Source organism: Toxorhynchites rutilus, chromosome 2, assembly GCF_029784135.1.
Source record: "Toxorhynchites rutilus septentrionalis strain SRP chromosome 2, ASM2978413v1, whole genome shotgun sequence".
Classification (NCBI taxonomy): Eukaryota; Metazoa; Arthropoda; class Insecta; order Diptera; family Culicidae; genus Toxorhynchites; species Toxorhynchites rutilus.
Window position 1 is genome coordinate 243,962,120 of NC_073745.1, and position 144,179 is coordinate 244,106,298.

Below are 144,179 nucleotides of genomic sequence, written 5' to 3' on the forward strand. Positions count from 1 at the left end.
CCTATCAATTGATGCGCACATCTTCCTGATCCAGTAAGAAATGTTCGAGTTATAAGCATTCGGAATCTTGCATTTTTTCCTGCATGTTCTGTGTTTAGGTTTTCATTTTACCCCCATATACTCCGGTTAGACGTAGTCCCACGTCAAAAGATATAGCTGATGGTCATCAAAAATTTACATGTCGAAGCTTTCAAAGGATATGCTCCATCGGTAAGTATGTTTAAAAGAAGTTTAAACGATCTAGAAGCAATGATTTTAATTTGAATGGTAAAGAACGTGGTATGCCTTCGAGAAAAAAAAAACCTAAGACCCACAATTCCAAGCACCTACCCTTGGATACTTCTAGCGCCGCGTTGTCAGTGGAAGTGAAATGAACTGTGATTTTTATTCTATTCCTAAGGAATACCCTTCGTCTATAAGCGGAAATCATATCGCCAAAGGTGGGCTGTCTAGAAGCTGACTGAAACCAAAAGCAAAATGGTTGAGGGTCTGTCCGTTTATACTATTCAAATATATTAGGCTGTCAAAAAAGTCCTGCGGTATTTCCGCGAGGTGTCGTTGTAAGCGCGTAGTTCTAGTTGTATTCATTGTATCGAGTCATACTATAGCTTGTTGGAAAGGTATTTTTGCGCTATAATATAGTCCTTGACAGTGTTTTGTTTGGTTAAGTCGTTCGTGAGTTATAGTGTCGCAAATATGGAGCAAAATAAAGAGAAAATCCGACATATTTTACAGTAATACTATGACAAAGGCAAAAATGCATCTCAAGCTGCCAATAAAATTTGTGCAGTTTATGGACCCGATACAGTTTCCATTTCCACCGCACAACGATGATTTCAACGTTTTCGTTCTGGTGTAGAGGTCGTCGAAGATGCGCCACGCTCCGGAAGGCCTGTCGTCGAAAATTGCGACAAAATCACTGAATTAGCCGAGAAAGACCGGCATAGTAGCAGCCGTAGCATCGGCCAAGAGCTGGGGATAAGTCAACAAACCGTTATTAACCATTTGAAGAAGCTTGGATTCACAAAGAAGATCGATGTATGGGTGCCACACACGTTGACGCAAAAAAACATCTTTGACCGTATCGACGCATGTGAATCGCTGCTGAATCGCAACAAAATCGACCCGTTTCTGAAGCGGATGGTGACTGGCGATGAAAAGTGGGTCACTTACGACAACGTGAAGCGCAAACGGTCGTGGTCGAAGCCCGCTGAAGCGGCTCAGACGGTGGCCAAGCCCTCATTACCGGCCAGGAAGGTTCTGCTGTGTGTTTGGTGGGATTGTCAAGGAATAATCTATTATGAGCTGCTTCCCTATGGCCAAACGCTCAATTCGGACCTGTACTGCCAACAACTGGACCGCTTGAAGGTAGCATTCATGAAGAAGAGGCCATCTTTGATAAACAGAGGCCGCATTGTCTTCCATCAGGACAACGCCAGGCCACACACTTCTTTGGTGACGCGCCAGAAGCTCCAGGAGCTCGGATGGGAGGTTCTTTTGATCCGCCGTATAGTCCGAACCTTGCACCAAGTGACTACCACCTGTTTTTGTCCATGGCGAACGAGCTAGGTAGTCAGAAGTTAGCCACAAAAGAGGCCTGTGAAAATTGGCTATCCGAGTTTTTTGCCAATAAGGAAGCGAGCTTCTATAACAGGGGTATTATGAAGTTGGCATCTCGTTGGGAACAAGTCATCGAACAAAACGGCGCATATTTGACTTAAAACAGATGATTGTAACTAATTTTATGAACAAATGAAAATTCAAAAAAAATACCGCAGGACTTTTTTGACAGCCTAATATTAATCCTTTGATCTTTGACACATATTAAGTGTAATTATTTTATGTTATTATTTTATGTACAAATGAACGTATGCATTGTATGCAAATGCATTTTGAATGATAAATCATGTTACATTTTTAACAAATTTGGAGCCGATCCGATTGCATTTGTATGAATTTGTATTACAGTCAACTCTCCCTAACGCGAGATCCAAAGGGACCATCTAGTTAGGGAGGGGATACAGAACATTTTTTAATTTTTTTTATGTCCTAAATTGTCATATATTAGGGTAAGGGTATCAATTATGGTATGAATTTGAATTTTTGGTTCATTCCCTTAAAGTGAAAGAACACCTTTCTCATATAAAAAAAAAATTCCAGAATCTCGCATGAGGTGATAGACGGTTATATTTCCCGAAAAAAATCTCTCTACGCAAATGTTCGAATTTCAACAATGATAGAGTTATAGAACTTTTTCTTCGTTTCGGATTCTGTTGGCTCAAACTGACTCTACATTGAAAAGTACGCTACGTAATCCGATTCCGTTGGTTTTATTTAAAAGCTGAGAAATTTTAGTACAAGATATAGTAGTGGAACATCAAAATTAGTGGATTTAAATAACATTTTGTAAGTGGAACATTTAAAAGTTTTTTTTAAATTTGGAATTATAATTTTAACTCAAAAATGCATACTAAACTTGATTGTTTCTATCAATGAAATTGAAGCTCTCTAACTCCTCTACAATTTGTTCTTTGACTCCCAACTTCTATCTCTCTTAATTTCGCTGCAATATTGATATGAACAATTCCTGATGAAAATTCAATCAAAATCTTACAAAATCGCGATTTTTAACCCACTGTACTTATAGAAGCCACCTAAATTACACTTGAATTATGAAAGGTTAATTTTTTTTCTTGAAATTATTCATATTTTAATTATAAAATAACTTTTTTTTAAACTGTATATAATCGAGTCTTAAATTTTACATATTCGAATCGATTATATCTGGAGTTTGTATATAATCGAGTCCGACCTGCATGAGGAACTAGGTTAACAAAGAAAATATTGATTAAGTGTGTTATTCAAACTAAATTGTAACGATCACGCAGGAACTGTTCAATCACAAAGAAATGTTCGGATAGTTTCACAAGAACATTTTCATTTGATTTCAATATTCCAGACATATTCTTCAGGTTTGAATTAACGTTCGAAGATGTAATTTCGACATAATCATCTGAACCTTCCTGAATATTCTCCATCTCAATAGAACTACTATCTTCAGCGTTTTTCTCAGTTTTTTCAACACTTTCCAGTATATCGGTATCTGGCATCAGTTCACAACGAATCACGTTTTGGCCCTTTTTGCACTAATTATAAAAAGACATTGAACAATCGAACGGTATTGTACTGTCGACATCAGCAAGCTCACGACGCATTAATTATGCCAGCGGAATATCACCATCATCATTGAAGGAAAATTCGGCTTCCTGAAGCAATTTTAACTAGTCTCAGATTTAACCTTATTGATTTAAGAGGGTGAAAGTATTTCAATTGCATCCAATACCGGTATATCTGAAGGGTCCTAGAGTGCATTAAAATACAGTAAGAATGCTGAATGACATGAAGGTTGAAAAGGACAAATATCCTCCATTTCTTCCAATCTTCGTTTAACTAATCGAACTAATTAATCGAAGATGGCGGGAGTACTGATTCAGGTTCTTGATTATGTCGAAGCCCAGTTGCTGAGCTACGGAAGTAAAGATTTGTGGAAAAATTGTAGACTTATCGATTTGAGCTTTGGTCGGAGAGATTTTGGATGCGCTGTATAGTTATCAACGAACATGGCTACCTTTGAGAAGAAATAGATATAAGTATGATAGATTACCTTAACACATAATTCTAGAAATAAAACCTTTCTGATTCCATTGGAATTTTTTTTGTCAAATTGCATGATACATTCCTCAAAAAGCATTAAGTCCATCCAGACCTTGGTGTTGCTCTCGTGTATCACTGGTAATGACTTCTTCTTATTGAAACATCGTGGCTTTTTACTCTTTCCATTGATCAGAAACGGTAGTTTATCGCTCCCGTTCATGTTGGTTGTGCTTTAAAGTTGGGAATTCTCAGTTTCTGAACAAATTCGCAAGCCATATCCCGAATAATAGAACCTGAGAGAGGTAAATTATTCCCTCTAGCTTGATAAGACAAAAATCCATTGACCGCTCCAGCTTTTCTATTCCGACCAACCTTATATGCTTTTGGTCTAGATCCAATTTTCCATTCCGATTCCATTTTTACTTTATTTTGAATAGTGTTGATACCGTACTTTGTGCAACACTGAAATTATTTGCAGCTTCAGACCCCTTCCGTCCATACTTTTCGACCTGCTTTATGATGCTCAAACGTTTCACAATGGTTAGCGGTTTAATCGTTCGCTTGAAAGGTTTTTCGTGGTTTTCCATACTTGAAAAGAAATTGTTTGATGACTAGAACACTCCGTCTTCACTTTTAAGAGCAATTGAAATCGGAGGTAATAACGCACAAAAACATGTACGCTAAAATCAATCGGGTTAGGGAGGTGAAAATCCATGGAAGAATGTACCCATCGAGTAAGGGAGGCATCGAGTTAGGAAGACATCGAGTTATGGAGAGAAGAATGCTTGTAAAATCGATGGTTCCATGAAATCCATCGAGTTAGGGAAAATATCGAGATACAGAACATCGAGTTAGGCAGCGTTAACTGTATATTAATTGAGGGGCTTAGAATGAAAGGGGTGTAAGTGATTTGATCGATTTCTCTACATCGACTCTCTCTTCTGGTCATAACTTAGCTGCAAATACATTCCCAGTTGTATTTGACAATGTGGAAGATAGGTCAGAACCTTATCTATCGGATTCTAAAGCGAACTTAAATTGGAACTTTTTTGCAGTTGAGTTATTAACTAAAGAAAAAGTTGATGAAGAGAAATCGATCAAGTCACTTACACCCCTTGCATTCTATGGCCCTCAATTGATTCCTTATACGGCTTTTCGCTTTACGACCATGTTTCGTGGAACGTATCTAGACCGTAAAGCGAGGTATGGGTGTAGTTACAATTCTAACGACCTGAGACGCTACAGTCATCAAAAGTGAGTGTCCCATTTATAAACGATTCGAACTGCATTTTCGTATCAAACAGCGTTCAACTTTTTAAACAAAATAGAGGAATATGATTTAATGATTGGTTTGCTCCAAACGGGGGGTAATTTATGTTTCTATGTGACGTGTAAAAGTTATCAAGGTAACCATGGTAGTCTTATAGAGTAACCCAGCTTTTTAACGCGTTTTTTACGATGTTTTTTTCACGCGGATTTTTGAATTGACGCGGTTTTTTACGAGGTATGTATCTCCCACGTAGAAAAAAACTTGGATGTATTTCATTTAAAATGTAGTATTTTCTTTGCAAATACAACGATTTCATATTTACACTCCTGATGAACTAACTAATCCAAATGTATTCAACTGTTCAGAACAATATCTGACTAGGCTGTGGTTGATGAATATTCGATGCTCGAAAAAATATACTTCAAAATTAACTTCAAGTTCCAGTAAACTTATTCCTCCACTCCTAATGACAAAAAAAACTAAACGGTCTCTCAAACCAGGCACACCGGAACGTGGCAGCTGATGCTAACGCCAGGGTACACGGCAGCTTCGGCAAAATATCTGAGCGAAACATGTTTCTCTTTTGCATGACTACATCAAAGTGCTATTAAAGTTCATCATCATCGTCATATGAAGAACGGCGTCGACGGCGACGACAACCACTCCAACTCCTGGAGTACGCCTGGAAAAGCAGTGGCAAAGTGAAACACCAAAGTTTGTTATCAAGCATACGAGAAAGAAAGAACATGAAAAAAAGGGAAGACGAGCTCCACTTCAACCCAAACCCCCGTCAAAAACATCTCCCCCCGAAATCATCGAGCATCGGAAGCGAAACGAGCTGAATAAGTAGTAGCGTGCGGAAACGAGCTCAATCGAATAAGAAAAAAAAAGTGAGGAATGAGAACACATTCAAAGTTCGAAGAGTAGGACCCAATCTCGAGTGCTCGGAAGATGTTCCGCGCCACAAAGAAGAAAGCATAAAACTTTTATTACAGCAATTTTATTAATAATGATTCCCGATCAATAATGCTTTACTGCAACTGCGCAGAGCTGAGCTGTGAGCGGGAATCATTCACATTTTAGCTTGGGTTTCTTTATGAGGCTTTATGAGTGCTCTTCCTTAAGAGTCCCAAGCGTTCGGTATGATTTTATGTTGCGATACGATGCCTGCTAGCTCCGACGGCATCTCACACAACACACTCTTTCCCCATGCCAGCTCTCGAATTGCCAGACAAGCGGGTGAGCTGTGAAACGGGAAAATTCCATTGGGAAGCTTTCCCTGGCTATACTTCGACAAGGGCGAAATTTTCCCGCTATGGTTGTATTTGAGACCGGATGGTGGTGTTTGTGTTTGGGGGGGAATTTTGTGTTCGGTGTAGTGGAGCACGCGAAGGGAAATTCGAAAAATCGATATCTGCTACGTGCGTCATCCCAGCTTTGGAGCCTGCAGTTGGGTTATCCAGTATAATTCTCTTGCAGAGCAAAAATTTGTGTGGGTTTTATACGGTACTATTTAATTTATATGGTGAAGCACATAACACGGAGGGAAGCGTGCAATTTTTTTGATACACTAAGGAAATGAATTTGTATTCTAGTCGCTATTATGTGATTGATTGGGGGAAAAACAATTGAATTATTTTAACAATCCTGCTGTCGGTTTCACTATTCATGCAAAGAAACTACCCTCCATGTTTGTGTTTGTCTTCCTTTTTGCGAACACTTTTATACTTTGACTGTTTACCAACAAATATTCCAGTGTTTAAAAGTAAAGTAAAGTTCGCTTGCAAAGCGAGTATTTCGGCGTTTATTACAACTTCACTCAAAATCATCGTGGGCGTCTAATTTGATAGAGCGGCTTTATTTGAAAAGGAAGATTATAAATGGAACTCTGTACCACAATATGCTTCATTAAAATCTACACCGCACGCTCGACAGTAATGAAAAACCTTTTTGCCAATTGGGGTTAATCTAGTGGAGTGAAAAAGTGACGAATGAGCAACTTAGCTAAATGCCGACGTCTACTTTTTTACGGAACTTGCTGTAACACAAAAATGCACACCAATCCTGTATTGTCGCCAGGGAGTACTACGAGAACAATGGAACGAGTTTTGAACTGCCCTAATATGCATGGTTGACGTTAGCGTTAACATGACTAAAATCCATTTTTTATTGGATCACATTCTTTACCATGTTAAACACTCTATCCAACTTTTATAAGACCACCCTGATTCTATATCGTTGCAACACAAACAGTTAAAATTTCAACAAGATACATTCATACATTGTAAAATGCTTAGAATAAAGAATATTTAACGTCAATTTCGTTCAAAAGAGTTGTTTGTTTATTTATTACTAGCTGACTCGGCAAACTACGTCTCGCCCAAAATTTGTGTTTTGTTATCAATACCTTCAAACATTCACGTTTTCTTACTATGAGCAAGTTCATTGGTCCAATCGCAGAACTGTTCATTGATTGATTTTCTAATCGACCCCGTTGAATTTACCTTTTACTATAAAATTCCTAGTATTTCTAACAAAACTCATTATTATAATAACGGATTATTTTCAGACACAATTCTCGTTCAAGACTTTTCAACCATTTACAAATAACATGTTTCTCCGTTACATGGAATAAATGTTTTATACAGAAAATATGATAGAATAAAGACAGCCCTAAATCGGACAATCTCTTCCTCGAGTTTTGCTCTTATCAACACATCCGGCGACCCTTTTTTTTGGTATAGATAGAAGAAGATATAGGAGTGCGTTTCATCACATTAAAATCCATTTCCAGTTTCGAACAAAGATCAATTCGCTAGCGCAAACATCAAATGGACCAACAGCCCTTGTCACTATGTAATTGTAGAACATATGGGAATTTAATTTTTTTAATCTTCAATTGTCATGTGTAGTTGGAATATTTTTGATTGAAATATGTGTAATATTTTTATGGGACCCCCACTTCTTTCCAAAGGAGGAAGGGGTATCATACCATCATAGAAACATTTCTCGTGCCCAAAAACCCTCACATCGCAAATTGTGCTTGATTAGTTCTCAAGTTATGCAGAAGTTTGTGTTTCGTTTTTATCTCAGCCCCCCTTAGAGAGGGGGGAGGAGTGTACTCACCATAGAAACGTTTCGTGCCCCGTAAAACCTTCACATTTGCTTGATTAGTTTTCGAGTTATGCAGAAATTTTTGTTTCATTTGTTTGACAGCCCACAGCGGGAGGAGTGTCTCACCATCATAGAAATATTTATTGCACCCTAAAACCCCAATATGCTCAGTTTGGTTTCATTTGCCTGATTAATTCTCGAGTAATACAGAAACTTGTGTTTCATTTGTATGGCAGCCCCTCTTCAGAGAGTGGGGTGGAGTGTCTAACCACCATAGAAACATTTATTGCACCCTTAAACCTTTAGATGCCAAATTTGTTTTCATTTGCTTGATTAATTCTCGAGTAATGCAGAAATTTGTGTAGAAAGCCCGCTTAGAGAGGGGGTGGAGAGTCTAACCATCATAGAAACATTTATTGTACCCTTAAACCTCAATATGCCCAATTTGGTTTCATTTGCTTGAATAATTCTCGAGTAATGCAGAATTCTGCGTACAAGGATCCCCCCTAAGGACAGGATCAACAGGATTCAAGTCTGGAGAGCGAGCCGATTAGTCCGAAAAATTAAGTTTTTGGTCCTTAATCTATTGCTTAGTTTCCTTGCTGGTATGGATAGTAGCATTATTTTGCTGGATTGTAAATTTTTTGTGACGATATACACACAAAAACGGTAGGAGAGAGAATTCCAGAACATATATGTAATCCTTGAATGATGTGAAATCTATTTCGATCCTTCCGGTTGTACAGAATCCCGCCCAAACCATGCACGAGTCTCTATTAATATTCCTGGTTTGAAAATACTGTTTCTTTTTCCGTCAATCACGCCAGTACCCGTTGAAACCATCAGGACCATCCAAATAGTACTTTTTTTCGTCAGTGATAAAACCTATACATTGAAGAACTTTTCGTTACGGTATATAACAAAATATATTTTTTGAAAAAATTCTTTGTCATGACATATCTTGCCCCACTGTCGGTTCATGTGAGCTTTGACAAAACTCAGACGTCTTCCGATGTGAGATGGTGTAAGATAAGGAGTTTTAACCTTTTAAGCCCTCTTCATGTGAGGATTTTTTACCAATATTTGACAAATTGTCACCCGAGCAGTTAAGTAGTTGAAATATTGCTTTGTTTGCACATGAGATTGTGAGATATTCAAACCTGTTCTAGCTATTTCCCGCTTATCCCAGTCAGAGAGCTTCGATTTACGTGAAACTTTCTCCTTCTTACCGTATCCTTGAGGATTCGCCAAATGATTGAGCACTACTTGATGGAATCGTCCAATCCGACAAGAACTTTCTCTGATATCAACATTTACTTGGTGAAATGCATCGATTTGTCTTTCTTCTCTCTCCGTGGAGACTTTTCTCTTCGGCATTTTCCATATTTGATTGATCAAAACAACTAAAACAATGGAAAATGTAACTGGTCTTATTGAAACTTGACAGTTGAAAATACGAAAACATTCGTTCACGCTCAGAGCTTGCACACACACATATGAAAATCATGCAGTGTATTGTAGTCACCAATACCTACACACTAGAATATAAATTGAAGCATTGTTTGTTTACAATGACTCATAGCAGCAAGATCATCACCTGGTCTTATAGAAGTTGGACAGAGTGTACATTAGGGTGCCAATGAATGTATGGGAAATCGACCCTAAAATTTCAAAAAGTTATCCCATAAAAAAATGGGTGGGTTATATCTATGATATAATCGCAAGGTTGACGTGGGACTATCTTAGTTTAGCAATCATTGATTTGTATTGATTAAATTTTTGATTGAAACAATTTTCGAATTCAATTGAATTCAATATATTTGCTTTGTGAGTAAAGAGATTGAATAAATGCCATGCAAAGTCAATTCATGCCATGTGATAGATTACGTTCTTCGTTGCAAGTAAATTTAATGACAGTCCTTTTACGTTTGGTTTGGGAATTATCAAACGATTATTTTATTTTACATTTCCCTCTGAAGTCTGCATCTCTCAAGTGTACGTACTTCTCGAAACGCGAATATGCTTGATTTGATGAACTTCAGGCACTCAGTTTCGATTATGACATGTACTCGAATTCATATTGTTTAATCAATAGGCGTTATCGCAGCAAATGGTTTTTTATTGGATTATTTGGCCTAATTATCAAATGGTATGCGTAGAAATTCAGTGAGCAGAAGATATGAAGGCATATCCTTCAATGCAATCTTGAATAACCGAGCCAAAGCGTCGTGTTCGAACCCGCTTTTGTAATCCGTGATAGGAAAACACTCTTCGGAGTGCAAAAAAAAAACATGCGGGTGCAGAAGTACTCCCGGCATGCATGAATCAACAACTTCAACTTCTACTTTTTATACTATAGAGACTTGAAAGTTCATTCGTCGTGCAGACATTCTGCACGATTTTCCCAGATACCTAAGTTTAGAAGACCGTGTTAGGGCAACATATAAAAACATAAAAGCAAGCGAGTACAAAAGTACTCGCAGTTTGCATTTATTTGCAAAGCCGATTTCCCCAGATACCTTGGTTTAGAAGTGTGTATTAGGTAAACACATTTCAGTCGGAACAAAAATACCCCCAACTTGTATCTGCAATGCCAATTTCACCAGAAACCTTGGTAGTGAAGTCTGTGTTGGGGAAACACAATTCAGCCGGAAAAATAATGGCCCCGACTAATATGTATTTGCAATGTCAATGTGTTGGGGAAACACATTTCAGTCGGAACAAAAATACCCTCGACTTGCATGAAGTTGCAATGCCGATTTCCCCACGCTCCATGGTTTTGAAGTCACATTTCGGTGAGAACGAAAGTCCCCATACTTTCATGTATATGCAATGCCGATTTCCCCAAGGCTGCTTGGTTATGATGGCTGTGTTGGGGAAACCATAAATCGGGCCAATCAGAACGAGGGAGTTAGGGCGTTTAGCTAACGCTTCACATTTTACAGTTATTCAATTGTTTATCTAATGAAAAATAACATTTTATTGGATGCGTAGAAATATTCCTTATCAATTGATGCAAACATCTTTCCGATCCAGTAAGAGATGTTCGAGTTATAAGCATTCGGAATCTTTCATTTTTTCCAGCATGTACTGTGTTTAGGTTTTCATTTTACCCCCTATACACTCCGGTTAGACGTAGTCCCACGTCAAATTGTTCACCACCTCGAAAAAACACCCTATGCAAAATATCAGCTCAATCGGACTTAAGGTAGAGTGGCGCAAAGCGGTCAAAGTTTGAGTTTTTTGAAAATCGAAAAATCACCCAAGGGGGGGGAGTAAAGGAAATCGGGGTTTTCGAAAAAAAAAATTTTGATGCCAAATGTCTTAAAATTGTATGAAACGTCGAGATCTAGTGTCATCTCAAAAAAAAAATTCTCAAAAATTGGCATTTTGGGACAAGGTTTTTTTTCGGAGTACGAAACGAAAAGTATGGTTTTGGGTGCCAATAAAAAAAAGTTATCTCGATTTTTCATTCGGACATGTTACGAAATGTTGATTTGCACGATAATATATCCTATGCAAAATATTAGCTCATTCGGACTTTATTTACTGGTGGCGCAGACGTTAAAGTTTGAGTTTTTTGAAAACCGAAAATAGGGGTTTTCAAAAATTTTGATTCCAAATGTCTTAAAATTGCATGACACGTCGAGATTTACAGTTATCTAAAAAAAAATTGACGTGGGATTTTTCATCAAAAAAACAATTGAATAACTGTAAAATGTTAATGTAAAATGTCTAAACGCCCTTACTACCTCGTTTTGATTGGTCCCCGATTTACGGTTTTCCCAACACAGCCATCATAACCAAGCAGCCAAGCAGGAAATCGGCATTGCAAATACATGAAAGCAGAGGGAGCTTTTGTTCCCACCGAAATGTGTTTCCCTAACACAGACTTCAAATCAATGGAGCGTGGGGAAATTTGCATTGGAAATTCATGCAAGTCGGGGGTATTTTTGTTCCGGCTGAAATGTGTTTCCCCAATACAGACTTCAGAATCAAGGTGTCTGGGAAATCGGCATTGAAAATTCGTGCAAGTCGGGGGCATTTTTATTCCGACTGAAATGTGTTTGCCTACCACAGACTTCAAAACCAAGGTATCTGGGGAAATCGGCTTTGCAAATACTCGCTTGCCTTTGTGCAGACTAGAGTATGTTTCCTTAACACGGTCTTCTAAACTGAGGAACCTGGGAAAATCGTGCAGACATTAGAGGCGTTTGAACTTTCAAGTACAAAGCCTCTATAGTATAAAAAGTAGAAGTTGAAGTTGTTGATTCATGCAAGCCGGGGGTACTTCTGCACCCGCACATTTTTTTTGCACTCCGAAAACTGTTTTCCTAACACGGATTGCAAAAGCGGGTACGAACACAACGCTTTGGCTCGGTTATTCAAGATCGTATTGAAGGATATGCCTTCATATCTTCTGCTCACTGAATTTCTATGCATACCATTTGATGATTAGGTAAAAAGTTGATAACGATTTGCTATCACAATGCATGAATTGACCTCACATGGCATTTATTCAATCTCTTTATTCACAAAGCAAATATATTGTATTCGATTGAATTCGGAAATTGTTTCATTCAATCAAAAATTTAATCAATACAAACAAATGATTGCTAAGCTAAGGTAGTCCCACGTCAACCTTGCAGTTATACCATAGATATAACCTAACAATTTTTTTGTCAAAAATCGATTTTTCAGGCAAAAAAACGACCAAATGCAAAAAAAAAAATTTTGACAAAAAAATATTCGAGATAACTGTAAATCTCAACCAGTAATGCAATTCCCAGAGTGCCGATTTTCGACAAAATTTTCTTTTTTCGAGATGACACTAGATCTCGACGTTTCATGCCATTTAAAGACATTTGGCATCAAACAAATTTTTCTAAAACCCCGATTTCCCGATTTCCTTGGGTGATTTTTCGATTTTCAAAAAACTCAAACTTTGACCGCTTTGCGCCACTCTTCCTTAAGTCCGATTGAGCTGATATTTTGCATAGGGTGTTTTTTCGAGGTGGTGAACATTTTTCATGGAGTAACTTTTTGAAATTTGAGATGACCATTTTCATTGGCACCCTAGGGACCCCCCTATATAGAAATCCAAGACATAGTCCTATGTCAAATAAAATCGAGAAGAATGTGCTGTTTTGTCAAGTAATTTGTAAATGTGGCAAGAAATCATCTCCTTTTGTCACTCTCGGGAATATCAATGGTGAAATTCAGAAGAAGCGCAAGATAGCTAATTTCCTTGAGCCATTCAAAAAGGATTGGATCCATGCGCATAGAAAAATTGCTGAAACGGTTTTGCAGAACCTAATGAGGAACATTAAGAACCAGGTACGATCATTGGCTGAATCTACGGAAACATCTTTTCTTGTATTCCTTAGAAATGTTATGCTGTCATCAGAAAAATGATAACAATGAATACAATATGAAAAAAATACTGTGCTTTAAGTGAACCTATAATTAACATTACGGTCCATAAGGTAGACAAGAACGATGGAAACGGACGTACAGCGAATATAAAGGAAGATAAAAATGAGAGATTGTGATTTTGGTGAACGAGGAATCCGACAAGAAAAGATAATGTATCACACAAGTCTTCAAAAATCTATTTACTACACACTGAGTTTATTAATCGTGCAATCAGTAACGTTGCCTGACCGCCATGGAACTGTTATTTGACGCCGTTGGACTTTTGACGTGGGACTACGTCTAACCGGAGTATATGGGGGGTAAAATGAAAACCTAAACGCAAAGCATGCAGGAAAAAATGAAAGATTCCAAATGCTTATAACTCGGACATTTATTACTGTATCGGAAAGATGTTTGCATCAATTGTTAGGGAATACTTCTACGCATCTATTGCAATTAATAAAATGTTATTTATCATCTTCTAACACAGACTTCTAATCCATGGAGCGTGGGAAAATTGGCATTGCAAATTCATGCAAGTCAGGGGTATTTTTGTTCCAATTGAAATCAAATCAAACAAATTCGTGGTTCGAGAAGTACGTACACTTGAGAGATGCAAACTTCAGAGGGAAATGTGGAATAAAATAATCGTTTGATAATTCTTCCGTTCACATATCTTGGCATAGTACCAAATGAAAAAGGACTGTCATTAAATTTACTTGTAACGAAGAACATAATCTATCACAATGCATAAATTGACCTTACATGGCATTTATTCAATCTGTTTACACCCATACCTCGCTATACGGCCGCTCTTTATGCGGAATTTCGCTACAGCGGCCGTAGAACGAGATATGGGTGTACTCACAAAGCAAATATATTGAATTCGATTGAATTCGGATATTGTTTTATTCAATCAAAAAATTTAATCAATACAAACAAATGATTGCTGAGCTAAGCTAGTCCCACGTCAACTTTGCGGTTATATTATAGATATAACCCACCCATTTTTTTTTTTTCTGTGGAACTCCACTTGAAATCGAATGTATTCGAATAATCCAGACGCGTTCAATATACTCAAGCAAATAATACTAAATTAGGGAATTGAAAGGACATCTTACTGTCGAGCCAGTCGAGAATGAGCCACCCTCGACGATTAATCGTTACGTGGAGTCAGCTGCACTACATGGGCTAAGAGGTGCATTGATGATTCAACAGCCGATTTGGTGTTGTTGAAGCGTAATTGAGTGGACTTCTTTCGATGTCTAGTGATGAATGGAACGTGAAACGTGGATCCATTACCACACTCCTGAGTCCAATAAGCAGTCAGGAGAGTGGCGGTGGGGCATATTTCGAAGGCTTAGACGTTTCGTATTACAGAATTTATAATTTATATATAATTTAGTTTCTCTTTCGAATTCTCTTGTTATTCTGATTTTTAAACATGGACTCCTCGAATGGTCATAAAATCGGATTACTTGCTCATGAGAACAGATACTAATTATACGCTTGTTTTTTAGAGGCATTAAACATTAACATGAGATAAAACTTATAGAGAAAGTGTTGATAACCATGAATTTGGCTCATTCATTCGAAAGCTAAATCTTTATCAGGCGGTATGTTGCACCGTCTTGTTAAAACCACGAATCGTCTACACCAGGGTTTCTCAAAGTGGTCGATATCGACCCCCTGGGGTCGATTTCGGTCTCCCAGGGGTCGACATAACCGAAAATTGATTTTGGAGGTCGACGATGTCTGAAAATCGACCCCTATAAAATAACCCAAGTCTTATTTGAAATATTCAAGATGCTGCATAAGATGTTATACCCACTAGCATTTTAATAGAAAGTCGAAAAATCAACTCTTTGCTCCTTTCAATAAGCTGCTACTGACACCTTAAAACAAACAAAACAAAACATTACAATGGGAATTAGCTGACACAGTCTCTATTTAGAGCGATGAAATACAGATCAAAGAAAGAAAAACGAAATAAATAACCGATGACTTCATTTTTTTCAAATATCGCACAAAAACAATCGCATGAGAGTTTTGATGCATTTTTTTCTGTGAATTTGAATAATTTGTTTATGCGAATTTGCACAACTGCACAAAAAAAGGTTTTACTGTACGCGATTTAACACAAAGGAAGTCGTCATCAAATTTATGTCCAAACATGCTCCTGATATTTTACTGTATAACAATCTTGTCTATAGGTTGCAAGTTCATTTGCGTTATGAAAGAAATTGGAGCTTGAATGATAATATACTCATCTTCTAATTTAATTCAAGAGATTACAACGTGTTTACATAGCTAAATTAAAGTGAACTAGAATATAGTGATTATAAAAGAATTTGGTTACCTATGCGCATGGTGCACCAAAAAATTTCTCTAAACTATTTCAGGAAACTTGAGATCAGGCTTGACAATTTCGAAACTAAAAGATGAAAATGGTTTTTTACTTTTTCCTTGCTCTTCAGTCAATTTCAATTCCGATTACTTATATTCACGCGTACTGAAACATCGATTCTTCTATTTACTTTCTCGTTCTTCTGTCATTTCCTTTGAATTTGAAAGCAGGAGCTTTCATTTGACTATTCATTATCATTTAAGTGGGCTTTATGTCGCTTTCAGTTTCAAATGTGAAAGGACGGTCACTGCTTTCAATTGGAAGTTTCATTGGATTTCATTTCTCCAAACTGGATTTTCCCGGACCGTCTTTCAAAAAAAGTGGAATTGTAAGAGTCATATTAAGGCTTCCTCAACTAGTTTCACAGGCAAATTAGTCTTTCAGTCAGCACCTACAACTGATTACGATTGCTAGTATACTGCACATTCTTTCACATCGTCATTTTCATTAGTTTCAGTGAATACGGTTCGAGTTCCAACGAATTTTTCATTCGAAATAAGACACTTTCATTCGATATTAAAACCTTTCATTTTCTTTCGATGATTGGATAATTTCGCTTCGCTGTGAAGAATGAAAATAATGGACGTGAAGCGAAACGAGCCTGTATGAAGGTCTCTCTATTGAACGTGAAGAGAGCGTAGCACTATTTTGAGTCTGCACGAGTTTGCAGCAAATTGAAAGACGATAGGCTCATTATTGAGTGACAATGTGTCAATTGAAGTGAAATTGCATGGCTCTGCTTGAGATGGGTCGCGAAGAGGGAAAAATGTTATTCAATTTATTATAGACCAACATGTTTTCTCTCCAGCTGGACGAGTCTACCCAGCAATGAAGCTTTGTTGTTATGGTATGTGCGATATATTAAAGATGAAATATGTGCCAAGAAATGATTTTTGCTACATATATGAAAACTGATACCAGAGGAGAATCGATCATTCAGACCGTGGAACGTTTTTTTTACCGGCAAAGCTATTTCATGGAAGAAGATTTGGACTGATTGTGCACTATCTATGGTTGGTCGTCATCGTGGTTTTACAGCTCACTCAAAGTTACAACTGCGTGAGGTATTGGTCATTTACTGCGTGATTCACAGACAGCATTTAGTAGCAAAAAATCTGAGCCTTAGATCGCATCAGTCTTTGTTCTATGTTATAAGTGCTATCAAATAGCTTCGAAGCAATTCTTTGAACACTCGATTATTTGCTCAGCTATATGAGAAAATCGACGAAATCTTTACTCGGTTACTTCTACATAAAATAAATACGTTCTCTATCACAGCCATGGAATGAGCCAAGGTGATAAAGCAAGAGAAGTTGATTATCTTCAGCACAGATGAGAAGCTCAAGCAGGAGCACAACCAAGGTTTTCATAAGTTCTGGTTACAACGCAACATTAAAACACAATATCCTCAATGTGGGAGATTGCTGAAAATGTTTTTTTTTAGTTTTCAATCATCATTCTTATCTAAAAGACTTCAGTGTAATTACAAACAACCCAAGACCGAAGGAACTATTTTAAAATCAACGAACGCAGAGATTTAAGGCTTTAACTAATCAATATTGAACCGTAGTTTGATATTTTAGTAGGTGCGGATAGATTGGATTGCGGTTTGATTGTTTTTATAGTTTGTTTGAATTATTAATTATTAATTACGCTTCATATTTACAAAATTTTATGTCTATTTATTTTGTTGAATATGATGAGATTTTTTTTTCTATATTATATAGTGACTTTCAACATTTTGGCTGGTTTGTTCCATTACTTGCATTTTTTGAAAGAATGTCGGGAGTGTGAATAGAACTCGTGACCTTTTGCCTGAGAGGTACGTATGTTACCACTACGCCAGATCGCCTTTGCGAGAAAATAATGTCAAGTTTACTCATTTAACTAACTGCAATGTTTTTGAATTGAAAGTTATTCAGTTAAAAAAAAAACAAAAGATAGGATTTCCAAAAAAATTGGCTATAGGGGTCTGAGGTATGACTAAATTCAGAAAAAGGGATAGCTTGCCCAAAATAGTTTGAGAACCCTTGGTCTACACTAAGGGCACTCAATTGTGGCATAAACAACTCAGTAATCATGAGTCCAGTGTGCATCATTAACTGTTACGTTCTGGCCAAAATTTATTTCAGAAAAACGGATCAATTATCCCACTGTCACCTCAACTCTGACGATGCATTATCCTGTAAAGAGCGAAGTGCTGCACAAACGATTCATGTTTGCTCGAATTAATTACTCTGAACGGTGATTATGTCGATCGTGAAATGGACGAAGAGCGCTAGGAATTTCTCCTGTCTCCGTAAAAAAGACATGGTTCATGTGTCTTGTTTCTATTCAGACAAGTTAAACCAAACTAAACACAGAAAAAGTAACAAAACATACATTACTTATGAAATGACACAAGAAATAGAGACAACCTTATTCTTCTAGAAGCGTTAGTGGCAATGAAAAAGAAGTCTGTGATATTGAAATAAAATTATTATCTGAAACACACGGAACGTTAATGGTTGAAAAATAATCCTTAATAAAAGGTACAAAATGTGAAATATGGACAGCTATTAAAAAGAATTCAGATCTGCTGTCTGGAATGATTAATTTTGAGACGCAAAGTATTTGAAGTGTTCAGTTTTCGACGCGCATTTGATTCGAATATCGCTCCTATCGAACAGCGTATGAACTCGACGGTACTCGGATGAAAACAAACGTTTCGGAAAATGGAAGGATGAGGTCAAAATCTCCACTAAATTATCTACTATGGTCTACTATATCTATTAATGCTCAAGAAAGTCTTGTCTTTAGGGAAACACTATTTTGTTTTTTCAGCATCGAGGAAAGTAAGAAATGAAAATCGCGGCGCACTTCGAATGCAATTCAGTATGAGAAGAGATGAACTCAGCGGTACTTGTCGTTCGGCCTTTAGTTTCGCTCACAACGCAGTATTTCGATTTAAATTCGGTTCGATGGATGTTTATTTTTTGATAAAACGATTTGAAATTTGAAATCACGTTCTTGTAAATTGTTGCTACTGTTGGAGCTAGGATTAAAAAGATAATGATACGCATGAATGGAATATTCATGGTGGAGAAAATCGATACATACTTCCATGTAAATCATGTTTCGTGACAAACAATTTCTGTAGTCTATTTCGTAATGAATGAATGGTTCTCTATAATCTAGCGTATTGTGAAATAATTGTAAATTGTGAAAATATATGAGAACTTTAAATTAAAGGATACATTTTAAGCTCAAAGTATATGATTTAATTTTATTATTTCGAAAGCTACAATTTCTAAAGAGAATTTACAAAATGCAGAAACTGAATTCAAATGTCGATTGTCAAAATGCCCATCAAATATCGCTTTAAATTGGTGAAAACATTGCTCCCACAGCGCGACGCCTTCTCCCTGCCATCCTCCATTTTCTAGCGTTCGTCGCCTCCGGTAGACGACGCGTTACTGAAGCTCGAAAGTACAGTACCGTTAGTGCTGGCTGAAGCAATCCGAACAAAACGCCGCTTTACTGCGCATGTGCTCGCGGGAAGCCGACTCGATTTTTCGCCCGCTTTCATTAGAACTCTACGGCTTATGACGAGCGCGTTTTGAGATGTTTGTCGGAGGAAAATTCAAAGTTGTATTTGGGAGGTAAAACGTGCTACGGTCCAATTTGTGATGGATTGTTTCGGACGTATTTGTTGGACCGTTTTCGCTTCCGGACCAGCGTGGACATGTGTGGATTGTTGCGGCTGCCGGAAACGTTGTCAATGTCCGGTCCGCATGGGAGATTACGAGTAAGCGAGGCGAATTATTGATTTATCGATTCCGGAAGGTGTGTGTTCACCTTCGTATGTCCTTGGGAGGAATAGATCAGTGAGAGATAAATGTGGCGTACCATCGGCCCAGCACGTTACGCAACACTCCAAGAATTAATTAAATATCGGAATATATGTCGTCTTTAAAAACATTCAGAGGAAAACTTATGCCGCCCATCCTTTCTGTAATTTTTGTTTGCACTCTGCCTCGCAGTTGGGTGTGTTAGTGTTATTCTCGCGAAAGCGAGAGTTAAGATTTTTAAACGAATTAATTTTGTATCATACAAGCCTCTTTGATGAAGAACAGCAGTAGGAAGTTGAATTTTAACTTACGCTGTGTAACCTGTTTTTGGATAAGCTCAATAGACCAGGCGGAAAAATTGCTATTTATAAACTATTTGCCATTTAGAAACTTATTTCCGTTAAACGATTTACTGCTTCCTGCAGTACAACGGAAGTGTCCTTTCACTGATGAGTTGCGCCGGAAGTACATTTGTCTCAGAGAGAGACGTTATTTCCGTAGTTTCTGAAGGGAATGTGAGTGAACTAGCTTGGATTGTCGTCGCACCGAAATTGTTAAATTTCATCTACTTTTCATCCAGTATTGAAAATTTAACAAGTGTGAACAGAATCTACAACCTGCATAGCAGTTATATCAACTGGAGGACTGTGTGTGCTGCGACGCGTTGTTTTTTTGCTCGAAGCTGACATAGTTCAACAACATCGTCACCAAAATTCACACGGTAGCTGCAACCATTCAAAATTTGCTGTAGACTAATTAAGCGTCAAGTGAGTTAAGGTGGGAACAGAATGCCGCGTTGTGCGTTGCTTCTCATCAGCTGTCATTGCTTGCGTTTCGTACTAAAACATTCGCCCGATTTGCAGTCACAATCTAGCATTCGCATCACCACTTTTCATGTGAACAAAAACAGAATAAAATTCGTATGAAACTTTTGTTGTTGTTGTGTCCACGGATCAGTTGAATGTTTTTGAAAAACAACACATTGACATATTCGCGCTGGCAGCATTGAGCTCCGTTTACTAGTTTAGGGGAGCGTGAAGAATAGCTGATTTTCAGTCGGAATGACAACGTTTTCAAAATTAAAATTATGAATGAAAATTAGCTTTTCCATATCTAACTAGTATTCTATTTAAATGAAAAACTTTTTTTTTTGCAGGTAGTGAAAAAGTCTCATACGAAAATTGTTTATGAAGTTTATTTAGCCATATGGTTGAATGAAAGTCAGAAACACGTGTTTCAAGTAATCAAATAACATGATGTGAAAATTTTCATTCAAATTTTAGAATTTAAAAACGGGCTTCGTGTCTTCTAATCTGATAGAGATTACACTAACGAGTTTGGGACCCAAATTATGACCCTAATTTGATGTTGCCACCAGACGTCGACACCATACCACTGTCATCGCGAATTCGGCGCAAGCAGTTTAGAACAAATGTTAGCGTTTAGTACAACGATGCTAATGACGAAACGCATTATTGTGTTCGACTAAATGGAAACACACATTTTGCAAATGAAGTGTCAAAGCACAATTGTCGCAACGCGACGCATAGCGCGGCATTCTGGTCCCACCTTTAGTACCGCATTCTCTTTGTTTTTATCATGTCCTACTACAACAAAAATAAACCAAGCCACAAACCTGCGAACACGAAATTATTGCGACACCGTAAATGTCATGCCAATTTTCTTATAATGTTTAGAATCAAACCAAAATTTTAGGGTAGTTTTATACATATAGTTACTTCAAAAATCAAAAGAAAAGTTAATCGATGGAGCCTTGAGAGTAAAATTGAACGCATTTTCGCTTGATGCCCTCCTTCAAAGTCTTTACAGTGTCATCCGATACCAGTTTTTAAGTTTTTTTTTCCATTTTCTTAACATGTCCTTCTCGTCTTTGACTGTCTTCTTGCTCTTCCGAAGTTCCCGCTTCATTATTGCCCAGTACTGCTCCACCGGGCGCAGCTCCGAACAGTTTGGCGGGTTCATGTCCTTTGGAACAAAATGGACAGAATTGGTCTCATACCACTCCAGGGCACTTTTAGAATAGTGGCATGATGCCAAATCTGACCAAAATAGCGGAGCTTCGTCGTGCTGCTGCAAGAACGGCAAAAGGCGCTTCTCGAGGCACTCAGATTTGTAGATCTCACCGCTATTTACTGTGCCCTTTGTCACGAAAGGCTCACTCCTCAGTCCGCAAGAGCAGATGGCCTGCCAAACGAGATATTCGGAGGCGAGCTGCGACATTTTCTTGTTCTTAAATTTGTCGTTCACATCGAACTTGCTCTTGCCGGTGAAAAACTCCAACCCCGGAATTTGCTTAAAATCGGCTTTTATATACGTTTCGTCGTCCATCACACAGGAGCCATATTTTGTCAGCATCTTCTCGTAGAGCTTCCGTGCCCGAGTTTTAGCCGTCGATTATTGCCGCTCATCGCGGTTTGGGAAGTTCTGTACCTTGTATGTATGTAGTCCAGCTCTCTTCTTTGCATTCTGGACGTAGCTCTGCGAAATGCCGATCTTTTTAGCCAAATCATGGCTTGAGACGTTGGGATTTGCTTTAACCATCCGCTTCACCTTTCCCTCCGTCTTTTTGTTCTCCGGTTCCGGTTTTCTTCCAGCTCCTTTGCCGTGGTCCAACGTCAACCGCTCCTGGAACCGCTTCAACACTCTGGAGACGGTTGAATGGTGAATGTTCAACATTTTTCCCAACTGCCGGTGCGACAGGTCAGGAAATCCCAGGTGTTTGGAAAGAATTTGTTCTCTCGACTCGCGTTGGTTCACCTCCATTTTCGTTGAATCGAAAAACACGACTTCGAGTTTGACAGCATGTAGACAATACACATCAATGAGAAAGTGTGCAAAATTTGGTTGATTTTTACCCAATGGTAAAAAAGTTATGCCCTGTAGAATGTGTCGCAATAATTTCGTGTTCGCCCTTTATACATTGAAAATACGGTTAAAACATAAAAAAATATCACATAGGACATATTGATTAACCAAGTTGTACATTGGTCATTTTTCCTTTTCTATTATTACTCGATTGGAACGGATCATTTCAGCATAGTTCAGTATGAACTTTTGAACTTATTATCCAACCAAACATATCGTCATACATAAGATTTTTATTACGAGTGTTTCACTGTTTTTATTCAGACGCTTGACCTTGTCAACCAAAACTATAGTCCAAATTGTCAAAAAAATATCAAAACAGAACACATCTGTACATTGGTCGATTTGTTGTTCCGATTCTCATCACTTGCTTGCATCACTTAAAAATTCTTTTTTTTTTAATTACTACTATATTATGTCTTAAGTATAGTTCAATGATTGAAGTTTTTTTTTACATAAACTGGCGGACAGTTATGCTTCCAGCAACAGTGGAATGCTCGCAAGTATGCTCTTCGTGAGTAAGAGTTTGGCCACCTACTTTAATGGCAGATTCGATCTTGAATCGTTCTGAAGAAGGCCAAACGTAGAAATGAGAGAATGAAAAACTAGTTAAAGTAGTTTAGATATTCATTAAATTAAGGCATTTTTTAAAGAATGATACATGTACTTGAGACATGGATGGTGGACCTGGCGGCGTAAGTGAGACAGGGTTGAGGAAGTGGGATATTACCATCAACGCGCAGTAACAACAAAAATGTGTTGCAAATCTTTTGTGTATGTCAACAAAAAAAACAGGAAGTGGGCTATATCTGTGGTAGAACCGTAAGGGTGACGTAGAACTATCGTTGATTTAGTGATCATTTGTTTTTAGTTGCATCTGAATCAATTCTGAATAAATGAATAAATGAATATTTGGGGGACTTCGAAATCGAGAGCGTTACGTTGAAGGCACATTATTCAGCAAAAAAGCAATCACACAAACCTCTAATAAATTGCCGAAATACGTGGTCTTACATTGATCGCGCTTGATTGAAAAATCACAAAACCAAATGTATTTGGTCGAAGTATTATATGGATAGAAAACATAATAAACTCTTTCGCTTGAATGTTATTTTCAATTCCAAGGGAATTGGCAAATTATATTTTCAGCAAAGATAACATCTTTCCAGATTCTCCTCGATACTCGAAGCCCACCAGTGGTTAATGCTAACTCGATAACCACCTGTTCATTGCACTTGATTGAAATATCACAAAACGAAATATATTTGGTCGCAGTGTTAGAAAACATTAAAATAAACTCTTTCGCTTGAATGTTTTTTTTTAATTCCCAGGGAAACTGGTAGATTATTTTTCAGCAACGTTGACATCTTTCCGCAATCTTCTCGATGCTGGATGGCAACCAAACGAAAATAGTTCCGCGCCTGTATGTGTGTGTGGTGGTGGCTCCTCCGATGCCTCAAGCGGAACCAATTTTCGATGCTGGTACTTTCTTGGTCGCCTTTTCAGTGGCATCACTCTCCTCCTGATGGATTCCCTTCTACCCTAAGGTGCACAAACAGGCTCTTGGTGACACCGTTCATCAGGGCTTTCATTATGAACGAAGTTAGCTTCACCACAACAGCGACAACATGCTCTAATCTCTTCAATTATAACTGAGCGGATTTCCGAGCGGCGCTCGCTTATATACCGATTGGTGATTTCAATAACCTGTTTTGAAAGCAATTTTAAGACTATTGAAACAAGTTTTTGGATCAAAAAGTAACAAGTATATAACGCGTAGACATTTTATCTTTCGAATGAAGTGTTTATCATACCATTTCGTTAAGTTGTTTAGGAGCTATTAACGCTCAAAATCTCGGTCTCCGGCGTAACGATTTCGTTTTCGGAACTTTGAATTTACACCCCACTATAAAAATGAAAGACGTAGTCCTACGTCAAAACTCTTTATACGATTAATACTTCATAATTTTACCACGAGACTCAATTATCAGCTCTTTAGGGTGGCTATTACCCGACAGTTTTGCAAAGATTTGTAGTTTTTTACCGCCTTTTTGTGTCAAGTCTTCAGAATACTTGGGCATTTTCACCTGCTGACAACTCATTGACGGAATTGTTCGATTATTTTCATTCAGTGTCCATTGTTTATCAACGATGAAAGGGTTTCACGCAGTGGTGATCAAAAATATTTTGGAAGGAGTGCCCCCAGGCGCTATTTGGGAGTGGAGCGTGTTTTTGTTTTTCGAACCATTAAGGCGTGCAATGAGCAATATTATCGCCAATGGATTTTTCCATTTAATTTTTGTTGATCTCGCACACCGACGCAATACGATATCACTATCGCCTTTGTAGAGCAACAAATATCGCTAGCAACACGACGTGTCGGTTGAAGAGCAACTTATCACCCATAATTTGGCAAGTTTCGTTCAATAAGCAGATTGTTTGCATAATGTCAGGCGTTTTTATTGCTTTAGTATGCGAAGTACAACAAAATATGTTGCCTGTTGCACATTGCGTATTGCTGCTTGCTAGTTGCTTATTGCTCCGGAGTGCGAACCGTCTAAGAGGTAAGATTCGGCAGAAGATGCTCAGAAAGGATAGAACTCCCTGACTCACGTTAGGGAATTAATTCAACGAGAACCACAACGCTCTGTACGTGAAATGGCCGCTGACCTTAATATTTAGAAATCGACAATGCACAATGTGTTCAAACATATCCTGAGATGTTAAGCTTCTAAGAAACCTGAAGTTCATGAAATTTTGGAAGCATGAAAGATGGTTTGACAGGGCAACTCTCCTACTATCACGACACGGTGGGCAAAGCTTCGTCTTTTCAAATGAAACATTATTTGTCTTAAAACACTCTCATAGTGCCCAAAACCACAGATTGTGGGCCTACAATTCGAGGAATATCCCAGATTGTGACAGAAACACATTCACGGTTCCAAAGCGCCGCATAAGTGATGGTTTGTTTACGCTGCAAACTATCACTTGTATTTGTTGAGCGTTGAAATAAACGCTTTATGTTATAAAACAGATGTTTTGCAAATAGTCGTAAAGCCAAGCGTGGAAAGATTGTACGAGAATGATCATACGTGTTCCCACAGGAGGAGGGAGCGCTTTCTCATTCTGCGAATCTGGTCCAGAACTGGTGTCGTGACCATTTGAATGATTTGTTGGCCAAAGATGAATGGTATCAAAGTTCTTTGGATTACTCACTACGCTACTACGTAACGGTCAATACTACGTAAAAGTAGGTAATTAGTAGACCATTTTGAAATTTGAGTATTTATATGATGTGTACTTTGGAAAACCCGTTACTCTGAAATCAGCAAAAACTATAAACGACTGAACAGAGCGCTATTTGGAGTTCATCTGAACCGTATTCAAAGTAATCTGAAAAACAACCCACAAAAATTCTGGAGATTTGTCGATGTGCAGAGGAACCAGTCAGAACTATCTACCGCAACGATGTGATTTGTGAGCTATTTCGAGAACAATTCAGTGGTGTTTTCGTTAATGAAAGACTCCACAATCATCTCAATCATTTTTATAGCTGCCAGCAATGTACCTTGCCTACCTGCTATCTGTACTGATCCTGCCATAAGTTCCAGCAGAGTTCAACTTGCTTGTTCAAATCTCAAGAAATCTTCGAATCCCGGGCCAGATGTCATCCCTTCTATCATATTGTGTTCCAGCAGTCTATCTTCACCGCTAAGTTTATTGTTTAGTCGCTCACTACGCTGCGGACTTTTCCCGAAGGCTTGGAAAAAAACTTTCGTTTACCCTGTTTTTAAAAAAGGCCGTAAAAAGGACGTCAGCAACTATAGAAGTATCGCTTGCCTTTGTTCTATCTCCAAATTACTTGAAATAATACCTTTGGACGCTATCTCCCATGCCTGCAACAGTTCCAGTTGGTTTCGTGCCCAAAAGGTCTACTTCCACATATCTGGTGTTCTACTCATCGTTCATCGCCCGCTCTCTTCAGTCTCGTAAACAAATCGATGCTGTTTATACAGATTTCTCAGCCGCGTTCGATAAAATTTATCATGACATCGCTGTCGCAAAACTCCAACGCCTTGGGTTCCATAGTTTTCTTTTAAACTGGTTACACTCATATCTTACTGATCATGTGATGTCAGTGAAAATCGGCGACACCGTTTCATCTCCTTTTCTGGTCACATCGGGCCTCAAGGAAGTCTTCTCGGTCCTTACATATTCCTGCTTCATCTCAATGGTATAATTTTTTGCGTAAAGTGTCACAAACCTGCATACGCGGACGATTTTAAATTGTTTAACACAGTCAATAGTGACGATGATGCGATATTCTTTCAGCAACAACTCGATATTTTCTCTGAATGGTGCGAGACAAATAGAATGGTTTTGAATCCAGCAAAATGTTTAGTCATATCGTTCACGCGGAAACGATCGCCTGTTACATTTTCGTATGAAATACGCAATATCCCTTTAAATCGTGTTATGACAATCAAGGACCTTGGTATCGTCCTAGATTCTGAGCTACCATTCCGCGATCATATCTCGTACATCATCACCAAGGCATCTAGGGTCTCAGGCTTCATTTTTCGCGTCAGCAAGCAGTTCAAAGACCCTCATTGTCTCAAAGCTCTCTATTGTGCTCTAGTCCGCTCTACTCTTGAATCTGCGTGCATAGTATGGTTTTCCTACTACCGAAATGGAGTCCAGCGGATTAAGGCTATCCAGCGGAAATTCGTCCGTTTCGCTCTACGTAACTTGCCCTGGAGGGATCCTTCGAATCTACCAAGCTATGAGGATCGTTGTAAATTGATCGGACTCGATTAGCTGAGCTTACGTAGGGATGTAGCGAAGGCAACTTTCATATCAGATCTGATTCCTTCGAAAATCGACTGTGCTGATCTTCTTCAGTTGATCAATTTTAACCTACGCCTTCGTAACCTGCGTTCTCATACTTTTCTTCGCCTCGCTCACTCTCGTACAAATTTCGGTTACAACGAACCCGTATCGAGTATGTCTTCTGTTTTCAACCGTTGTTACTTGTTTTATGATTTTCACTTATCTCGTGCAAACTCGAAAAAGACATACTTGACCGCTCTTTCCAGTTAGGTATAGTTTTAAGTATATACTATATTATTAGATATTGTAGTAGTAGTATAGTATTAGATATTGTAGTATTTGTATCATTAGGTCACTTATGTTCAGGCCTGTTGATAGTAATGAATGAATAAATGAATGTTGTTTGTTATCATTTGTTTGGCAATCATTTATAGTCAAAGTAAGGTATAATTTTGCAAAAGAATTCAATACGTTATAAACGTTCATCATGAGGACGGGTACCTTCGCGACAATTATCATTCAGCAGGTAAATTGCGTAGCGATTTATAGCCTATTCTAAAATAAAGATAAATGATAAAAACATCGGAATGAATTCACAGCTGCTCAATAACACAGGCAAATCATTGAATCGATTTGCGTAGCCCACACATTCCGCTGATTCATGCGGTGCCAACAGTAGGGGCCGTCGCATTTATGCCCCAGAGCTCCGTCTTTATCGTGGAACCGAAGTGTGAACAGAATACAAATAAAACATATTTGTGACGTGGCATCGCTTCATCATGTTTACACAGGGTTTTATTTTTTTGTTTGGTTGTTGGTTTGCTTCTTCCTTCAACTCATTTGGCTTTGGCTTTGGCAGCTGCTTCAGACTGCCTTTATGCCTGCCTCGTTGGTGTGTCATGCACGCGGAGGTAGGGCGGAGCTATAATGGTAACTGCAGCCAATATACGTGTCTGGTTTTTCGTTGCCTGGTCTCTGGTTGCCGTCTGGCGAATGCAGATGAAAAGGGATTACAAACATCGAGAGTGGGACTACCAGTTTCGGTTTTAGGGAACAGGTTTTTCGGCAGTGTGTTCCGTGTGTTTCCTTCTACCATTTACGGCTTTTTTTTTCAAGATGAACCAATGGATTGAACAATAAAGAGGGTGATTGTGGTTTGCAATTAAAGTTTTTTCTTTTATGAAATTTTTTGAATGTACAGTGTATAGCTAAATGACATCATGGTGAATCTCAGTCGTTCTTTCTCTTATGATTAAACGAAAAATTTGACTACAATCGCCAGCGCCAAAGCGACGGTTGATACCACTATGCTGGAAGCCCCTCCGCAAATATCGGTGATGCAGGACGCAAACGTGATGGTGTGGGCGATAAAATTTTGCTCGAACCCACCAGACAGCATGAACGCCCACGGCCCACTGGCGTAGACGGAAGCGTCCTCACCACCGTTGACGCCCTCGATCATAGGAACGGCGGCACTGCAGGTAGATTCTTTTTGCGATGCCATTCCCTGCAGCACTGTCAGTGGATTAAGGCGTCCCTCGTTTTGATTGTAGAACGAATCGTATGCTGGGCCAGTCGCGTAGGCAAGGCTAAGATAGGGTTTGGAATCTTTGTCGCTAACGCCAGCTGAAGTTAGGGCTTCGGTGTTACGTTGCTGAAATAAACAATTAAAAAAAATATGATGATGATTATTGATTATGGCTGCATGAAATTTTGGCACAGCGACAGATTCGAATCATGCCATTCCTGAATTCAGAGTTTTCACTCGAATACTATATGTATGTTGCCACGCTTTAATTTTAGCAAGATGAATTTCTAGGGTTTTGTCGAACTGAATTTTATGTTACATTGGGTTTCTTGTAGAAAGTACCACCAATTTATATCAATTTCGAATTGTTAAAATACACAAAATCTTGAAATATAGCTTTTTGAAAAAAAAGTTGTTCAAAATACACAAATATTTTCAGCTAACCTATCTGGAATCCTCTGTGGATCATCTCTAGAAAGCTCAAAACGAAAAAAAAATAAAAGAAATTTTTTAAGTTAAACGGTTTTATTGTGATAAAACATAATAATGATACAGAAAATATACTCAAAGCTAAAAAATAATTAGGCAAGTAGCAGTTAGTAGTTATCACACCCTTTCCTTCAATCTAGGGCATTGATGAAACTAAAATAAAATCGTGGGGCATATGATGAAACTGTTAACTATGGATAATGGAAATCCAACGTGCCCCACGATTTTATTTTAGTCTCATCAATGCCCTAGATTAAAGGAAAGGGTGTGATAACTACTAACTGTTACTTGCCTAATTATTTTTTTAGCTTTTAGTACATTTTCTGTATCATTATTATGTTTTATCACAATAAAACCGTTTAACTTAAAAAGTTTTTTTTTTATTTTCTATTTTTTAGTACGTTATCTGTTTCATTAGTATATTTCTCTACAATGTTTATTGTTTATTGTTTATTGATTTGTTATCAACAGGCCTGAACAAGAGTGCCCTAATGATATACCTAAATCTAACTTAAATTCTACTTAATATCTTAGGGCATCAGAAAAAAATCTTTTTCAGATGTGAACGGGTCAAGTTTAAATCGTACGAAGTGTACGAGCGGTTGAAAACTCGGCACATACTCGAAACGTGTTCATTATACCCGTAATTAGTGCGTAAAGAGGGGACACAAATGAATGTATGAGAGCGCAAAGTTCGTATCCCTATATTAACACTTTGGCGTCCGGCGACACCACAGTGGTTACGCACGCAAACTAGCGCCTGACTGCCGGCGACACCACAGTGGTTACGTGCGCATAGTATCTCAGTGGCCGATGATAGCACTTTAGTATCATTTGCATTCTGTTGGGGTTTTGTTTAAGTTACAATAACTTACACACACTATCAAGTTTAATGTTTTTATAAGTAGGGTCGGTGGGGAAAAACGGACATATAAAGAAGAACTTTTATTATATCTTTCGAAACTCATGTTTTACCAAACTTAAATACAGTTTCTTGCATTTCAATATACTGTTTTTCAAGATAATCGGCCGATCGTTTTTCAATGTTTTTACTCAAATCAAAACAGACCGAAAAGTAGAACATTTTTTCGATGATTATCCGCATGGACATATAGTGGGGAGAATATGGACAAGTTTGTAATATTTACGTATGTATATCTTCGAAATTTTATGAAAGTAGGGGAACAGGGTTGAGAAGTTATGAAAACTAACGAGAAGATTAATAAAACTTAACAATTTCTAATTTCCCGATAATGTCAAGAACGGGCGGCGACAAGCCAAGTAATCCGAGTTAGCGCTGCCGGCGCTAAGCGCATATTTTTATACGAACCGAGCGGACGTCAAAGCGTTAACATTAATTAATTGGAGAAGATTAGAACAGTCGATGTTTGAGAGGATCAGGTCTGATACGAAAATTGCTTTAGCGACAACTCTACGTAGATTTAGTGAGTCTGGTCCAATTAAATTAGAGCGATCTTCATAATTTGGAAGATTTAAAAGATCTTTTCAAGGCAAATTTCGCAGAGCGAAACGAACGAAAAATTTATTAGTAAGGCGACCATACCACACAAGCACTCTCGAGGATTGAGCGGACAAAAGCACTATACAGAGACTTTAACACGTTTTGCCTCGATTTTTGCTTGCTTCGCTTTCCATTTAGCGTGCATCAAGAGCATCTGCACAATATCAGTGTCGGTCCCAGTTCCCAAAGATACTTATTGCATAGATAGAAAATAGTCAGCAATTCGACTAAAAAGTAGTCACATTTCATAAATCATCCGGAAACAAATCGTATATATTTTTATTGGGTTCAACGTGTTATACAGTGTATGTCCCTGAAATCTCTCGTAACGCGAAAGATGAATCCTAGGACTCTGGATGCTTCACTGGTGATATAAGCTACGTGTTCTTTGAACGTTAATTTAGAATCGAGAGTGACGCCAGGATCTTCGATGGCCATAACAATAAAATAAAAGCATTCCACAATTTTTTAAAATGTTTCATTTTTGCCTATTTTTTTTTTTGAATGTTTTCATGGTGTACTGTATTCTATTAGTCAAATAATTACATTTGATAAGTCGAATAATTTCTTTTTGCATTATTCATGCATAACGATATCCTACTGGTTAAGCCCTTTCATTTGATACTCATCTTGATGAGGGTTTCGGAAAAATATATATCGCCAATTTTGTTATGGCGAAGAAAAACCCATATTGATGAGGTTTTTGTAATCCGCCATTTTGTGGTGGCGGCCATTGTGGATTTGCATTTTACATAAATAACTGTGTTCTACTAGATAATCTATTTCCTTTGATACCTATATTGATGGGATTTTGGGAAAATATGTAATCCACCATTTTGTAGTGGCGGCCATTTTGGTTTTGCATTTTTCATAAATAACTGTGGTCTACTAGTCAAGTCCTTTCATTTGATACCCTAATTGATGGGGTTTTAGAAAAACCCATATTGATGGGGTTTTGAGAAAATATGTAATCCGCCATTTTGTAGCGGTCGCCATTTTGGATTTTTAAGATCATACGCATACGCATACGCATCATAAACTGCAGAGATAAAGATGTGTTCCAAATTTCAGATCAATCGGTCCACAGGAAGGAAGTCAAATTTCTATTTACATGTTACAAACATACAAACATGTTACAGGGCAAGCTAAATAAAACCGTTAAAAATTGGGGGTCATGGATTTTAATTTACCATATGTCGAACGTAAAATGATCTCCCGTTCTTAGTTGTACGATACCTCACCGACTCGCTGTGCAAATAATTGAGTTAGCCGCAATATTATACAAAAGACACTGTTCGTTAGACGCGCTACTCTTTCGTATTAATCTTGCCGACAGCAATCTTTGTGTTTGTGGCCACGGTTACCACGACATCGAGCACGTTGTTTGGTCGTGCGAGTTGTATCTTGTCGCCAGATCGAATTTAGAAAACTCCCTCAGGGCTAGAGGAAGACAGCCCAATGTGCCGGTGAGAGATGTGTTGGCTCGGTTAGACCTTGATTACATGTCCCATATATATGTTTTCCTTAAAGCTATAGATCTTCGTGTGTGATTGTCCCTACATCCTTATACCCTCCTTTCCTTCCTTTGCGGGTAATTCGTCCCCTTGCTATAAATAGTAGAATAAGTTGAAATGTAAATAAACTATAGATATACGAATAGATTTAAGAATTGAGTGTGAGAGATTATCATTATTGTAACAATTTCCTTATATCCCATCCTTTTCCTGAACAAATATGTCACCCTACTAAACTTGAGTAGACCGCGAGTAATCGGTTTTCTACCTTACTTACCTTAGATTTAGAAAATGTTTATGTATAGTAATAAAAATATAATTAAGAATTCGGCTCCTTTAAACTTATGTAACTGAGCCTGTAAAAATAAACGAATTTAATAAAAAAAAATATATACAAAAGTAACAACAACGAAGTTTGCTCAAATTGTCTAAACGATGTACTTCAAATAAGTATCGTAGATGTTGAACTTAAATTTAGTGTGTTAGTGTGGTCTTTTTTCAAGCGGGGGATACGTACCTCGTTGAAAATTTCGCGTAAAAAACCCCGTTCCGTTGCACCGCCCGATGAGTTCCCCGTTACCCAACACCTAAAATCCACGTAAGAATCGTGATAAGGTGCGGCACTAGTTTCCTTCATAAGCGCTAAGCTCCGTTACGAGCACTAATTGGAAAATCGCGTAGGGGGTGTACCTGGGTGTACATAAATGGCGAATGTCAATTTGTTAAAAGATAGCAACAGATATGGAATCAAGTAAAAATCGCTTGCTATTAAATACGGATGAATTATACTTTGAGATACATTCAGTTTTGTAACAGGGGATGTGAATAATAAAGTATTCGCAAACAGGCTCAAGTTTTTCCCCATTGTGACATTATATGTTTATTTCATTCGATGTCAAATCGGACACGAACACGTTACTGACACGTTACCTGAATTGGTTAAGCTCTCAGAAAATCTATAGCATTGTTTAATTCTTTAACCAGTTTTTGTGAGTCATTAAATGAAAATTGTATTTGTTTCACTGGTATTCAATGCTAACTAGTTTTACGTGTCCTTCCATTAATTATTGCTTTGTCTCGATTATTTTCCTAAGAGATTCCACTTGCACATTTAGCAGACAACTGTAACATACCGTTCTGAATCATATTTCGGACAACATCATATTTCGGACACTTTGTTCTAATATCTTGAAATGTTTCATGCACTTATGATATAACTATAAAATTAATATCATAATTGCTTCTTTAGAGTAATCCCTTGGTTTCACTATCATTTCATATGAGAATTACATTTGAATTATTACATAGTAGGAAAGAATTCAACAGCACTACTCATTATTGTTTGTGTTTGACGTTCGTTTAGCGTGAGCACGTAGAATTTACCCGTTCATAAATATTTAAATTTCTCCCGTGTTTCATCAGTTCTCATCATCGTTAACAGTTTACTGTGATTGCTAGGTAAGTGTTTCGCAGTTGATTATAAAATATAATTAGGTGTAATGTATTTTTCGTCCAAAAAATTACAAAATAAAGTGTCCGAAATTTGAATTCAATCTGTCCGAAATTTGATTTAGTGTCCGAAGTTTGATTCTTATTCGCTTCATTTGAAATGCATTTTTTTCGATGATTTTCTTATGTTTTCAATCAAACAGGTACCAAAGTAGAAAGCTTAAAATCATATTGAACTGATTTATTAAAAATATCTACCAAATAATGCCTGTGCATAAAGTTTAGATCTGTTTTCTGCATCATATGCCTTATGCGTGCGAAATATGATTCGGAACGGTATTTGTGTATAATCGGTGAAAAGATGAAAAAATCATCTGAAATCGGAGGTGGCTAGTCAGTTGACCGCCCATAACACAAACCCCCAAATGTACCCCAAGCCCGGCCGATCGAGTCGTATTGGGCCATACTGTCTCAATCGTTGTACGAAAATGGTTGGAAAGCCACAGCTCAACCACTCAAATCCCGTATCATCAGATATGCCAAAAAATTGGACCTTCAGGTGGTCTAAATCATCATAGCGAGGGGTCCGGGAGTATTGAGGAAGATTGAAGATAAAGGGCCACCGTCTGTCTAATTTTTTCACACCTCAAACGCACATTGTATGGTCTTATGAAAATGTAGTAAAAAAATGAATCGTAGAAGAAAAAACAAACGTGTTTTCATTTAGTCCCGCTGCTCATGACTCACCCGTTACAGTAAAAAAGTTATCGCTCAACATGAGCTATCCTGTTTAAATTATGAATGATTGAGTTATTATCATTAAAATATTCACCAAAATAAAAAAAATCATTTGATTGTAAAGGGTGTGTCACATCAAATTGCATCACGGAAAAAACGCTGTAGAAATTCGCCCAGTAGACCGATCCTTTTGAAAATTTTAGACAGTAAAATAAAAACTATTAAACAACTTTTGGCATTTTCTTTTTATTCATACTTCGAGCCCAAGCCCGTATGCTCGCACCTTCCTCTTTACCCCGTCCATAAGGTTCTGTACAATGTCAGGTTGTAGTTTTTTTTGAACAGAAATCCATTTTCTCTTGAAGTCCGCCTCCGATTTGACAACTTTTGGGTTCTTCCGGAGGGCCTGCTTCATAATCGCCCAATATTTCTCTATTGGGCGAAGCTCCGGCGCGTTGGGCGGGTTCATTTCCTTTGGCACGAAGGTGACCCCGTTGGCTTCGTACCACTCCAACACGTCCTTTGGATAGTGGCACGAAGCGAGATCCGGCTAGAAGATGGTCGGGCCCTCGTGCTGCTTCAATAGTGGTAGTAAGCGCTTCTGTAGGCACTCCTTAAGGTAAACCTGCCCGTTTACCGTGCCGGTCATCACGAAGGGGGCGCTCCGCTTTCCGCAAGAGCAGATCGCTTGCCACACCATGTACTTTTTGGCAAACTTGGATAGTTTCTGCTTGCGAATCTCCTCCGGAACGCTGAATTTGTCCTCTGCGGAGAAGAACAACAGGCCCGGCAGCTGACGAAAGTCCACTTTGACGTAGGTTTCGTCGTCCATTACCAGGCAATGCGGCTTCGTCAGCATTTCGGTGTACAGCTTCCGGGCTCGCGTCTTCCCCACCATGTTTTGCCTTTCGTCGCGGTTAGGAGCCTTCTGAACCTTGTATGTACGCAGGACCTCCCGCTGCTTGGTCCGCTGGACGAATGAACTTGACAAATTCAGCTTATTGGCGACATCCCGGACCGAACTTCTCGGATCACGTCTAAACTGCTTAACTACGCGCTTGTGATCTTTTTCACTGACGGAGCATCCATTTTTGCCGTTCTTCACCTTCCGGTCGATGGTTAGGTTCTCGAAGTATCGTTTTAGTACTCTGCTGACCGTGGATTGGACGATTCCCAGCATCTTACCGATGTCCCGATGTGACAACTCCGGATTCTCGAAATGAGTGTACAAGATTAATTCACGACGCTCTTTTTCGTTCGACGACATTTTTCCAAATTTACGAAAAATTGACAGTGAAGCATGGCCAACGTGATCTATACACTCTTATCTGATTATAAAACCAAAGCTGAAGATATAATTCCTAAAAATTAAATTTCTACAGCGTTTTTTCCGTGATGCAATTTGATGTGACACACCCTTTATTCCTAGCTTTTTGACATTTGTTTGATTTTTGGTTGGCTGTTTAGTATATGTGAATTATAAATAATAGTAGTATAAATATAGTTTTTTTTTGTTTTGCAGATCGCATGTGCTTATTTACGTTCTTTTGTGCTGTCTTAGAAGGCTAACGACCATTATGGAAACTATTCTAGAATTTCTAGTATCAGATATTGTTAAAACGAAGAAGAACGGCTTAGAATCCCTTACAAATACGAAACAAAAACGAAACAAAAAAGTAGAGCCGTCTCATGAGAGATTTTGTTTGGAATAATGAAGCGCTAAAAGAACATTATCAAAATTCAAACAGGACCAGTATGTATCAAAATAATATTAATGTGTGGTGGAATGAATAGCAAAATGTATCTAGATTATTCAAAACTCAAAGTTTGTTTTATTAAATCAACGAATACAGCATCTCTATATCGTATGTTTGAATGAAATTATCGAAAAAATAGACGGGTGAAAAGGTGTACATTGAAATGTGCTTTATAAAGTCCAAATTAATGGAAATCGAACAAAATAGGTTATCAAATTTAGGAATAAAAATTGACTTAAATTCTGTACTACACGATGAGAAAATAAGTCTATTTCAATTAACTTCTCGAATTAATAGACAATCAGAAAATACAAACTTTTGTCATAAATTGAAGAACTACTCGCATTCACATTTTAGTAAGGTCTTTAAAACTGACGATAATGACTTTGAATATATTGAGACTCGTAGACAGAATTGGAAATTGTTTTGAAAGAAGCTGCTAACAAGAAAACTCCGGGTCCAGATGGGTAGACGTACGAATTATATTTGAAATTCACCTCATCGATACTGTCCAACAAATACTTAATCGAAGGTGTCTGTTCATCTGATAACTTTTCAAAGGGAATAATACGCCTTATTTCAAAGAAAAGGTGACCCACATGATTTTGTCAACAAAAGATCAATAGGCATGTTGAATACAGATTACAAGTTGTTCACAAAAATTTTAGCAAATCGATTATACCCATTGCTGGAGAAAATTATCGGACCAGGTCAAACTGCATGCAATTTAACCATTCGTGCAGGTCAAACAAAAGAATTAAAAGGACTGCTGCTAAGCCTTGATTTGGAAAAAGCTTTTGATTGAGTGAACCATAGGTTTTTATGGACTGTACTTGAAAAAATTTAAATTCAAATGCCCTTCATCAACTGTCTGTCCTGTTCTAATGTAAGTTCTGAAGTGATTTTTAATGGCTTTTTAACCAACGATATTCACGTCAAATCTTCGGGGTTGTCTTATGAGCATGGCATTGTTTGTTCTATTCATAGAACCTCTTGTACGGACGATTAGTGATAATATTCGAGGCTGCTTCGTGGATACTGCTTTCATAAAGGTACTAGCTTACGCAGATGACCTCGACATTTTTATTCTCAACTAACTGACCCGGCCACCTTCGTCCCGCCCACAATTGCTTTTGTGGTTTAAATAATTTCGAACACTCACCTTATTTTTCAAATTTTTTCTGTGCGCGATCTACATATAATCGCAATATATAATTTATTTTTTAACACATACACCTGACGCAGACTCAGACACATCAATCCTAATACTAACTGTTCAAATCCGTTTGCTCTGTTTTTGAGTTAAATCGTGAGGAACGGACACCAAATCATTTTTATTTATATAATTATACAAAACTTGCTACAACATGATTTTCCAATAAAAAATCTAAAATAAAATTGACTATCCATAAATCGTATTATATGCGTTTTAATCATTACAAATCAGGACCGCACCAGATTTTGGAACAGAGTCATTTAAGAATACTAGGCGTCACGTTCATGCAAAATATCAAGCTTCAGTCACATATAATTATAATTCGATAACACAATCAATTGAGCAGTACCTGAAGATGCATTCGAAACAAAATTTGAATTTAAGCCAGAAGGTCTGGATTCGACATATCAAATTGAAGGTTATGAGTTAGTTATATTAATATTACTTTTGCGAAACATTTGGGTTTTCGTTTTTGTAATTATTGATTGACTTAGTTTTTTATAGTTTTCTCGCTTAAATATAGAGGGCACTATGTTTTTTTAATATTTGATTTGGAAATCTGATGGTTTTTTTTACATAATATATCCCAAAAACAAAGAGGTATTATTTTCGTTTTTGATTTATTATTTTGCTAATTTAACATGTTTTAAGTCTTCGTTCAATATTCCTATGTGACTAGACTAGATTTATGCGATTAGAACCCAATCTTCTTGCGAGTAGGATATTTTTTCAAAGAAGCACATTGGCTTGAATTTCATATGTCGATCATTTAAATCGGTTCAGTAGTTAAAGTGTTATTAATTTTTGGAAAAAGTCATTTTTGGATGAAAGAGGAAAAATGGTTTTTCCACCGGATAACTTCGAAAAATCATATCTCAAAAACTAAAAAAAAAAAAACATCTCTGATATCGAGATATGTTATGCACAAAATCCTCAACATTCAAGAAAAAATATAAAAAAATATAGCGCCCTCTAGCCCAAAGCCATGAAAATAATAAAAATACAATCAATAATAACGAAATATAAAGGCGGTGCCATTGCGAAACATATACTACAAATGATGAACATAATATTGGGTTGGGGAAATAGAAATGTCATATATTGTCAATATATGACAACACTTAAACATATCTTGTGTTGTACTTATCGCATCTATACGGCTATTTAACCCTCCTGTACTCGCGTGCAAAATCATAACACGTATACTCGTGCACGGTGTCACAGACCGAAAATTGAACTTCTCTGTAATGTTGCCATTGTGTATTTTTCTGGCTTTATTGGCATTTATTTGAAGAAGAGGGTATGATTGAATGAAAAATCTATAAAAAATATGTTTTCTTCTTCTTTATTATGTTTTAATAGTCATCTAATTCAGCCTCCTCAAAACAGAGTAATTTTTGATACTCCAACACAAATTACGAAATTCAAGTTTTTCTCTATTATTAATTAAAAGTAAGCAACTGAATATAATTCATGGAAGTATAAAGAGCTATAAAACAATATGAAAACGTATTAATCGATTGTGGTTTCATTGGAGTAAGAATTAGAACATAGCATAACTGCATACTCGAAACAAACACATTTTTTACATTTCATGCAATTGTTGCGTGTTTTTCGGGTCTTTTGTCGAAGAGAAGAATGTAAACCGACCTTCTAGATAATTACCAGATGATAAAGATTCTGGAATGTAAAGTTTGCATATTCCTAATATTCCTTGTCTCTGTATTCTTGGGAAACTAAGAATGAATGCCTTTTTTTAGATGGGGCATAAAAAATATGATATAAAAGGATTTCTAGGAACTTCTTTTCCTTTTTCTATGCGATTAGAACCCAATTAGATTTATGCGATTAGAACCCAATCTTCTTGCGAGTAGGATATTTTTTCAAAGAAGCACATTGGCTTGAATTTCATATGTCGATCATTTAAATCGGTTCAGTAGTTAATGTTATTAATTTTTGGAAAAAGTCATTTTTGGATGAAAGAGGAAAAATGGTTTTTCCACCGGATAACTTCGAAAAATCATATCTCAAAAACTAAAAAAAAAACATCTCTGATATCGAGATATGTTATGCAAAAAATCCTCAACATTCAAGAAAAAATATAAAAAAATATAGCGCCCTCTAGCCCAAAGCCATGAAAATAATAAAAATACAATCAATAATAACGAACATAAAATCCGTTTTTTGCAAGTTCAATATTTTTTAATAAAAGGCTGGTTCATTAGCTTCAATTTGATATGTTGGTCGTCTAAATCGGTCCAGTGCTTCAAAAGTTATGTATTAAAAAAAATCATTTTTGGTAAAAATTGGCAAAAAACATTTTTCGAACCACCCTAACATGAAAATGATCGCCCTAACGAAAAAATAAAAAAATATGAGCCTAATATTTTGCGGTAAAGAACAAATCTACCACATGTCATGGAAATCTTAGAACCATTATATCGATTGGGATGGATTAGCTGTAGGAGATGGGGGTAAGACGGACATGTTAAGGAAAACTTCAATTGTATCTTTGGAAAGTCATGTTTTCCAATACTTAAAAGCAGTTTCTTACAGTTCAATATACTGGTTTTCGAAATAATTGGCCAAATGTTTCATAAAAATGTGTTTTTTCATATTTTTTACTGAAATTAAAACAAGCCGAAAAGTAGAACATTTTTATCGATGCGGGTATAATGAACATGTAGTGGGGGGAATATGGACAGGTCAATGATATACGAAGCGTAGAAGTTCATCGTTCGTGAGAGGAATAATTTCGCTCTCTCTCAGTGTTTTTGCGTTCAGTAACTGAAATAGAACAAAAAGAGATATAAAAAAGAGTTCAATCCCTTCATTTTCCATCATGCATTGGATGTGATTATGGATGTGACTGTCCACTTCAACCTCACCAGTGCAATTATTTCAATAATTTAAATTTACCACATGGAATCATGTTTGATTTTCGGTTTTTGTTTCCCTATTTCACTTTTGATCAGTATTCATTGTCATAGGATGGTTGATATATTCTAGAATAGCATGTAGAAGGAGTTCCCATCAATAGAAATTTGAAATTCATAATGCAACTATACAAATCAACCACCTGTCCATCATATCCCCACTGTCCGTCTTACCTGCGGCTCCCCTATATATACATGATAACAATTATGAAGACGAAGTAGCATTGTGGTTAGTTCGTGAAGCAATCACCTTCAATCTCAATTTGAAAAACTTTGACAAAAATAAAATGCATGAATTTCGAAATCATATACGTCAAGAACAATGGAATAAGAATGTTCTGATTAAGAAATATTTCTAAAATGTATTGTATATATTTAAAATAGATAGGTATTAAACGAAATTCTATTAAAAACCCAATTTGCGTTCATTCAATTGACGCCCAACAACGAGATTCTTTGCGTAACCTGCCTTGTTCAAATGATTCCAAACTGTCACATGAATGATTCTTAGTATCATTGACCATCTAGTGATCCCCGATTTTCGAAATTAATCGTTCATGAGCTAATCGAATACTTTTCAGCAGTTTGTTATTCGATACGATTAATCGCCCCAAATTATCGATTAATCGAATCATCGTCACACTGAGATAAATAATAAGTTTGACTCATATTTCTCATTTGCTAGAAAGCCATCTGGAATCAAAAAAGTGTTCATTCCGCTTGAAAATCAATTATTATCTTCTACGCCAGGATAAAACTACAGCGGCCGTACGTTTTTTTCTCTCTGGGTTTGGATCGTTTAATTGATGTTATTTATTCGTTCGCTTCGATTATTGATTGTGCAGTATTCGTTCGACTAATAATCGATTTCTGTGGGAAGTAATCGATTAATCGATTAATCGAACGTTTATCGGGGATCACTATGGCCATCCCTTACAGATATTGCCCGGTCGGGCTTAACCAACTGGAAAATGACCAGAGCGAGACCGATCTTTATATACACCATGTTCAATATATAATATTATCATACACCTTTTTAAATGGTGGTGATTCAGCAACCATTCACTATCTTCGTATTGGTATGATATTGAGGAATGTTTACACAATCCTTGGACGGATCTATTCGATGAGTTACATTCCGTGTCGGGATCATCAACAATAAAAGAGTTTTGTGACGTGGTGGTGAAAATATTTTTTTGGAAGAAGTGGGTGTACTTCTTTGTGATGGTTTAAGGAGTTATTTGCAAACGAGACAAACCACCACTTATATTATTGAGAAAGGTGTTAAAATTAACGCTTTATAATATTGAACGCATGTTTTCCAGAATGTCGTAAAGCGAAGTGTAGAATGACTGTACGTGGATGATTATTATACGCAGGACGGAGCGCCTGCGAATCTGGTTCTGTTTGGTGTCGGGAGAATTTGACCGACTTTTCGATCGAAGAAAAATGGTCTCCTAGATCTCCATGACGAAATCCCTTGGATAAATTTGTATGGTCGTACATGCTGTTGAAGGTAAATAAGTAGAAGGTGTCTGCTGTGGCCCAGTTCAAGGCCGTGTACATTCGCATTTAGGACGAAATACTGATGCAAGTCGTGTGTGATGTCTGCTTGAAGCTTAAGCTTCCAGCTTCAAGGTCAAAAAATATAAAGGCGGTGCCATTGCGAAACATATACTACAAATGATGAACATAATATTGGGTTGGGGAAATAGAAATGTCATATATTGTCAATATATGACAACACTTAAACATATCTTGTGTTGTACTTATCGCATCTATACGGCTATTTAACCCTCCTGTACTCGCGTGCAAAATCATAACACGTATACTCGTGCACGGTGTCACAGACCGAAAATTGAACTTCTCTGTAATGTTGCCATTGTGTATTTTTCTGGCTTTATTGGCATTTATTTGAAGAAGAGGGTATGATTGAATGAAAAATCTATAAAAAATATGTTTTCTTCTTCTTTATTATGTTTTAATAGTCATCTAATTCAGCCTCCTCAAAACAGAGTAATTTTTGATACTCCAACACAAATTACGAAATTCAAGTTTTTCTCTATTATTAATTAAAAGTAAGCAACTGAATATAATTCATGGAAGTATAAAGAGCTATAAAACAATATGAAAACGTATTAATCGATTGTGGTTTCATTGGAGTAAGAATTAGAACATAGCATAACTGCATACTCGAAACAAACACATTTTTTACATTTCATGCAATTGTTGCGTGTTTTTCGGGTCTTTTGTCGAAGAGAAGAATGTAAACCGACCTTCTAGATAATTACCAGATGATAAAGATTCTGGAATGTAAAGTTTGCATATTCCTAATATTCCTTGTCTCTGTATTCTTGGGAAACTAAGAATGAATGCCTTTTTTTAGATGGGGCATAAAAAATATGATATAAAAGGATTTCTAGGAACTTCTTTTCCTTTTTCTATGCGATTAGAACCCAATTAGATTTATGCGATTAGAACCCAATCTTCTTGCGAGTAGGATATTTTTTCAAAGAAGCACATTGGCTTGAATTTCATATGTCGATCATTTAAATCGGTTCAGTAGTTAATGTTATTAATTTTTGGAAAAAGTCATTTTTGGATGAAAGAGGAAAAATGGTTTTTCCACCGGATAACTTCGAAAAATCATATCTCAAAAACTAAAAAAAAAAAACATCTCTGATATCGAGATATGTTATGCAAAAAATCCTCAACATTCAAGAAAAAATATAAAAAAATATAGCGCCCTCTAGCCCAAAGCCATGAAAATAATAAAAATACAATCAATAATAACGAACATAAAATCCGTTTTTTGCAAGTTCAATATTTTTTAATAAAAGGCTGGTTCATTAGCTTCAATTTGATATGTTGGTCGTCTAAATCGGTCCAGTGCTTCAAAAGTTATGTATTAAAAAAAATCATTTTTGGTAAAAATTGGCAAAAAACATTTTTCGAACCACCCTAACATGAAAATGATCGCCCTAACGAAAAAATAAAAAAATATGAGCCTAATATTTTGCGGTAAAGAACAAATCTACCACATGTCATGGAAATCTTAGAACCATTATATCGATTGGGATGGATTAGCTGTAGGAGATGGGGGTAAGACGGACATGTTAAGGAAAACTTCAATTGTATCTTTGGAAAGTCATGTTTTCCAATACTTAAAAGCAGTTTCTTACAGTTCAATATACTGGTTTTCGAAATAATTGGCCAAATGTTTCATAAAAATGTGTTTTTTCATATTTTTTACTGAAATTAAAACAAGCCGAAAAGTAGAACATTTTTATCGATGCGGGTATAATGAACATGTAGTGGGGGGAATATGGACAGGTCAATGATATACGAAGCGTAGAAGTTCATCGTTCGTGAGAGGAATAATTTCGCTCTCTCTCAGTGTTTTTGCGTTCAGTAACTGAAATAGAACAAAAAGAGATATAAAAAAGAGTTCAATCCCTTCATTTTCCATCATGCATTGGATGTGATTATGGATGTGACTGTCCACTTCAACCTCACCAGTGCAATTATTTCAATAATTTAAATTTACCACATGCGAAAGAATTTACTTTTCCGTACATACCTAATATCACTTCTCTGTCAACTTCCAAACCGAAATATAACCATCAGCGAATTTAATTTTGCAATTAAACCACTCAAAATGCTTAATATCGAAGCCGCAAAAATTACATCCACACGTGGAATCATGTTTGATTTTCGGTTTTTGTTTCCCTATTTCACTTTTGATCAGTATTCATTGTCATAGGATGGTTGATATATTCTAGAATAGCATGTAGAAGGAGTTCCCATCAATAGAAATTTGAAATTCATAATGCAACTATACAAATCAACCACCTGTCCATCATATCCCCACTGTCCGTCTTACCTGCGGCTCCCCTATATATACATGATAACAATTATGAAGACGAAGTAGCATTGTGGTTAGTTCGTGAAGCAATCACCTTCAATCTCAATTTGAAAAACTTTGACAAAAATAAAATGCATGAATTTCAAAATCATATACGTCAAGAACAATGGAATAAGAATGTTCTGATTAAGAAATATTTCTAAAATGTATTGTATATATTTAAAATAGATAGGTATTAAACGAAATTCTATTAAAAACCCAATTTGCGTTCATTCAATTGACGCCCAACAACGAGATTCTTTGCGTAACCTGCCTTGTTCAAATGATTCCAAACTGTCACATGAATGATTCTTAGTATCATTGACCATCTAGTGATCCCCGATTTTCGAAATTAATCGTTCATGAGCTAATCGAATACTTTTCAGCAGTTTGTTATTCGATACGATTAATCGCCCCAAATTATCGATTAATCGAATCATCGTCACACTGAGACAAATAATAAGTTTGACTCATATTTCTCATTTGCTAGAAAGCCATCTGGAATCAAAAAAGTGTTCATTCCGCTTGAAAATCAATTATTATCTTCTACGCCAGGATAAAACTACAGCGGCCGTACGTTTTTTTCTCTCTGGGTTTGGATCGTTTAATTGATGTTATTTATTCGTTCGCTTCGATTATTGATTGTGCAGTATTCGTTCGACTAATAATCGATTTCTGTGGGAAGTAATCGATTAATCGATTAATCGAACGTTTATCGGGGATCACTATGGCCATCCCTTACAGATATTGCCCGGTCGGGCTTAACCAACTGGAAAATGACCAGAGCGAGACCGATCTTTATATACACCATGTTCAATATATAATATTATCATACACCTTTTTAAATGGTGGTGATTCAGCAACCATTCACTATCTTCGTATTGGTATGATATTGAGGAATGTTTACACAATCCTTGGACGGATCTATTCGATGAGTTACATTCCGTGTCGGGATCATCAACAATAAAAGAGTTTTGTGACGTGGTGGTGAAAATATTTTTTTGGAAGAAGTACACCCATTTGTGATGGTTTAAGGAGTTATTTGCAAACGAGACAAACCACCACTTATATTATTGAGAAAGGTGTTCAAATTAACGCTTTATAATATTGAACGCATGTTTTCCAGAATGTCGTAAAGCGAAGTGTAGAATGACTGTACGTGGATGATTATTATACGCAGGACGGAGCGCCTGCGAATCTGGTTCTGTTTGGTGTCGGGAGAATTTGACCGACTTTTCGATCGAAGAAAAATGGTCTCCTAGATCTCCATGACGAAATCCCTTGGATAAATTTGTATGGTCGTACATGCTGTTGAAGGTAAATAAGTAGAAGGTGTCTGCTGTGGCCCAGTTCAAGGCCGTGTACATTCGCATTTAGGACGAAATACTGATGCAAGTCGTGTGTGATGTCTGCTTGAAGCTTAAGCTTCCAGCTTCAAGGTCAAAAAATATAAAGGCGGTGCCATTGCGAAACATATACTACAAATGATGAACATAATATTGGGTTGGGGAAATAGAAATGTCATATATTGTCAATATATGACAACACTTAAACATATCTTGTGTTGTACTTATCGCATCTATACGGCTATTTAACCCTCCTGTACTCGCGTGCAAAATCATAACACGTATACTCGCGCACGGTGTCACAGACCGAAAATTGAACTTCTCTGTAATGTTGCCATTGTGTATTTTTCAGGCTTTATTGGCATTTATTTGAAGAAGAGGGTATGATTGAATGAAAAATCTATAAAAAATATGTTTTCTTCTTCTTTATTATGTTTTAATAGTCATCTAATTCAGCCTCCTCAAAACAGAGTAATTTTTGATACTCCAACACAAATTACGAAATTCAAGTTTTTCTCTATTATTAATTAAAAGTAAGCAACTGAATATAATTTATGGAAGTATAAAGAGCTATAAAACAATATGAAAACGTATTAATCGATTGTGGTTTCATTGGAGTAAGAATTAGAACATAGCATAACTGCATACTCGAAACAAACACATTTTTTACATTTCATGCAGTTGTTGCGTGTTTTTCGGGTCTTTTGTCGAAGAGAAGAATGTAAACCGACCTTCTAGATAATTACCAGACGATAAAGATTCTGGAATGTAAAGTTTGCATATTCCTAATATTCCTTGTCTCTGTATTCTTGGGAAACTAAGAATGAATGCCTTTTTTTAGATGGGGCATAAAAAAATATGATATAAAAGGATTTCTAGGAACTTCTTTTCCTTTTTCTTGTTTTCTTGTCGATATTGTCCATTATAAAAAAAAACATCCCCGAGACTGTAACTGTTAAATTTACCTTAAGTAACCGATTAGTTAATAGTTTACAATTCTTCCACAAGTGATTTTTTTTCACAAGTGTATATATGTATGACCATTATATTTAGTGAATAAGTGAAAGTCAAACATTTATATTTTGCTTCCGAACGTGTGAATCTAACGGCGAATATATCGACGAATAGTTAATAAATGTATCCGTTCAATCCAGTTACAGAAGGGACTGAAATCAAATAAGAATAGTCCGGTAATGATCTTATGCATTATATTCAATAAATATTCCACGCCACTAACATTAATTTATACATTTCATTCAACAATATTCTACAATATGAAAAAAGGCTCTTGTCCAAAAAAGTTACTCCTATACTCGCGTCGGTGTGTCAGACCGGAAGTGTTAAAAAAGTGGCACACGTCCCCTTTGTACCAACACATGCGAAAGCTTAACGATGACGAACGACGAATAACGAAGCTAGAGAGAATCGCAAAGTCGTAGTGTGGATATTTTCTGAGAAATGAACGGATCATTGGTTTCTCGGTCTGACAGACCAATGCGCGAGTATAGGAGTGTTAAAGACGACAATCTGCGTTCAAGTGTCGTTTCGATAGTGTTATGATTATCCTTTTCAGTCTCAAGTTAGAGCGTGTCAAAGATGGAGTCCACCAAGCAAGAAATTCGCCATATTTAACGTTTTTACTACCTGCGAGGTAAAACTGCAACGAAGGCGGCCGAAAAAATTCGTGTAGTTTATGGATCCGATACTGTAACGATTCGCACAGCACAACGTTGGTTTGATCGATTTCGTTCTGGTGTAGTGGCTGTCGAAGATACACCCCGTACTGGTAGGCCAATCTTCGTGGAAACCGATTAAATCGTTGAAATCATCCAAGTAGACCGGCATGTGAGCACTCGTTGGAACCAAGGCGCCTCTATATGTACCAGGTGAAACAATCATATGAAATGCACTTTCAGCCATATTGGAAATGCTGTCGGTATTGTTTACAAACAGCATCAGAACGCTGCCGGCGGCTCTCTACAAACTGCTACGACGCTTATTCGAACGATGCCTACTATGTTCGGGTTTTGCGAATTTATGTGAAAAAGAAAGAATGATTTTGTAGAATTTCATTCTCATATCCACTACTCTTGCATGTGAAAATGCAAAAATGACGTATCCTAGCAATAACAAAACAAACAACCCCCGCTCCACAAACCGTAATCCCCTTCTTATTGAAGTGATGATGTTGCTTCACCTGTTCCACATTTATGCAAGCGCCTTGGTTGGAACCATTTGTAGAAGATTGGATTCCAAAAAAATCTGGATGTATGGGTGCGACACGAGTTGACGCCAAAAAAATCTTTTAGAGAGAATCAACGCCTGCGAAGCACTGCTGAAACGGAACGAACTCGACTCATTTTGGAAGAAGATGGTGACTGGTGATGAAAAGTGGATCATGTACGACAACCTAAAGCGAAAAAAGTCGTGGTCGAAGCGCGGTGAGCCGGTTCAAACCATCGCCAAGCCCGGATTGACGGCCAGGAAGGTTTTGCTGTGTGTTTGGTGGGATTGGAAGGGAATCATCCACTGTGAGCTGCTCAACTATGGCCAGACCCTCAACTCTCTACTGTGAGCAGCTTGACCGTTTGAAGCAGGCGATTGACCAGAAGCGGCCAGAAATGATCAATAGGAATGGTGTTGTTTTCCACCAGGACAACGCTCGGCCTCACACATCTTTGATGACCCGCCAGAAGCTACGGGAGCTCGGATGGGAAGTCCTATTGCACTCACCGTATAGTCCGGACCTGGCTTCAAGTGATTATCATCTCTTCCGGTCCATGCAAAACGCTCTTGGTGATACTAAGTTGGCCTCAAAAGAGGCTTGCGAAAACTGGCTGTCTGAGTTTTTTTTTGCAAATTAGGAGGAGGGGTTTTATAAGGGGAGGGGGGAGGGGGGCGGTGGTTATAATGAAGTTGCCTTTTAAATGGCAACAAGTTTGCAAACAAATCCGCGCATATTTGAATTAAATTGGATAAATTTAAGTATGTTTAATAAAGCGTCAAATTTCGATCAGAAATACGACATTTCTTTTTCCCCAACCCTATATTAACTTTCATTCAAAACAATAAACAATGAAATCTGAATATTTCATTTCAAATAATCGATGTTTTTATTTGTTTTAATAGTAGTATACTGTAACTCATGTTTCCATATTTGAATTCTTCTGAGTATATGCTAGTTCAACATGTAAAACTATTTTCGAAGCCGCTGTCAGTCACGATATTATTTTCAATCGAGTATATCAATAACGCTACTAAACTATTCATATTTTGTGTTGCAAATAATAATCAACAAATTAGTAAAATGTGTAACGAAATGAAGAACCAAATAAGTCACACTCACCGGATATCCAGGAATCGAAAGTGTGCTGCCGACGTCGTTCATCGATATGACCAACGTGTTAGTCTCAGAAACCATCATGTGACCCATGTTGAACGCCATCGCATAATGTTTAACCTGCTGCAGGGCTTTGTAAGGTTTGTTCTCCCTATGGGCCTCCTGAATGTTACCATCCTCCACGAACAAGAGAAATCCCGCACTATGCTCCTTCTTCTGCAGCATCTCGAGCGAGTAGTGGACCATTCTAACCAGAGGAGGAGCGTCCACATTCTGACCCTCACCGATGTCGACCGCATACGGCAGTCGGTCGTAGTCGAAAAGACCCAGTAGGTAATCGATGTTGCTCGTATTCAGCGCCCCCAGTTCAGCCTGGAATAATAACAATAAAAGCGTATTAGCGAACAGCGAAACCGGAAGGATGTTCGTAATGCGGAGAAGTGCCCAGGACGAGTGGCGGGGGGAGAAGTGAAGTAATAACAACATCCTCATTATCTTTCCGCATCAGTCATTTCCATGCCTACGAGCAACGCGAGAGTGGTGGGATTTCAGGCACAGGCGGACGTACGAATTCGAATTTCCAAAGGAGGGTTTTTGGTGCGGCAGCAGCAGTTGTCGTTTTGTTCATCGTTAGCTGCTTTTTAAAGTTGATCGCACCCTTTAAAGCGTCGGCTGCCTGTGCTTGAATTACCACACGGCTTGGTGAACACCGCTCGTACCCACTTTTTGGCTGCACCGGGTAACGATTATTGAAACATCGGAGGCAGAGGGAATGAAAAAAGGGGACCAAAATGAAATGGAATGAAAATCAAATTATGATTCGGAGAGGGGGAAACGACAACGTTTTATGTATTGTAGCGTTCATGCTCGGCAAAATCGGCGAGGCTTTATCGTTTGCTAAGCGTTGATATTTTTACTGTTCTGGTTCAGGTTTATTATGCAATAAATGGATTGATGAGAGGGATTAATTAGAACGCAAAAAAATACGACGAGGAGAATACAAGAAGCGGAACGGAAGCATTACAGCGTTTTCCTTTTTTTTTTTGTTTTCGGGGAAATAATAGAATGTTACGGAACACAGTTAACGTTATATCTAAGCTTTTGATTAGTTTATCAATAATTTGTTACAATTGTTGTTTCGTTGATGATAACGAAAATATATTTACAGTCAATCCCAAAATTGAGTATACACATGCTACTTGATGATACTCTCCATTTATTTAGTACAAAATATTTTGAATACATTTCTTCTTTTGATGCATATCAATAACACACACATTTAACTAGGCTGACCAAATGATTCAGGAATGAAAACGGGACACGTTAGCCAAAAAAAATATAATCTAATATTTTTTGGAAAATGTTATTGAATGAATAAAACCAAGAATAAAACCAAACAATCTAACATTCTTAGATACAACTGTTTTGTTCTCTATAACGAAGGTAGGAATATTTAGATGATGAAGCGAGTTTGCCAAGAAGAATAAGTTTTATGATTTTTTTTTTCAATCAATTCGTCACATTCCAGATCAAAGTTCAATAATCTTCATGATTTCCGTATCCTCTAGAAGTTTATTTTATGAAGATCTTAGCACATAACTGTCTGACACGGATTTTTTGTTTTATCTTTCTGTCTCATTAATCACGATTCCTCTAAACAAAATGTTTTCATCTATCTGAACAGGAAGTTTTTTTTACTAATGCTACTTTGGGGTCTGCCCATTCAGGAACAGACTTTGATACAATCTATTAATTCTGTTGTTTCCTCCTAGAAGAACCTTCAATTTTGCAATGTACTCCAACGCAACATCGTGAAACATTTCCACAGTCTTACATTCTGTCGAATATGTACCGAGAATTTGTTGTTTTTGATGAAAATGCTTCACTTCTCATCTAAATTTCTATCATCGCCTTCAGAATAGGGCCCTTCTGAGGCATTACACTTTTTCCAACGAACAATCCAGTCACCGAAACACTTTTTATAACTGTATTCAGGAATTGCATACCTTTTATGTCTTCAATGCTGTCAAAACGGGTCCCACGTAGCGGTAATTTAAGTTTCGGAAATAGTAAAAGTCACACGGACCATATCTGGAGAGTAAGGTGCTTGTTCAATCACATCCGTGCCATTTTTTGTCAAAAATTCATAATGATCGATCGATAAGCTGGTGCAAAATCCATGTTTAATCCTTCCACAAATCTGGCCGTTTGCGACGAATTTGTTATTCAAACGCCCCGTAACCTCAACGTGATACTCTTTTTTAACCGTTTGGTCCTCCGGAAGGAATTCCGGGTGGACAACACCACGAATATCGAAGAAAACAGTCAGCTTAATTTTTTTTTTCTTTGATCGACTTCGACGTGGTTTTTTCTGATTCGATGTGTTGGATGAACGTGGGATCACGATTCGATCGTTCAAACATGTCTTGAGCAACTCGATTGCGATGAAATTTTTGAAGAAAAATCACCAAGGAAAAAAGTGAACTTGTTCGTAATGACGCTGTAAACAAACTAAATGATAGATAGCGTCCTTCGTTTGGGGTTTGAAAGACCACTATCCGATCTCTGGTAAGAAGCATCAAAAGTTGAGGCACGAGTCTTCAAATTAAAGGGTGTGTCACATCAAATTGCATCACGGAAAAAACGCTGTAGAAATTTAATTTTTAGGAATTATATCTTCAGCTTTCGCTTATAATCAGATAAGAGTGTATAGATCACGTTGGCCATGCTTCACTGTCAATTTTTCGTAAATTTGGAAAAATGTCGTCGAACGAAAAAGAACGTCGTGAATTAATCCTGTGCACTCATTTCGAGAATCCGGAGTTGTCACATCGGGACATCGGTAAGATGCTGGGAATCGTCCAATCCACGGTCAGCAGAGTACTAAAACGATACTTCGAGAACTTAACCATCGACCGGAAGGTGAAGAACGGCAAAAATGGATGCTCCGTCAGTGAAAAAGATCACAAGCGCCTAGTTAAGCAGTTTAGACGTGATCCGAGAAGTTCGGTCCGGGATGTCGCCAATAAGCTGAATTTGTCAAGTTCATTCGTCCAGCGGACCAAGCAGCAGGAGGGCCTGCGTACATACAAGGTTCTGAAGGCTCCTAACCGCGACGAAAGGCAAAACATGGTGAGGAAGACGCGAGCCCGGAAGCTGTACACCGAAATGCTGACGAAGCCGCATTGCCTGGTAATGGACGACGAAACCTACGTCAAAGCGGACTTTCGTCAGCTGCCGGGCCTGTTGTTCTTCTCCGCAGAGGACAAATTCAGCGTTCCGGAGGAGATTCGCATACAGAAACTATCCAAGTTTGCCAAATAGTACATGGTGTGGCAAGCGATCTGCTCTTGCGGAAAGCGGAGCGCCTCCTTCGTGATGACCGGCACGGTAAACGGGCAGGTTTACCTTAAGGAGTGCCTACAGAAGCGCTTACTACCACTATTGAAGCAGCACGAGGGCCCGACCATCTTCTGGCCGGATCTCGCTTCGTGCCACTATTCAAAGGACGTGTTGGAGTGGTACGAAGCCAACGGGGTCACCTTCGTGCCAAAGGAAATGAACCCGCCCAATGCGCCGGAGCTTCGCCCAATAGAGAAATATTGGGCTATTATGAAGCAGGCCCTCCGGAAGAACCCAAAAGTTGTCAAATCGGAGGCGGACTTCAAGAGAAAATGGATTTCTGTTCAAAAAAAAACTACAACCTGACGTTGTACAGAACCTTATGGACGGGGTAAAGAGGAAGGTGCGAGCATACGGGCTTGGGCTCGAAGTATGAATAAAAAGAAAATGCCAAAAGTTGTTTAATAGTTTTTATTTTACTGTCTAAAATTTTCAAAAGGATCGGTCTACTGGGCGAATTTCTACAGCGTTTTTTCCGTGATGCAATTTGATGTGACACACCCTTTAAAACATGTGGAATCCTCTCGATAGAAAGTTTAAAAGAAAGGAATTGCGTGTTACCATAAGCTTTTTGGCGTTATATTTACCAATAACATCATAAAAATCCTTCAATTGTTCTACAAGAACCCATAATTGGCCGACAAATTCGTTCACTGCGAATACTCTGAGCAAAATTCATCCGGAGAAAATATTTGAAATAATGACAAAGGAATAATTTTTGTTTCTTAATACTCAAAATACGGTACAGATTGTGAAAGAGGCGGGACAATAAAAAATGGTCGAAAAAACGGTACTGTCTCGGTATATTTAGTCAGTCTACATTTTACTAACTATGCGCGCAAGATAATTTCGCGAAAAGTTTTTTGCTTATTACGGTGATGCTTCTGAATCCGGACGCTTTTTAATCCGGACACTTTTTCATTACATTCAATATCATGCCTAAACCATGACATTTTTTGCATGTTGAATTAATGTGATAGTTACTATTGTGTCAATTTAGTTTAGTGTCAAACATAGTAACTAGCTGTTAACAAAAAAAAATGTCAAAAATCAAAAATCAATGTGAATTTCACAAACCCATGTCCGGAATAAAAAGCACATTCAAAAAATGCTTTTAAATCCGGAAGGTCAAAAGTTGACGATTAAATTTCTCATTGAAGGAGTTGCATACGGGTATGTTAGAAGACTTAGTATGGAGTATGGAGTGTGGAGCAAAGATTTTTGACCCGAGAAACCGCAGAACTCTTCGCAGAACAGCACGGGGTCGATTATATGACCCGTTTGTATGTACGTGAGTAACTTTGTAACTTTGTAGCGCTGTCCCACATTAACACCTTCGTCGCCCATAGCAATTCGGTCGAGTTTCTTGCGGGGCCCAAATTCCACTGTCGGTGCGCTTGAGAAATAAGCGGGCATCGATAGTAATGAATTCGGGTTCGATTTAGGACTACTTTTCTGTTGAATCCGAATTAAATCAACCGACTGCTGATTAGAAAACTTATAAAAATAAGTTTTCAGTCAATTATACAGTGTTGGAAATGATAATAAAAATGAAATTTAACCGAACGTACTTGCTTTATGTACTATATTCGATCGGGATGAATTACAATTTTATTTTGGAATATGGAATATTCTGTTCAATCGATTGCGAAGATTCTGTGAATATATCATACTGAGAACATGTGTCACATTTTGTGGGAAAATAATCATCATAAACTATATCACATTCGGCAACTCCGATTTTTCACGTAATTCGTTTTCATTGTTCTTTGCGCTTGGTCGTAGAAAATCTAAAATAAGAAGCAAGTTGCAAGTTTCTTTATGAAAATAAGAATAATAAATATGTTTTCCTTAAAGATATCGATCTTCGAGTGCGATTGTTCTTACATCCTTTTCCCTCCATTTTCCCCTCCTTTTCGTACTTCGCGAGCTATCGGTTCCCTTCTTACTAACATTAGAATAAGTTAAATTGTTAATACATATTAGATGTGACGATAGTTTTAAGAATTCAGTGTGATGTGTGAGTATGAATGTGAATGTGAGTGTGAGTGTGAGTGTGAACATTGTTACAATCTCCTTACATCTCATCCTTTTCCTAAAGAAAATGTGTCACCCTTCTAAACTCGAGTCGACCGCGAGTAATCGGTTTCCTATTCCATTAACCGTGGAATTAAGAAAACATGTTAATAGTAAAAATATAGTTAAGAGTTTGGCTTCTTTAAACCTATGTAACTGAGCCTGTAAAAATAAACGAATTAACAAAAAAAAAAGAATAATAATTGCGCAACGCGGAGAACCCCCTGTTTATTCCAAAAACAATATGTTTATTATGTTTTTTTAGACACACGTGTTTTTTCATTCTCAAAATGTTCACCGGACGGCGTAATAGTAAATTTGAAAGCGAGGATATTAGTAACGACGAAATAGTGCGAAGCGTTAAAAGAAAAGTTTCGAGTTTTATCTCATCGAGTTCCGATTTGGATATTGAGGAACTGTACACAAGTGAAGACCTGGACGATATGTTAGAAGAACTTACTATAGACGACATAAAGATATTGATTTTTCAACAGTACATTTTAAAATGTGATTTTTCTCAAAGGAGTACGTTCTACTATTCAAGCCATTTCGTTTGATGACCATATTGATGAAATAAAAAAAATGTCCCATTTTGTGATGGCGGTCATTTTGGATTTACATTTTTCATAAATAACTGTGTTCTACTAGTCAAGCCCTTTCATTTGATTCCCATATTGATGGGGTTTTGATAAAATATGTAGTCCGCCATTTTGTTGCGGCCGCTAGCTTAGATTTTCAAGATTATAGAATACGCAGTTTTATAACGACAGCAGAGATAAAGGCGTGCTTCAAATTTCAGATCAATCGGTCAACAGGAAGGAGGTTAAATTTCTGTTTATGTGGGACAACCCTGCAGATAAACATACCAACATATTTACAGTAGGTAATGCTAAATAAAACCGTTTAAAAGTATAGTATAAAAACTATATTATTATGTTTTTGATTTTTTGATTATTCTACATAACCCATATTTACATTTAAGTGCCCATCCTATCAAATTCCGTTTAAAAATTCTATTCAATTTGAACGAGAAAAGTGTCACCCAGATCTGGGTGACGGGGCGTTCAAAGTGTTAATAGATATTTAACAGCACAAAATGGCGTCATATGCATTTTTTCCCAAACCTTATCAAATGAAAGGGCTTGATTAGTAGAATACAATTATTGATGAAAAATGTAAATCCAAGATGGCGGCCACTACAAAATGATGCATAACATATTTTATCAGAACCCCATCAATATGGGTATCAAACGAAAGAGATTGACTAGTAGAATACAGTTGTTCATGAAAAATGCAAATCCAAAATGGCCGCCACCACAAAATGTTTTGAAAATTTGAATTTTTTTCTTAAACTGCATTATTATGTGTATCAAATGAAGGGGATGACTATTTCAACACAAATTCAAAATGAGCCACGTCAGATTTCAATTTTCTACAGTTAGATGTTTCATTACATGTCCTTCGATTTTATTTTAGTGTCATCAATGCCCTAAATTAATGAAGCAAGGGGTGTTGTAACTATTAACTGCAACTTGCCTTATTATTTTCTAGCTTTTAGTACATCATCTGTATTATTACTATTTTTAATCACAATGAACCCATTGAACTTAAAAAGTGTTTTTTACTTATTTTTTTTTTAGTTCTTAGTACATTATATAAATATGTATCATTATTATATTTCTCTACAATAAAACCGTCCAAAAATTTCTTTAAAACAATTTCCATCAAAAACTGTGTTCTTCCATTTTTCACCAATAATTGTATTCTACTTATCAAGCCCTTTCATTTGATACCCATATATATAATTTTGTATATATATATATATATATATATATATATATATATATATATATATATATATATATATATATATATATATATATATATATATATATATATATATATATATATATATATATATATATATATATATATATATATATATATATATATATATATATATATATATATATATATATATATATATATATATATATATATATATATATATATATATATATATATATATATATATATATAGCCTAATATATATGGCTGTCAAAAAAGTCCTGCGGTATTTCCGCGAGGTGTCGTTGTAAGCGCGTAGTTCTAGTTGTATTCATTGTATCGATTCATACTATAGCTTGTTGGAAAGGTATTTTTGCGCGCTATAATATAGTCCTTGACAGTGTTTTTTTTTTTGTTAAGTCGTTCGTGAGTTAAAGTGTCGCAAATATGGAGCAAAATAAAGAGAAAATCCGACATATTTTACAGTACTACTATGACAAAGGCAAAAATGCATCTCAAGCTGCCAATAAAATTTGTGCAGTTTATGGACCCGATACAGTTTCCATTTCCACCGCACAACGATGATTTCAACGTTTTCGTTCTGGTGTAGAGGTCGTCGAAGATGCGCCACGCTCCGGAAGGCCTGTCGTCGAAAATTGCGACAAAATCGCTGAATTAGCCGAGAAAGACCGGCATAGTAGCAGCCGTAGCATCGGCCAAGAGCTGGGAATAAGTCAACAAACCGTTATTAACCATTTGAAGAAGCTTGGATTCACAAAGAAGATCGATGTATGGGTGCCACACACGTTGACGCAAAAAAACATCTTTGACCGTATCGACGCATGTGAATCGCTGCTGAATCGCAACAAAATCGACCCGTTTCTGAAACGGATGGTGACTGGCGATGAAAAGTGGGTCACTTACGACAACGTGAAGCGCAAACGGTCGTGGTCGAAGCCCGCTGAAGCGACTCAGACGGTGGCCAAGCCCTCATTAACGGCCAGGAAGGTTCTGCTGTGTGTTTGGTGGGATTGTCAAGATTTATTATGAGCTGCTTCCCTATGGCCAAACGCTCAATTCGGACCTGTACTGCCAACAATTGGACCGCTTGAAGGTAGCACTCATGAAGAAGAGGCCATCTTTGATAAACAGAGGCCGCATTGTCTTCCATCAGGACAACGCCAGGCCACACACTTCTTTGGTGGCGCGCCAGAAGCTCCGGGAGCTTTTGCATCCGCCGTATAGTCCGGACCTTGCACCAAGTGACTACCACCTGTTTTTGTCCATGGCGAACGAGCTAGGTAGTCAGAAGTTAGCCACAAAAGAGGCCTGTGAAAATTGGCTATCCGAGTTTTTTGCCAATAAGGAAGCGAGCTTCTATAACAGGGGTATTAAGAAGTTGGCATCTCGTTGGGAACAAGTCATCGAACAAAACGGCGCATATTTGACTTAAAACAGATGATTGTAACATTTTTGACAGCCTAATATATATATATATATATATATATATATATATATATATATATATATATATATATATATATATATATATATATATTTATCCGGATTTCAAAGCACAATAAGTGTCCGAATTTAAAATCACGACACGATGAAAGAAATTTCAAATTTTGAACAAATTTAACATGATTTTGTGGAATACTGTGATTCATAACCTAGATGAAAGCCTTTTAATTCTATAGGAACGTTTATTTTTCATGCTATGATATGTCAATATTTTATATTTTTCAGTAGTTGAAGTTATATTCGTAAGCGCTTGTGCGTCCGGATTTCGAAGCATTATCACATTTACTCCAAAAAATTGAAAACAATCTCTATTCTAAGCATCGCAAATTGAGTATACACCTTAAATTTCTCAAAACAAATTATCATTTTTAGTAAGATCTTTGCGAATTACTTTTTTGTCAGTTTGTGACGTGTTTTTTGTAGATGTTTGAAAAAGTTTTTATCAAAATTGCAAGTAAGAGGAAATAAATAGATATTGTTACACGTACAGTGATAATAAGTGAGACTTGTCGAGGAAAAATATTGCGGGAAATAGCAGTTGCTGTCGGAAGAACCCACTCTACAGCAAAGAAAATCATAAACAAGTGGAAATACGAAGGAACCATGGAAAATCTCCCGGGTAGAGGACGTAAACGGATCCTATCTTCTGATGATGAACGAGTAATTGTGCGAACATTGCGAAAGAACCTTAAAACAAACATTCCTAAATTGACTACCGAAGTAGCCGATATCATTGGGAGACCTGTCAGCGCAGACACTGTCCAGAGAGCAGCATACAGGAACAATCTGGGAGGTCATGTTGGCCGTGAAAAGTATTTCATCTCAAAGGTGAATGTGAAAAAACGACTACAGTTTGCTAATGCATGTGTAAACAGACCTAAGGAGTTCTGGAAAGCAATCTCTTTGAATCGAATGGGAGACAGATGGTGTGGAGGAAATCAGGATCGGTGCTCCAGGTTCAGCATTTGGTTCCCACAGTAAAACACGGCGGCGGTAGTCAGATGATGTACAGGGTTTTCTATTTCGGGCTTCCGAAAGTATACAGCCCTGCGCTGACAACCGTTTGACATAGCTGTCAACCAAAGCGTCATATCGTTAGTTGAATGTCTGCCATTTTACAATATGGATCGTTTTAGCATCGCACAACGTGTTAATTTTGTTGAATTATACTATAAAAATGATGAAAAACCGGCAAATGTTTTTCGAGCATTCGGGACGGATTTTGGTCTTCATGGACGGCCTACAGAACACACAATCGCTAATGTAGTGCGTAAATTCGAACAAACTGGATCTGTAGCGGATATTGTGAAACCTGTGCATCATCGTAATGTGCGTTCGGCCGAAAATATTGCTGCTGTTGCTGTCAGTGTGGAGGATGACCCGAATGTTTCGATTCCACGGCGTGCTCAGCAATTGGGCTTGTCAAACACATCATTGTGGCGAATTATGCATTTGGACTTGCACCTACATCCATATAAAGCCCAACTGGTAAAAAATTAGAGCGTGGTGACCATGGAATGCGTCGGGCATACGTCGATTGGGTGAACGAACAACAGCAGCAAAATGCTGAATTTTCGCATCAAATTTTCTTCAGCGATGAGGCACATTTCGAGCTCGGTGGCTATGTGAACACCCAAAATTTCCGTATATGGGGCTCAGAAAATCCACACGTGATTGTTGAGAGGCCATTGCATCCGCCAAAAGTCACTGTTTGTTGCGCATTATGGTCTAGTGGAGTTATCGGGCCGTATTTCTTTGAAAATGAGGACGGCGAGACGGTAACTGTGAATGGTGAGCGCTATAGCCGAATGTTAACCGATTTTTTTTGCCACAAATTGAAGATATGGATACGGATGACATGTGGTTTCAGCAGGACGGCGCCACGTGCCACACAACACGACTGAACATGGCCATATTGCGAACGAAATTTGAGGAACGCAGAATTTCGCGTTTTGGTGATGCCAATTGGCCGTCCAGATCATGCGATTTGAACCCGCTAGACTTTTTTTTGTGGAGTTATGCGAAAGACCGTGTCTATGCCAACTCTCCGCAAACTCTTGGACATTTGAAAGACAACATTCGTGAAGTTATGACCGAGATACCGCCCCATATGTGCCGAAAAGTCATCGAAAATTATCTGTTCCGGATCAAGGTGTGCGAGGAAGCCCTAGGTGAACATTTGAATGATGTTGTATTTCACACATAATGGCATAAACCATACTTTAATTTGAAATAAAAGTTTAATCGAAATTCGAATTCTAAGTGTGTTTTATTTCAATTTACTTTCGAAATTTAAAGTTGGAAACCCCTGTATGATACATTGGCGGTTTTCTGGATCTGTAACCACGGAGTTTATCGTTTCGCCGATGGACAAAATGGCTTGATTGATTTTCCTGAAACGTAATCTGCAGTCTCCCGTTCAGAAATTGAGCCTCTCTCATAAACACTACTTTCAACAGAATAATGATCCGAAGCAAACTGACCTCATCGTGCGGGAAAACCTGCTTTATAATTGTTTAATCTTTATATTCAGATCCACAATACAGCTTCAATCAGTATTCCAAAAGGTACAAAGAACCATAAATTATTTGGCTACTATTCAAGAGTCAATCATTAGCAAAGGATTGAATCCCCAAAACAAAAAGGGGCAATAAATCAAACGGACAAACGTTCGAATAGTCAAAAGGCAAATTTCAAATAACCGCGCGTAGAATTTCTAAGTCTCCTTTATCACAGCATCCAATAGTGCATAGAAATTCAATATCCAGTTCGATTGTCCAGTCAAAGGGAACCTTTATTATATCCTAATTCAGTTGAGTCGATAGCCACCGGTCAGCCTATATAACGCTGTAACATGAAGGAAAAGAACACTCGAAAATATACTGTCGAACGTAACACATCTCGTTATCATATTTTATCTCACTTAATACTTATTTGTTGTCGCGAATTGAAACCGCTTCTCTCCGAACAGTGTCGCAAAAATAACTTTCATTTGTCGTGTCGAAACAATAATGTTCCAATCAACTCAAAACACTTCCGCAATCACCGGACTTCAACACTATTGAGTATCTATGGAGAGAAATCAAGAACTATCTGAAGAATAAAAATCTAGGGGACAAAGCGCAACTCAAAACGACGATTACGGAGATCTGGGAGAAACTTCCGTCTACAGTGTCCAGAAATCTCGCATCGGTGCTTGCAGGAAGTGCTGGACGCCAAAGGGGGGCCGTACCAAATACTAAGGGATTGATTTTTGTTATCTGTTAACATTTCTGAACTGATTTCATTTTTTTTTAAGAAAAACTGAATCTGTACACTCAATTTTGCCACGTCTTAATTGGAAAGTTTTTGTTTGTATTTTAAACATGAAGTGGAAATATGAAAATTTTATTTTTCTTATCTCTACGTAAGAGTAAAATGGATCAATTCTACGATGAATATGAGCCGCATCTAATTATTTACTTTTTAACCTCGAAAAACTCAAAAATAACGAGGCAGCACGAGGTGCATACTTTATTCTGCGATTGACTGTAGATCTTGCCGCTATTTAAAACTTCAACTAGAATAGTAAAGGGTGTGTCACATCAAATTGCATCACGGAAAAAACGCTGTAGAAATTCGCCCAGTAGACCGATCCTTTTGAAAATTTTAGACAGTAAAATAAAAAATATTAAACAACTTTTGGCATTTTCTTTTTATTCATACTTCGATCTCAAGCCCGTATGCTCGCACCTTCCTCTTTACCCCGTACATAAGGTTCTGTACAACGTCAGGTTGTAGTTTTTTTTGAACAGAAATCCATTTTCTCTTGAAGTCCGCCTCCGATTTGACAACTTTTGGGTTCTTCCGGAGGGCCTGCTTCATAATCGCCCAATATTTCTCTATTGGGCGAAGCTCCGGCGCGTTGGGCGGGTTCATTTCCTTTGGCACGAAGGTGACCCCGTTGGCTTCGTACCACTCCAACACGTCCTTTGAATAGTGGCACGAAGCGAGATCCGACCAGAAGATGGTCTGGCCCTCGTGCTGCTTCAATAGTGGTAGTAAGCGCTTCTGTAGGCACTCCTTAAGGTAAATCTGCCGGTTTACCGTGCCGGTCATCACGAAGGGGGCGCTCCGCTTTCCGCAAGAGCAGATCGCTTGCCACACCATGTACTTTTTGGCAAACTTGGATAGTTTCTGCTTGCGAATCTCCTCCGGAACGCTGAATTTGTCCTCTGCGGAGAAGAACAACAGACCCGGCAGCTGACGAAAGTCCGCTTTGACGTAGGTTTCGTCGTCCATTACCAGGCAATGCGGCTTCGTCAGCATTTCGGTGTACAGCTTCCGGGATCGTGTCTTCCCCACCATGTTTTGCCTTTCGTCGCGGTTAGGAGCCTTCTGAACCTTGTATGTACGCAAGCCCTCCCGCTGCTTGGTCCACTGGACGAATGAGCTTGACAAATTCAGCTTATTGGCGACATCCTGGACCGAACTTCTCGGATCACGTCTAAACTGCTTAACTAGGCGCTTGTGATCTTTTTCACTGACGGAGCATTCATTTTTGCCGTTCTTCACCTTCCGGTCGATGGTTAGGTTCTCGAAGTATCGTTTTAGTACTCTGCTGACCGTGGATTGGACGATTCCCAGCATCTTACCGATGCCCCGATGTGACAACTCCGGATTCTCGAAATGAGTGCACAGGATTAATTCACGACGCTCTTTTTCGTTCGACGACATTGTTCCAAATTTACGAAAAATTGACAGTGAAGCATGGCCAACGTGATCTATACACTCTTATCTGATTATAAGCGAAAGCTGAAGATATAATTCCTAAAAATTAAATTTCTACAGCGTTTTTTTCCGTGATGCAATTTGATGTGACACACCCTTTATTACATGTAAAAAAAAACAAAACTACTATTAAAACATTCGTCTATCGTGCGCCATCTCGAAAGCTGTTTCGAACCGACCGTAGATCGGAACGCAGAACGCACAAACGATTATTATCGGGACCTGAACATGCCGACTCAGAAACAGCGGTTATTCCCATCGGTAAAAGAAAGACAGGAGCAGTACTAGAACGAAGAGAAAGAAGAAAAGCACCTCATCCGTGTTTGGACCATCGTAGAGCGGTGCCTGGTGGATTTACGACCCAAATAGATGGCACACAGCAAAAACTAACATCGCCCGACGGGGGGAATCGAATGGGAATGAGTTAGCACAGTTAGCACAAATCGAGACCGCGTAGCCGATAAGCGGAATATAAACATCCGAATCACCATCCAGCTGCATCATCATCAACAATCACAACTTATCGGACCACCCGGAGACCAAGAATAAACAATCAACCGTTCACAAGAATCGATATCAGCATCGCGCTGATGCCATGAATAAACATTCCCACATTCAAGATGTTGTAAACACAAATCATTGATATATATAAGCAGGGACAATGAATGTAAGGTTAGAGTTAAATTTGAATAGTGAATAGATGCACATCGTGTGCTCGAAAAGAAGAAATTGTTTTTTTTAAGTAAAGTTTAGTGTTTAAGATTAACTGGCGCCCGAATAGGGACCTTGCCAAGTGAAAGTAGTGCCAAGGAAGTGAGACAAGTGAAGTGATAGGGTGAACGATAGAGTTACCACCCACACTATCCGAAAAAAATATCCGAACGCACGAAGCCTCTCTGGACCGCAGGACCTCTGCAGCCGTGTGGAAGAGCCCCTCAGTAGCCACAACAGTTAGGAGCTCGCTTGTGGACCGAACAGGAATTTGCCGCCACACTGGGAAGGAAGGAAGACACTTCAAGGATCCCGACCAACCAGTCTCGCTGAACCCGCCAGCGGTTGGATAAATCAAAAGGTGATAATAGGACATCGAGACAAAAGTACTGGACACGCGCACCGAAGCTTTTCGAGACGTCACTGAAAGAGGATTGACATCCGAAAGTACGTTGTTCCGCAGTCTTGTGGTGTTCCCACAAGATGTTCAGGATTTACATGTAAGTACTAAAAACAAAAACAGAAATATCACAAAGTGAAATAAAGTGAATAATTTAACAAAGATTCAAATACAAGTAGTGCAAATAATTGTATAATTCCAAAATATAGTGTGACAATTAATTAATTAAATAAAATAACAAAACAATTAATTTCAGAAAAAAATAAAGGTAATTTCCAAAATATTCATTGAAAATAATCATATTATTTAAAAAAAAAAATATATATATATACTAATTCTTTTTCAGGTAAGGTTAAAATTTTTTGATAATTTTCCAACAATATTTTTAGGATAAAACTTTTTGTGAAACAAATATTTTTAAAACAAACATTTATTTTTATATTAAACAATTATTTTATCAACATTTTTTAACATTCAATAATTTTTTTAAACTGGATAACCTGCTAGAAGCATTTAATCAATTAAGAATAAATAATATGGAACAATTCGACGTTAACCAACTACTGAGCAGGATTGCCGCTCTGGAAGCCGCTTCCGCTCCACAAAATATTCCTGATTACAGTGATCCACCCCTATTTTTCACAAAACAAGACGGTTCTCCCGTAAACCCAGATACTTTTGAGAAAATTCCCGATTTAGTCAAAGATTTGCCAATATTCACAGGCGATCCAAGTGAATTAAATAACTGGATCAGTGATGTTGACAGTCTAATCCAATTATATAATACTACTGCAAACCATAGTGTTGAATTGCAAAATAAATTCCACATGGTATGCAAAACTATCAGACGGAAAATTAGAGGAGAAGCAAATGACGCTTTAGTCGCTTCTAACATTGGTATCAACTGGACGATGATCAAGAAAACACTTGTCACTTATTATGGTGAAAAGCGTGATCTTGAAACACTCGATTATCAATTAATGACCGTACAACAAAGAGGAAACTCTTTAGAAATTTATTACGACGAAGTAAACAGATTGCTATCACTAATAGCAAATCAAATCAAAACAGATCACAGATTTAGTCACCCAGAAGCTTCAAAAGCTTTAATAGAATCTTACAATAAAAAGGCAATAGATGCATTCATAAGAGGGCTTGATGGAGACATTTATAAATTCATCCGAAATTATGAACCAACTTCTTTAGCAAGTGCATACAGTTATTGTATCGCATTCCAAAACGTAGAATGCAGAAAAATGCTAACTAAACCAAAACATTTTGAACATACAGCAGCACCCAGAAATTTAATTCCAATTAATCCTCTAAAATTACCACCACGTATGTTAAAACCAAATCCCATTCAAAATTTCAGAAATCACAATTTCAAACCCCAGCCCTTTATTAATAACAACAATAATTTTAGGCCCCCATTTCAATGGAATGCTCCAAAACCAAATTTCCAACAATTTCCGCAACATTCCTTTCAACCAAAACCACAATTACCTCCCAGAAATCCTTTCCGACAACCTCCACCAGAACCTATGGAAGTAGATCCATCCATTAGGACTAGACAAATAAATTACGGCAATAGACCTCAAAATACAACTCAGGTAAACCCAATGAAGAGACCAAGACTCTTCAACATTAAAACCGGCCAATATGAAGATCCCCAAAATTTCGTTGAAATTAATCCCAATGATCACGATTATCCATGCATAGATAACGAATATAATGAAGAGGAACAAACCGAAGAATCATCTCAATATGAACGATATATGAAAACAATTGACACACAAGAACGGGAAACACCTGAAGAAGAAGACATAGAAAAAGCAGAACTAAATTTTTTAGATTAAAATCTGCCCTACCATACTTTCTTTATTTTGGTAAGGCAAAAGAACCACTAAAAATTCTAATTGACACAGGATCAAACAAAAATTTCATTCACCCTCGATACGCAAGTATCAGCCACAAAATAAAAAAACCTTTTTATGTATCTTCAGTAGGCGGAGATATAAAAATTAATAAATATTCCAGCGGAAAATTATTCAAACCATATTCTAATGTTTTGATTAAATTCTTTCATTTAAATGAATTAAAATCTTTTGATGCAATCATAGGACACGACACATTAAAAGAATTGAAAGCAGTAATAGATACTTCAAATGAAAAATTAATTTTAGAAAACAAATTCATTATTCCTCTACTCCAATACAAACTACAGGAAATCAACAAAATAAATATTCGAGATGATCACCTAGACAAGCAACAAAAAGACAGACTCGGAAAAGTTTTAAAAGATTTTCAAGATTTATTTCAACCTCCGGATGAAAAATTACCATTTACTACAAAGGTCAAAGCCGATATCAGAACTACTGACGAAAATGCAGTCTATAGCAAAACTTATCCTTATCCTCAAGCTTTAAAATCTGAAGTTAATAAACAATTAGAAAAACTTTTACATGATGGAATTATTAGACCATCACGATCCCCTTACAACTCACCAGTTTGGATAGTACCAAAGAAACAGGATGCTTCTAAAGAAAAGAAATACAGAATGGTTATAGATTACCGAAAATTAAATTCAAAAACAATTAGTGACAGATATCCAATTCCGGATACATCCACAGTCCTATCTAACTTAGGAGAAAACAAATTTTTTACCACATTGGATTTGGCATCAGGATTTCATCAAATCCCAATGTCTGAAAAAGATATAGAAAAAACAGCTTTTTCAGTTAATAATGGAAAATATGAATTCATTCGTTTACCCTTTGGCTTAAAGAATGCACCAGCAATCTTCCAAAGAGTAATGGATGACGTTTTAAGAGAACACTTAGGAAAAATATGTCATGTCTATATAGATGACATCATAATATTCGGTAAAACACTTGATGAACATTTGAAAAATTTAAGAACAATTTTGGAAACATTAAGAGAAGCTAATTTCAAAATTCAACCTGACAAATCAGAATTTTTAAGGACCGAAGTCGAATTTCTTGGCTTTATTGTTTCAAAAGAAGGTCTAAAACCAAACGATAAGAAGGTTGAATGTATTCGTAAATACCCTGAACCAAAAACTCTGAAAGATTTACGCGCATTTCTAGGACTGTCTGGATATTATAGACGTTTTGTAAGAGATTATGCTAAAATCGCAAAACCCCTTACAAAACTTTTAAGAGGGGAGGATGGCCATCGCCAAATTCTGAAAAATCAGTCAAAAAACACAATCATCAATCTAGATGATGATGCACGAAATTCATTTAATACTCTTAAAGAAATTTTATCTTCTAAAGACGTTTTAACATTTCCAGATTTTGAAAAAACCTTCATTCTCACCACAGACGCATCAGATAAAGCAATAGGAGCAGTGTTATCACAGCAATTCCAGGACGGCGAACGACCAATAACATTTATTTCTCGAACTCTTTCCAGGACCGAAGAAAACTACGCAACAAACGAAAAAGAGATGCTTGGAGTCGTATGGGCTCTTCACAACTTAAGGAATTTTATCTACGGAGCAAAACTAAAAATTTACACAGATCATCTCCCACTCACATTCACATTATCACCCAAAAACAATAATGCAAAGCTAAAACGATGGAAAGCTTTCCTTGAGGAACATGATTATGAAATGTTCTATAAACCAGGGAAATCCAACGTAGTAGCTGACGCACTTTCACGCATCCAAATAAATTCATTAACCCCTACTCAACATTCGGCAGAAGAAGATGACAGTTCCTATATACCCTCAACTGAGGCTCCCATTAACGTTTTTCGGAACCAATTAATTTTTCAGATTGGGCCTAATTCATCCTATGAATTTAATGTTCTTTTTGAAAAATACAACAGACACACTTTTGTTGAACCAAATTTTGATATAAACTTTCTAAAGGACAAACTACAACAATTTCTCAACCCAGGAATATTGAACGGAATTATGACAGATGAACGAACCATGGGAATTATACAAGAAATTTATAAAACAAACTATAATTCAAAAATTTTGAAAGTGAGATTTTCGCAAACAAAAGTAGAAGATATTCAAGATGAAGAACAACAGTTAGAAACAATCAAGGATGTGCATAATTTCGCTCATCGGAATGCAAAGGAAAACTCACTTCAACTCATAAAGAAATACTTTTTCCCAGGAATACATAAACTTTTCCAGAAATATATAAGAACTTGTGAAATTTGCAAAATGGAAAAATATGAACGACAACCTCAGAAATTTATCCCCGTAAGAACTCCAATCCCTAATTATCCTGGCGAGATCATACATCTCGATATATTTTGTTACAATGCCAATTTCCTTTTTATATCCTCACTTGACAAATTTTCAAAATATCTCAAAATGAAACCAATTAAGTCAAAGGCCATTTCTGATGTAAAGAATGTTCTTTTGGAATTATTATATGATTGGGACTTGCCCGCATTAATTGTAATAGATAATGAAAGTTCTTTTATATCAAATGTCGTAGAACAAAACATTATAAATTTAGGTGTCAAAATCTTCAAAACTCCTGTTAATCATTCTGAAACCAATGGCCAAGTAGAAAGATGTCACTCTACAATACGAGAAATAGCTAGATGTGTTAAAGCATTAAATCCAGATATGCCAATTACTACTCTCATTCAAGAAGCAACTCATAAATACAATAACACAATACATTCATTTATTAACAAAACACCAAAAAATATTTATATAGGAGAAAGTAGAGATAATGCGTCCTATGAAGAAATAGCAAGAAGTCGAGACAAAAATAATGAAAAAATATTAAAATTATACAAAAACAAAGAAGAAAAAATTATTCCAAAAGCTTATCAAACATACGAACCCAATAGCTATGCATATGAAAAAACAAATACTCACAATAAACGTAAGAGTCGATACAACATTATAAAAATAAAAGAAGATCACAATACATACATTATAGATTCCAATAATCGAAAAATCCATAAATGTAATTTACGAAAGAATACAAGCGAATAAAAACATTTTTCGTTTCTTTACAGACTCGCCCTCTGCGCGTCTCAAGTACTGGCAGGAATTCAAATACACGACCTTACAAATAACCCACTCGCAATTGTACCACTAGGAAAAGCAAAAATAAAAATAGGACACATACGCATTGTACATCCTATTGATTTAATTCAAATTGGCAATACAATTTTCAATGTTAATAGTGACATACAGAATAATCCTTCAAATAATCCATTGTATGAATTAATCCAAATCAAAAATTATAAGTTATATGAAACATTTATGAAAATCAAACCATTTGTAAACAGAAGAAAAAGGTGGGATACAATCGGAACAGTTTGGAAATGGATCGCCGGCAGCCCAGATGCAGAAGATCTCCGAATCATCAATCACTCCATGAACGCCCTGATAACCATGAACAACAAGCAGTTATTCATCAACGAAGCTATCGACAAACGAATCCAAGAAATAACAGACATAACCAATCAAGTACTAAAGATCGAGAATGAAAGAACAAAAAACCATTCCCTCGAAATTAATCAATTGATAATTCTCTCCAACATAGACTCATTACAAAATCAGGTAGAAACATTAGAAGAAGCAATTCTAATGGCCAAACACGGAATCCCTAGTAGCAAACTACTATCGATAAAAGATTTTACAAAAATTGCAACCTTTCTACAAAACCACGATATTCACATAACTTCCTTCGAAGAATTATTAACACAAGCCAAAGCACAAGTAATGCTGAATAATACGCACATTATCTATATGCTAAAGATTCCACAAGTATCAACTGAAACATTTGAATACGACTACATTGACTCAATAATCAAGTCAATGAAACGCATTTTATTGAACAAAAATTACATTATCAGAAATCAAACAAATGTTTACGAATTGAATCAACCTTGTGAAGAGCAAGATGACTATTTCTTATGCGATAATTCTCAAATAGAACATGCAAATGAATGCATATATAAACTTACTACAGGGAAACATTCAAATTGCACCTTTGAAAAGGTATATTCAAAGGGACTCGTAAAACGAATCAACGATGCAACAATTTTGATCAATGACGCTGGTGCAGAAGTCTCATCAAATTGTACCAATTCCAGTCAACCCCTATATGGATCGTTTTTAATACAATTCAGCCAATGCAATCTTCATATCAACGGCGAACAATATTCCAATTATGAAACAACTATTCCTGCAAAAACATATGATCCTACCACTGGACTTCGTGTTAACGAAATTCATATCATAGACGCACCACCTGTGGAATACCTTCAGAATTTAACCCTTGAACATCGCGAAAAATTGGAACTATTAAACCTGCAAAATCATTCCTTGAGTTGGAAACTCAATATCTTTGGATCATTTGGACTATCAACAATAATTCTAATCGCAAGCACAGTTGCAATTCTTCGATTCCTTTCCAGACGTAAACAAAAGGCCAACATAACAGTCCACTTCGACAAAAACGCTGAGACCATCCTAATAAATGAGCCACCAAAAACAACGGAAATTAAACCTGACACCAACAACACAGAGGAATTATCAGACGAAAGAAAAAAACAACTTCAAGCATTCTTTGATGCACCAACACCATTACGCACCATCCAAAAGTAAACTTTGAGGACAAAGCAATCAAGAGGGGAGGAGTTAGCACAGTTAGCACAAATCGAGACCGCGTAGCCGATAAGCGGAATATAAACATCCGAATCACCATCCAGCTGCATCATCATCAACAATCACAACTTATCGGACCACCCGGAGACCAAGAATAAACAATCAACCGTTCACAAGAATCGATATCAGCATCGCGCTGATGCCATGAATAAACATTCCCACATTCAAGATGTTGTAAACACAAATCATTGATATATATAAGCAGGGACAATGAATGTAAGGTTAGAGTTAAATTTGAATAGTGAATAGATGCACATCGTGTGCTCGAAAAGAAGAAATTGTTTTTTTTAAGTAAAGTTTAGTGTTTAAGATTAACTAATGGTGCAGGAAATACACGGAACGAATGCACGGCAAAGAATGCAATTGACGTGAATGATTTATATCAGCCATTTTACATCAGTGCTCTGTACGATAAATCAAATTCAAATCGGTCGAAATTTCTGCATGCCTCTCTGCACGAAACTGCAATGCTTCACTTCAATCGGCTGGGATACGAGAGACGTCTTGCGTCACTCGGGCTAGAATAACGCGCGGCCCCGATGTGATTGTGTTTTGTTGAGTTCAAGAATGAAGATGACTCACTTCTTTCATTGTGATACAATTGAGAACATTTTTACTTGATTCGTTTGGTGTAACTGTCGATGACTCATCTAAAAATAGCTTGCTTATTTTGAAATAAAAAAGATTGCTTGATTCGAATGAGAAAGGAATAGTTTCATTTTGTATATGTCTCTCACTACTCAACGATTATTAGGCTGTTCTATTAGAATGGTTAGTATTTTAAGGGGAGTTGGTAGTTCTACCAAAAACTCTATTACCCAGATATGGGTGACACTTTTCTCGCTGAAATTGAATTGGATTTTAAAAAAGAAAACCGATCATGTAAAAGTAGTCTAGAAACAAAGTTTGACCTTTATTTAATACTTTATCCACAAGATGAATACGGACATCTTCAGCTTCGGCCAACATGCTTTCATTCATACCAGCAGAATCTAGATATACCTTCAACGATCATGTGTATGCTTCAGTGGAGCACATTTTGAATAATTTTGTATCTTAGTTATACTAAAAGTAGTCCTGAACTGATCCCAATATTATCTTATCATTGCTTAAACCCTTATCATTGTTTCTTGCATATTTCTCTGGTAATTTTCTAGCTACCAGCAATCGAATTTGGGTCCAGCCAAATCGCACTGGGCAACGAATGTGTTGAAGAGTTAATTATCCTATAATCTTAGAGAGCAGGTGTTTTCTGAGCATACAAAGAGCACATGCATCCATCAAAGAGCATTAACTCCAACGCTCTCCAGAGGAATGTCAAAACTCATTTGTCATTCGGTAACGGGATGTTCTCTAACTAGACTATCAATAATAGTCGTCGTACTGACGTGCTGCCAAAACATGTGAGAATTTTTATAACATCAAATTTTGTTCGAATCGATTTGATGTCAATTTGTCAATGTCAATTTTTTTTGACATTATTTTCACATGACAAAAACACTCGTTGAAATCACATTAAATGATGGATCTTCAACCCCGATTATTAACATTATTAGTCCATGTAGAACACGCAGCCCATTTACATGCTAGAAAACTTTGAAGTGGTCTTCGTATAATACATAGAATAAGATATTGATATCCATTTGATGAAATGTGACTACATCTATGTGGTTTCACACACATCCTGAAAAACTGATAAAACATTGGAGAATGAACATTTGAAGGACAAATTAGTTCTCGTAATAGTTCTGACACGTTTTTTTTTATCTTTTATTCTCATAGGCTCAGTTACATACCAAAGTTACAGACCAAAGAATTGAATTCATCGAAGGCGATTCCATGCTGACTTTCAGACACGTTCATCACATTGAAAAAAATAAATTATAATTTGTTCTCCTACTAATAGGCTCATGGTACACCGTAGAGCCCGCAACTGGAACAATTAACCCACTAGCGACGAAGCTATGAAAAGTATTCTTTGACGCATTGATGTATTTTTGATTGTTGGTGTTATAAAAAAAATCCAATATGAGCTTAAACGTGCCTTTTTTTCTTGTAGCTGGTTCAATCGAATGATTTTTGTCTTACATCATAATGTGTGTTCTTTAATCAGAGTAAGATGTAGAAAAGTTCACATACTTTTGTTTTTTTTTATTAGGTTTTGTTACGTTTTAGGCTATGTTAAGCTATGCACTTTCCGCACATAGTTGCTTTACACCGAATTTTTCTTCACCAGTAGCTTTAAAAATGGTTTTCGCTACACAATTAGAATTATTCGGTGGATAGAGCCTGCATAAAAAAAGGTTCTTTTAATAAATAACCCAAAATTAATCCATTCGTGATCACCGATTCCCTTTGGTTTTCCTTCCTGCGTAGAGACATGTTGCCTCTTCCTATTTTGTTAAAAATTATTTGCATATAAAAAAGCGCGTAAAAACAGGTTTTACTGTAATACAAAATTGAATGAAGTGGATGGTAATTACCTTTGAAGAAGAAGAAGAAGAAGAAGAAGAAAAAGAAAAAGAAGAAGAAGAAGAAGACGACTTCAAGCGAGTTTACTTGGAACCAGTTTTTCCGAGCAGGCGTACACGATATCCCAAGTTCTACTGATTTGATTTATTCCAAACTTAGTGTGAATAAATCTTTATTCGTCTCACTATAGCATGAAACAATAAAAACTATTATTTTTAAATTCAACTACTTAAGAAAATTTAAATAGCCATAAAAAACATATTTCAAACGGCCGCCATTTCCTCAAAAAAAATTTTTTTGACTTGTCCTATGTTCATACCAATTCACAATGGTCCAGGAGATGCATTTAAGTGGAAACTAGCATTTAGAGCTCGACAGTTATTCCCTAGACAAAAACTGTCTTAGACAATGTTGGTACTCATGATAGAGCGCTCATTTACATGTTGCCAAAAATAGTGTGACCAGCATTTTCGATAAAATAAAAAATCTAACTTTCTTATCTCTATAGATAGAGATAAACATAGTTCGACAATGTTGTAGTCCCAGTTATTTAAAACATCTTTGTAGAACAATTTTTTTTTCTATTTCTTGAAATGACCGATATAGCGCCTTTTTCCTAATTTACGTTGGGGTTATCATTAAAAAACCTGTTTTTTTTTTGCTATAACTTTTATATTTCAAATTCTACATACAAACTGTCTTCGAAAGACTTTTAGAACATACTGATAAAAACATTCTGCGATGCAGAACTTGTCAATATCTCAACTTTACTCAAAGTTATTGATATTTCTTCCCAAAAAATGCCCCAGAAAGAATTAAAGGAATTGAAGAGAGCGTATTTTTTGGGAAGAAATATCGATAACTTTGAGTGAAATTGAGATATTGACAAGTTCTGCATCGCAAAATGTTTTTATCAGTATGTTCTAAAAGTCTTTCGAAGACAGTTTGTATGTAGAATTTGAAATATAAAAGTAATAGCAAAAAAAACAGGTTTTTTAATGATAACCCCAACGTAAATTAGGAAAAAGGCGCTATATCGGTCATTTCAAGAAATAGAAAAAAAAATTGTTCTACAAAAATGTTCAAATAACTGGGACTACAACATTGTCGAACTATGTTTATCTCTATCTATAGAGATAAGAAAGTTAGATTTTTTATTTTATCGAAAATGCTGGTCACATTATTTTTGGCAACATGTAAATGAGCGCTCTATCATGAGTACCAACATTGTCTAAGACAGTTTTTTGTATGTAAAATTTGAAATACAAAAGTGAGAGCAAAAAAACAGTTTTGACGTAGGACTACGTCTTTGATTTCTACGAAAAATGTAACGTTTATTAAGAGTTTTCAAATGCATATTACGTAGAATCGTTCTTACGATATATGTTATAATATATACCATTAGACGGTAAATTTATCCAGCATTTTTTCGCCTGAGACAACAACAGTGAAAATAATAAAACAAGTGAGCAATTCAACAAATAAGAGAGGTATGTAAAGTAATCAGATGCAAGATTTCATCCATCACTCAAACTTCATTCAAGATTTCATCAAAGTAACGAGGAAAGTGTCACCCATACAGTTTTCTTTCCTTAATTAGGAGGAGGCAGCGATTATCATGCGAAAACGTATAGAGATCGACATTACATCGCATCACAAAAATGAAACGAAATGAAATATTAATATTTTAGAATTCATAATTCTCAATGACTCAATTCCTTCTATGATAGATTGAGCAGTAGAACCAATAAGATTTGATTGTGATCTGCAAATGAACATTATTTCACCGAAAAAGCTACTGCTCCCGATGTCTAATAATAAGAATAAGACAATGGAAAGAGATCACAATACCATAGCTATCCATTAAAAATAAAGCAACTTCATGATTTCATGTGTATTTTACCTCAAAATATCACGAAATCGTCAGTATTTTCAACTTGTTTTTTCGATTCTTCCCCATAAATTTCATATTCAATGTAATTAATGAAGATATATTTTTTGTTTGTTTACCAATTCACATATACCTCATCTACTCTTCCATCCTGTTATGTATCCCACTGATATTCATTAATCATTTTCAGTTAGACAGTTGAATATCCTGCCAGAAGCTTATAGCATTTCTCTGTTCGTTACAAACCGTTTGAAGGTTATGAGTACATGCAACAGACGGACCTTTTCAGGGATACTATTTAGAGTTTCAAAAGAGTTAAACTAACAGATTTATGAACAATGAAAAGAATTACATTTCAAATAACCAAGTGTTCTGAATAATCACAGTCCTACGTCAAACTTCCGTCCGTGCCCCTAGGGTCCTACCCTTTTACTTTTTTCATGGTGACCCTAACCTAAATCAGAAAAAAGGCGCTATATCGGATATTTCAAGAGATAGAGAAAAACTACGAAGATGTCTCAAAAAGCTACAACATTGTCGAACTATGTTTACCTCTATCTATAAAGATAACAAAGTTAGATTTTTTATTTCATCGACAATTTTGGTCACCCTATTTTTGATAACATGACAATGAGCTATTATATGTAACAACTTTGTCGAAGACAGTTTTCGTCTAGAGAATAACTGTCGAGCTCTAAATGCTAATTTCCACTTAAATGCATCTTCTGGACCATTGTGCATTGTGACATCTTTACTAACTCACAATCAGGTCTTTCTTCGTTTCAGATAACCAGAAGATAACCGATTGGTTTGTATCAAATTCCGACATTAAACGGAAATGAGGCTTGGATGTAAGCTCCAGAGCGGTTTAGCGGCGGTTGCGAGAGGGCGGATTGATTCACTTTGCGGAAAGCCATTTGAGCTGGAATATTTCAAAATGGAAGCATTGTTGTTCAGCGACGAATTCAAATTCAATTTGTTTGATTCCGATACCATTGAGTTTGGTGTCAGACTTAATACGTGGTATCACTGAAAGACAACGATCTCTAGCACGCTTGCAGAAAATTGTGAAACAATGGTTCCATGATCCGAACATTGAAGTGCTACTATGGTGAAAATGAATTATTTCTGTTCTTCTGAGTGTGTTAATGCTTATTCATGCACATAAACAAGTACAAATTAAGCAATCGGAGATAAGTACAGATCGGATTCGATTATATATGATTTTTGTTGTTGTAATGTCAAGTTTATTCATTGTATAAAAGTTGTCATTATATGTTTACATCTAAATAAAATTCTAAGGCTGCAGTTTCTCTCAGCCCATTTGTTTCATTTATGAATTCCACTCCAGTACTTTAATTCGTTGATTTTTTTCTGATGTTATTTAATGACGGCCGTAATAATCATCCGAAAGAGGGACGTTGCCAGCCTCCCAATATAACTGCAATTTTTGCTGTATTTGTCTTCAAGATGCCGCTACTCGAGGACACTAGCTGAATTTGTGCGTTATTGTTTCCCCAGCTATATTACAAGGATTATAAACGATTATTTATTGATTCGATTATAAACATTTTTGGTCTCGTTTTAATTTTTTTTTATATATTTGAAATAGGACTTATTTCAAGAAAAGATGTAACATTCGAACGTTAAGGTGAAATTGTTTAAGATTTTGGTTGAATTTCCACCAGGAATTGTTTATATCGATATTGCAACGAAATTAAGAAATTGGAGTTGGGTGCCAAAGAACAAATTGTAGAGCGTCTAGAGAGCTTCCATTTAATTGATAGAAACAATCAAATTAAATAGGGAATTTTTAGGATAAAATTAATAACAACACATTAAAAATTATTAACTTTTAACTATTTCTTTTCCTGAATGTTATTTGAATCCACTAATTTAGATGTTCTCAATGAAGTCTGCCCTATAACAGCTACTCATTCGATCGGTCCAGGTTCCGATGAAGCAGACTCGAAAACATACAGTGTTGAAATTATGTTTATTTCGTTATAGAAACTTTCAGACGCAGGATAGTCCAATTCTTTTGATGTGGGAATATTTGTAAGGGTCCTGATGGAACCCTCACCCTCTGGTTCTGTACATTTTGTAAGCGAACGCCGCATGTTTAGTCATTAGTCTGGAAATAAATTTATGACGCGGTTTTCCAATCTACCACCTTCGCGTGTCCGCCTTGAACGCTTGTAGGCTTAATTCTCGGACCCCACGTAACGTATTATTCTTAAGGTCATGAGGTCATCTGCAGGAACTAGGTTCGTGGATAGTGTCGCTTGCCGGTCCGATACTGCAAAGTAATTCGCTACTTTGTTCCCCGGAATACCGGAATGGGCTGCTATCATCATAAATGTTATATCCGAATGTACGTAAGTGAGTGTTTGTTGTATCTACGGGTAGGTCGGTCGTTCCGAATCATACCCCACACCACGCTGGCCGAGTCAGATAGCATCAGAATTGGGCAGTCCGACGGGTAAGCCGCTTAAGTAAGCGTTAAGATTTAAAAGTAAAAGCAGAATTGTTTGAATACAGGAGGAAATTTGCGGAAATTTGTAGGAGAAACATTGAAAGCAGGTTGAAAACGTTCAATCACTTGGAGTGGAATTGGAGCAGCGGTCTGCAGTGATTTTGGGATTGCGGACAGTTGACACGATCTAGCTTATGATAAAGTCGGCACAGCGAGAGTTCCCAACAATACTGGTTCCAGCGTACGTGATCGAAGGATGGGTTTGAGAAATGCTGAGAATCGAAATGCTCAGGTTTTCGACTTGAATTCATTTAGCGAAATGAATATGGCAGTAGTAGAGTTTCGAGCAAAGTTTGACATTACGTAACACTGTGTTCGAGCAATTTTCAACTCGAAACGAAGACAAATGTCTCGACAAGAAATGGTTGATCGTCGTATGGGAAAATGCTAGTGAAACGTTGATTTTAATACTAAACCTGACATCAAAGAAAATTGCAATTGCTTTTTTTTTTGGCTTTGACGTTTATTTGTACAAGTATGTGAGTATGAATACAATAGTTTTATGGAATATACGCTATGGAATCACAATTCATTTGTTCATTTTCCCTAGGCATCAGAATGGGTATATGAGTACCATCAATACACCGGGTATCTTGAATTTGTCGAAGAAATATTGCTTTGTTTCATTAAACGATGTTGTATCCAATTCGACCCATTTTTCGCATAAGCTTCTTTCCAGAAGTAGCATCATTTCATTGAACACTGATGGAACCGTTGGTTGAGCCATACCAAGTAAAAAAAAAGTTTTCTCCTTCATTACATTAATTTGGTACGGCCAGTGTTCGAAATATTTTGAAATGCTTCTCGACTAAGTCTGATATACGATACAAAACCTTGAAATAAAAAAAAAATTATTATCATTTATATCGGAAACGTATATAAGACAAACTCACTCATTTTCACTTAGCGAAAGAGAGTCACTTTTATCCCCCAACACTCGCCTCTGTGGAATAAGCGTGCTCTCTTCTTCACTATCGCTAGCGTCAAAAAACATTTGGCGATCTTTTCTTTTTAATCACACTTCTAATATAATATCAAATTAAATTTGTTTCTCGGCATTAATACAGTGGGGGAGAATCCTATAAGCGCACCTGGGTTTTCTGAAAATTCTAGATATATAGTAGATAAAACCATTCCTTTTTTACGTAGTGATTTCCTAATGACTAAATGTGTACTAACTTTGTTGTTTAAGTCATCATTCGTGCATATTTTTTTACTAAAATATTTTTTTAATTATGGTGCGAAATTCTCATAAGCGCAACTGGCATTTTAAATATTTTCCCACCAATATGTAAACATCTTGGTCATTTTTCAACACATCCTGGTAAGGTTGTAACGTGAGAACGAGTTAACCACAATCAGTTAAGCAGTGAAGTAGCGCAATTGAATTTGAAGCACGATGCCGAAAGGAAAGTTCTTGGACGAAACTGAGCGGAGATTAATAACCGAATTGAAGGATATTAGTTTAAGCAACCGGGAGATAGCAAAGAGGATCGATAGAGGAGAAACAGTGGTCCGGAATTTTTAAGAAGGGCCCAAAATATGGCATCAGAAGGAAGAATAAAGGTAACTGCAGCATTTCAAACCGCGACCGGAACCGCATCATTCAGCTTGGGGAGACTGGAAAATTTATTGCTTCGGAAATAAAGCAAGAACTGGACCTTCCCATATCCAAATGACATGTTTCCCAAATTTTGCGAGGATCTGGACATCTGGTTTACACGAAGAAGGCAAAGAAACCAAACCTCACCCCAAGGCACATTAAAGCAAGATTGGATTTCGCTAAACAGCACATGGATTGGAAGGCAGAGTGGGATGAAGTAATCTTTTCGACGAGAAAAAGTTCAATCTTGATGGTCCCGACTGCTGCGCGTATTATTGGCATGATCTACGAAAAAATCCCGAAGTGAAGTTGAGCAGGATTTTTGGTGGTGGAAGTCTCATGGTGTAGGCTGCGTTTTCAAGAAAAGGGAATACTCCTATCGCCACTATTTCGACAAGGATGAACTCCGACAACTATGTAGAGCTACTGGACAGTGTTTTGGTGCCATTTACAGAAGACATTATGGACGACAACTTCATCTTCCAGCAGGATAATGCTGCCATTCACGTAAGCAAAAAATCATTGTCATGGTTTTCCGAAAGAAACATTTAGGTTATGGACTGGCCAGCTCGTAGCCCGGATCTCAATCCCATCGAGAATCTCTGGGGAATCCTAGCAAGGCGAGTCTACAGTGGTGGACGGCAATTTGCAACAGTTCGTGAGTTGGAAAGATGTGTAAGGGACGAGTGGAATAAAATTCCACATGAAATGTTGGATAATATGATTGAGTCAATGCCAAACCGTGTCTATGAAACTATTCTGAAAAATGGTAAACCAACCAAATATTGAATGCTGTCATTTTCATGTATAAATCGTTCTTTGAGAATAAAGTCTGATGTGCGCTTATAAGAATTTCTACCTTGAAAACACGTTTTTCTCATTCTGAATAACTGTTGAGAATAGGATTGAGACTTTTCTTGGCAAGATAAACTTGATGTTCGAAGGTCATTTAAATCCCATGAAAATATTTTGGAAATATAAATCTAGTTAATCTTACAGCCAAAATATACATGTACGCTTATAGGAATTTCTCGCACTGTATTTGCAATAACCATGAAGTTTGCTTTGTTTACAAACCCAAAAATTTGACATTTCTCTTCGAGACAAATTTTGCTCGAAATCTAGTACACTGAAAATAATAACTTGAAAAAGATACATAATATTAAAATAGATTCGATTCGAATTTGAATTATCTCGAAACGAGTTGCTCGTTTCGAAATGCGCATTGTACCCCAGTTCTCGAATCTTTTACGAGTGTGATAAAGTTTTCGATATTGAGTATGTATGGGCAGGATGAATTGGTATGATTCTGATGAGGAAAAAGAGGACAAGGCTTTACTCAAGCACGCACGCCATCGCCATCATGGAAAAGTAGAATAAAAAAAATAAACGTACTGTTAATTGTATTAATATATTTGTGTTGTCCTTTGTATTGTATCGTTCACTATTAATAATATTTTTTATAGAATTATTATTGAAAAAAAAAAAACATCTCTAGAATTGCATACCATTTTTCTCTCTCAAAATCCTGCAAATATGTGAAATTTGAAAGTTCTCCATCGCATGTACAATCTATTTGATACACCCGGATTTGCTCTGCACATCCATACTTCTTATAGTAATCTGATATGAATATTCTCAAAAGATCGGCGCATTATATCATCCATGCTAATAACTAGATTAAAAAGTTAACACAAATTTATGATGAGCGTTTGGAGCGTTTTTCGTACGACACGAGGCGATATTCTTACCGACGGGGGTAGCTTTCACAACATTAACCACCTTCATCTAATATTAGGCTGTCAAAAAAGTCCTGCGGTATTTTTTTTGAATTTTCATTTGTTCATAAAATTAGTTACAATCATCTGTTTTAAGTCAAATATGCGCCGTTTTGTTCGATGACTTGTTCCCAACGAGATGCCAACTTCATAATACACCTGTTATAGAAGCTCGCTTCCTTATTGGCAAAAAACTCGGATAGCCAATTTTCTATAACTCACGAACGACTTAACCAAACAAAACACTGTCAAGGACTATATTATAGCGCGTAAAAATACCTTTCCAACAAGCTATAGTATGACTCGATACAATGAATACAACTAGAACTACGCGCTTACAACGACACCTCGCGGAAATACCGCAGGACTTTTTTGACAGCCTAATATTTTGCTAATTATATTGAGTGAGTGTAGAGAATAAATGTTGATCGACTGTAAATGAACACCATTAGCGATCTATCGATGTTGTAATTTTCTCCGAACACTTGTTCTAAACTAATTCAATGAATGCGCGACGGTTCAATCACGAAGTTATTCTAATAATCTTGTTGATTCCGTTTTGCATGTCAATAGTCACGATATGAACCATACAAAAATCAACTCGACTCAAAGAAGAACATTATAATCCAGAACAATGCTGGCCAATAATTGAAGGCAATTGTCTCAACAACAAACGATGGAATGTCTCCGACTGATTGATTGATTGAAAGTGATTTAACCATTGTATACATTTAACCGTCCGACGACTTTGCGCTTGCAATGAACACAACCCTCCCATTCAAAGCATACCCAAACATTAGCCGGATAGCTGAAATTATCATTAACTCAGTCATTTAAATATGTAAATATCGAATCGTGTCTGGAAACGACACGACAAACGTCGACTCTGGTACAACATTCTACAGCATTCGACTACACACAAATGTAACAAACCAGCACCGTAAAAAATGTACTCACCGCGGTACTAATGTACACTGCATTTCCGCTTTTGGATGCTTGCCATTCCCCGATAAGGTTTCTGCCGTCGGCACGTTCGCCGCGTGCACCACTTTTATCAGTTTCATTCGCTGGGATGAAGTTCTTCCTGCCTCCGCCGAAGATAACCTGCGGCACGTTAACACCATGAAATAAAAATAAAACACAATTCTCGTTTGCAAATAAGCGGCCGGTACGTACCTTGAAATGCTTACCAATATCGCCATGAACCAGTTGATAAGCAATATCGTTAACTTCTCTCGGGTTACATCCTGCCGCGGAAACGCTTGCATCGTTCTCCCAGTCCTTGTCGGCGGAGTTCGCATACAGAGCGGCATTGGAACCGGCAGTCACACGAGATGTGGTCGCGAAACCTGTTCAATCGATACCGTGCAAACTAGTCAGCGAGAGTAAAAATCTGATGTGAATTTAGATAAACGTATCGGAGGAGACACGAGTGAACCAAAAGTCGATTGACGGGCTCACTTTTTCAGCCATCCACTGAAATCGATACCCAGTGGATGTATGTTTCATATGATTTTCACGCTGAAGTTCATTGAAGAGTGAATGTGTGTCTTTTATGTGGCCATTCAAAAGCTGCGAACTTTAATTTATAACATACCAACGACCTTTCCACTATCCAGCGCCCATTTAGCGATGGATTCAAGCTGCTTCACCTTGTCACCAGTAGCTAAACAGTTCCCTCTTTTTACGCTGGGCTGAACGGCTACTGTCCCGAAATTACTCTTGACTCCGGTCAGAAATGCTGTGCTGGCACAGGCAGAATCGGGCACCCGACTGTCGACACAATATGTCTGAAAAAGAAACGGAAAAAAATATTCAACCAAACACGTCCAACCAGCGGTGGTGCTTTTTTGTGCCTTCCCTGAAACCATCTCTCACATCCGGCACATCCCCATAATTCATTCCGACCTTTCACCAAAAATGTGTTCCCAATCAATAAAAACTGACAAATCATAAAACATTTTCCACCCATCCCATGATCCATCGTCCATCGTTATGTTCGTTCCCTGTCGGTTTGTGCTTTTTTTTTTTTGCTGTCGAGTCGTTGTTCGTTTTGCCTTTTTTCCCCGTCTGTATATTTGAGTCGCTTCAGTTGGCCCCGAGCTGCACTTGAGATCCCCAATTTAATTCAATCGATCAAGCCAGCCTCTGGGCAGTGTTGCCAGGAATAATACAGTTAATTGCCATTCACAGCAAAGATGTGAATTGATGAAGAGAAATCGATCAAATCACTTACACCCCTATTCTTCTAAACCCTTCATATTACTTATTATCGCAAACTTAAGACGTTTGGGTTTTATGTTCAAGATACAATCTGGTAGTAAATTAATGACGTGCAATCATTCTCAAATACGTCCCTTATTGACTGACAAAAAATCCTTATTCATCAACAAAAATGCTTTAAACAGCCTATTTTAAAACTCTTAATTGAAGTCACGCTTAACTTCTCAATAGGACCTATCAGTTTTGAACGATTCTCTTTGTCGACATTATCTTCCGTTAATAACTCAGCGGTGAAAGTGTTTCCTCATCTGTTCGATGACCAGGAGTATAGAAGGAAACCTCGTTAATCAAACTATGTGGCAAAACTGGCGCAACATTTGTCTGCAAGACCGCGATAATCGAAAGAGAAAGTCAATAAAGAGAATCGATCGAAACAGATAGGTCCTATTGATAAGATAAGCGTGAAACCATTGTTTGTAGCTCACGCATTCCAGCATTCCAATCCATCCAATTGGATCTCAGGAATGGCACTACTTACCGATTTATTAGTAGTGTGAAATGAAAAGTGTCACTATGCTGGCAATTTGGTTGTATGGTGACCCTCTTCCAGCTCCCTCCATTCTAGCGTTTTGGGGCCGCACAGTGGTCCCTTAGAATCTATAGGTTGCATTAAATAGAAAAATTAACGACAATGCCAGACCGGTGTTCTAGACAGAGAATTTTATGCTGATTTAGAATTTGTATTCTTTTTTTAGTTAAAAAGCTTCGAAGCTGTGAAATAAGTGTTTGAAAGTAAGTACATTTTCTACATTGAATTTATACAAAAGTAGAGCTACAAAAATTTTTCCAAATTTCCCCAAAATTTTTTATAACAAAATGTCTTCCTTAGGGTCTCCTCTACATTTTCCCTTTACGACTTCATGCTACTTCTTGCAACTTTGCGAAAAAATGCCATAAATACGGACAAATTTTGGATGTGTTTTTAGAAAATTTGTAATTTCATCCCCTCCCCCTGCAGTCCCTTTTGGGTTTTGGGTAAAATGAATATGGAAAACGTGCTCAGAAAGTTTGAAAAAGTATATTTAGACACCTCACACGTGTTTCTTCGAAAATTTCAAATTTTGTCTTTTCCCCCTGCCCTTGCTTTGGGGTTCATAACCAAAATGACTCAAAAATAGATTCAGTACCTTCGAAAACCCCCGTACACCAAATTTCAAGGCATTTCCATTCATTTTTCTAATTAATGCCACCTAGAATTTCAGATGGACAACTGTGCGCCGTTTTGTGTCTTCAATGCTGATAAAAAAGAGAAAGTTTCCGTTTTCGGTTCCGTTTCCGTTTCCGTTTCCGATTCTGTTTGTGCATGTGTTCTTTTACTACCGCCATTACGCTCTATTTTTTTGTCTTGCTTCATGAATTGGCTTCTGTTTTCCCGTTTTTAGCACTCATGAACCACACCGACCAGTATAAAACATGGTTCAAGCGTTATAGTATTCATTCAGATGCCGAAGTTGCCCATAAACGATAATTTTATGTGATGAATGGCCGTTGCAATTCAGGGGGTCGGATCAGGGCCACCTTCCCCTACCTCTTAAAAAATCTATTCCGCGTAGTGTGACGTTCTGTACCGTTGAATAGCAAAATTTCTACCTCTTTGCGATCTCAGAGGAACAAGGTTGTTGTTTACATAAATTGGTTGTCGTGTTTTTTTAGTCGATATACTAAATATACAGTTCGAGCATCTGCGCAAAGTGTGTCGTACACAGGGCTCAACAAAGTCATATTCAACTGAGGATAGTCTGCGGACTATGAACAGATTCGCCTTCGTATTCAATTGGAAATAAGTTTTGGCTTCTTCCAGCAGTTTCTCCGTCAACATGACTAAACAGTCATTCGGGCGTTTAGTTGCAATCTCCCCCCGTCAAATGGACTCCGATGCATATTGAAGTGATTCCCCCGAAATTAACTCGTTTCTCTCTCATGTATCATGTATGCATGTATCGACGTTTGAGTTCAACGTTGTTTGACAGATGCTACAGGTGAGCTAGATTTTTTTGAAAAGTACACGAAAATTACTCATACATTTAAAATATCGTACAGTGTTTTTCATAAACACTGACAAATTTGTGAATTTTGTTGTTTTGTTCACCTGTTTTTTGTATGTTTTTTTCACATAATTTAGCTCGGAGACAAAGTGAACTGAATTTTTTTTTGGAATTCCTCCCAAACTGCATTCTATTTTGCACGCTATGTACTACTACTGACGCGAGAACCTTTATAGCATACCTGGTAACTGTCAAAATTAGTTGGTTTGAATTTACGGTGTATAAACAATGAAGCCGTCCATTAATGTTTGAATTACTTTTTTGCATCAGAAATCAAGTTTTTGTTTCACTTTATATGGACGTGTACGTGTGTGTGTAAGACTGTGAACGTGGGTAACGAGATTCATGTCAGGGGAAATAGTAGTGTGGATTGAAGTCAGGTTGAATGAAGAGACGGATTTGTATTCAGTAGTCACGTCAATTAGAATAACCGTTTGCTGGAATAGTTCATCAGTCATCCTCGCTCTTGAAACTCGTTAATTCATTCTAGTCAATTAAATTCATGTTGACGACAAATGCCGAAGTAGCACTAGTCAAAGTGAAGCAACTGAAAGGAGAGTCGATTTTGATTTCTCATCTTCGAAGATCGGCCTTATTTGCGAGTATTGAGTCACCTGGCATCCTGGAGATAAACAGCCCGAAACCAATTAAATGAAGACGACTTCTTGATACAGCACGAGGCACCCCGGTTCCCGTCTGATAGGTAAGGTGAGCAAGCAAATCGATAGGCAATTTTGCAAAACAAGATAAAAATCTTTACAGAATGCAATTTTCACTTCGATAGAAAGATTCATTTTCACATCGATTTACAAAACAAAAACAAGGTTTTTAGTGTTTCAGAAAATTCATTTTGATTTTCCAAACATCGCAGTATGTCGCAGATAATGTTTGCATGTAAATATGTCAGTCTAGTGTTTCACCAAACCTCAGCAAAATTTCACATAGATATATTCAGCTGTTTTTCTTAGCCGATCGCAAATTGTACTGGGCGTAAACCATACCAGAAATACTCGTGAAAGACAAGGAGATGGACTATAATACTGAACAGACTGAAAAAAAAACTCGCGGTTCTGGCACATTTAATTAAAAGGATCCGCTCAGACATGTTCAACAGAATACTAACCACAGGTAGTTATCCGAATTGTCTCAAAGTAGCTGCAGTAGTGTTAGTCCTCATATCCGGTGAACCCTGGAACCAATGCAATAACCAACCAACTTCGACGCTTTCTGTATTCAACACGATTTTTGAAAGAATTCTTGTGAACAAATTGCGTGAATTCTTCGTTTCAATACAGTTTCAGACGAGAAGGTAGTATAACAAAAGCAGTAACTGAGCTTGTGGATGATGTTTCAACACATAAATGTAGACAGATCGACAGACCTGTCGTTGTTGGTCTTATTTCTCCTTTTTTCACAATAATGATTTGTTTATCTGTGCACTCCTTAAAAGAATATAATTTCAATGGGATCCAACAATATCTATTGTTATGATTTGTCATCTTACCTATAAGTGTTGTATTATCCTGTGAAAAACAAGGAGAGCAACTTTAGGAAGCTCGAGTATGAGTTCCTTGGATAGGGGGGTGAGATGGAAGTAAAAAAATCGCGGGTTGTGATTATCTTTTTCATGAGTTTCCCCGGAACCCCGGAAATGAAATTACGAGTGTTCTGTAATCAAATTTCATGAACTCGTTATTTTAACATTAATTGAAATATATTAACAATGTGAGAAAACCAAATAATTGATATAATCTAACACCACTGCCTCCATTCCACAACTCCGATTTCATCCGCCTTTCCAGCTTACCCTGCCCAACCCCTGCATCACTTGCTTTTTCCACGTGCTGTTGCACGTTATCCACTTTTCTGGATGAGTTGAAAAATCACTCTATCCTATAGAACCGGGGGCAGCCACCAGCAAGGGTGAGGTGGAAACGATTTGTGTCAATAACCACATAAAATAACCCCTGCCTTTCCGGTCCCTTTCTCCGTGTTTCATCCACTGACCGACCTGGCGGGCTACCGTGAAAATTGGCATTTCCATGGGCCATTCCGCGAACAACCGGGTGAGACTAGGTTTGAAGCACCAGTACCGAGCCAACATTCGACAGTATCATGATGAAGCGAAATAGCTCTTACCCTTGCGTTGCCACTCCATTTGAGCTTCTCGAATGCGAACGTGGCGTTTTCTCCCCCGTTAACGGTCCGTGCAGCCGTCACTGTCGCCTGGGACATTCCCGCACCGACGAAAACGACAATGTTCTTGGCAACGTTCTGAAATGGAGAAATGGGAGGTTTGTCAATTGATCGAGATTGAGTCGGCATATTGTTGAGATTTGAAACGTGGTAATTTTCTGTGCTGATTGCAATTGCATCGTGTGATTTTTTGAAGTATGGTCATGTAAATAGAAATTGCCATGAAAACCTTATCTGTTTTTTTAGCGGAAAACATCCATTTTTCTATACTTCATAGTTATCAACAAGCTAAAAATATTACACATTACAGATACATCATCACAAACAACAACTTTACAAATTTATGTTTGAAGAATATTATTACTATGGGCATCATTTTGTGCTACCCAGGTAATCAATATGGTAATTTGCAGTGAGCCAACCTCATATTTTATTAACATTTTGATTGCACATCCGCTGGGTACGAATGAACTGGAGAAGTTCAAAGTGCCTGTATAAAAACCAAACCACTGGGAATCAATATAAACCACACCACTGAACAGATTCGGTCACTAACGTCTAAAGAATTTAATCAAAACATTGTAGGGGTAGTGGGGGCAAATTGATCACCTGCTTGTTTGGTAGTATAACTATTGACTATAGATGCCGTATCGATAGTCACCTTATGTTTGAAGAATTTAATGACTTTTGAGTCACCCTGTACTTTAGTAATGCTGTCAAAATGTCAAAATATGAATAAGAACAAAAATTGCTCTCTCGATAGCCATTGGGCCATAGTTCTGTGTGCATGGTATCTAAGGAATTTCACATGAAATTTAGTATATATAATTGAGTACAAATCATTAGCTTGGACAACTGTTCACCTATTCTAGGAGAGGTGAACATATATTTTGTTCAATGTCAGTGATTAATTAGCATAGAGTTTTCTTTAGTGTTTGGGGACAAAGTGGTCATAGGTGTTTTTCACTTACAATGTTCTGTTTACTAAAGCTGATATACCTCGTCACATTCCGCTTTTGAAGAGGTTTCTTTTGTAGCATTGACCCTGCAAAAATATGCCACTTCAACTGTACGAAGCCTTATTATACAGAACGTTATGTGTTTCTTACTATATTTTTGTATGCATGAGAAAAATTAAATTGAGACTCTAGGTGAATAGGCCAAGCATAGTTCATATATGCAATGACGTAGTGTGCGGGCAGCAAACCCGGCATTTGCCGGGGGCGCTGGCCCTTTGGGGCGCCAAAATCCAAGAATTTTGAATAGCATTTTTTCCTACAATTATATTTCCCAATTATTATATTTCATCTTTCAATTGTGGAAAAAACACTCATCATGAGTAGATGCCTCTGTCCGTACATTAATAAAACCAATAACCTCTCTCTGATTTTCGCAAAATTGAAACACCCACATTACATTACATCAATAGCCTTTTGAATATTCGCTACGCATACCTGGGCGCCACTCCATGCAATGCAAAACAGATGCATGGAGCCAATACAGAGGGGCGCCGAAACCGGCCGCGAATAGTCGTGCGATGTTTTACAGTTAAAGCCTGTTTCAGTTAGAATTTGGTCGCATAAAGTAGGACATTTCTCAGCATAGAAATAACATACAAAAAAGGGAAGGATGTTATTTTGTAGATTTATCAACTGTCATCTGGATGAATTTTCGAACTTTTCGTGCACAGTACTGCTGGTAACTGTTTTTGCTATCTACTTGGAAAAGTGGTGAATTTGAAATTTGACTCAATGTGATTGCGCGAATTTTTTTTTCGCCTTTCGCGTTCCATCGTCGAGAGCTTTTGGGTGTATCCTTCAACCTTGACGAATTATTTACTACTGAATAAACAATCCACCCGGATCAAAACGCTGTCAATAGTTTCTCGATGTGACAACTAGGGGCGCTGAAGTGAATAAAAATAAGCGACCAAATTCTAACTGAAACACACTTTATTTCTTAAGCTACATTATAAGAACGCATACTTCTAAATAATGTCTGTGTTATTGAAGGCATTTTTTGAGCAATTTTTGTGCTGGAATGAAAGAGCTTGCTAGTCTGGTTTACACTAAAGTAAAAATGGCACAGGCCGCGCATCGTGCGAACACAGTTTCAGCAATCGTAAATTGATTGAAAATAATCTGCGTTCTAAAATGAACCAAGACCGACTCAATGGCTTGGTAATTTTTTCCATCGAAAATGAATCGCTAGCAGATCTTAATTCAAATGCAATCGAGGATCATTTTGCTTCAGTTAAAGCACGCAAGGCAAGAATTTGACTAGAGAATAAGCGAAGCTGATAATGATTTTTCCTAACCTTCTAAATACGGATAAACTGCTCAAAATGAACTTTGATATAAGTGAGCAGCTTTCTCAAAATATCAGAAATTCAAAGTTAGTGAAAAAATCGAATAAAGTGGTATTTTTTTGGGGCGCCATTTTTATAGTTTGCCGGGGGCGCTGTCTACCCTCACTACGTCGCTTCATATATGTACCTACTATATCAAGTATGATTTGAACAAATTTGGATGCAAAAACGTATAGATCTATCCCATTTAGCTTGATATGTGCGAGTGACCACTTTAGCTCCAAGCAAAAAAAAAAGTTCGATTTGTCACCTTTTTTTTCTAATGATGAAAAATGTACTAATTTGATTTTTTATAGTAAAAGCCGAATGCTATCTTGAACAACATCTTGAGTTGAACTAAAATATTCTTCGAAAAACGGGAATTGAATGTGGACGTTGGAAATGGGCATATTCCTTAGGGTGACCCCTATGCCCCCACTTCCCCTATCGACTAAATGGCCAAATAAGTTTTGGAAGACCGCCAGACGAATATATCAAAACCGGTCACCAGAAAATTTTAAGTATCAGTCTGTTTATTCCAGAAAACTGTGACGCGTTTTGGACAGCATGTTTACAAAGTGCAAAAGGTATCAAACCAGAATGAGACGCCAAATGCTTCTCATGATGGAAATGGTGTGTCAGAAGAGATGAACCAACCAAATTTATCGGAGCTTTGTCCAATTGAATAGTTTCGGTCCATCGTGAAGACAGCACTTCATAAGTATTCAAATATTATTATTTAAACCGAGTTGCAGTTAATGAAATTTTGGACGAATAGTTTTAAAAGATAGCAAAATTTGTTGTACAAAATTTGATAGGTAAAGTGAAGATTAGACCGCGAGCATTCAAAATACATTTACATTTCCATATCCACGAAAATGAAAAACCTGTATGTCTTTTAATCCTTTGTAAGGCAACTATATTGCCACCAACAAAAAATATTCTTTTCGCTGCACTTGGAATATTATTTCAATATTTTACTTAATCAAAAACTTCTAAAGGTATCTGGTAATACTCCTTTTTTTTGGGCTGCCAAAAATGTACGATATTAATTTGGTAGTCATTATTATGTAACACACATTTTGAAGCGCCGGCTGATAAGTGTTACACTGTAAACGTACTATTTAGGATCTACTGTGTAAGATCATGCAGTTTTTTCAATAAAATAAATGGTAAATAATTTAAATTTTAATTTTTTCATTTTTAACGGGCCGTGGCAACTATATATTTTCAACTGTTTCAAAAGTTAAAATATTTTCATCGGTGAATATGTGTTATTCCTCATGGAAGGATTATGTTCTCTGAAGGTGGAGTCGATTCGTTGTCAGGTTTCCACGGCCTTATAAAGGGTTAAACGGGTTTGATGAGATAACGTGGTAGAATCCGGAACCACATTCTGCTCAAAATTGTACACAAAAATACCATTGAAGACATTACCACCCTTTTTTTCTGTTAATTCAATTATGCAGAAGAAGACAAGGAGTGATCATTTAAACACAAGTCTGAATAGTTAAGATCTCCATAAATATAAGCCTAAGATCCATTCCATGAGGTTATGCACCAAAGAACCGTTCAACCAAACTTCTTTGCCACGTCACAAAAATAGAGCATTTTTTAGATTATCAGATGAACCCTAGTTCAAACATTTTTGTACTTGAGTTTCTCTGAGCAAACAATGAGGGTCAACAACCCATAAAATTTGGTTAAGATCGGTCCACAAATAGAGGAGTTTCAATTGTCTCAAGAAATTGTTGTCACGTCACGAAAAGTATACGATTCATTCCAGCGTGACGTGACAACATGTTGACTCACTAAAACACTTTTTTACGTTTTAATGTTATACGATGTTTTAGCATGTATACATTAGAATGCCATTTGGTATTTGCTGGCGGCCTCCGAAGTATGTCGTGAGCAAATTATGCAGAGATGAATGAAATCATCAGGGCATTGAGCATTTCAAGTTATCATTACAAAGTGTCCGAAATATGATTCGAAACGATATCTCACAATAAAAACATTCATGTAGAGTAGCGCGAACAAACATATTCTGGTAACTATATCAACTTCCATCACAATTCTAGCATGTTGAAGCAGCATGTTTTCCATTTCAATGCAGGGTAAATGATGTTGATTTGTCCGATTTAGAGTGTTTTCACGCAACTAGTAAATGCAAATCGATTTTTCTTCATGAAAATCACATATAATCAATACGAGTTTGAGTTTGTTGAAAAATCCCAAGTCTCTAGTTGCTAATAATACCATAAGGCGTTCAAATTATCCAAATTTTTATGTTTTTCAACGATTCTCTTCGAAGAGAAATTATGATCATAGTTTGTCCACCTTTGATCCTGATTTGACCGGTTTTATAAATCACTATTCGAACTTTGAAGTAGATGTTGCATTTCTCATTGCATGAGCTTACTGTCATCATATTAATCCATTAATAATTTAGGCTTTCTTCAGAATATTGCCTTTTCTTGGGCATTTTAAAGGAGAACAGCACTCCACACAGAGAAATTTTGTTTTTGTCACGCGCGAAGGACAACATAAAGGGTGTGTCACATCAAATTGCATCACGGAAAAAACGCTGTAGAAATTTAATTTTTAGGAATTATATCTTCAGCTTTCGCTTATAATCAGATAAGAGTGTATAGATCACGTTGGGCACTGTCAATTTTTCGTAAATTTGGAAAAATGTCGTCGAACGAAAAAGAGCGTCGTGAAATAATCCTGTGCACTCATTTCGAGAATCCGGAGTTGTCACATCGGGACATCGGTAAGATGCTGGGAATCGACCGGAAGGTGAAGAACGGCAAAAATGGATGCTCCGTCAGTGAAAAAGATCACAAGCGCGTAGTTAAGCAGTTTAGACGTGATCCGAGAAGTTCGGTCCGGGATGTCGCCAATAAGCTGCATTTGTCAAGTTCATTCGTCCAGCGGACCAAGCAGCGGGAGGGCCTGCGTACATACAAGGTTCAGAAGGCTCCTAACCGCGACGAAAGGCAAAACATGGTGGGGAAGACGCGAGCCCGGAAGCTGTACACCGAAATGCTGACGAAGCCGTATTGCCTGGTAATGGACGACGAAACCTACGTCAAAGCGGACTTTCGTCAGCTGCCGGGCCTGTTGTTCTTCTCCGCAGAGGACCAATTCAGCGTTCCGGAGGAGATTCGCAAGCAGAAACTATCCAAGTTTGCCAAAAAGTACTTGGTGTGGCAAGCGATCTGCTCTTGCGGAAAGCGGAGCGCCCCCTTCGTGATGACCGGCACGGTAAACGGGCAGGTTTACCTTAAGGAGTGCCTACAGAAGCGCTTACTACCACTATTGAAGCAGCACAAGGTCCCGACCATCTTCTGGTCGGATCTCGCTTCGTGCCACTATTCAAAGGACGTGTTGGAGTGGTACGAAGCCAACGGGGTCACCTCCGTGCCAAAGGAAATGAACCCGCCCAACGCGCCGGAGCTTCGCCCAATAGAGAAATATTGGGCGATTATGAAGCAGGCCCTCCGGAAGAACCCAAAAGTTGTCAAATCGGAGGCGGATTTCAAGAGAAAATGGATTTCTGTTCAAAAAAAAAAACTACAACCTGACGTTGTACAGAACCTTATGGACGGGGTAAAAAGGAAGGTGCGAGCATACGGGCTTGGACTCGAAGTATGAATAAAAAGAAAATGCCAAAAGTTGTTTAATAGTTTTTATTTTACTGTCTAAAATTTTCAAAAGGATCGGTCTACTGGGCGAATTTCTACAGCGTTTTATTCGTGATGCAATTTGATGTGACACACCCTTTAATCAAGCGCGCCAAGCGGCTGCCATAGTAATCGTGTGGACAAACCAACATCAGTGCATCGGGCAGACTATGATCAGAATTGATCGACATGCATTAATCATATGATTTAGATCAGGGGTTCTCAAAGTGGTCGATATTGGTTTCTCAGAGGTCGACATGAACGAAAATTGATTTTGGGGGTCGACGAGGTCTAAAAATTGACCCCCGTTAATTAACACAAGTTCTCGTTTGAAACATTCAAGATCAGTATAAGTTGTGTTTCGTGATCCAACTTGATTTCTAGTAGAAAGTATTTTTGTTGTACTTTTCTAAAACTCAACAAATAGATGTGCGCGTATGAGTTCGTATAAGATGAAAAATTTGGCAAGTGCAAGTAAAAAAAACAGCAATCAAATTTGACTTTATTGAGTTGGTTTGGAAAGCTAGTTTGTGCTAGTTTTATTGAAACAGGCATTCAAAATGGCATCACTGATTTCACCGAAAGGATTGAGGCCAGACTGAGCTGGCTCATAGCACCGATAAGCATGCTGCTTTCTACAAAGTATGTAGTAAAAGCGACTCCTGTGATCACGAATGTTCTCGGAGATGGTCAACACGAGGAACCCATTAGTCATTTGCGAAGCTTCCATTCAGTTTGATTGCCGACGAATCGACGGATCTATCAAAGAAATAGTCACTAGCCTTTAGGTAGCCATTCACCGTTCAAATAATTCGGAAGTCAAATAATTGACACTTTTTGACAGATAAAGTGTGGTTTGAAATTTGTGCAAACACTATTTTGTTTACTACGCTTCAATTATCAACAATAACAAACAATGTCAAGCATCGAACATGGAAAAATTTTACTGAAATATTTAAGGTAACCTAACTATGTACCGACAGGTTCGAAGAACAGACCAAATAAATATTTTAGGCATCCACTAACTATATATTTGCTAGTCGTGTTTTGCGTCGAATATATGTCATCAGTTGGTAATATTTTATATGTCAAGAAGAGTCAAATATTTGGCCTCGGTCAAACAGTCTATGAATACCCTTAGTAGCCAGAACTAGCTAAAGGGCGAACACGAAATTATTGCGACACATTCAACAGGGCATAACGTTTTTACCATTGGGTAAAAATCAACCAAATTTTGCACACTTCCTCATTGATGTGTATTGTCTACATGCTGTCAAACTCGAAGTCGTGTTTTTCGATTCAACGAAAATGGAGGTGAACCAACGCGAGTCGAGAGAACAAATTCTTTCCAAACACCTGGAATTTCCTGACCTGTCGCACCGGCAGTTGGGAAAAATGTTGAACATTCACCATTCAACCGTCTCAAGAGTGTTGAAGCGGTTCCAGGAGCGGTTGACGTTGGACCACGGCAAAGGAGCTGGAAGAAAACCGGGACCGGAGAACAAAAAGACGGAGGGAAAGGTGAAGCGGATGGTTAAAGCAAATCCCAACGTCTAAGCCATGATTTGGCTAAAAAGATCGGCATGTCGCAGAGCTACGTCCAGAATGCAAAGAAGAGAGCTGGACTACACACATACAAGGTACAGAACTTCCCAAACCACGATGAGCGGCAACAATCGACGGCTAAAACTCGGGCACGGAAGCTCTACTAGAAGATGCTGACAAAATATGGCTCCTGTGTGATGGACGACGAAACGTATATAAAAGCCGATTTTAAGCAAATTCCGGGGTTGGAGTTTTTCACCGGCAAGAGCAAGTTCGATGTGGACGACAAATTTAAGAAGAAGAAAATGTAGAAGTTCGCCTCCAAATATCTCGATTGGCAGGCCATCTGCTCTTGCGAACTGAGGAGTGAGCCTTTCGTGACAAAGGGTACAGTAAATGGCGAGATCTACAAATCTGAGTGCTTCGAGAAGCGCCTTTCACCATTCTTGCAGCAGCACGACGAAGCTCCGCTATTTTGGCCAGATTTGACATCATGCCACTATTCTAAAAGTGTCCTGGAGTGGTATGAGGCCAATTCTGTCCATTTTGTTCCAAAGGACAATAATGGGCAATAATGAAGCGGGAACTTCGTAAGAGCAAGAAGACAGTCAAAGACGAGAAGGACATGTTAAGAAAATGGAAAAAAAAACTAAGAAACTGGTACCGGATGACACTGTTAATACTTTGATGGAGGGCATCATGCGAAAATGCGTTCAATTTTACACTGAAGGCTCCATCGATTAACTTTTCTTTTGATTTTTGAAGTAAATATATGTATAAAACTACCCTAAAATTTTGGTTTGATTCTAAACATTATAAGAAAATTGGCATGACATTTTCGGTGTCGCAATAATTTCGTGTTCGCCCTTTAATGGAAGGATGGTATACTGTTCGTGAATGATTGTTTTTATGACCTTATACAGGTTACCGAAACGGATTCTAGAACGTTTTAGGACGAGGTGGTTTCGTTGTTCAAGAGGGACAAATTTGCATACGAAATTTATTTGATTGGTTATGGAGCTGATGGAGCAAGGACCATGACTTCATCAACTCACTTGGCGCTTTACTTAAAAGAGATTGTCCATCGCTTTTCATAATGAAGTGTTAGCTATAGCAAACTATAGTTCTGTCTTATGCTCTTCGTATGCGTGTAAGCATATTCCAAGAGAGATTACTTATCGTGTAGTACATTCTCGTAAACGGCTACTGTCAAAATGTTAGCGGAATCGGACTGGTAGTTTTGTTTTGACCGTGTGTGGAAATGGGCGTGTCCGCGGATTTTAGAAAAATGGAAATTCCGCCGTCGCTACGGCCAAATTGATCGAATTGTACTACGAACTGCTACCCTATCTACCGTATTCTCCAGATTTGGTCCCGCGCGACTTTTTTTTTTGTTTCCAAACTTGAAAAAGTCACTCGCCGGGCAGAAATTTGAATCGAATGAGGAGGTCATCGCCGCCATGGAGGACTAGTTTACAGACCTCGAAAAAAGGTTTTTTTTTCAGATGGATTAAAGAAGTGGGGGCAATGCTGGGTCAAGTGTATCGGGCTAAAAGGAGACTATATTGAGAAATAAATCGCCACTTTTCCAAAATTTTTGTTTTTATGTAGGCTAAGTACTTATCGGGCTGCCCTCGTACATATTTGAAGTAATTAACAACATGAACAAGCTATTTCAAAGTGAGAGTCCTATCGATTCTTCATTCGAGTATAGGTTGAGACAACGGCTGAACTACTCATTATGGAGTACGTAAACGATGAAAAAATATCTGTTGATCGGGTCAACGAATTTAAGGCTAATGTAGTGCATCAACTTCAACTTTAACGACTCGGTTATGATAAATCTGATAATGAACCTGTTCAATGTCATCAGAAGAAAACATCAAACCATTCTACCGCTTACTGAAAATTTTCCTAATCTGGTTCCCAGAGAAATGATTCAGCCAATTGATGAGGAATTCAGTTAGCTGCGCAATGTTGATTTTTCAGACTATTCTCCGGATGAACGACCAATGTAGTCATGTTTTGGGGAAAAGTTCTATCCACAACTATCCGTGGTGGTAGAATGGCATTCCCGCAAGTAAGAAAATTTATCAAAATAAATAAATAAATAAATAAACACCGATGAAAGTGGTTTGGTGCACATGTCTGCTACCATCGACTTTAAGTATATGATAGTATGATAAGAAGAAATAACTATTAAACCATGTTTTACACATCAGACGTAAAAATGTAGATTGATTAATTGTGTTGAACTATAGAGACTTTAAACTTTTGCAGTTCGTGTCATGTGAAGATTCCTTGTGGACAAATTCGATCCAAACTCCTTCTTCACGTGGCATGAGAAAAACACTTCGTTGTCATTGCTCGTCAGCAAACCGTGTCCGCTTCCACAAACATCAAACGACATTCTCGTGAAAATGTTCAATAAAATTTGCAATTAAATATAAAAAATGTCGACAAAACTCCAGATAAATCCAGACTTTTGATTTTCTAACATTCAGATGTCTGTTCAATACACCTGACAACCCTGCCTTACCCCTTTATAAGGCCGTGGAAACTAGGCAAGGAATCGATTAAAATTTCAAAGAACATATTCTTTAACCCAAAAAAAACACTGCTTGCCGCTGCCCTGTAAGCTCATTTTATTATGTCTTTGGTTTAAAAAAAATTTAAAATTATATATCCAGTGCAGCGGAAACATTTTATTTATATACTTACAAAGAAAAAATATAAAATTTCAATTTTTATCAAACACACAATTTTTCCATTGAAGAAACTGTATGAACGTACACAGCAGATCCTAAATAGAAAGCTTACAGTGACTTTGAACAGAGATTTTTTTTCCCGGGGTTTTGAAACCGCGTTTTTTTACATTAAAATGACTCCCAAATTAATATCGTACATTTTTAGCAGCCTTTAAAAAAATTGTAGTATTGCCAGATACTTTTAGAAATATTTGGATTGAAATAATATTCCAAGTGCGGCAAAAAAAATCTGTGGGTGGCAATATAATTGTTACGGCCTTCTAACAGGTTAACCAACTGCAAAGTCTTTAAATTGGTAGGAATTTTGTGTGAATAAGACGAAAACTTTGTTTAAACTTTATGTAAAAAAAATTGTCTATAGGGGTCTGAGGTATCTCTTAATTCTGGAAAAGGGGTCTATTGCCCAAAATAGTTTGAGAACCCCTGATTTAGATATATAAATCTGATACAACTGGTGTGCAAGCATGATGTTTACAATATTTGTGGGTTTTTAATCCAGAAAAGGTCTGAATAGGTATCAAACAAACATCTAGTGGTTGATTGAAAGTTAACTCAAATGAGGTGCGCATTGACACCAAAAGAAGGTGGATTTTATAAACATGTGAATCCGTAAAAATATCCTATAAAACTACTGTAAATCATGAGAAAGACAATTTTATTTATGTTTTTTGAAACATTTGAATACCTGTCATACCTTATATGTTACTAGCGCTACGTGATTATCAACGTCGCCTAATGCTTAAAAATTGTATACTCATACCAATACATATAATGCATATAATTTCTTCTTTTATTATGACAACGCTGTTCTAGTTGCGTGAAAAAATGCAGCCAAATCCGCAACATACAGGTACTACAAGGGCTGAAAAACCCCAGGATTTTTAATGAGAACAATCGTTCTTTGGGCAAAACTGTATTTATTCCTCAACGTAGTTTCCTTCGAGGGCAATACACTTGGTATAGCGAGTTTCCAACATTTCGATTCCCTTTTCTGTAGTACGAAACACGTCTAAGTCTTCAAAATATGCCTCAGAGCCACTCTGCAGACTGCCTATTGGACTCAGGAATACGGTAATGGATTCACGTTTCATCCATTGTCATAAAACGTCGAAAGAAGCCTACTCGATTACGCTTCAACAACGACAAACTGGCTGTTGAATAATCATCACCCCTCTGTCTCTGGTCGACGGTCAGCAAACGCGGCACCCGTCGCGCGGATAGCTTTTTCATGTCCAACTGCTACCGTTCTACGCATAGTTGTCCCATGTTCCAAAATCAGCAACTGAGAAAAATGCAATCAAAGTTTTCTCGCATATTTGTCTATCAAAAGCTTTAAGCATGTCAATTTAGCAATACACCGGGTTTTTTATAAGCACTATACAATTGTTTAATGGAATGTGATGAGATCCCCGCACTGAATCAATCATGCTTGCTTACGGGTTTAAAAATTCATGGTGGGACTGTTATGGCTAGAATATCAACATGGGACAATTGAACTTGATGTTTTTTGATAAACTATTTTTTTGTATTTTTCCGAAAGATTATGCATAGAAACATCGTTTTATGAAGTAATGGGTGATCTGCAACACCTTCGCAGAATATAAATCTCATTGTTATTAGGCATTCGCTAACAAGGTGTACACGAGTTCTGGTAAACATATTGTTTTTTGTTTGAGAATTAGTTTGTTCTTCCAAACCACAAATGAGTGCATTAGCCCTGCTGAAAGTGTGACATAAAATTCTTGTACTTGAACCGATTTATTCGATATGGATCTACAAAAAATACATGGTGGGACAGTTATGAATAGAATATCAACATGGGACAATTGAGCTTGATGTTTTTTTTTTTAAAGCTGGGAACAAACTATATGGTTTTTTGTGTTTTTCCGTAAGATTGTGCATAAAGTTTTATGAAGAAAAGTGAAAATCGTCAAAAAGTAACATGGAACAACTATGCGTAGAACGGCAGAACTGTCGTGCAAAATGTATCCCACTCGTGCATCTGCGGTGCTTATGCGGCCTATTTTAAATTCACTAAACCACCAATAAACTGTTGTTTTCGAAGGAACAGAAATGGAATAACAATTCGTTAACCATTGCACTGATTTTTCAGGAGTTTTCCCATCTAAAAACAATGTTTGATGAAAATAGGATATTCATCTTTTTCTATTTTCGATACCAATGCTCAGGTAGTGACACTTAAACAACCGGAGCTGAACAAATAAACGAAATGTCAAGAAACTTCACACATAAGCTAGTGACAGATGAACCTCTCGAAATGAATCTTGTTCATTTTTTAGTGGCGTTATAGCTTTGAGCAAGAAATATTATGGATATTTTGGAATTCTAGATTTTTTTTTCCTTCAAAGAACGATCTATATCAACGTAAGGTCTATTTTCATTTGTTCGATACATTACAACGAACAACAACGCACGGGTCATTAATAAACTGCATACTTCTTATCCACAACTATCACAATACAGTTACCTAGTTTTTCGGAATGCGGACGTTAGAATATATATTGGTGTCAATGCACTGACTATCTGACCACTGCATCAGATTACCTTATCAAATTCAAAAGATTATCATACCACTATCGGACACTTCTCACTACTTTATCAGTCTCTTACTGGGTTATTGAAATGTTCCCAACATTTATCATATATCAACAATGCAGTAAAAACCGGTTCGATCACCTTTTCGTGCATAAAAATATTTAAAAATCGTTCGTTGTTTGATACAATCAGCGAATGTCACCAATCTCTCATCACTAGATTACCAAGCCTCTACGGTCAATGAGCCAACAGTAAATAATTACAATTTTCTGCATGGTGTAATCCTTTTTCTCGAACAACAAATCGTGCGCTTGATGGTTCCAGTAATCCGAGTCATGCTCTTCGTGAGCGGAAACCAGCACCAACAAACTCAGGCTACATACAACGGAAATGGATAGCATTTTCCCCACAAATCGTATTTTATTGTGCATAATTGAATATCTAGAAACAAAACATCCGCCGCGAACAAACGTTATATAGACGCTAACAATACACTCGCTACTAGTTAGACGGCGCGTTCAATTCAGACTTTTATAGACCCATGATAATTGATAACAAATTATAACGAGTTCATCCATCGATAACGGCCTTTCCAGTTAGAGAGCGGAATTATGCTACTCAGAGCATGGTTGTAAAGCCGAATGAAATGGATTGAAGTAACACCCACATACGAAACATAAGACCAAAGGTCTCGATGAAAATACGAGATGCGAATCAAAGATAAGTAGAAGCGAAAAAAGATTCGAAATTCGAAGGAATCTGATCAAGAATGATAATGATCCAAAAACCGGTCTTGGTGATTACTCTTAGCCACATTCGTGTTTTGCGGCTTTTCGAATCCATGATGAACGAATTCGATCATCAATTCAAAGGTTAAGATGGTTATCTTGATAAATTAGAAGGTGGGAAAAGCCGATAAAACTCAGGTATTCATTTAATTAGTATTGACACCAACCCAACCGCTAGAGACATAAAATCTGAGTACTATATGAAAATTTATAGCGACTTTTACGATGAAAGCTCGAATACAGCTATCGATCCATTCTGTGCCGAGTGCAAAGACTTACCTTATCAGCACACGGCACCAACAAACCTGAGAGGGAAAAAATGTCGGGTTCAATCGCCAAACAATCGCTGACCACTTCCATTGAAACTTTTATTGAGTTCGCAGCGTCTCACACACCGGCAAAATCAGATTAGCAACAACTGTCGTGACCAGGGATTCGACGACAGTGGGAGACAATTAAGGTGGCTCGTTATCTTGAATGATACCTTTGAATACTGTAAATTGCTGCTTCTGATAAGCTGATGTAAAAGACTGTGATGTGAAAGTGATGAATTTATTATTTTTCAAACAGGTGTCAAATGGAATTGATGACAAATTCCAACTCTGAGTAAATGTTGAACACAAACGATTTATTATTGTATTATTGATGTATTGGATATAAATCATTGGATTTTCTGATTATTTTAAAATAACTAATACTTCTCATCATAACCCATTGTTTGAACTTTCTCCCGAAAACAGCTCATCATCCTTTGCATCGGTTGTTCTCCCACTTGTTGGGTAGCCTAGATCCATTTTCGCTAGAAACTTTAGCTTTCAGTTTACTCTTCACAATCGACCAGTATTCCTTAAGCGGCCTTAATTCCTGAATATTGACCGGAATTCACTCCTTGGGAACCACAGTGACACCCAGGGTTGCCAACCATAATTTTAAAAAATCAGGAAGAATGAATATAAAAATCAGGAGAAATCAGGATAGTTTGGGTTGTCCGGAAAATAGGCAAACATACATTTATTCATTTTTCTATGCTTAATAAAAGATTATATTCTCCCATAACATGTTTGCTTTCTTGTCTCAAACTGTCAAGGTATTTTATACCTTGAATTTGACTGGGATTTCATCGCGTGATAATCTGAAGGTGCAATACTCAACTAGTTTAGCCGGTGGTATAACCATATTTGGTAGCCATATTTCAAAATAATGTGTTATGTTGTCGAAGTTTGTCAATATCCTAATGAAACACATAATACATATTCTCTTATAATTTTTGAATCGTGTATAGTTATATATATTGAGTGTTGTGATCGAAAAATTATTCAAGATTACCTTGGCATGGGTTCCCTCTCATTGCTCGATTCCGGGGAATGAGAAAGCGGACTCGTTAGCTAAGGTGGACGCTTCAGAAGGCACTCTTTTTGAAAGGCAAATTGTTTAGGGGCTGTCCACATACCACGTGGACAACTTTAGGGGGGGTAGGGGTTACGAAAATGTCCACGTTTGTCCACGGCGAGGGGGAGGGGGTATAGGTTACATCCACGTGGACACTAATAAATATTTTGAAAAACAAATATATATCTGTATTTAAACATATATAAAAAATATTCTGCATTGCAAGAAAAATAATACTTATTTCTGCTGTCTGATAGTACTGCGCGAGTTAATACCATATTTCTTCACGTCGTTGAAATTCTTTGCTGAAATTTGTATTCAGAGAGTATCGCATATGAGCTGAGAGCGATCGATTTATTTTCATTGATTTTAAAGAATCTGGCGTTATTATTATCGATCAGAATTGGGACGCTATCATCGGCAGGATTCAGATGCCACCAAAGCATGTTGGAATATTGTAATATTAACCGTTTGAGTGCGGAGCAAATTTTGTTAGCATATGCCAAAAATGCGGATGAGTTTGGGTATATTTAAAAAAAATACTAAAGAGCTTAGATAACTGATTAGGTTACAAAAGTTGTATTAAGGTGAAGGTGGAAGCTAGCCACAAATGGCTGCCACAATGGCGCTCATTTCATTCATCTCCCTCCCTCACCTCTCGCCCAAAAATCAATCATTTTGCGAAACAGTGTGAAGAAAATGATCATTTTCGCACACTTCCCATCAAATAATATCAACCAAATTCTAATCGATTACTTACAAGATGTTGAATTTTCATCTGCTGTCACACTGTATAGTGAAAAACGTCGGAAAACTCTAGCAAGTGCTCTGAAAGTTAAATTTTCGTTTTTCAATCTTCGGCATTGGTTTTGTTTGTATTGGTGAAAGCATCGTTATTTTTTCGACACTGATGCCAGACAACATCATCGAAACAGCTATAAAAACCACTCAATAAAATGTTATTTGTGAGTCATAGCGTTTCATGTCATGAAAATCAATAGAATGAAATTGTGTTGATATCAATACAATTATTATTTTTACGTTTAATGGGTCTATAATGTATGTTTTATTAACTTTAACATTGGGTAAGAAAATTGTATCGCAGAGCTCGGAACACTGCCACGGCTGCCTATGCTCTCAAAACCAGTAAACGGAAAAGTATTACATTCAATCAAAATTAAGGCTCTCCAACGTGAATATGTGAAAACAATACGATCAACGAAGGAAAATATTAAGGAATTATCAACATCGAGTTACTATGCGGAAGAACCAAATTAATACCAAAAGACCCCCAATTCGCATGTGTTATAAGTTTGCTCATGTTACGCTCGCGTATAATCAGAATTTTGCTTCATATGCAAATGCACCTTCTATATATATATATATTTATATTTGCAATTGTTCATCGGAACATATCGTTCATACATTTAACTTTAGTATTGAATTGTTATTTTTTTTTCAAATGTATTCAAAGACTCGTGTCAATGAAGCGCCACACAGTCTGATAAGTAAATTGATCTATTTACGTGTGCTTTGCTCTTCTCTCACAAACACTATTACCCCATTTTTACTCGTGGGTTTGCCTATACTATACTTAAGGTGAAGGTGGAAGCTAGCCACAAATGGTTGCCACAATGGCGCTCATTTCTTTCATCTCCCTCCTTCACCTCTCGCCCGAAAATCAATAATTTTGCGAAACAGTGTGAAGAAAATGATCGTTTTCGCACACTTCCCATCAAGTAATATCAACCAAACTCTAATCGATTACTCACAAGATATTAAATTTTCATCTGCTTTCGCACCGTATAGTGAAGAACGTCGGAAAACTCGAGCAAGTGCTCTGAAAGTTAAATTTTCGTTTTTCAGTCTTCTGCAATGGTTTTGTTTGTATTGGTGGAAGCATCGTTATTTTTTCGACACTGATGCCAAACAACATCATCGAAACAGCTATAAAAACCACTCAATAAAATGTTATTCCGAAGTCATAGCGTCCCATGTCATGAAAATCAATAGAATAAAATTGTGTTGATATCAATACAATTATTATTTTTACGAGCTCGGAACACTGCCACGGCTGCCTATGCTTTCAAAAACAGTAAACGGAAAAGTATTAAATTCAATCTAAATGCATCGGCCAACGAAGAGAAGGGTTAAGGCTTTCCAACGTGAATATGTGCAAACAATACGATCAACGAAGGAAAATATTAAGGAATTATCAACATCGAGTTACTATGCGGAAGAACTTGTTAATACCAAAAATGCCCCAATTCGCATGTGTTATAAATTTGCTCATGTTACGCTCGCGTATAATCAGAATCATATGCAAATGCACCTTCTATATATATTTATATTTGCAATTGTTCATCGGAACATATCGTTCATACATTTTACTTTAGTATTGAATTGTTATTTGTTTTTTTTTTCAAATGTATTCAAAGACTCGTGTCAATGAAGCGCCACACAGTCTGATAAGTGAATTGATCTATTTACGTGTGCTTTGCTCTTCTCTCACAAACACTATTACCCCATTTTTACACGAGGGTTTACCTATACTACTACAATGGCTAGCTTCCACCTTCACCTTAATTGGAAAAAACAGGAAGTGGGTTATATCTATGGTATAACTGCAATGGTGACGTAGGACTATCGTTGATTCAGTGATTATTTGTTTGAAGTTGAATCTGAATCCATTCTGAATGAATGACCAAATGAATATTTGAGGCACTTCGAAAACGAGAGCTCTTTCGCTTGCATGTTATTTTCAATGCCAAGAGGAACTGTCAGTTTATTTTGCAGCAGCGATATCTTTCCGGATTCTTCTCGAAGTCCACCACCAGTGGTTAATGCTAACTCGATAACCACCTGTTAATTGCACATGATTGAAAAACCACAAAATCAATTGTATTTGGTCGCAGTATTATATGGATAGAAAACGTTAAAATAAACTCTTTCGCTTGAATGTAATTTTCAATTCCCAAGGGATCTGGCAGATTATTTTTCAGCAACGATAATATCTTTCCGGAATCTTCTCGATGCTGGATGGCAACCAAACAAAAATAGTTCTGCGCGTGTATGTGTGTGTGGTGGCTGCTCCGATGTCTCAAGCGGAACCGTTTTTCGGTGCTGATACTCTCTTGGTCACCTTCTCTTCTCCTCCTGCCTCCTGCCTCCTGGCTTTTCTGCCCTCCCTCACAGTTCCAAACAAACTGCATGTCTTTCAGGTCAGGTCAGGCTAGGTAATGAATCCCTCGATCCCTTGATTCCTCGCCGAAAAAGAATAATTTTCAGAAGCTTTCCTGTTAATTGCGATCAATTTAAAAATCACAAAACCAAATGTATTTGGTTGCATTGTTATATGGATAGAAAACATTAGAATAAACTCTTTCTCATCAATGTATTTTTAAATTCCCAGGGGAATTGACAGAGTATTTTTCAGCAACGATTAGTTCTTTCCCGATTTTCCTAGATACTCGAAGCCCACCAGTGGTTAATGCTAACTCGAATACCACCTGTTAATAGCACTTAATTGAAAAATATTTGGTCGCAGTGTTACATGGATAGAAAACATTAAAATGAATTCTTTCGCATGAATGTATTTTTCAGTTCTCAGGGGAACTGGCAGATTATTTTTCAACAACGATTGAATCTTTCCTGAAATTTCTCGATGCTGAATAGCATCCAAACGAAAATAGTTCCGCGCGTGTATGTGTGTGTGTTGGCTGCTCCGATGTTTCAAGCGGAACCGTTTGTGGCATCACTCTCCTCCTGATGGATTCCCTTTCGGCCTAAGGTGAACAAACAGGCTCTTGGTGACACCGTGACAGAGCTTCACCAACATGCTCCAATCACTGTTCAATTATAACTGAGTGAATTTCCGAGTGGCGCTCGCTTATATACCGATTGGTGATTTCAATAGCCTGTTTTGAAAGCAATTTTAAGACTATTGAAACAAGTTTTTGGATCAAAAAGTAACAAGTATATAACGCGTAGACATTTTATCTTTCGAATGAAGTGTTAATCATACCATTTCGTTCAGCTGTTTAGGAGCTATTAACGCTCAAAATCTCGGTCTCCGGCGTAACGATTTCACTTTCGAAACTTTGATTTTACACCCCGGTATAGAAATGAAAGACGTAGTCCTACGTCAAAATAACACATAAAAAGTGAGGTTTACAAAATTTACTAACATAAATTAAGTTCCACACTTTTTGACCGAAAACATTAAATGGATCATATCTCCATCAACAACTCGCTTCATAGATGGAATGAAAACTCTCAATTTGAAGCAAATAGTGTCAGGCGGAGAAACGTATTATCCTTTACAACAATGTAGAGCGAGGAGATTCAAATTTAAATGTAAAATTTTTAAAAATTTCGGTTTTGATTTTTTTATTTATTCAAGAGGGGGATGTTTCTGAGAGTCTTAACCCTTTCCCTACGAGCGTCGTTTATAGACGACATCCGCGCGATGAGCTGTATGTACAAGCGTCGTCTTCAGACGTCATGAAAGTGATACTGCACATCGATCAAACCAGCGCGATGTGCATACTTTTCGGCGCAGTGGCCCGAACAGCGGTAGCACTCCGGCGGAACACACTGCCGTATTGAAAGGGTTAAACTATGAGGAGGATGTTTTTGAGAAACTAGAACAAATAATCAATCGGATTTCCACTTGCTGCAATTACTACCTAAACACGTTTCCGGATCGCACGGCAGGTCCTAATTATGTAGCCTGGATCCATTTCTCTCCAGGTACAGGTCAATGTATGTCTGAGGCTTGCAGTACTCGGGTGGCGTTTAGAACAGGCCTTCATGACACGCCATACTGAGTAATCCAGCGGATTAAGATTGGGGCTGGATGAAGGCTACATATCATTCGAATAGAACGGCAGATGTTCCTGCAACCATTCCTGAGTGCGGTTCGAGATGTGGCACGCCAGTGGCGTCGACTGAGGGTGCGGAGGGGGCGGGCCGCCTCCGGGTGTACGATTTTAGGGATGCTGAATGAACCGAATTTCTATGAAGAAATTTGATATATATTATATATATATATATATATATATATATATATATATATAAGTTAAACACGGAACCACCCTAGCGGACCCAACCGCTATCGGAACCACTCCAACATCACCCAGGGAGTCTAACAGCGGAACAGCGTGGTCAGCGATATCGGACACGCGTGTACTGCCAGCGAGATTTACTGGAACCAGCAAGAATGCAGCCGCGGTATTTGACACCGCCAACATGCCATCGTTGTCTGGTGCTAAGTAATCAGTTTTCGCAGGGCAGTTAGGCTTCGGAAATAATAAAGATTATCATTACAGTTTAGACCTCCAATCAGTGCAGTTGATTTTAATCCGTTATCCTTCCATCTTTAGTATTAGTTAGTTTTTTAAAAACCCTTTCAAACTCATGTAAAACATAAGTGGCGCAGTCGGCGCGGATTCGACAAAGTGCTTTCTATCGTTGTTAAACTTCCGCGAACGAATATCGTGCGAATAGTGTAGAGAACCTTTCAAAAATCCGTTGAACCAACGTTTGATAATCACACGTTTATTTAGTGATAGTTAATAAATTAAAAAAAAATATCGAAATAAAAATATCAATCAAGTGAAATAATTAACAAAAATAAAATAACCTAAAGAAATTAATCAAGTGAAGATAAGAAAAAAGAAGATATCGTGACGTCCGAGGAAAAATAAAACGGCAAGTCATATAGATTTAAGATAAACCAAAGTGAACAAGAAAGTGAAAATTCAATAACTTGAAATAAAAAGTTTTATTATTTTCTGCTGAAATTTTGTCCGACATGGAAAATTTACAGCATCAAATTGCTAGTCTTCAACTTGTGTTAGCCGAGCGAGACGAGCAAATTGCTCAATTACAAGTCGAAGCTCAAGGTGCAGCACAAGCTGTACAATCTGCCCAGGCTGAGTCAGCAGCCCTTAGGCAAAACGCGCAGCAGCTCGCTGAACAATGTGTTTCTTTAGAAAATCAAATGAGAGGCACTCGTGATAGAGTGAGAACCCCAGCAGAAAGTGTGTTAGAGAAACTTAAAACACCAAACATCTTGAGAGATCTTCCTCATTTTGACGGAAATCCAATCAAGCTACATCAGTTCCTCAGAGCCATTGATAATATTATTCCGTTTCTTGAAGAGGCTAGAGGGTCACCTATGTATCAAGTTTGGATACAATGCATTAGGTCTAAAATCACAGGAGATGCAGACACCATACTAGAGTTGTATGGAACTGAACTCTCTTGGCAGGAAATTAAGAGCAACCTTATAACCCACTACAATGACAAAAGGGACGAAGTCTCTTTAACCCGCGATTTATTTAAGCTCACACAAGTGGGAACAGTGGAGGAATTCTACGGTAAAGTTTCCCATATAATATCTCTCCTACTAAACCACTTAGGATTAAGTGAAACGAATGTACACGTAAGAAATGCGAAGAAAAATTTTTATCAGGAGATTTTGTTTGAAAGTCTCCCTGGCAGGGTTAAAAGAGCCCCTAGGCCCAATTATTCGGGCTCAAGCTCCAGAAACGATGAAGGAGGCTTTAAGACTTTGCACAGAAGAAAGTAACTATAGCTATGTTAGAAATCCCTTCAAGTCACATGCTCCTACCATTCCACCCAAACCACAACATAATTTCCCTCAACAACATAAACCACAATTCCCACCTACATTCAGATATCCACCTCCAAGACCAACACAAAATTATTACCCCACAGCAAAACCACCACCATTCCCTAATCGATACCAACATACATTCAAACCTCAACCTTTCAGAGCGCAACCGAACCCATTCAAACCATCACCACATCCAAATCAATTCAATCCCCACAAAAATCAATCATCCCAAAACCTAAATGCATTTGCACCAAGGTACACTCCCCAACCTAAACCTGAACCTATGGAGGTTGACCCATCCATAAGGTCAAGAAGAATAACTTACATGAATAGGCCAAATTTCCACATGGGAAATGATCAATTCGAGTACGATCGTTTTTCCTCATATGACGATAGCAACTACTATTATCCAGAGAACTGCTATCAAAATTATGAAGAGCAATGGAATGCTACCTCAGCAGAAAACGACACTGAAACACACGAACCAACAGCTCAATGCGAGCCCGAAACAAATCGTACAGATCCACAAGCTACTGATGATTTAAATTTTCAGATAGCAAGCGTCCCAGCGGACAAAACATAAACAATTTTATCCCGTACATTACATTAAATACGAATAAAGGAAAATTGAAATTTTTGATTGACTCCGGCAGCAACCGCAATTATCTCTCTGACAAACATGTAAATTTACCAAATTGTAGATTCATAACCCCCACAACTGTACGAAACGTGAATGGTTTACACTCCATCAATAGATTCGTAGAGTTCAATCCTTTCCCACAAATTCCTAAAACCTCTAATCAAATTTTCTTAATCTTCGATTTCCATCCTTTTTTTGATGGTCTTATAGGCTACGAGACATTGAAAAATCTCCAAGCCAACATAATCACGTCAAAAAATGAACTAGCCTTCCCAACTGGAACTATTCTAATGAAACGAAAATATCCCGACGTCAAGTCACTGTGTTTAAACGCAAACGAGACGCAACAATTAAATTTCACCACAAGAGCGCAAGGTGAATTTTTCATAGAAAACGACATAACTATTGGCTCAAATATTTTCGACCTCTCTGGGTTATACTCAGCACAGGACGGATACACACAAGTAATGGTTTAAAATTTTTCCGATGAACCCCAAAAAGTTAATCTGACTTCTGATATTCTGGAACCTGAAATTAACAATTTCGAAACTGGAACATTCGAGACTCCAGATAGTGATTTATGCTTGCAAAATAAGCTATTTGACCAGCTCAGAATTGATCATCTCAATGCTGACGAAAGGTCAAAGCTTCTAAACATAATCTCCCAAAACAGCGACATATTCTTCATAGAGGGTAATAAGCTTTCGTTTACAAATGCAATCAAGCATACAATTAAAACAAAGGACGAAATGCCCATCCATACAAAGTCTTACCGGTATCCTTATTGCCATAGGGAGGAGGTAAAACGTCAAATTTCTAAACTTTTAGACCAAGGAATTATTCGCCATTCGAATAGTCCCTGGGTATCTCCTGTTTGGATCGTACCCAAGAAATTGGATGCGTCCGGCAAAAAGAAATGGCGACTAGTCATTGACTATCGCAAATTAAACGAGGTAACGATAGATGATCGTTATCCAATTCCAAACATTACGGATATCCTAGATAAACTAGGAAGATGTATGTATTTCACCACTTTAGATCTCGCATCTGGATTTCACCAGGTCGAGGTAGATGAGAAAGACATTCCTAAAACAGCGTTTAGTGTTGAGAATGGACACTACGAATTTTTACGAATGCCTTTCGGCCTGAAGAACGCCCCATCAACCTTTCAACGTGTGATGGACAATGTTCTTCGTGAACATATCGGTAACATCTCTTTAGTGTATATGGACGATATTATTGTATTTTCCACGAGCCTAACAGAACATATCGATAATCTTTCTAAAATTTTCAGGACCTTGAAAAAACACAATCTTAAGGTACAATTGGATAAGAGCGAGTTCCTACAAAAGGAAGTTGCCTTCTTAGGCCATATTGTCACCCCAGATGGTGTGAAACCGAATCCTGGTAAAATAAAAATTATTCAAGAGTGGTCTTTACCGTCTAACGAAAAGGAGCTGCGTGGTTTTCTAGGAATTCTAGGATACTATCGCAAATTTATAAGGGACTTTGCGAAAATCGCTAAACCCCTGACTAATGCTCTAAGGAAAGGTGAAGGAATCACCCATTCCGAAGATTTTGTAGAAGCATTCGAGAAATGCAAAATTATTCTAACAGGGAGCAACATTCTTCAATATCCCGATTTTTCCAAACAATTTAATTTGACCACAGACGCCTCAAATTTTGCAATTGGCGCCATGCTTTCACAAGGCACTATCGGAAGCGATAAGCCAATAGCATTCGCTTCCCGTACTCTCAACAAGTCAGAATAGAAATACTCAGCTATCGAAAAGGAATTATTAGCTGTAGTATGGGCTTGCAAATACTTCCGCCCCTATTTATATGGGAGAAAATTCATTTTATACACTGATCACAAGCCACTGACCTATGGATTAAATCTGAAAGATACCAATAATCGTCTTGTTCATTGGCGTCTTTCTTTGAGCGAATTCGATTACGAAATACGTTACCGCCCCGGTAAACAAAACGTAGTCGCCGATAGCTTATCAAGAGTTCGAAATGAACTCAATCTTCAGGAAAGCGAATCGTCTGATGATATGACTGTCCATTCGGCAGACACAGATGATTCTGAATTTATAAAATGCACTGAGCTACCGTTGAATACATTCGCAAATCAAATTATTTTAAAAATTGGTTCAGACGAAGCAGACGAACAAATATTCCCCCGGGTATTTCGAAGAACAATTACTAAAGTTGCCTTCGGAGTCCCCGTAATCTACAATATGTTTAAAAATGATATGGACTTGAAAAGAGTGAATTGCATCCACTGCCCTGAAAATCTGATGAATTTAATCCAAACAGTTTAGAAAAATTATTTTAATAGAGCCAAGGCATTTAAAGTATACTTTTCACAAAAATTATTAATAGACCTTAAAACTCGAGAAGAGCAGAACCTCATAATAGAACAAACACACAACTGCTCACACAGAGGCATCTGGGAGAACCACAACCAAATTTCAAACAGATTTTACTTTCCGAAAATGAAATCTAAAATCAGAGATCACATTAAACTCTGCGAAATCTGCCATAAGAACAAATATGACCGTCATTCTTACAAAATATCAATAGGCTCCACCCCTAATCCCGAAAGACCCTTAGATATAGTACACATAGACATCTTCATCGCTAACAAAATATATTTTCTCTCCGCTATTGATAAATTTTCCCGCTTTGGATCATTGACGCATATTAAATCTAGGAGTATAGTAGACATTAGAAAAGGTTTCACAAATTTCTTCAAAACCTATGGAACCCCGAAGAAAATAATATGCGACAACGAACCGTCCCTGCGATCGGTGGAAGTTCGAGGACTACTACACGATTTAAACATTGAAATATATTTCACACCACCAAACCATAGCGAAAGTAATGGTAGAGTTGAAAGATTTCACTCAACTATAGCAGATCAATACAACAATACTATACATTCCGCTATAAAAATGAAACCTAGAGCAGCCTTTTTCGGATTGAAAGACGATCAGGAAAGACCTCTAGATATAGAAACAATGGTTGCAAATAGGAACAAAGTATACGATGAGATAATTCTGGCACATGATAAATCAAAACAACAAAATCTCACGTACCACAATAAAAATAGAGAAGCCGAACCTAATTTCGAACCAAACCAAACCGCGTACAATAAAGTGCAAGGAATAAAAAAGAAAACCAACCCAAAGTATTCACCAGTCATAGTCGTAGAAAACAAAGGAAGGACACTTGTTGACGACTCTGGCCGGGAAATACACAAACAAAATCTAAAAAGAATCTAATGAGCTCTTTATTCAGAAAGATGATGAATCAGCCAACAAGGACATCTCTATTATTCCTCATCCGCACGTTTACATTCTTATCCCAACCACAATCCATTCAGATCCACGATATCACAAACAACGCTTAAATAGGGGGAGCGAAAGATAGTTGCCGGATATGATAGGTTATTACATGTCATAGATTTTTCTCAATTTGAAATTTCGATCTCCATCATAGAAAATTTAATCAGTCAAATGCCAAACTCAACAATCGAATTAGCACAAATAATTTAGATGAAATTTAGAGAAATAAAAGTTATTTTTAACACACTACATCCACTACACTACATCAGAAATAGAAGATCTATCGATATATTAGGAACTACGATTAAGTATATTACAGGAAACCTAGATGCAGAAGACTTAAGAGTAATCAATAACAATCTAAACGAAATTAGAGAAACAGGAAATACCTTTGTAAAACAAAACAACCGGCAAATCAAAATCAATTCAAAATTCGAAAACAGGTTGAATCTAATAAACAAGGAGATCAGAAACCACCAGAATATTATGAACACAATCTTAAAAAACGACAACTATTTGTTATCTGAAAACCAAAAAATATCCATAGCATTCCAGTTAGATACATTTTTAGAAAGTATGAAATCAATCATAATCTTTCAGAGTTACACGACCTCAATTTGAAAAACAGACAACACTTGGAAACAGTGGACTTTAAGTACCAGCTTGGATTTGGATCGCTCAGCACAATTATAATTCTCATGTTTGTAATGCTAACCATCAGTATCATCAAATATTGGAAGGAACTACAAATTGTTCGGGACGAACAACACTTAAGGGGGAAGAAGTTAAACACGGAACCACCCTAGCGGACCCAACCGCTATCGGAACCACTCCAACAGCACCCAGGGAGTCTAACAGCGGAACAGCGTGGTCAGCGATATCGGACACGCGTGTACTGCCAGCGAGATTTACTGGAACCAGCAAGAATGCATTTGACACCGCCAACATGCCATCGTTGTCTGGTGCTAAGTAATCAGTTTTGGCAGGGCAGTTAGGCTTCGGAAATAATAAAGATTATCATTACAGTTTAGACCTCCAATCAGTGCAGTTGATTTTAATCCGTTCTCCTTCCATCTTTAGTATTAGTTAGTTTTTTAAAAACCCTTTCAAACTCATGTAAACTCTTGTCATAATAAATTTCATATATATATGATTTCTGACGGGGGGTGGGGGTGCAAATCAACTCTTCCGTCCCGGGTGCGAAAGCTTCACTCGACGCCACTGCACGAAGCCCAATCTCATTGAAATAAAACATTTGGCTTCGGGCTGTACTGCTCTTTGATTCACGGAAGAACATACTTACTTAAATTCTCGATGTAGACCTACGTGCTTACCTTGTCACCTTCCGAAATAAACACCGGGTTCATTTTTTTTGGCATCGGAAGCCACCTTATCCAAAAACCAAAACGCTAGCAGGATGCATGGTCAAATACACGTTTTTATGCTCGTCTTCCACGTCTTTTACCGGGAGAGGACAAATACCGACGGTAAACGTGACCAGGATTACCAGATTTACTCTCTTGAGGAAGTTTCAAATTTTCGTACATCGCTCGACTCGTAGCTCCCGGATGGGGTTAGTTATCATGTGAGTTTTTTCCGTGCCGTAAAGTCGCTGATCCTATGTTCCTTTGCCATTTCCCTCATTGAACGCACTGGATACGCTCGAATCTTCCTTTGTGAGCGTTTTTGGGTACGAGAAATGTTTCTATGATTTTACATACCTCCCTTCTCTTAAAAGGGCGGGAGGCCCCCGTACAAACAGAACATAAATTTTTGCATAACTTGAGAATTAATAGAGCAAATTAAACCAAAATTGGAATGCGAGAATTTTAGAGCTCCAGAATATTTTCTGAGACGGTTTCTGAAGAGGGTACTCTTCTACAAATCAAACACATATTTCAACCAAACATGACAATTGAAAATTTTCTGAAAACTGTGAAGAAAAATGGGAAAATTTGGGAAATTTAATTCGCATATTTTCTACGATTATATCATGATAAGCGTTATTGGTCCATTTGATATTTGCGCTAGTGAAATTGATCTGTGTTCGAAAGTTGAAAGGGATTTTCAGATGAAAAAACGTTCTCCTATATTCCTATCTATATCAATAAAAATGGTTCGCCAAAGTATTGATACGCACAAAACTTAAGAAAGGAATCGTGCGATTTGAACTGTCTTTTTTTATTATACTTTCTGTATCAAATATGTATTCCATGTAGCGGAGAAACATGTTAATTGCAAGTGTTTGAAGAATCTCGAACGAGAATTGTGTCTGAAAATTATTTTTTATTACAATGACGAGTTTTGGAAGAAGTACTAGGAAATTTATAGTAAATACAAATTGTAAAGAGTCAAAGGATAATCAATCAATGAAGAATGAAGAAATAGAAGTTCAGCATAATCAGAAGCTATAGAGTTTGTCGTATACGTGGATCGATCGAAAAAGGCCTCTCAGTTCTACGGTTATTTAATAAAGACGTGTACATTGTGAAAATATTGTTATAATTCATTTTTAGTTCGGTTGTTGTCAGAAATCGGAAAGGATTTTTTTCCTACTATGTTTCTATTAAAATACGGTTGCGTATACATCTTAATAGAAACCATACTCGCAAAGCACATTCGTAATAACAAAATGAAGTATCAATTTACCCAGCAGAGCATCAACCAGTAACGATGAAAATCAAAGTAGAAACCAAGAGAACACGTGCCGATTCAACGCTACTCCTCATCATTTATTCATCTGCAAACGGATCGATATTCGAACGCCTGGCAAGAGAGCGTTGCCGGGGAAGCAATGAAGAAACCCGACCAAGGAAGCAGCAGCAAGGATATCCCTTGCCCTCAACTCCCCCAAGCAATTTGTTCAGTTCTTTTTTTTGTCTTCCTCGTCAATTTAGTGACAAACATTCTACTGCGCATGTCGCAATCGAATGAAGCTTGCCAACGAGCGTGTGGGAGCGTTTTTTGATGCCCTCGTCTTCTGTTGAACTTGTCATAGGTGCAAATCATTCATTCAACATAATTATATCACACTTTGTTTTCATGAGTGCAATTAATGAGGTATAAAAACAACGTCGTCATCGACGATATATCTGTTTGACAGGTAAACGAAACAAATCGAACAGATTTTTTTTCAATAATTAACACGTTCAAATCGGTACATTGGGCGACATCTTTTGTAAAACAAATTCGTTTAAACCGACGCAGCTGCCATCTGTGGAAAGTTTGATGCGAAACTGTTTCAAAGCTCTCCTTGTTCTCAACGACGATCATAGATGGCGAAATAGTTGTTGAAAAGAGAGTCGTTGAAAAAGCCTACGGTAACTGAACTTTCATGGCTCGGTCACGTTTTAAGTGTCCTCTATCCAGTGTTTGAACTTGTGTCGATCACAGATGCCAGAATGTATTCGTGTAAATCCATAGACTTTTTCGTTTCAACTAATTATTGCGATTTTTTTTTCACACTTTGCAACACATCGATGTGTGAAATATGACTTTTCAATATTTAGCGTAAATAATAAATCCAACAACATATTTTGTGATGAATGAATTTAATAATTGAAAATACTCTAAAATATAGTACTTTTGCTTGCATTTTACTTAACACTATATACAGGACGCGTCATTTTGACGCATTTCGAATTTAACAAGGAAAATTCCAAAAAGCGTTTTCATTTTTAGTTTATCTCTTGTAATGACTTTTTTCTATTGATCAAGGTAAATATACATTACTAGCTGACTCGGCAAACGTTGCTCTGCCATATAATGTATGTCCAGTGAATATTTTGGGTGTTTAATAAAACATAACTAATTTATTGTAAGTGTTTTTGAAAATTCATCGATCACTATAAAAAAGAACGAATGAAAATATTTAAATGAAAGTTTGTATGATGTTTCTTGGTTCAATGTATATTATTTACGTACCTGACATGTTTGATCTCTTAAAAGTTAAATGAACATACAGTACATCCTTTGAAAATTTTATATTTTGACAACTAAATATCACACTGGTCAAAATGATCGGTTTGGTTGAAATAGATAGGGGAAATGAAGGGGGAATTTGGACCCCCTGAGCTAATTGCTTAATATCTCCAAAGAGGAGGCGATCTGGCGTAGTGGTAACATCCATGCCTCTCACGCTAAAGGTCACGAGTTCAATTCTCACTCCCGACATTCTTCCAAAAATGGAAGTAAAAAGTGACGAACCAGCCAAATGAGTTGAAAATCACTATAATACAGATAAAAAAAATATATCTCCAAACCAACACGGTCTAAATAAAAAATGTCACATTGTACATTGAGCTACACTTGTTTTCTCTCAATCAATAATGTTTATTAATTATATCAAGCTTCAAATAACCTAATATATAAATGAAAGAGATGATTTTTGGACATTAAAATTTGATGCGGGGTGATTTGGTCCAGTGTGTGTTCTATAAAAAAAAAAACATACTTATGTTTATGTAAAGCATTTTGGGATCATGTTACCAGATTCCAGTTCAGAAAAATTGCATTGAGACCATTTCGAATTCTGCATGAATCTTTTCACTGTTGTTCGAGCATTTTCAAACACCTTCGATGCTTGGTCAAAGAAAATCCGTCCTTGATGACATGGGTTGCTCCTTCAAGCTCTTCCTTCTTCCAAAGTTGTCTGTCCATCTTTTTGTTTTGTAATTCCGCGACATCTGGAATCAATTAGACTGAAGAAAAGCCTCAAACCTGTAGGACCTATTCACCCCATACAACAAGCAAAAATTAAAATGCAATTAATTTCATTCATTGTTATGAAACTTACAGTTTCGCTGCATCAAATTGTTCCGCTTCTGTAGGGGAACAGAAATTTACTGTACAATACACGAAAAGTTTGTTCAATCAGCGGTAAAAACCTTAAAACCACGATCGAAAAATTCACATTTTCTGACAATCGAAGTGTTTGCTGTGTTTGTGCTACCGTTTCCCTCCACCTGTTGGATTTTACCTAAGTTTTTTTTACGTTAGGTACATGCGGTTCAATAATATAAGGAAATGAAATTATAAAAAATCCAAGTTGAGCCGTACTTTTCGAGATAAAGGGGTGGTCCAAATCACCCCGTGTTACCCTATATAAAAACTATGGGTGGGTTATACCTAAGATACGAGGGCGGTCTGATAAGTACTTAGCATCATCGCCTGATGGTGTCAGTATCGCAAGAGAGATTACTTATCGAGTAGTACATTCTCATGAACGGCTACTGCGAAAATTTCAGCCGAATCGGACTTGTAGTTATGTTCTGACCGTTTGTGGATTTTAGAAAAATAGAAAAAAATGGAAGTTTCGCCGTCGCCACGACCAAATTGGTTGAATTGCACTACGAACAGGTGCCCCATGCACCGTATTCACCAAATTTGGCCCCGTTTCCAAACTTGAAAAAGTCAATCGCCGGGCAGGAATTTGAGTCGAATGAGGAGGTAATCATCACCACGGGGCCTACTTAGCAGACCTCGAGAAAACGTATTTTTCAGATGGATTAAAGATGTTGGAGCATCGATGGGTCAAGTGTATCGGGCTAAAAGGAGACTATATTGAGAAATAAATCGCCACTTTTCCAAAATTTTTGTTTTTTTGTAGGCTAAGGACTTATCGGCCTGCCCTCGTATATCCGCAAGGATGATGTAGTCGATGCCGTGTAGATGATGGCGTCGGCTAAGTAACCATTTGAGTGTATTGATTTAACTATTGATTAAAACAGTAATTGAATTAATAAATTTCGAATTCTTTTGCGAACAAGTTCCAATTCAGGTCAATTCATGCATTGTGATAGATTACGTTCTTCGTTGCAAGTCTGATGTATGGCATGATGCCTTGTTCATTTCATTTATTTATAGTGGGATTCCAAAATATGTGAACGGGAAAACGATCAATTTATTTTAAATTTCCCTCTGAAGTTATTGCATCTTCCAAGCGTACACTGAGAGAAATATTTTTAGTAAATATGACGAATTCTTTGGTACATGTTACCAATTCACTAGTAGGATGATGATTATGGTCCCGCCTCCATCCCCTACAGAGGTTTGAGCAAGACGAGTTATCTAAAAGATATTATTTTGTTTTCTCAGCATTGAAATCAGCTTAGCAAAAAAACCGAACTGATTTTATTTACAGATATAAGTTCAAAAAATTACAATGTCAAAAGACAAGCCAATACTCAGTCTTGTCCGCTACAGAACCGATACGGTCCCGACAAGGCCCTTGAAGCCAAATGGTCCACCAGAGCACAAGCCCAACCGCCAGCCTTGTTTTGGATTGACTTTAAATATCTCCATCCAGAAAAATCGAGAAATTTTTCTTTACGAACAATTTCTAGACCGGCTCTTACAAAACTTTTGAATTCTTATCCTTTATATCTGTACAACGCGCGCGACGCTCAAACTTTTGTAGACTACTTTTATTTATTTTTTTCAACTACTACAATATAAAAACAACAAAATAAAAATAAAAATAATCCATCATCACCAAGATCATGACAGACATAATAGAGACGAATACAAATTAAAAAACAAAAAATATAATATAAAAGAAAAATTGTTAAAAATTGTCTAAACAATATAATCCGTTTAAAACAAAACTTCGTCAGGTCATACATTGAGAATAATAAAAACAAAAAAAAAATCAAAAAGCTGTTCACTGTAAGATATCCGTTCGTATTAAACTTCGTCAATCAACATCGTTATCAAAAAACAGGAAGTGGGTTATATCTATGGTATAACCGCAAGGGTGACGTAGGACTATCGTTGATTTAGAGATCATTTGTATGAAGTTGAATCTGAATTCATTCTGAATGAATGAATATTTGGAGAACTTCGAAAACGAGAGCGTTACGTTGGAGGCACAAGGTTTTATGCATCCAATATTGGATACGGAAATATCCTACTGATGGGGAAGAATAATCTTCAGAAGCTATCCTGTTGATTGCGATTGATTGAAAAATCACAAAACCTAATGTATTTGGTCACAGTGTTACATGGATAGAAAACATTAAAATAAACTCTTTCATATGAATGTAATTTTAAATTCCCAGAGGAACTGGCAGATTATTTTCAGTAACGATTAGATATTTCCACATTTTCCTCGATACTGGAAGCCCACCAGTGGTTAATGCTAACTCGATAACCATCTGTTAATAGCACTTGATTGAAACATATTTGGTCACAGTGTTACATGGATAGAAAACATTCAAATAAACTCTTTCACATGAATGTATTTTTAAATTCCTAGAGGAACTGGCAGATTATTTTCCGGATCTTTCTCGATCCAAACGGAAAGAATTCCGTGCGTGTATGTGTGTGTGTGTGTAGCGGGGAACCGTTTGTAGCATCACTCTCCTCCTGATGGATTCCCTTCTGACCTAAGGTGCACAAACAGGCTCTTGGTGACACCGTTCATCCGCGCTTTCATGATAAATGAAGAGCTTCACCACAACAGCGACAACATGCTCTAATCGCTGTTCAATTAGAACTGAGTGGATTTCCGAGCGGCGCTCGCTTATATACCGATTGGTGATTTCAATAGCCTATTTTGAAAGCAAATTTAAGACTATTGAAACAAGTTTTTGGATCAGAAAGTAACAAGTATAGAACGCGTAGACATTTTATCTTTCGAATGAAGTGTTTATCATACCATTTCGTTCAGTTGTTTAGGAGCTATTAACACTCAAAATCTCGGTCTCCGGCGTAACGCTTTCGTTTTCGAAACTTTGATTTTACACCCCGGTATAGAAATGAAAGACGTAGTCCTACGTCAATAAAAAAAAATACAGCTTTAACGTGTGAAATACAGTTTCTCTTAAATTCTGCTAGTGTTGTTGCACGTTTAATATGTCTTGGCATCGAGTTGAAAACATTTACTCCTTTAAAATAAAGAAAACTTTGTGAAGCACATGTTAAGAAATGTGGTGTTCTTATTTCATTCGCGTTTCTAGTATTATATCTATGAAAGTCACTTCCCCTTTCAACTCGATCACACAAATATCGAGGCAACAAACCGTTAACTACCTTAAAAATGAACACCATAGTTATATACACAATTCTTTGCTTCACAGATAACCATTGCAGAGCGTCCAGCATCAAATATGAGGAAGTTTACCTGCTACATTGTAGAATCAAACGCATTATTTTATTCTGCAAGTGCTGTAATCTCGATATTTGCGTTTCATTGGCCAAAAACAAAATGGAAGAACAAAAGTCTAGATGAGGAGAGATAATTGATTTGTATAGCTGTATTTTACTGCAAATAGTTAAATCGTTTCTTAGTCGACACAAAATTCCATACTTCTTGGCAATTTTCTTGATGACATTGTCGATGTGAGTATTGAACTTAAGTTTGTCATCAATAATCACTCCAAGATATTTGATCTCCCGAAAGCGATCAATGGTCTCATCATCAATCACAATAGAGACGTTTTCATTTATTCGATTTCGCGAGATTACCATATATTTAGTCTTATTAATGTTCAATTTCAATTGCTTATACTTCAACCATCTACTTAAAGAACGCAAATCTCCATTCAAGTGTAAAACGACCTCATGTACATTCTTAGCTGCAATGAATAACACAGTATCATCAGCAAAAAGATTAATATCGCAATATCGTAAAACTCGTCGCATGTCATTGATGTACATAATAAATAAAATGGGCCCTTATACACTTCCCTGAGGTACTCCAAGATTATTCCCTACGGGACTGGAAATGAAATCGTTGAAAGCAGTCCGTTGAGTTCTGTCATATAAATAGCTTTCAAACCATTTATATGCAGTACTCGTAATTCCAAAGCGCTTAATCGTGTTCAACAACAAGGGCCTAGAAATTGTCTCGAAAGTGCGCTTTAGATCCAAGAAAACAGCAACAATCGTGTCTTTACCTTCTAGTTTTTCGTTCCATTTTGCCAACACCAAGTTTAATGCAGTTTCACGGAAATGACCTTCCCGATATCCCGATTGTTCTGGTATTAGTAAAGAGTTACGATTCAAATATTCTAACAGCTGACCTTTAACAACAAGTTCCAAAATTTTCTCTAACGTGTGCAACATGTTGATGGGACGAAACTCTTCGGCTTTAATCGTTCCTGCAACCTTTTGAATGGGAACTACTAAGGATTCTTTCCACACTTGTGGTACATAACCAGTTAGCAATGATGTATTAATGAGGTTCAGCAAGATGTGACAAATTACACGAAAGCAATCTTGAACAACTCTAGCATTAACATTATCTATACCAGCCGTTTTTTCTAATGAGAAACAAATATTCCTAAGTTCATTCAACATAATTGGGTGAAAATCTTCAAATTTACAACTACTATTAACCGGCTGTTTTATTTCATCGGGTTCATCGATCAATTCAATGGATTGATTGATCAATGAAATGCTGTTGACAAAATAATCGTTGAATTTGGATGCTTTTAGACGTAAAAGATCCAAATTGTACCAGCTGTTTGAGTTTTTTATAGATACATACTTTTGATCAACAAGTTGATTTGTACACATTTTCAGAACATTAGTCAAAACAGCTGAAGATTCATCTATGTTACCCGAATGGAACGGAAAATCCAGGCTTCTCACGACAAGGTTCGAAACAGCCTGTTTCGAAAGTCATTTTCTACCCTATTAATTATTGGTACATCTTACGAAAAAAAATTGGTAAGCTTAAATATCCAACAAAATACGATTTGTTGGTTCAATAATGGTTCAATACTGGTTCGCATCATTGGTTCAATATTGATGATAAATATCAATCAGTAACGATATTCTTCTAAACGATATTCTTCTGAATAATTAATTCATATTTTCATTTATTCTATATATCTAGAATACATTACTAATAACTTATTCTATATATAATTGCAATAACTCTACAACAATAACTATATACTGGTAACATTCATTTTCATGGTAATAATTCTACAAGCAGTGTGAAAGCGGGCAGTTGTGACCGCAGCCTCGACCACATTGATTTCATACACTACTTCCAATGGGTTGAGGGCTTGGTCATGATTCTGTTCCTTTTCCTACTGCACCGCAATGCCTTTCGCCATTTAGGACAGGGACAGCTCATTAGCAGGCGATCGATGGCATCAGGATGCAGCATACATCTTTCGTAAATATTGGTCTCCCATATCCTGATGAAAAATGCAAATATATCAATGATAGCCGATGAATATGTATTTATGAAACAAATGTATGTTAGATAGATGTATATTCAAAAGCGACATAAAAATTAAATGCTTACCTCTGAGTTACAAAATGCTTTTTTTCATAAAGTTGCCCACTATTTTCCAACGTTAAAACCTGAAAATAAACTTAACCTTGTGTCTCACTACTTGCCCTGGCTTCCATCGACTGTTTTTCATCCTCCTCTTGCTATACGATTCCACGGGATGTGTATTAACCGCGGTGTGTAAGCCCCATATTCATATTTTACGGTTCAGGGTCAAGTAATATATCACAATATCAAAACAAAACAGGATATTTGCCTCCGAATCGCTCCGCTTCAACAAAAGAAAAAGCCATCGCGAAGTACGCACTGCACATTTACCATATTTGTAAACATGGTTACTTAAACTATGAAGTAAAATGTACGAATCGTTGGTAGGTAGAACATTGCATTTGACATAATTTAATAATACAAACAATAGTCTTGGTAATATGTACTAAAAATGTATACATTTTACCAAAGGTTTGATTGCTAAAGATTTTGTAGTTGCGTTTACTAAACTTTCTCTTCAGTGTACGAACTTCTCGAACCGCAAATTTGCTTGATTTGATGAAATTCAGGCACTCAGTTTTGATTTTAACCTGTACGATGAAAGCATATTGTTCAATCGTCATTATTCCAGCAAATTGTTATCAACATTTTGTCAAACGGCATACGTAGAAGTTCAGTGAGCTGATAACATGAAAGGATATCTTCCAATGCCGTCTTGAATAACTGAGCCAAATGGTCATTTCATTCACATATTTTATCTTTCGAATGAAGTGTTTATCACACGATTTCATTCAGTTGTTTAGGAGGTATTCACGCTCAAAATCTTGTTATCCGGCGTAACGCTCTCGTTTCCGAAACTTTGAACTTACACCTCAGTATAGATATGAAGGACGTTAAAACATCAATCGATGTTTGATATTCTTAAAAGTTTTAAGGTAAAATATGTAATTGATTATTTTTCTTTTGTTCGAAGCGTTATGTTTTTTTATGATTATGATTAACGTAAGGAATGATTCCTGTTCTTCAAGAACTCTATGAGATGGAATAGGTGTAATCGAAAAATAGCGAAGTGGATCTGGTTAAAATTTAATCCTCATGTTTCTGAGAACTTCGAAAAGTCCACACTACCGCCAATGCCGTTTGAGTACTTAGGTACATTTTTTATCCCATTTGTTTATTTATTCCGGCTTATTAGAATTTTAGATGTACCAGAGCAGTATTTAGGGGGCCTCCGTAGCCACATTGGTTGCGCGTTCGCTTAGTAAGCGATCGATCGTGAGTTCGAAACTCAGGGCCCTCATTGACCATCTTTGTGTTGTTACAGAATAACTACGTCCACGCAACAATCATCAGCGATGGAGATCGATCCACGGTCGAAATATGATCGATTCATCCATACAACTGCTCTGCTCTGCAAGACACATCGGGCTGCTGTTCTATAAATAACTCAACAATGATCATGATCAATCAACTGTCTCCGCTGTCCGGTCGGTCTAACCGGATAATGGAAGAACAGATAGAAAACTCTTACGCCTAAATGGCTGCTACTGTGTAAATGTGTGTACCATATGGAATGGTATAGAAGGGAATATTCTAACGCCGAAAAATGGCAACTGTGTAATGTGCTAATTATAGATATGATAAATATGTGACATGTACACGATTAAAATTCGGCTCTGTTACAGCTAAAATGCCAATGAGCCTGAAATAAATAAATGGGACAAAAAAAAAAAGAGCAGTATTTAATCGTGTCATGTTACATGTTTTATGGTATCTTTAAATTGTAAATGATACAGTGGGCATTCAGGTGTAACAGTATTCCTTCTGTTCTTCCATTGTTCAGTAATCCGGACTGTGGATACAGTTGATATGATCATTGTTGTGTTAGTTTTCTCTGTCGCAAGTAGAGCTTGAATATGGATAGAAAGATGATGATGGTTGCGTGGACGTAACTATTCTATAACAACACAAAGTGTTTTCTTACTATACAGGTCGGACTCGATTATATACAGACTCGATTATATGTGATTCGATTATATACAATTTTGGACTCGATTATATACAGTTTGAAAAAACTTTTTTTTTATTTTTCAAATATGACTTATTTTAAGAAAAAATGTTACTTTTCAATGTTAAAGTGAAATTTAAGTGGCTTTTATATATACAGTGGGGTAAAAATCGTTATTTTTGAAGATTTTGCTTGAATTTTCAGAAGGAATTTTTTATATCGATATTGCAGCGAAATTGAGATAGATAGAAGTTGGGTGTCAAAGAACAAATTGTAGAGCGATTAGAAAGCTATAATTTAATTAATAGAAACAATTTAGTTCAATATGAATTTTTTGGATTAAATTAATAATAACACATTAAAAATTACTAACTTTAAGTTTTCACATTTAAAATGTTTTTTAAATCTACTTATTTAGATGTTTCACAACTATATTCTGTACTAAATTTTCTCATCATTCTAATGAAAGCAACATAATCGTCTTCTGTAGCGTACTTTTTATTGTAGAGCCAGTTTGAGGCAACAGAGTGCGAAACAAAAAAAAGTTCTATAACTGTTGAAATTCGAACATATGCGTAGGATTTTTTTTTCATCAAACTATCACCTCATGAATGAATTCGGATTTTTATATGAGTAAGGTATTGTATGACTTTAAAAGGATGAATCAAAAATTAAGTTCTCCTTTTATATTCAAAAAAAATATAGGAGGTTGTGTTCAAGACACGACCGCATTGTTGACGTAGAACTACGCTGTAGCTCAATTCAAGTCGCTTGTTTATAACTGCGGATATTATTCTATGATGCTACGAAAATTTTGAAATAACCATTCTACCAGTTTGGTCGCCCTGAAATGTTTTTTTTTATTGTAGAATCATTCGACGATAATTGTTTGATGATTCATTCTTGTGCTCGCAGAACAATACATGCTCGAGATAAGCGCAGCTGTTATCTTTAGTGGAGAAAGTTTTGCTACTGGCAAGCGAAACCAAATCACATACAAAATTCTAGAATTACATTTACTTTCTTGGTGACTAAATAAACGAAATAAACTCTATCTGTGAATCTCATCAACCTCGAAAATAGTAGCACTGCTTCATTATGATCAAGATTAGCGCAAATGCAACTCTAGTTGGCACGTGAGCCCAAATAAGTTAATAACTTAATATAATTTATTGAATAACTTGGTATTCTCCAATGTTAACTGCTTGGAAAAATGCTGAATATTTGCCTCAGCAGAGATTCATTACCAATACCCTAGTGTAAATTTTTCCCTCCCGCTATCTCCCCTCCTTGTTTATATTTATCATTACGAATGCATAATTTGAAACACCACACAGTCGTCAATCATAGCATAAAAAAAATTAGGTGATTGTTGCATCGTTACAGCGCAAATGCACACGGGAGCAGATACAAATGGGGTTTCAGCGTAGCGAAGATGCACTATTTTTACGTACGGGTTATGAATTACGCACGTACGCATACAAATATCCATACATGGATGGCTTGAAGTAACTAATTATACACACACTTATCTCAGTTTTACGCTCTTCTCAACAGACGCCCTTTCTTTTATTATTGCCAGTCTAGATTAGCTTACCAAATTAGAAACCATATGACTGACAATATTCCAGAACATTTATTTTCTTGGTGAGCTGACGATAGCCTAGCTTGATGATTCCCCACACAATTGTGTAGCTCAGAACCTCAATGCAATGGCATTAGTTTGATGCAATGATTGCAATGCCAGAGACATCAGCGAGTGAGAAATTTGGTCGCGTCCACAACTCAATCCGAAACGAAAGCGATTGCATTGCTTTGAATACAAAACGATACTGATAGTTTGCCTTCCTTCCTTACTTGAGACTTTAAACTTCTTCAGTTCATTCGTCTCTAACCTTCAAATAGGCCCTTGGAAAACTTTACTGTATTCATCATATTACTCCTCCATCCCCATTGTCTTGAGAAAGGCATTCGATCCTTCGCCGTCCAGCTCGCCCAGTAACGATGTTGTTCAGTCGATTTCCTCACGAAGAATGAAGGAAGGAAGGAAGGTATTGAATTAGAGAGACTTTAAACTCTGAGAGTTCATTCGTCTCTTAGAAGAATGAAAGTTTGCCTCCACTGTTTATACTCTAGGCAAACATTCCCCTTCGTTCTTCTTCTTTTCCTTTGTTCACGGAGTCTTTACATCTTACGATTTCCCCTTCGTTGCTCGTTATAGACAGCTCTGTTCGGGGAACCACACAAATGGAGAGAACAAATGTATGAGGAAATGGGAATGCTTCCAATATTCATTGATTTAAACCATACACAGACTATGGGATTATAAGCATATCAAACAAATCTCAGGGAATTCGTTTGGCGATTCGTTTGGTATGTAAATCGCCGTAAATCGCCGAAAAATATATACATAAAAAACGATTAAAAAATATTTGTTTTTCACTCGATTATATACAGTGAAAAGAAATCGAAAACTGTATATAATCGAGTCCGCGCTGTACTTTCATTTTGATTCGTCTATTTTCGCTAATGTTGTTTAGGGAGGCATTACACCCAGGTTTTTTTACGCGGGGATGCGTACCTCGTAAAAAAAACCGGGTAAAAAACCGCTTAAAAAACGCGTTAAAAACCGCGTTAATTCGAAAATCCACGTAAAAAACCTCGTAAAAAAACCGCGTAAAAAAACCTGGGTGTAATTTATATCTTGCTGGCGCCGGAAATATGTTCAAATTAAATAAATGCGAATGAAAACCACCAAACTTAAATTACATTCTAAATTCATTCGATTTAAATTTATTTTCCAAAACAATACAAGTATAACATTCTGACAAAAAGTTGCCTAAAGCTATTCACTAGAAACTCTATTCGGATGACATAAATAATAACATACAAATGCAAATGCTTATCGAAAAAGTCTTGTAAAAATTGTTGTTTGACCCTTAAGATGAATCTATTTGGTAATGTGTTACTGTCGTTTATGGCTTTCACGGAGCACACAATTCCCGTGTTAGTGCTCGTCATCAGTGTCCGGTTGGTTCATTCGAACACTCTGCAAAGTTAGAAGCAGATAACAAATCATATGGGTCAACTCTATTCTAAATTTTACTTACCTCTCGATGTAACTTCTCGATTTCCTCCTTCTTCGCGCGCTTGAAAAAGCCAGCCTTATAAAGGCCATACGAAATGAGAACCAATAGCAGCACTCCACCAATGGCCGAAACGATGTAAACCCAAAGAGGTGTACTCGCGACAGCATGCTTATACACCACTGTGAAAGGATTATTTTTCGCTACGCTGAAGGCAACGCCTTCCTCGTCCTCCATTTTCTGCAGCTCTGACAGTATTTGTAGGGCGAAAATATCCTCCCGTTCCAGGAAACTTCGGGCCACCTGATCCAAGTCCAGTTCGAACTGCATGTTCATCACAATTGGGATGTTTCCGGGCTTGAAGTTGGCGACTTGGACGCTAACCTCAGCGCAATCGATTCTTACCTCCTGACCGCAATGGAAAAGAAGGGTTCGATTCGCTGGCAGTCCGGTCAGGATCGCAGGATTGACTGTCGTGAGACTACGACGGGATCGGGAATGTTCGATCACTTCATTTGTATAGCGATTGTAATGACGCTCGCTGAATGCTTCCGTGGATCGTCGGCGGCGCGTTGAAAGACTCACTTCATCATTTGGTGGATTAGAATCACCAGACAGCAGGCCGAAGTCCATGCTGGCCTTGTAGAGGTTGTCCACCTCCGGAGGTTGCGTGGAGTATTCCTTGGGATTCGGAAGAAGGATCACATTGTTTTGAGTCCATGTGAAATCTAGATGTTTGTAATTGTAGTAACCGTCAAACCGAATGTCGTTGAAGTTTATGATTTTGAGAATATCCGCCGAACTAGGTTTGTAATAAACGAGCGGTACCTTCAGCTTGAAGGTTAAATCTCGCAAGCTGCTCGGCCCATTGTTCATTACTTGAATTTGATAGGTGACATTGATTTTGCCACTTTGCTCCTCCAAGTTCACCTCCGATACGGACGCTTTTCCCACTACCTCTATCTCGCTGAACTCTTGCAAGTCGACCGTCATTTCCAGCGAGTTGTCTTCTTTGTCTTTCTCATCACTGGTACTGAAAACATCGGCGTTGATTGAAAAGGATTTACCCTCTAATTTGGTCATGTCCATCACGAGAGCCATTTTAGTGTCGGCGTTTGTTTTCAACGGTAAACCATTGTTGAGATCACAAAGAAGATTTAATCCGTCATTGAGGTTAGTCAGTTTACACTGGGGAGGTAGTTTGGCAAGGGACAAAAGCGAAGGTAACGTTATGTTTAGTTGGGGTAGGAATGCGTTTTCTCCGGAGTTCACTACTTCATATTGCAGTGAAGCCGTTCGGGTGCTTCCAATGACGTATGGTGAGCTGAAAGAAATCGAATAAATAATATGAATACGACAACATATTAAAACACAATCAACTTACGTTAGGTCCAACCAAGTAGCACGTAGTTTTAATGCCGCAATGCAAGTTTCACCGGCGCAACCCGTTTTGAAGGAGATCTTCTCCCGGATACTGTTCGACGCCGTTGGATCGGTCATCACGCACCTTTCGCAGAATTCACTATTTGTAGGAATGTTACTGATCACATTGTACGTAAATTCAACATAAATCGGTTTGTAGATATCGGCAAACGATGGCTTCACTCGCACGTCGTATTCCTGACAGAAATCGTCATAATTAATCTTGCCCGAGCCATTCAAGAAGTTATTTCCATCGTGCAACTGGGCCCTACCATTTTGAGCATCCACCTTCAGTGAGTAGCCGAAGGACACGTCATGCTGAATGTTGGTAGCCGATTCATATCTCCAGCAAGCGGTCAGTTGGAATGCAGTATCCTCCGGAGATAGTTCCCGTTTGGACGAGGTGACGCTACCGAACACTCGCACCACAGGGTATGTTTTGTAGACGTAAACCGTTTCTCCGTTGGGCGCCCCGATCGCCAGATCATTGTAGCCATTGTTATCGATGTCATTGCCTCGGGAGATGGCATGCCCAAACATTGGCTGAGTCGATGGGTCTATAAGGCCATTTTCAGGAGGAATCAGCCTTTGGGAGGGCTTGGTTAGCAGACCACCGGATGATCCATGGTAGATGTAGACTGCGCCGTTCTCCTCAAAGGGTGCACCGATGGCGATATCTGGAGAGGAGGAGTATTTGTAAGATGTGTGACTCAATTGACAAAAACGGATAAGGTACACCAGGGCAAGTTGAAACGGGTTTTTCAAAGTTCTTGAAATCTGTTTGCAGCATATAAAAGCTATGACAGCTGACTATTGATAAAAATTGAAGATCCACACTAGATGTTCCGAAAATATCATTTTTCTAAATTTTCAGTTTTCTCATGCAGAGCTGGGTAAGTTGAAACACTGAACTATCATGAATTTAATGTGCGATTTTACTCTTCGAGCTATCTACGATTGATTAATGAAACAGTAAATTGAAAGAATTACATTTTTAACGTAGGACTACGTTTTTTCTTATATACTGGGATGTTAGTTCAAAGTTTCGGAAGCGAGGATCCAGATTTTGAGCGTTAATACTTCCTAACCAACTCAACGGAATGGTATGATAACCAATTCATTCGAAAGAGGAAATGTGTTCGCGTCATATGCTTTTTACTTATTGATTTAAAAACTTATTTCAATAGCTTAAAAATTGCATTGAAAACAGACTATTTAAATCATCAAATCTGTATATAAGCTAGTGTTCACTTTGAAATCCATTTAGTCATGATTGCGCTGTGGATCGAGTATGTTCTCGTTGCCAGCCAAAGCACTGCGCTCCCCCTGACCATTCTCGTCTCTCTTTTACAACCGATCTAAATGATTCGTTGTAAAAATAACATTTCGAATGCACTGTTGAAAAATCTCACTCAAAAATTGAATTTAATATTAAAAACGTTCATATCTCAAAACACCCCCCCTCCCCCTTCGATATTTTTTTTGTATATTTTTATTTGAAACCTCTTCCAATTTAACAAAGTTTGACGTGCAGTGGTGCTGTGGTAAATTCACAAAAATGGAGATATGATTTTTTGAAATTATATGAAATTTTAATACTTAGTAAAATCGTAACAATTTAAGGAAAGTTTGTCTTGAGATAAAAATTTTTGCATTTGAAATTCGCATTTGAAATTTGCATTTGAAATGTGCATTTGAAATCGATCATCTTATTTTGGCATCTGGATTTTGAGTTACGATTTGAAAGAAAGACCAATGATTTCGATTACGCCCTTTTCATAAATTAGTCGTAATTTAAATTGGTCATATGATAATGAAAATTGTGTTTTTGGGAAGCTTGGGTACCAAGTTTAAAAAAATTGAAGAAGGTCGGGTCAAAATTTGCTGTTTTTTGGCTGATTTGGCGTGTAATTGCTCTATAATTAACTGTGTTTAATTGAGTTACTAGTGATACTGCGGTTGCTGTTTGGTTCACCAACCTGTTTACATCATCTCTGCTTCAGCTGTAAAAATGAAAACAATCTATGCATCATGGAACAAAATCTACCCGAAACACAGTTCCACACGAATGTGTGAAAACGCTTCAAAAAGTCTGATTTCTCCAGCTTCGGCATTTCCATGCAGGTGATTGCTTTCAGCCACAATTGATTCGCAATTAAGTGATTCACGCACAAGTCGTCAGAATTGGTGTTCTGGCCCTCTTTTCCTGTGAACATCGTTATTCTTTTGCAGCTGTTCTTACGAATTCGCATGTGAAATAAAATTGTTGTTATAACCTAGGTAGTGCGGACTGAATCAAAACGGCTGTCAAAAAAGATCCAATTGAAATGTCAAAAGAGATCCAACGATCAGAAGTGTTATTTTTCTTATGATAACCAACACTTTAAAAAGGGTATTGTTATCAAGGGCAAACATAATTAAAATTATAAAATGAACGAACTACATTTTTCCGTCAATTGTTTAATTGACCATTGCATCTCTGAAAGAGCATCTCAGCATTTCACTGAGCAACGCATTTTGAATGTCCCCTTCTTTGACATAACGTTTTTCCGAACGAAATAAAAACAAACGAAGTCAGAGTCACGTAAATGTTTACTCCTGCGATTTGAAAATATTCGATAAAAAGTGGAGCGAAGAGATGCCAGATGATTTTAAAAAAAAGGCTGTAAAAACATGTGAATGTCTGTTAAAAATATGGAAAAGTCTGTAAAAGTGTGCAGATCTATAGAAATGTCTTTTAACGTTAATTTTCACATATTCAATAATACTTTGTACATCGCGATGCACGTAAGATTGTATTTTTTATATTCCATGTCAAACCGATATAGTGGTTCTCAGATTTTCGTCAAAAGTGGTAATTTTGTTCTTTATCGCAAAACATTAGACCCGTATGTTTTATTTTTTCATTAGGGGGTTCATTCCCATTTTAGGGTGGTCCATAAAATCATTTTTTTCCACTTTTTCCCACAAACGAATTTTTTTTTTAAATTCATAACTTTCGAACCACTTAACCGGATTTAGATGATCGACATATCAGATTGAAGCCAATGACCTTTGATTGAAAAATATTGACCTTGCAGAGAATATGGATCCTATTTTCGTAATTATTGATTGTAGTCGTTTTTTAATGTTTTAATGGCTTTGGACAAGGGGGGCGCTTTTTTATATTTTTCTTGAAAGCTGAGAATTTTTTACACAAAATATCTCGATATCAGAGATACTATTATTTCGTTTTTGAGATATGATTTTTCTAAACTAATCAATGGTTCGAAAAACAATTTTTTCCCATTTTTCCCACTACAAAAAGTCATAACTTTTGAACTATTGGACCGACTCATATCATCGTCATATAAAATTGAAGCTTATGAGTTATTTTTCATTTAAAAAATATTACTTTTGCGAAAAAATTGAATTTTTGTTTTTGTAATTATTGATTGAGTTAGTTTTCTCGGTTAAAGATAGAGGGCGCTATTTTTTTTATATTTTTTATGGGAAGCTAACCTAAAATATCTCGATATCAGAGATGCTATAATTATCGTTTTAAGTTACAATTTTGTAAATTTAACATGTTTTATGTCATCGATCAATATTCCTATGTGACTAAACTAGATCTATGCAATTAGAATCCAATCTTCCAGCAAGTGTGATATTTTTTTCAAATTTTGCCTATTGGCTTCAATTTAATATATCAGTCATCTAAATCGGTTCAGTAGTTCAAATGTTATGATTTTTTGCAGAGTCATTTTTCGACAAAGGGGGAAAATGATTTTTCGAACCACCGGTTAATTTTGAAAAATAATATCTAATAAACGAAAAAATAGCATCCATGATATCGAGATATGTTATGTAAAAAATCCTCAGCTTTCAAGAGAAAATATAAAAAATATAGCACCCTCTTGTCCAAAGTCATAAAAAACACTAAAAAACGACTACAATCAATAATTACTAAAATAAAATAATTTTTTTGGCAAATTCAATATTTTTTAATAAAAGGCTAGGTCATCATTTTTCATTTTATATGTCGATCATTTAAATCGGTTCAGTGATTCAAAAATTATTAATTTTTATTTGTCATTGTTGGGAAAAAATCTGAGAACCACTATATCGGTTTTGCATGGAACGGCTGTATATATACCCGGCAAACGTTCTTCTGCCATAAAAAATATTTCTAGTGAATATGTTAGTTGTAAAATAAAAAACAGCTTATGTGTTGTAGGTGTGTTTAAATGTTTCAACGATCTACACATACATACATAAGTTGTTAATTATTATAAAAAGCAGTATTGCTTCGTAGATATGTTGGACAACCACCAAGGCTTGCGGTCTCGTCGTTGGTGAAATTTATAAGAAAATGTAGTGTATCTTTTCCATCCGCCATGCAATGCTATACAAGTTTTAGATCACCACACGGCCATGAACCATGTCTGTGGTAACAATATCGATCAGTAACCCATATTTCTGACCCGAAAGCAAATGTAAGTTGTTGAAAATAGAATGAAATTGTTACTCGATGTTGTTTAAATACTTAAAAGACATAGTCCTGACCCTAACTTAACTATTTTTCTATAAATCTTCTTGCATTTCAGCAAAACATTCCTATCCAGAACAGAAAATAATTATCAGAGACAATTTTCGTTCAACATTTTTCCCTAACTGCAGAGAATGCAATTTTTCATTAATTGTAAATAATCCGTATCCTCTTCGTCTGCAATGATGTCAGGGCAAAAGTACTTATGTGTATGAGTTCCAAACTTCATACACACCAGATGGGCCAACCAGAAAGTCTGCCGGGACATTACTCGAGAAATTATCAAGCAAATGGAGCCAAACTCTGCATGTGAGGGTTTTTTGGTACGATAAATGTTTGGTGGTGTGACTTACCTCCCTTTAAAGGGAAGGGTGGGGGTGGCTAACGAAATTTTGTTCGAAAGTGGAAATGGATTTTCAGTTGAAAAACGCACTCCTATATCCTCTAACTATAAAAGTAAGAATGAATCGCCAAATGTGTTGGAAAGCGCAAAACTCGAGAAAGGAATAGTTTCGATTTGACCTGTCTTCATTTTATTATTTTTTATGTATCGAACATGTTTTCCATGTAACGGCGAAACATGTTATTTGCAAGTGAATAAATAACTTTGAACGAGAATTGTGTCTGAAAATAATTTTATATCATAATGAGTTTTGGTAGAAGTACTAGGAATTTATAGTAGAAGTAAATTGTAATACGACAACGAAGATCGTAAACGACGATCATTCAACAAATAGTTCTGCGATTGGATCCATAATTTGGGCTGGTTATTTTTAAAGAGTAATCGGTGAGTAATCCTGCACCGGACCACTGGCTTATACAAAAAAAGGATCATGCTGATTTGTACATCAACGTTACCGAACACTTCGAGTGAATCCTTGAGGAAGCTTCTTTGAACATTGGAATTTCCGAAACATTGCCTTCACGGTTTATCTCCTTAGTATCAGCCAAAAATTCATATTTGTGAATCCAGCACAGCGCGATGAGATTTCATCGAGAGACTTTTTTAAACGGTAATATCTTTTTGCCGAACGGAGTGGTGTGATAATGACTTAATTCCATACTATGATTGTTATTTATTGATCCAGAAACTTGTTTCAAAACCTGAAAAATTACTTTGAAAATAGGCTATTGAAATTACCAAATCTGTATATAAGCTGGTGTCCGCTCGGAAATTCATTCAGTCATGTTAGCGCTGTGGATCCAGCACATTCTCGCTGAAGATATTGGAAAACATTTCAGAAAGATCAAACCATTCTACTAAACATTTATTTCTAAAATTTTAATATAGTCATTTCTAAAATTTTAATATAGTCATTTCTAAAATTTTGTATATAGTTTACTATTTTTCTATGAAGGCTAGCTCATTGGGTACAATTTGATGGGTTCAGTCTAGTAGTTCAAAAGTTATGAATTTTTAAAAATGTCATTTTTGGAAAAAATGAAAAAAATTGTTTCCGGATCACCGTAAAAACGAAATCATCACCCTAACGAAAACAATAAAATAATACGGGTCTAATATTTTGCGAAAGGCTACAAAACTACCAAATTTCGCGGAAATTGATAACCACCTTATCGGTTAGGCATGGAATGGCTGTATAAGAATTTACTTAACATATTAAGGACCGCACGATTTGGGGCAAACTTGTACACTTCATTTGTTCGGATGCTACGAATGAGATCGTTTCCTTCGGTGTGGATGAGACGAAGGCGAACCATCAGTAAGCCTTGTGAGATTCTAGGTAGACCATGGATTTAAGCATCAAGTGTAGAAAACACGCGTTGTTTCGTGTTCCATCCGTAACAGACGGAACGCGAAACACGAGAAATCTCGTGAGCGTTCCGCAAAGTGTTAATATGGACCAATAAACATAATAAAATAAAGATAGAACGGACTAACTGTGCAACAGTTAGATGATCTAATTTCGATGCACTTTTTGAGGCAATACGCGAGTTTTTTTTATTCCACGGCATGTCAAGAATCCATTCCGGAAAAATCCATGGTCGATCGGGAATTGAACTCTATACCTATGTCCGCATCAGCCGTGGTTTTTCAAGAGAATTCTCGCTTTACTAGATTCTCGATAACGGTCTGCTAAAGTTGATCGTTTCTGAGTCCAAACAGCTGAGCATCCCCAAGCCTAATTCAAGCCAACACTTCAGGTTCTTCATATTCTAGGCATAACATACCCACTTGAACTGTTATACTTATGTATGACAAGTATGGCAATTTCATTAAAGCATTGCTGGTTCTGGTTCTGACTGTCATAAGGTGGGTTGAAAGGTACAGCTTACTGGAAAAGTATATCACGTCAATCCATCATTCCAAGTAAATATCATGGCTTCTGTTCCAACTTACCCCGTGTTTCAACTTGCCCCGGTGTACCTCATATCTTACCATTATATCCATCCATATTGATATCACCAATCTTAGCCAAACTGGTACCAAATCGGCCACTCAACTCGTACTGCGTCGACAGGGTTGTTTGTAGATTGAAACTCAGTTTACCCTCGTTCAAGTAAACGTAAACCACGCCGTTATCATATTCCAAGTTTTTGCTATGCATAGGTGCCGAAATGGCTAAATCTGGTAGACCATCCCCGTTGAAATCCTCCGTCACTAGTGCATAACCAAAGTACTCCCCTTGCTGTTGTCCCGGAAAGGTGTACATTATTTTGATTTGCGTCTCGCGAAAAGTATCCGCGTTTATGATATCGAAAATATAAACCTCCCCCGTTTGCAGCTTCATCTGCGGAGCACTCGCCACATACAGTAGCTTGGTATTGTCTTGAAAAAAGCCAGAGCTGACAGCGTACCCAAAGTACGAGTCGTCCTCAATTGGGGTAAAGTAGGGATTGGGAACGTCGGCGACGTAGCTGATGATCTGTCGCTTCTGGCGATTCGTTTGCTTTCGATGCTCATCACGACGACTCAGTCCACCCATATCTTCGTTGATCTGGCGCCGATAGCGAATGACCGTGCCCCGCCAATTGAACACACCTGGGGCACCGATCAGTATTTCCTCATTGTCGTCGGTAACGTGCACACTCAGGCCCTGCTCGCCGTACATGTAGTGGTAATACTGGACGCCACTATATTTGTCACGATAGAGCTGTTTGTCTGTGGTGGAAAAATGAAAAGAACAAAAAAAGCGTCAGTTGAAGTCAATTAGCGCCACGATTAAGCACACCTTTCACTCGTAGCGGGTAAATTGGCCGCACCGATTTGGGTTCGGCAGTTTCCGTCCCATCGGTAACGTAGCAGATTCCATGCAGCAGATAGTAATCCACCAATTCGCTGACGATTTTTGGCGCGCAAACCACAAACCGATCCCCGTCGGATCCGTGGCCATCCATGCTGGCGCCCAGCATTTGGTAGTCCTTCTTCTCGGAACTGTACGCAAACGGCTCGTTCTCGTTGTTGGTATTCCCATTTCGATCGACGTAATAGGGGACACACTCGCCGGTGTTGTAATGGCACTTGTAGATCGCACCGGTTTCGTTGATCTTGCGCTGTGAGGCGAGGTTCGATTGTGCCCGGGGAGCGCCAACGATGACGCTGGAACAAATAAAATGGGGAAAAAAGAGAATGTTTACTCAGATTGTTTGCGAGCTATTTGTGGTTGTCTTCATGACGGATGTGAATCGGTGGATTCGTTGCTTCAGCTTGGTTAGAAGCAATGATTGTGAGATTAGATGATTAGACCTATCAATTTGATTCATTTACGATGCAGAAGAAATGAATTCCATCAGAACAATATGGAAATTTTAAAAAACGTTATCTCTTCCCAATTATTTCACAAACAGATCCATCGTGGATAACACACAAACAATTTTCATTCAATTTCATACGATTTTTCGGTTCTGGAATAAATATACAGTTCCAAAAATATAAGCCCAATACTAGATTTTATATTTCATATTGGATTTTTTCGTCCATAGTTATTAGACAGAATACCAACCAAAAAATATGCGGCTGGCGCTATTGAGATAGGATCACGTTAGGTATGTTAACCGTTTGAGTGTGAAGTAGGATTGGGCGATCTTGGATCGAAGATCGATCCTTTCCTCTCCGATTTCCGATTTTTCGGGTCGATTCTTTGTAATCCAAAAAGTCGCGAAAATCAATCAATATTTTCTCTTTCATGTTTTAATCTCACTTCACCACCTGACAAATTTCATAAACATTGTATCCCTTCCAAGATTGTCAAGCTAGTGATCGTAAATTTAGGAGAAGCAGTTTTGTAAGTTTGATCATCACAAAACAACTGGTCATAAGATATATTGACACCATCACATTCACTAGAGTGATACATAGTGAAAATTGTGCCGAAATTGGATGGTGACATCAAGTCCAGGTGAATCATTCTTTCCTAGAACTGGGACTACTGCCAGACGTATGACACTTTTCGATTTTATGAGATTGTTGTCAGCGAAGTTCTGGTAGAAAAGTAGTGAGCATGACAGAGATCACTTATCTGCCAGAAGAGAGTCCGAAGCATGGTTACGAAAATTTTTACAATTTTCGTCATATGCACTGTTCTAAACTAAACAAAACGTGGAAAGAGTTTCATCGAGGAAATAAACTATTCATGAAATGTTTTACCATCACTTTCCTTCCAGTTTATTGAATCAGCGGTGAGTTTAATAATTTTTAACTCCAGAAATATTGATGAAAAAAATACTAATAAAGTCGGTGTTTGTGCCGAAATAATTTTGAACATCCCGAGCGAACGCGATCCACAACAGCCAAGTGATATTGGGGGTCATTTCGAGAGTTAAGTCGGTATAAGTGACATTTTTCCCTTCGGAGTTACATGACAATTCTCACCCAATTCTCACCAAAAGAGTCACTCGAAGTACAATGAGAAATGAAAAGAGTTCATTGCACTTGGCATTTTTTAATGATGCCGATTCTCAGAATATAAACACGTGCGCAAATTGACTGTCACGTCGTGAAGCGACTCCCGGAATAGACCCCATTGTGTATTTTTCACTCACACTCTATCACTTGGCCTGTTTCATGTTGAGCAATAACTCACAATATTTAATTTCTCTGGAGAACAGGATTTTTTGTTATGGCTTTGATCGAGTATTCGCTAGGACAGACTAGGAACAGCTGATGGTCAGCAGATGAGAAAAAGAGGAGACAGAGGTCGAAAATCGATATTTATGAGTCGAGAAAATAAATGTGGTTCGCATTATGTTTGTATCTTGTGAATGTACTTCAAATTCAAATCTGTTTTCCTGTTAAGTTTCCGAAACATCTGATCGGTTGCGCGCGAACAGTTGGGTAAGATGGACATTCCATCGAAGGGAAAGGAATTCTGTTTTGAAAACAATTTGATTGTCTCCTCCTCCTCCTCCTCCTCTCCTCCTGCAAACAGATATAGTGGACGAATCAGCAGAGCGGTTTTTAAAACGAAATCCGAATTTGTCATTCCGAAAGCCGGAAGCTGTTTTAGACGTGAGAAAATGAGAAAAATTACAAGCCCTTGTAGGTAATTTTAGTCTAGCTTTTCTGTTCGATAATTTTTAAGGCCCATTCGAAGGCCTCCAAAACTTATTGAGTACATAAACATGAATTTTCAGTTAGTGTCTATCTTTCCCACCCCAGGTATCCATTTATCTCGCCATGTGTCCGTCTTTCCCGACTCAAACTTATTTTTTCAAAGATGCCGGACAGATTCATTTTGCAAAATTCTGCCTCAAAAACAAATTTTATTATGAAAAGAGACTTTCTAGACTTTCAATTTGTGGTGAGATAACTATTTTTTTTGTGAAATTCATGAAAAAAATCATCGTAATGTTTAAATCACACGAAGGAATCACCCCGGGTCAACTCAAACCAAGATCTGTTGAGATCATTACTCTTAAACTCCGATCCATCAATATCCCTTTTGCGAAAATCGTCAGCTTTCAAAAACCGGAAGGGTGACGAAGAAATATATCAGTGTTTCTTGACTAACCGTGAAGCAGAAAGCTTCGAGAACGATTTTTTGGTGATGATGGCATTGAAAATGAGAAGGAACAATAGATGTAGGATGCAAAAGAAAAACATCTAATATGTGTTTGCAGTAAACTACAGTTTTATTCATGAATTAAAAAAGATGAAAATGCCCTTATTTGTTGTGTAATTACTCAAATAATGATTTCTGCGTTTCCAAAATGATCAGAACTTTCTTAAAAATGCTGATTCCTTCGAAAAACTACCCTGTGCAAAATATCAGCTCAATTGGACTTTATTTACTAGTGTCGCAAACGTAAAAATTTGAGTTTTTTGAAACCCGAAAAATCATGAAATTGTGGTATTCAAAAAAAAAATGCTAAATGTCTAAAAATTGCTGAATTTTCGGTTTCCAAAAAACTCAAATTGTTACGTCCCAGAGAGTCAAATTTAGAGATGGCATTAGATCTCGACGTTTTTATGCAATTTGAATACATTTGGCATCAGAAAAAGTTTTTTGAAAACACCGAGATGTCCATTTTCATTAGCACTCTTGTGGAGATCGAACCAGATCAGCCAACACACCAAAATTAGAACCGACGATGAACCTGATAGTCGCTCATCTTTATTTCTGAAGAAGGGTGCAGTACAGGTCGAATGATCATATAAGATCATTTTTGTGTGGGTTTCGTCACATTCCAAAAGCTCTGGAGAGGCGGGCTTTTCCAAAACAAAATTGTCACTCAGGCTGGCGATTTTTTTTTAATCAAACAGTCAGAGTTCCTTCTCGAATCGGAAGATGAATTAGGTCACTGAAAATCTTGGATGGTCAATCTATTCATATAGCGAATTCGTTTTTGTTCAGTTTCAATTCCAGAGCCGCACTAACTGCTGTCAAAACGTTTTTTTATTCACTCAGTTCCGCACTCAGTGTCGCACTAGTTCGCCCCGAAAGCTGTTAGTTTCGCACTGAGATGTTTCACGGGTTGGCACTCGGGTTCACCAATACAACTATACTGAACTGTCAAGTTCCGAGTATTTTTGACGTAGAACTACATCTTTAATGAAGGGTGCCAAATCAGAAACAGGTCACGTTTTTATGAAATAAAGTTAACGTCAATAACTATTTTTGCCGCGAACTGATTTTGGCGATTTACATACTTAATGAACGTAAGAGTTATACATTAGAATCCCCTGGTTTGTAAATGGTAAAAGTTCATGAAAACTTTAAGCGTTTCCATTTTCCCATACATTTGTTCTGTCCATTTGTGTGCTTTCCCGAACAGAGCTGTCAATAACGAGCAACTCATCGACGACCAACGTAGGGGAAATCGTAGGATTTAAAGTCTCCGTGAACAAAGAAAAAGTAAAAGAATGAAGGGGAATACTTGCCTAGAGTATAAACAGTGGATCTCGCTGAGGCAAACCAAATTAAGATATAAAAAGAATTTAAGTGAAAAAAAGGCAAACTTTCATTCGGCATCAGACTGTTGAGCAATCCAGTTCACTTTGCTTTCGCTGTGCTTCGATCTAAGATTGGACCCCACCAGTGGTAATCCAACTTGGATATCGTCGTTTGGTTTTTCTGTTCGTTTTTCGCGTTATTCGTATCGTGTGTTTTTCTTTCCGCGTCATAAATTGGACGCTTCGCGTAGTGTTTGATGAGCAAGAAGAGGAAGGCAGGCTCGAGCCCTGCAAAAAACGAACGCATTGCCAGGGGCATTAAAATTTCGAGGCAAGCATCATCTAATGATGCACGCGATGTTGGTGCAGTGAAAAGCGCTCGCACTGAACCGAGCCTTCGCATCGAACAACAGCGAAATAGGCGATTTCGGCGCGTCGGTCGAAAATGTAAACGCCGTTACCCAGGCAGCAATCAAAATCAAGCTCCCCCCAACATGTATATAATCAACTGTAGCCGAGTCTATGTCAATTGCGAAAAAGGCCACCAGAATAGCGTTCGAGGTAAATTTTCAATGCATTAACATGAAATAAATTGCGACATACGATCAGCAAGTGTATTGTTTTGCGAGGGCAAGAATGAATCATCAATCAATTATCGTCAACTGATTCTACAATGAAAAAACCATTTCAAAGACTATTCTATTAAGCAGTTGTTTCTAAAATTTCACAGCATTATAGAACAATATCCGAAGGTATAAATAAGTGACTTATATAAAATAACAGCGTAGTTCTACGTCAACAGTGCGGTCGTATCTTGGATACAACCTCCTATAGTTTTTTGGAAAATCTAAAAATAGAGACTATGAAAATGGAAAACCTGCTGCTTTTGCTTTTGTATTATTGGAATCGTAATCCAATTCGAATTCTGATTTTGAAGAGTATATTCGCGTAGACGGCATTAAAAATAATGTTGGGGGGCAAAAATAATGATGGATATTCAAGTGGAATAAACCTGCTTGTGCACCCGTGACCGAGTGGTTAGCGTCTCACATTATCATGCCGGGTGTTCGGGTTCGATTCCCGTTCTGGCCGGAGGATTTTTCGTCAAAGGAATTTCCTTCGACTTGCACTGTGGTCACGCGTATTCAAGAGCTTGCCCCTCGGAATACATTCAAAGCGTGTTATTTGGCTTAAGAAATCTCATCTAAGTATTAATAAATGACACTAGTTAATGCATACGTTGAGACGGAAAAAGTTCCACAGGGAACGTTAACGCCATTCAAGAAGAAACCTGCTTTCAAAATCAAAATTATGAATTTACTTCAACGTATCGAATATTTATGTGATGAAATAAGAGGGTTTTTCCGATATCGCAGAAACATATTGAACGAAAACTTTGTCTAATGATAATTTTATATTATAATAGTAATTATTTGTGGAACAAACAGGAAATGCATCGATAAATGGTTAAGTGAGTGTCGGAACTACATGTGTTAGGTAATCAAACAATATGAAGTAAAAATTTTTATTCAAACTTTTATATTTTTACACTGCACTTGGCCCTTCTGATCTATATAGCGCACACCAACAAACCACCGCATTCGTGAAACTGAAAACGTTTTTTTATTACAGGGTCAGTTTGGCACTGACTAAGTTTTAAAAACGAATTCGCTAATTGTTTATTCGACTTTTCATAATCTTAAATACCCTTTAAATACCCTAAACACCCTCATTGCCTTGAGAAAGGCACTCGATCGCTCGCTGATCAGCTCGTCCAGCAACGATGTTGTCAAGTCGGCGTCCACACAAAGAATGGGTGTGGCTTCAAATCGCGGAAGGCTTATTTAAACCAAATATGTTGAAAACGGGCAGAACCGAATGTATCAGTTGCTCGTTATTGACAGCTCTGTTCGGGAATACATACAAATCGGTAGAACAAATGTATGGGAATATGAGAATGCTTCCAGTTTTCATTGATTTAAACTGTTTAGGCATGAGTGGATTGTACTGTATAGTATAACAAACGAATCTTAGAGAATTTTCGATTCCATTGGTGTACAAAGTATCAGAATAAAGTTTTACGTATAGTTATCAACGTTAACTTTATTTCACAAAAACGTGACCGGTTTTCTGATTTGGCACCCTTCCTGAAAGACGTAGTTCTACGTCAAAAAGGCATTAGACTTTTCGAAGAACGATTCGGCGAAGATTGACTCTCTGGTATCAGTGAACCGATCTTTGGACAATCAATTCGTCAAGATCGCACAATCGAACCCGAACACTTTTACTACGTTGTTGGTGGTATGATGGGAGCAGAATTTGGATACGTTGCTCCTCTTGCTTGGGCGTAATTTTGATAACCGAAGAACAAATGTTAAAATTCAAATAAAGACACCATTCTGCACAAAATGAGGAGTGTTCAGGTATTTTCAATGCACAATTGAAATAAATGCGTAAAGTTCAAGCCAGTGAGTATTCCGTCCAATACGACTGAATGTAGTATTGATGTGTTATTGTGAAACAATGCGCAAGT

At 37.3% G+C, this 144,179-nt stretch overlaps 2 protein-coding genes and 1 long non-coding RNA gene across 8 annotated transcripts in view; 1 reads left to right on the plus strand and 2 right to left on the minus strand.

Annotated features, from left to right (window-relative positions):
* Window positions 1–28,555: 28,555 nt before the first annotated feature.
* Window positions 28,556–100,693, minus strand: LOC129768536 (membrane-bound alkaline phosphatase-like). The gene is made up of 7 exons (XM_055770258.1): window positions 100,465–100,693; window positions 87,240–87,374; window positions 82,370–82,562; window positions 81,949–82,121; window positions 81,730–81,876; window positions 49,152–49,517; window positions 28,556–29,060 (listed from the first exon to the last, which is right to left on the minus strand). The coding sequence occupies exons 1-7, from the start codon at window positions 100,630–100,632 to the stop codon at window positions 28,659–28,661; spliced, it is 1,584 nt and encodes a 527-aa protein (XP_055626233.1). The 5' UTR covers window positions 100,633–100,693; the 3' UTR covers window positions 28,556–28,658.
* On the plus strand, window positions 63,167–70,411 carry LOC129768537 (uncharacterized). The gene is made up of 2 exons (XR_008741685.1): window positions 63,167–63,916; window positions 70,243–70,411. It is a non-coding gene; the product is annotated as an uncharacterized LOC129768537 (long non-coding RNA).
* Window positions 100,694–128,048: 27,355 nt separating the features above from the next.
* Window positions 128,049–144,179, minus strand: part of LOC129767190 (integrin alpha-PS3-like) — an 18,312-nt gene continuing 2,181 nt past the window's right edge. For all 6 annotated transcript variants that reach the window (XM_055767830.1, XM_055767828.1, XM_055767829.1 and 3 more), the window contains 5 exons: window positions 137,487–137,854; window positions 136,694–137,416; window positions 129,730–130,444; window positions 128,370–129,669; window positions 128,049–128,308 (listed from right to left, as the gene is read on the minus strand). In XM_055767830.1, coding sequence (XP_055623805.1) covers window positions 128,267–128,308; window positions 128,370–129,669; window positions 129,730–130,444; window positions 136,694–137,416; window positions 137,487–137,854 — 3,148 coding nt within the window. In that variant the 3' untranslated portion in view covers window positions 128,049–128,266. The remainder of the gene's footprint in view (window positions 128,309–128,369; window positions 129,670–129,729; window positions 130,445–136,693; window positions 137,417–137,486; window positions 137,855–144,179) is intronic.

Excerpts from the sequence above, each read along its gene's own strand:
- LOC129768536 (XM_055770258.1), bottom strand. The coding sequence starts at position 100,632 with ATGCACAATAAAATACGATTTGTGGGGAAAATGCTATCCATTTCCGTT. Across the intron at positions 87,375-100,464 it reads ATTACACCATGCAGAAAATT|AACGTTGCCAAGAACATTGT; the intron begins GTAATTATTTAC and ends TCTCCATTTCAG. Across the intron at positions 49,518-81,729 it reads CAGTGTACATTAGTACCGCG|GCTGAACTGGGGGCGCTGAA; the intron begins GTGAGTACATTT and ends TTATTATTCCAG.